The sequence below is a fragment of the Onychostruthus taczanowskii genome, unplaced genomic scaffold (genome assembly GCF_017590055.1).
Source record: "Onychostruthus taczanowskii isolate IOZ18803 unplaced genomic scaffold, ASM1759005v1 scaffold12, whole genome shotgun sequence".
Taxonomy (NCBI): domain Eukaryota; kingdom Metazoa; phylum Chordata; class Aves; order Passeriformes; family Passeridae; genus Onychostruthus; species Onychostruthus taczanowskii.
The window spans coordinates 10,328,936-10,473,114 of NW_024498351.1; the positions used below are offsets into that span (position 1 = coordinate 10,328,936).

At 38.1% G+C, this 144,179-nt stretch overlaps 2 protein-coding genes across 5 annotated transcripts; both read right to left on the minus strand.

Annotated features, from left to right (window-relative positions):
- Positions 1 to 10,089: 10,089 nt before the first annotated feature.
- MFAP3L (microfibril associated protein 3 like) lies at positions 10,090 to 28,586 on the minus strand. 3 transcript variants are annotated; one of them, XM_041395790.1, is made up of 3 exons: positions 28,560 to 28,586; positions 17,331 to 17,726; positions 10,090 to 14,488 (listed from the first exon to the last, which is right to left on the minus strand). In XM_041395790.1, the coding sequence occupies exons 2-3, from the start codon at positions 17,611 to 17,613 to the stop codon at positions 13,626 to 13,628; spliced, it is 1,146 nt and encodes a 381-aa protein (XP_041251724.1). In that variant the 5' UTR covers positions 17,614 to 17,726; positions 28,560 to 28,586; the 3' UTR covers positions 10,090 to 13,625. The 3 variants fall into 3 exon arrangements, with proteins under 3 accessions (XP_041251724.1, XP_041251723.1, XP_041251722.1); XM_041395789.1 differs by lacking the exon at positions 28,560 to 28,586 and adding an exon at positions 22,716 to 22,787; XM_041395788.1 differs by lacking the exon at positions 28,560 to 28,586 and adding an exon at positions 22,712 to 22,786.
- A 26,901-nt stretch (positions 28,587 to 55,487) lies between these two features.
- AADAT (aminoadipate aminotransferase) lies at positions 55,488 to 74,073 on the minus strand. Of its 2 annotated transcripts, XM_041427993.1 has the most exons (14): positions 73,977 to 74,073; positions 73,032 to 73,100; positions 71,221 to 71,389; positions 70,072 to 70,204; positions 69,314 to 69,388; positions 67,801 to 68,010; positions 67,208 to 67,273; positions 65,969 to 66,051; positions 64,657 to 64,753; positions 63,781 to 63,842; positions 61,441 to 61,505; positions 60,847 to 60,953; positions 60,109 to 60,210; positions 55,488 to 59,137 (listed from the first exon to the last, which is right to left on the minus strand). In XM_041427993.1, the coding sequence occupies exons 2-14, from the start codon at positions 73,096 to 73,098 to the stop codon at positions 59,096 to 59,098; spliced, it is 1,278 nt and encodes a 425-aa protein (XP_041283927.1). In that variant the 5' UTR covers positions 73,099 to 73,100; positions 73,977 to 74,073; the 3' UTR covers positions 55,488 to 59,095. The 2 variants fall into 2 exon arrangements, 1 of the variants encoding a protein (XP_041283927.1); XR_005954370.1 differs by lacking the exon at positions 60,847 to 60,953.
- Positions 74,074 to 144,179: the final 70,106 nt, after the last annotated feature.

Genomic DNA, 144,179 nt, shown 5'->3' on the forward strand with positions numbered 1-144,179 from the left:
TATAATGAAAGTCTTTTGGGTCAAGATAAGGAAAGGGAGAGATCTCAGCAATTACCATCTGGGTCAAAGCAGACTCAGACTGGGGAAATTAATTTACTTTATTGGCAATCAAATCATAGTAGAGTAATAAGAAATAAACCCAAACCTTTAAAAACCTTGCTGTCATTGCATCCGAGGCTCAGCTTCACTTCCAGTTTTCTCTACCTCCACCCTACCAGCAGTGCAGATGGAGGGGGAGTGGGGATTGTGGTCAGTTCATCACACATTGTCTCTGCTACTCCTGCCAGGAGCCAACAGTCTTTCCACAGCATCACAGCCTCTTTTGGGCATCCACCTGCTCCAGCATGGGATCCTCCATGGGCTACAGAGACAGAGCTGCCTCACCATGGGCTGCACCATGGGCTGCAAGAGAATCTCTGCTTTGGCACCTGGAGCACCTTGTCCCCCTCCTTTTCCACTGACTTCAGCCCATCTTGGAGTTGGCTGGCCTTGGCTCTGTGGGACACAGGAGACATTCCTAGCAGTTTCTTGCAGAAAGCCATCCCTGTAGCCCCTCTGCTATCAAAATCTTGCCATGCAACCCAATGCATGCTGTTAAGTATAGGCAGTCAAGCATAGAACATGATACCTTGTCTAGCAAGCAGGTCTTTTTCCACTCCAAGGGAGTCAAACAGTGCTTATTTTAACAAAGAGGAAATGGTCAACTGATAAGGTGGAAAAAAAAAAAGACTTCTGATCACTGGCTGGATTTTATATAAGAGGTGGCTTATAGATGCTATCATTCTCCAGCATGGTAAGACGCTTTTTAATGATTGTTACCCGAGATGTCTGTGTCTCTAAATGAGGGAACCATTTGCAAGAAAAATCTGCAAACTATTCAACCGTGCAATGAAAAAAGAGGTGTAGGTAGAAAGATGCTTTTATGTGCATCTCTAACTTGCTTTTTGCTAAGAGTGATTCTGAAGTAGCTGTGTAATAAGGAGACATTTCACACCCAGAACTGTGGTGCCTCTAAAGCCATCACACCTATAGGCTAGGGCATCAGAGATGTTGGAACAAGTGCCTGCGTGTTTTGCAGTGTATCCAAAAGGCAGCAGGTTGAGAGCATGGATTACTGGTGTCTAGAGAAGAAGAAAGGTTTTCTGGTGGTGGGTTAGAGTTGATGGCAGAACTCACTGACAATCGGAAAAATACTGGAGAGCACTTTTGGACCCTGGCTGGCTCAAGGGGAGTTCACTATAGTCAGCAACTGCTGTCATCTGGCACAAATTGCAATTTCAGCACCTCTGATTTGCCAGAGCTGTAAAAAATATAACTATTATAAGGCACAAAAATACAGACCCCACATCCCAGTATGCAGGCCTCACAAGAGTGGTTGTAGGGAAAACTTAACCCCCAATACACACAACAGAGTTATGTAAAGCACAGGGAGACATTTGGTTAACCTCAGTGGCTTTATCAAGCCTTTGGAGACTCTGTAATGGTTTTCATGGGTTGAAGCAATTTTCTGCTGAAGTGTTAAAAATAATAAGTGGAACTTTTGAGGAAATAACACAGTGAAAAGACTCTGAAAAACACTAATCCTTAAATTTTGGGACTCTGTACTTCCTCTTAATGCATGAAACAGAGAAGGAGTAAACATTGCTTAGAAGTGAGGAGTTTCATACAGGAGGAGATTTTATTTTTGTTTCAGTTTGTTCCTCTTTAGCATATTTGACTTTTATTACCTTTTGCTACTTTCTTTCTGTTGCCTGGAAACATTTAGTAAGTTGTTAGTGCCAAAGCATTAGCTGACTTAAGATTCAACTCGAATGAGCTCTAACACAAAAGCTTATAATCTGCATTTTTAAGATATCCCATTAATATCGAATTAAAGGGCTTTTTGAGCAACTAGAAATTAATTTTATCAGGATAACAGCATTGAATATACTTTTACAGTAATATCAGCTTCTTGTTCTTGACCTTGTATGCCTTGCTGAACCAAAATTTCTCACCAAAACCATTATCCCTTTCTCTGAGAACCAGACTGATGATGTTGTGTGCATTACAAGTCACTAATGCAATACAATTATTTCTTTAAATTGATCTTTCAACTTTCAAATTTCTTTCCTGATTTTAATCTCAGAAAGCTGAGAAATCTGCTATGTGGTACTAGCACTTTGACTCTGCAAGGTTGTGAACACCTCCCTGAGTTTGCTGCTAGCTCCCATTAGGGTTCATGAAAGTGTTTGACCAGCACTGGTGTTTCTGCTATACTTACACTGTAAGTATAGCGGGCCATGGTGCACCTTCACACTCAAATCATCCAGAGTGAACTTTCACCATGTTGGGCACATCCGCAGAGTTCACTTCTGGAATTCTAGAGTAAATATCGCAGCAGCACTTACAAATGCCTGGTTCAACATGTGGGAATCTCCAAGAGGTAGTCCTAAGCCAAAAGCATGATAACTGAAATTACTTGAATATATGACATTATTTCCAGGAGAATTCATATGAGTGATCAGTATCAGTTAATACCTAACTGTAAATGTTTATTTTACTTATGTTTGAAACATATTGTCTTCTCACCTCAAAATACACACTACTGCTCATAGGTGAAAGAATATTAAAAGGTTCACAATATCACAGAATCCACACTATTTAGTTTTAAGTCATTTTGTTTTAGAATATTTAGTGCATAATGTCACAACTATATTGTAACTCCAAAGCCTTCACTACTTCTTCTCTAATGGTATTTCCCTAACTAAATGAGCTACCAGAATGAGCTTCCCAAAATTCAAGTTGAACAAGCAGGATATCCATCAGTTTTTTTGATACATGTTAATTGGTTGAGATGGAAAGCGGTGCTGAGAACTGTCTGCCACCTCATTTTAAACACAGTTGCCTGTGTATTTCATGTCTCAGTTCATCTGAGACTCCACTCCCCTCCATTCTGAGCATGACCATATACATAGACTGTACCTGCTTTTGAATTTACAGGAAAATCTTGAAAAAAACAGAAAGGCCACATGCAGGAATGGGGAACAAAGAGGCAATAGCAGGAAAAAGACTGATGGCAAACACTGGGAAAGAGCCTGCATCCTGCACTGAATGGTACTATTCATATATATAAATCACGTGCTCATGTGTTTTTCTGGATCTGGGCCTAACTGCACAACTTTCCTTCACTTACTTGTGGTTTCTTTCAAACCACAAGTAAATGCAGGAAAAAGCAGAATACAGGCATAGATTTTTTTCATTGGAGGGCGTAGTTCAGGCCCACAAAGAGAAAGCCATGGACTGTAAAGGAAAGATGAAAAAGATATGGAAAAGTGAAGACAGTAGAATGCTACTTTGCACAGTAGTAATTTAGTGTTAGTTATTAAAACTGAATATGCATATTTGGCGAGTTTGAATGTTCATTTCCCATCTTCTGTTAATCTTTGGTTGTATTTTAAGAGAATGGGACTGGATGTGGACTAAAGTCCTTCTGAGGTAAACAGCAAGGCTATACTTTGGTCTCTGAGAAGGATGCCTACTATTTCAGTGCAGAGTAAGGTTTTGAAAGCTTTTGTAATAGTGCATTATAAAACCCTGAGTTGGTATTGGATGGTGACTGTGAAAGATATCAAGGGTGTGGGGTGTGGTAACAGATTACTGAATATCCTGAGTGCTGTGCAGTGTAGAGCTGAAGTGCCCATGGGTCACAGCAGGTCCCCTTCAGATCTGAACAGTATTAATATGCAGAAGGCAGTATACAGCCTGTTCGTCTGTGGGATCAGAGATCCTGCTACCTTGCTTAATCTGTTCTTTTGTCAGATGGCCAGCTGGCAATCTTAACTCTCAGCCATATATATTCTTATTTTTAGTGTTTGTGTGTGGCATAAAGTAAAATAAAAGTAAAGTAAAGTAAAGAAAAGTATGAGAGGGGTGGAAATAAAACTGCAGCTTGGTCAGCTTCATTTTGAAGCAGATCATTTGAGTGGAAAATCAGTGGCTATTCTACAGTCTGTGTATTTTCCTCTACACAGATATGTACAGAAATAGCAAAAGTTTGTATTAATTGATGATGATACATTAATGTCATCTAAAGATGTGGTGAAACAGGAAGATAATTGGATTAATGAGTAAAATACAGAATTTAATCCCTAAGATCTAACAGATGTGACACAGTGCCTTATCTAATGAGTGTAAATGGAATCTCTCATGAGATTGGAGGACACGGTATTTGTACTGAATAATCTTCAATTCCCATCCCAACCACACAGCCATAATCATAAGTCATTAATGACAAAAATCAATGATCTTAGTTTTTCTGACAGCTTCTGTTCACTGTTCCTAGGAACTGGTTTTTATTTTTCCTCAAGAGGGTATTTAGAATTTAAGCTCCCTCTCTCTATTTGTTTATGTACAGTGCTGTTCATCTGCCAAATGACCATAGTGCCAAGTTCCAGCTTGGCATTTGTGGAACATTTTCCTTTCAGCCCCTTGAGAATGCATGCTTTGGTCTTTCCAAAGCCAGCAAATTGTCAACACTTACCAAGTGGCAGGGCCTAGACTGAAGTGGACAGAAAAGTTATCTGCATGTGTCTCATTTTTTTTGTGCCTATAGTGTGACACAAACTACAGAGTTATTGATGATAGCTTTTGAAAGAAAAATTATGAGGGGAGACTTCTCTTTTTATGATTCTGTATTTCAATAAAATTTCTCTAATTGCATGGGTAGAACAATAAAGTTTTGTAGTACATATTATATCCTATATACTGTTACAAGAAAAGAAAAAATGTGCATCAGCATGCCAGGCTTGTGAAAGATTGTGTAATTTTGCAGTAAAATTGGCTTTTTACAATCCATTATATGGTAACTCAGTATAAAGTCAACAGACCTAATTTACAAAATGGGAATCCTTACTGTAGTCACTTTCCAAACAAGGTACCCGATCAAAAGCATTTGCTATCAATTCTGCTAAATGACAGCTTCTTAAAACCTTTTATTGTGTTACCTGGAGGCAAGCTGAGGACAACCAGCATCGCTGAGAAAATATTGATTTTTCTAGGATATCCTGTCTTTGTTCTGCAAATAGTGAATAGATACAGAATAGAGTTTATGTCATGGTGAGAAGAAAATGTTGTGATTAAGTCTGGAATCTGTGTTCTCTTAACCTTTCAGTACTCAATTTTTGCAGGTTAAAAGAAAAAATATAGAACACTCTGTTAAAACACAGCAATAGGTCATGTTGTACTTTGTTAATCTGGCCAGCATTCTTCCATTACAGAATAAGAAGATGAATAAACACACAGGGCTTAACCAGACGGAGGCTTTAAATCTATTAATTCATCTTTATGTGCCTAGCTTTTGCACATCCTCCTTTGGAACAGAATAGTCAGTCTGTTAGGTCTCTGAGCACCAGCTTTTACATGTGTGCTGGCAAGTGAATCTCATGACTTCTCATAAATTAGTAATAGCAAGAGACAGGGCAAGAAGAGCCACAGCAAACATCTATTAGGATTAGACAACATTGTAGCTGCTCAATAAGAAGTGAAAACTAGTTCATCAGAGCTAGAATAGGTAGGACAAGGAGCTGTTGCTGAGCTGCCTAAATGTGATATACTTCTTTGGAGTAGAGAAGATAGGGACAGGGAGTTGATTTTGCTGGAGGTGTTTTCCAGTAATAAGTAAGCATGGGACGGTCATTTTAACTCCATGTCTATTGGACTGTCCTAGGCTGCCTCCAGAACACTCCCACCCACCTGTTCTTGTCTGCACTAGGTTTGTCCAGATGCAGAGCATCACAGCCCTTTTCCACTTGAATGCTGGCAGGCCTCTGGGAGAGTCTTTATCTGGTGCAGTACAAAGGTAAGCTCACATTTGCCAGTACAGCTCTTTCCTCAGGCATTCACAGGGTCTTCAGCAGTTGTCTCACTGAAGAGCCCATGTTTAATCCCCCTTGAAAAACAACTACAGTGTAGTTCTACAGCAGATAAGGAAAGTGTGGGTACTTTGGTCACAACATCAAGCCAGAAGGAAAGAATAGGGTTCTCATGCAAGGGTCTGACTCCACCATCACAGCACAGCCTTTGGTGATTCTTCCAGTGCCCATCTCTAGTCAAGAAAGGGGCTTGAGTTTCAGATGCAGCACAATCACCTGAGCAGTCTGGGAATTGCATCTGGAACACTGTCCACAGTCTCCTGGATCCTGCTAATTCACATGATCTATGACAACATTTGCCTCTTGACAGTATCACTGGTTACCCTGAGAAGTGTCTGGAGCTACTGTCTGACAACTGCCTATTGGGATGATCTTCCATGCTGCAGTGACCTCCTCTCTTGGGTGACATTTTAGCTCCTGCATCAATTTTGCAAGGTCCCCGATAATTTCCTACAGTTTTGGTTGGTTTTTTTTTTCCCACTGGAAAACATGTGAAATGTTAGGTCGTTCAGAGGCTCTTACTCCCTGCTTCCCTGATGAGGAGAGATGTTTTTTTTCTGAAGTTTTTATTCCAAAATTGGTGTGGAGTAGGAACATAGTTCTCAGTGGTGGTGTATCTTATAACATTTGGCTAATGCTCTGGGGCTATTTCTGGTAACTGCAACAGGAGTTACAGTGCTGGGCTAGGTCTATTATATGTTTTAATTAAATAACTAGTAGTCTGATGCAGTCTACAGGAATAACAGAGATTTGGATCCTTTCACCTCATTTGGGGCACATATATTAAAGAATGAGCTCTGTGCTTAAGATAGATTACATGGGGATTATGAAATGTAGAAACTGTAGTTGCAAAAAACAAATTTATTCAGCAGCAGATTACTGTCATTTTACTGCATGAAAACTGGAGTTTCTAGCTAAACCCAGATTTCATTAGCTTGTAAATATTAGCCTGTGTAGAAACACAGCATTTCAGTTAAAAAAAAAAAAAGTGTGAAAGCATTTATCTATTAATTTGAAATTAATATAATTTACACAGTGTCCTGAAGCTGTCTGCAGTCTTTTCAGAAATATTAGATTTAGAGAGGCCCTTGCACTTGGCCAGCTGTCCAATGAATAAAACAAACCAATGAAGGTAGTGGATAACTGATGTTTCGATCATCCACTGATGGGTGATCAAAATGTGCTATTCCATCCATGATGGGAAAAGAAATGTGTTAAGGCAGAGGTGTATCATATATGACTTTTTTCAAATGAACACACAGAAGAACATAACATGCCCATAGACTCACTTATGAATGATGACACTTATTCCACTTGTGTCTTGGGAATTATGGATTTCCCTGTTCTCTTTATGCTGTTTGGCAAAAAAATCTGTTGCAGTCTAATGATTAGTTTATCCTACACCAACTTGGGAGTAATTAATTGTATGCCTGCATAATTAAAATTGAATTATACAAATAGGTGTGAACAATCCTGCCTGAAAAACAGGCAACTGAAAAAAACCCACTAGACTCCTCTGATTTATTTTAAAATGTGAAGAATTTTAGGGCAAACAAAACAAAATCCAAGCAGTAGAACAAAACACAAAATAAGCTTTTTGGACCATGAAAATGAAAGAAAAAGGTAAAACTTCAATGCAATATTGGTTTCTTTTTGATCTCACAAAAGGAGATTGTACAGGGTGGAGAATATTTAACCAAGAAGACAGCAGAAAAGAAATACACTTCCACTAAAGCCATAAAGAAGCTGTCGTCACCAAGGCAGAACCATAAAAAGCACTGAAAATATGTTCCCTGATAAAAGGCATTCTAAGAGAACAACTGGGAAATATGTTTGCGATAATTTATTTTGATATTGGGAGTGAAAATGTCTTTGTTTTTAGGAATCTCCTTTTTCTTCACTTGAGTATGTTTATGGTAAAAAAAGTCAGAATTTAATATACTTTGAAGATAAATCACCTCTGGATGTTTTCAGTAAAATAAATCACCTCTGGATGTTTTCAGAGCAAAAAAAATTTCCATGTTAATCTTCCTAAATTTCTCTCTATTTTTTACTGCTTTTTCCTGAGGTTGTTTACTCTGCACATATTAGAGAGAAGGATAATAAAGCATTTTAAATAAGCAAGATTTGTGTGTGTCTCCTTAGGACGGAGCTTCTTTTTCTGGCTGGTATTTTTACTTTGTTTTTTTTTTTTTTTTTAATTCTGTTTTCTGACTAAGGTACTGTTCACCAGCAGGAAGAAGTTAAATGATACCCAAACAAGTCAGGAGCTCTCTGTCAATCAGGGCTAATCTTGAGGCAGTAGCATTAAGAGGCTTCAGAAAGAGGGAAGTCTTTCTGGCATTCATTTCACTTCTTGGTATTTATCAATTGAGAATGACTGGATCTGAATTGTTAATAAATACAAATGGTTAATCGTGTGGTAAAATCAAAACCTGTACAAAAGAATGCAAATATATTTCAGAAGGCCCAGCTTCAACATGAGATCTCAAACTCTGTGGCTCCACAACAGGACAGGGTGGTAGTCTGTGAGTGGCATTTGATACATAGCTAAATAGTCCTGAAAATATTTTTTAAAATAGCAGATAAGGGAGAGAAGGCTCTTTTTTTAGATAACTCTGGTACTATTGTCATGCTTAACATCCTTAGCCACATAGCAATGGCTCTGGTTAGAGTAGATGCAACAGGAATCTGTTCTCAAAATAGAAAATGGCTATAGAATGGCAAAATGATTTGATAGTGATGCTGAATTTCTAGCAAATCATAAACCTGTATTCTTTATGCTATAAAAGTAAACCTGTATTCTTTATGCTATAAAAGGCTAGATTTTCTTTTCTCATTTTTGCCTTGTCTTGTGGTATGAAATAGCTTCTCATAACATGAGCGTCCAAAGTCTGCCACATTTATAATTTGTTGCCATACATTATGATTTTGAATAAGAAAGTGGTAACTTAGCTTCAGTTTACATTACTGTCTTTGCCCAATTTACAGACTTACATATGATACCACAGACTCACAAGTCAGCCTTTACTGGAAGAGTAAAATGACTCAGTTTGGTCCTGGGAGCCAGAGAGCTAAATATAGTATAAAGCATTAGAGCCTGGTACAGCTGGGGGAAAAAAAAATCCATTTGGGGACTTATAGAAGGTCAGTTTGGAACAGAGGTGCCTGGGGTGCAGAAACACTTGCCCTGACAACTAACTTCATTCTGTTCCTCTTTGAGAAATGGCACAGCAGAGCTGCTGGGGATAGAAGAAAGTATAGGAAGGTAAGACAGGGAGAGAAAAAATGGACATAGAAACGGTTTGAGCTGGTTATTCCAAAAATTAGTACAGGATGTATGCTATTAAGTATCCATTTCTGTGGGAAAGTGGTGTTGTGGCACTGTAAATATCTTGTTGAATGTGTACAAACTCAGTAGACTCTGTGCAAATTCTTTATTGAAACAATGATCAATGTACAAGCTATATCACATTTCATTTTGCCACTTCAGCATGAACTTTTCTCTTTGTGGTTTACGGCCATGACCTATAAAATCATAACAGTTAAAATACAGCAACTGCTTCTCAAAAGAACACATTCATATTTGTCTTACATTTCTTGTAAAATCAAAAAGGTTTTCATAATAAATGAAATATAACTTACAAGACTTTAGTGCAAGCATTTCCTTTGCATCTAAGAAGCTTTCAGTTGTCCCACTAAATATGGCATACTCAAGAGGCCAACTCTTAAAATAGCATGCTGCCAAGATATCCCATGAGAACTTTGAAAATCTGACACTGTTAACACTTTCTAGAATTAGTTAATCTGACCAAACTAAAAGTCAGAAAGCCCTGGTTATATGTTACAGTACTTTTGTCAAAAGGTAACTGCAAATCAAGGAACTGATATAGTATCTACATTAGAATAAAACAGGCACTGATTTAAAAAAAATCAACATCTGCCTGTATATGCCATTTTGCAAGTCTTATGATTATACAGTAATTTTTAAGCACAGCAGTGTACTTCTGTGCCTTACCAAGTACCAACAAACCTGCATAAAATGCTGGTCTATGGGTTCTTTTAAATTTTTTATATGATAGACAAAAAACCCCTGAAGGATAGGCTTCATCACAAACATGCTCAAATCAGAGAACAAAAAAAGATCAGCAGGAAACAAATGCTGCTCAAAAATAAAATGTTGAGAAAATAGTTAGTGAATACTATGTTTAAGTGGTCTGATTAGTATGATCTTAATTTACTGAGAAAAGAATAATAAGCGTGAAATTTAAATCCAACACTGGTTTCTTCTGCTGCAGAATCTAGTAATCGTTCATGAAGTTTGGCAAAAATATTTGAAAATGGTGTAAATAATTATGCAAATCTCTTGGTGTTCCTTTGCTTTTAGAATGCAATTTCAGTTGGACTGGATTTTCCAGATTCTGAGTGTTTTAAGAACCATTAGTGTTTGGTGGTACAATAAATAGAAAAATGTAACAAAAAGTGTGCATAGTCCAAAGATGGGAACAGATTAATGCCCCTGAAGTGCTTAAGGTGCATGAAAATGTATAACAATGCAAACATTAATATTTTCTTAGAGCCATTATTAATTTTATGTTTGTTAATTGTGTTTTTGGACAATAAAATAGCCATTTGCTAAGAAATACTGCAAGATACAATTGCATACTTTATAATAGCACAGCCAGAAAGTTTGGAACAGGAAAGACAGGTTTGGGTCTTGCTTCCCATCTGTCTTCCACAAAGGAAGTTTCTGAAAGTGTATAAAAAGCTTTAGGCTTAGAAGTGTCATATAATGTGTGCATAAGACACTGAGCAGCAGACACAAAACCACCAGAAAACCACATAAACCAGACCCATTGGTTCTGTATAAAATCTGTATTTTCTTCAGCTACAGCGCTGTTCAGTTTTTATTCAGATGGTAATAACACAAAGCTAAATGTCCAGACTGGTTGGAGCAGTCCTACCTGTGAACTCTCATCTCTGAGTGACTCCAGCTCTAGAAAATTCAGGGTTCCCTCTGACCTTGCAACAGCAGGAATCCAGCACTCCATGTATTGCACGTATCTAATCCGAGTACCGGTTGCTTATATGTGGTTTGCCATGTGCGTTTGTGTGTACTTCAAACGTGCCCTTTGTGGGCAACCTCTAGGGAAAAACATCATTTGTATCTTCAAGGAAGTTTACACAGTGATACTGAAGAAATCCATGGGGATTGTTTGCTCTCAAATGTTTCTCAATAAATAAAGAATAAAGAGGCTGGAGGACAGCCTGAGAGAAGCAGGGTCAGAACACTATAGAAATACATGAAGGAGTCTGATCTCTACTGTAAAAAATTCATGGTTTAAAAAGATTAAAATTAAAATACTGTAATAAATATTTTTATAACTTTTTTTAAAAAAAAAGAGTGTAACTTAAAAGTTATTTTTATGCTTTCAAGGAGAACATCCTTGCTTATCTGTGCAATCTTAGTTGGGCACCAGGTAGGTAACTTTAGAATGCATGGGCATTGTTTGTAAATGCTGGACAGGCAGAAACGTCAATGTACCTCTTCTCAGGAGGTTAAGGTGAATTGAAGGAGTTTAGTGCAAGTTCCTGCTTTTGTTTCTGCCCTTGCTCTTTTTCATATCAGAAGCAAATCAAGTAACTTGAAAAACTGATGTGAACACTACGTAGAAATGTCCTTTGGATTCAGACAAGAAGTTAACAGTTTGCACCATACTATTGTTAATCACGCTGGTCAGAAGTGAGGTTCTTTATGGTATTCTTTTAAACTAACTTCTGTCTTACATATATATTGCTTCGCTGGAACGCAAATATTTCCAGTCACATTCCTAATGGGACTTTGCCCTTGCATGTTTCCTTTTGGGCATGTGCAAATGCATTTTGTGTAGAAACGTGCCACTGTGGTGAGCACAAAAAGATGAGACATCTGAATGCTGCCATTTCTTACAAATTGGTTGTAAAATCTGAAATCCATTATTAAACATGTATTTTTTTTTTTAATAACCACAGAAAGACAAATATGGAGCCATCTTTGCATCACCTATGTAAGTCATGGGGTATTCCTGTATTGCACTGCTGGTGAGGCTCTGCACTTTAACATGAGGAAGTTGACACAAGACCTCAGTTCATTATCAAGGATTCTTTTATGTATCTGCAACACTGACTTTGTCTGGTCTTGATTACCTGTGCAGTTAATATAACTGATTGCCTCCAACAGACACCTTATGAAGATGTGGCTGCTTTCTTAAAATGTCCAGAGAGCCATCCATGGATCATCTCCCCATAGACCTAAGAGACTTCTTTTTCTACAGTGTACTTGATTCCAGATTTATTTTAAGTATCTGTATTTATAACAATCCTTTTTAAACACTATAAGGTGATAATTTGTTCATTAGTTTCAAACTAAATGCGTCAGGTAATTAAGTAATATGCTATTAACCCTACACAAACTCCTTGTAAGTGCTTTCTTTCCAGACTCACTGCAGAGAAGGTACTTTTTATTGTCTATCTGCAAGAGAAATTATTACTTCCCTTCCACTCCTGGCATTTTCTGGCAGAGATGTTGATCCTTTTTAATGCCACAATTGCTACGATCATTAAAGCTTTACTGGGGTAGAGTCACATGTACTCGAGCAGTGAACATCCTACATGTAGGAGGTTCCCAAAATCTCAATGCCATTATATCACATTTAACAGTTACATGACTGTCTTTGTAATTTTATAGGACACTTGATTGTATTTTTTTTTTCAGTTTGGATAAAACACTCTCAAACTGATGCTTATATATGAATTTAGGATTGATCTTCAGAATATCAAAATTAAGAAGCCAAAATAAAGGGTATTTTGCCATTCAGCCTTGTTATCAACTTCATTTGCAGGACTGTTATGGAACCTACAAATCTTCTGGTAAGGTAGTACATGCTTTCAAATTACTTCAAAACAAGACATCTTGCATATTTGCAGCTGTTTGCCATATAAACTTCTGGCAACATAGAAAATGCTCAAATGTATGCAAAAAAACCTTGCAGAGCTGTTGAACTGCAACTTTCTGATGGCTTTCCCATCTGTAATATACCCCTCAAAGTTGTTTCTTCATGCAAAACAAACAATTGTTGGCATCTTCATTCCCTGAAAAAGGGAAAACTATTTCCCATGTGGCTAAGCAGTGTGGTCTCAAATGAAATGGAAACATTTTAACTTTCTTTAATAGCCCTGTAAATCACAATGCAGCTGAGCAAACAGGCTTTGTAAATGGGATCTATTAGGATTTTATTTGGCTACTGGAGTGCTGCCTCTTGGGCAATATTTCAAATTCACAAGTTAATATTTGCAAAAATGCAATAGATGGAAATAACGAGAGTGAAAGAGGAAAATGGAAACCAGTTTTATGTTTAGTAAGTTCAAGTGTCCTACACCAAAGACTACCAGTGACTTCCAGGAGCCACTACAGGTGACTCCAACCTAGAAACTGCTGAGGTAAATGTTTCTTAGAAATACTCCTAATCAAAAAGAGCAATTAATATTAATGTAATAGCAATTACTCTGCCATACATCATGGTAAACTAAACTCAAACTGAGAAGAAAGTGCCAAATAATCCACTTACATGCTTTTGCTATGATAGTCTCCAGATAAGGCTTAGCGGCAAGTACAATATGTATTTTTAAAAGAGCTCCACCTGATTTTCCTGCTATGCATAGATTCAGGAGTAACTATCATACATGGCTTTCATATATAACGCATGTATTTTTGTCATTTGCCAATGCTGTGTCATCAGAACTGAGTTCAGCAGAAGGCTCAGGAGGGGGCTCCGCAGGAAGTGCTGGTGTTTGAGGAGAGTCTTCTTCCTTGGTGTCCAACTGCATGCTTTCCTGTGACTGACCATCCATGCAGTCCTTTTTGGACAATGGGTGAACTGACACTTTTATTGCAATCTGTTGAGGTGGCTCATGCAGTGACGATGCATCTGAGTCAGCTGTGGGAGATTCACTGCGCGTCAAAGCATTTGGGATCATATAAAGCTCATCTGTTTCAGTGGTCTCCTGGCCTTCTGCCGCCTGCCGTACAAAATTCTGTCCTTGCTCCTCCAGACCAACAACCTCCATAATTTCTTCCATTATAGTCCTGCAGTTCATGATGAGAGGTGGCAAAGGTACACTCCGAGCAAGCTCTTCAATATAGCGAGCAAATTCCATGGTCTTGAACTGGGTTACTTTGGCAAGCTCGAGCGTTTTGGCTGATGTGATAATTGGGATACGCTTTGCAATCTCAAAGGCCTTCTGAAGTTTCTCTGCCCCTTCTGTTCTGAAGAATTCATTGATTGCTTTCTCGGTTTTCTTCAGATGACTGCTCATCATGCATAACCGAGTAATGTTCAGTATCATAACAATGGTAAAAGCCACAAGGCAGACAATCATGTAATAGATTCCCATATCTCCAGAGGTAAAAACAACCCTCAGCGTCACAGTATTGTTAACACTGCCGTACGCATTAGATGCAACACACGTGTATTTACCTCTGTCTTCAAATGACACGCGGGTAATGTTTAGTAGCCCATTGTCAAGAAACCACCATTTTCCTGTTGGAGAGGAAACAGAGTAACTTAGAAGTATTTTGTCACATGATCAGCATAGTCTTAAATATCAGCTTTATCAAACTGGCTTCATGTTTTGGAAGAAGGAAATAATGTTCACAAGAAGACAAAGAATTTACCTTCATAAAGGCCTGGGATCCTAGCTATGTTACTACAACTGTCAAATCCCTGACATCAACTCTGGATAGTCAGAGCATGCCCTAAAAGGGTCTCATAGAAAATGCTAATATGCATCCCATCTATCTCAATCTTGTGGTCAGTTAAGCTACAAACATAGGACTACTCCAGAGAGCCTCCCAAACACAGGTCACACTTCCTCAAAGAAGTGAATTGAAGGAGTCGGATCCTTCAAGAAGGATCAATGGGATTGTGAGGCAGAAAAACCTACTTAAACCCTCCTTGTTTTGTTCCCTGAAAATGCATTTGTTTAAAATTGGGTTATTTTTGGCATTTTGTTACAGTATCTCATATAATTCTGTTCATGTAAACTTTAAAACCCCTAACATTTCAGACATCATAGACTACATTGCCTACACTCTGAGGTGCTCAGAAACTGATTTTGAAGTATAATTTTAAAGAGAGGTAAGTAGGATAGGAGAAGTAAAATAGATGGAAAGGAGAAGAGCCATGACAGGGAATGCCTTGTTTGTTGGTAAGAACCTCTACACACCACGACAGAACTTCTTTTACATTTAAAAGTAATTTCTATCAATGTAATATAATTGATAACTTTGTCTGCTGCATGGACATATACATTTCATATACATGCATGCTTGATATTCTTTGAACCTGGCACAGTAGAACAGTTTAGGTATGAAAATGCATTTGAAACATGTTAAAAACCCATCACTCCTGTCACTGCTAAAGTGATTCAAGATTAACTCAATTACTGTATTTGCCACTTAATTAATTGGTAATGAATTAAGATTTTTAGTTCCTCAAAGTTTTTCTAGTTAAACGTGGCTTACCCAAATTGTTTCACATTATCTCCAGTAGAAGCCTACGTATAAAGCATTCCCACAAGATCCCTGCCTCAGTCCATGTGTACAGACAGTTCTTAATTATGTCTTTTTATCCTCTTACTTAGAAGTTTTAACTTAAATGAAACAATATTTTTTTACCCTAGCATATTTCTTGAAATCAGCTGAATCATTTTTTGCCTGAAATTAAAAAATGCAGAATAAATAAAAGCTCAGTCTAAATCAGACCTTCACATTAAAAAAAAATTACCCCAATCTGCTAAATTTAGGCAAATTCAGAGGAAAACTCCTTTACAGAGGAAATATTAGAATCTGTAACAGACGACACTTCTTCCTCCACCTCCAGCATAACAAAAAATGCAGAGTATTTGCTGCTCAGTATTTCCTTGAATTTGAATACTGGTCCTTTTTGCAAAGTAGGTTTCAATTAATTGTGAAACAACAAGGTGCCTTGTGATGTATCCTGGCTCCAGCTGTTATAAATGATATAATGGTATTGAACTCAGTGACTGGGTCCATGCCAGTGGATCCTGACAGACATATTGACCCATATAAGAAAATGATTAGAAAAGGTATCATTGCTGAGTTTTGATAACAATTCAATGCCATACTTAACACCACAAAGAAAGGTCTCAGGCTAGGAAACATTTCTTACAGAAAGACAGTCTCTTAAAGGAGGTATTGCACTGCTGAAATTCTAAGTTAAAGTAATGTTGTCTTAATACTACATCTGCACTTTTTACTGATTTGGTCAAAGTTTTTGCTCATCTACCTAAATGTTTATTTTAGCTACCTCTCTCAGCTGACTACACAAAGACCTAAATTTAGATGCCTTACTAAAGGGGAAATTTTCTATTAGTGAACCTTAGCAAAACACTCCAGCACACTAATCACTGTATGTCGCCACAACCACACAAGTCATGTTTGAAAATCTGCTTAGTAGCTCAAGTAGTTCCTTTCTCTAGCTTAACTCAGAAAATGATAACATTCTGTACTGTAAAACATAACCAGTTACACAGTAAGCTCTTACAGATACACACTGCTCTTTCACATCAAGCTGGGTCAATTGTTACTCCTGTCACAGCAGAGTTCGCTGTCAGGTCAGTCATTAATTAGGCACATTAAACTAAGAGTTTATTTCATCATGCTGTGAACAAAGCAGTCACTATGGAAGGATTACATAAGAAAAACACCTTTAATATACTCACACTCCCCTCAAACACTCCCTAGAAGAATAACTAGGATTATCACCCAAACCATCAATTTAAGGAAAATAAGCTTGTGTAATTATGGTCTCTGGCAAACGCCACTGAAGAGTCTTAACTAAAGCCAGGAAGGCTCAAATTTGGCCTGTCCTTCTGACTGCTACCCTGTATAGGTTTTGCAGCTGGTTGTTCAGGGCATCTTCTGTTTCTCACACTACCATGGCACTGCACATAAAGACAGCAGGCATACCAGGGAGTTAGCTGTGTTTACGCCAACAAACTATTCTCATATGTCAGGAGAATCCTCCTTTGAGTTGGGAAACAGCTTTTTAATCTTTTTTTGGTGCCAGAGAAGAACAAAGGAGGACAGAATGAGAAACAGAACAAACATGAAGTCTTCCAATGAAAAGAGGCCTGTCTACTACTTCTGTTAATTGCTTCAGCCTCTTGCTATGAGTTGCTATAAATAACACACAAAAAGTTACTGTTTTCTTCCAAGGTGTGCATAAAAAATTTATAACTGCCACCAAGCTTTCATTTATTTTCATGCAGCCAGGCCATTAAATTCAGGTTATTTGTCAACTTGCTGAAATCAGAAGTGTCTCTGGACAGGCTACATCAGTGCTATTCCTAAGATCCTACCTTTATTCTCCTCCTCTTGGAGCAGGCGGCCATTGGAATTGTACCATCTGTAACGTGGGCTGGGACTCCCTTGCACATTGCAGTCGATCAAGGCACTACTGCCCTCCTTGACTATGATGTGGTCGATGTGGGAGACCACCACAGGCGCGGCCCCCGTGTGTGTGTCAGTGCGGTTCAAAGTGCTGTTACTCACATCCTCAGCAGTGGTCAAAGCTGCTAATAAGATGACAAGGCGTGTGGTAGGCAGAAAGTACAAAAGGTGGCGGCTGTTCAGTATGTCCATTTTCCTTCAGTGGTGTACACGACTGGCTGGGAACTGATTCTGTTGAGTCCTTGAGGTGAGCAGGTCACAGGAGTGTTCTACTTTGATCTGTGCAATTTTATGCTTAAAATATCCTATAAAATAATAAGTACAGTGAGACGGCATATATAAACAGTCCATTAGATATGCTCTTTTAAAATAGTGACACATCCATTAATGCATTTCACAATCATCAGCGCACTGTCTTGTCTAAATGCTAATGTTATCACAGTCCTTATCCTTACTGGAAAAAGATGCATACATTTTCCTGACAATGGTGTTGTTCAGAGTGACAGGCGTAGGAGAAAGCTTTTATCACCTAGACACTTAGCAGCAGTTTAGCTACAGTAGCAGCTACAGTTTTATGCCAAAAGTTCAACAGATTTTTTCCTTTCTTTTTTTTTGTTTTTAACCATTTGCAAAATCAACAGGAAAAACGGAGGTACAGCACAATAAAAGCTGTCACTACCAGTTTGGTGCTGCAGCTCTATCACATGCATGGTCTTAGATGAACATGGTGTAAGAAAGAACAATTCCAGGAAGGGTTTTTGGATCTAATGCTGGAATCTTTGATATACACATTTTTTTTCCCAAACACAGCAGCACATACAACAAAACATCTCAGACCATTCACTTTTCTTAAGCTACTGCTGTGTGAGATAAAATATAGCACGGGAAGATTATTCTTAAAAGAGGGTATTTCATGCTTGATAAAGTAATTTCAGTGTTGTTATTTTTAGAGCAGATTAGTAAGAAAGAGTACTTGCTAGTAACATAATAATGATTAATGTTCCTTTGAGATACAAATGAAGTTAGGACTTTTCCTTTCCTTATGTGGCATTAAGCATTTCGCCTGTGTACTTTTTGCACATTTACCCTCAGTATTTTCCTTCAACTAATCACCCACAATGAGGCCTTTCTGAAGCAATGATTTCAGTTTCTGGACAGAGGCGGGGGGGTTTACAAAAGTGCTCTCTATTGGCCTCATTATGCTCCCAGTGAACACAATTGGCATTCAGTACTGACTGAAGGCACAGTGTTGGCCTCAAAATGAGCACCTTGGAAATTTCATTTAAGAGTCTGAAGGCCACAAATCATATTAAAATCACAGACTATCCAACTATACTGGTTTTGCTCATGTGTTTCTAAGATAAATAACTGAAACATAGTGAAATTTATTAGACAGAGGAATCTATCTGGAATCTGAATATAGGAAACTATCTAACCAACTTTCCCCAAATGAACAATTCCATTTCAAAAAAGTTTCTATTTTCTTAAATATACATTTGACTCATGGTAACTCATATGCCTTAGAACATTTAGTAACTGCTGACAAGATCAGTTCCCTAGATCGGTTCTATATACAAACAAAACACTAAAATAAAAAGAAACAAAGGAAAAATCCCCATCCTTATTTTCTTTTGTATTCAAAAAGGAAAGAAAGCAACATTACCATCTTTCATACTTGATTTAGGTTGTTTTGTTATGTATCCTCTCTTCTCTGTAAAACAATGAACTTGCTTTAATACAAATAGATACAGTGTTATTGAAAAAGCAAATGAATTCTTCCATTTTACAGGATGAATCATTAGAAATGAAAACTTATGTTTTTTTCGATAATCTGCTGGCATGATGTAGAGGTCTGTCCCAGCTTCAAGCCTGTCCTGTTTTTTCTCTTCTTTTATAATTACTGATTGTCAAAGTATTTCTCTTGAAGAGACAGAATAATTTTTAACTTTAAACTAATATACAAATGTCATTTGTCATATAAAGCTATATAAACAATGACTTCAGAAATCTACTTCCAATTATGCAAAGCATGTAGAGTCTGTGCTTTTCAAGGTACACTGTCTGAGTCAGCAGTTTGGGAAAAAACCCTTCAGTTCTGCCTATTCACTTCAGTAACTGTTCACATCTCATTTCTACTACTCCATTAACCTTGGACACTGACATTCTTCATGATTACATATATTCAGTCTATAAAATGTTTTTGTACAGTGTCACAGATCTGCATTGCGCCATACAGAAAAGCAAAAATCACACTTCCTGGCAAAAGAGCAGGAACAGAGACTGGCTGGATTAAGACAATGGGAAGGGCAAAAGATAATATAAACTGATTAAGCTGTGTGTTCCAATTGCTGTCTGGGGCTTGTTATTACTGTATTTGGGTCTATCATATATTTTTACAGCAGAAAAATCAGTAGCAATCAAAAAATGTGTTTATTGTGGAGAACAATTTGCACTCCGGAAGAAAATGAAATAGCATCTCCACAGAGGCTGAACAGAAAACCTGTAAGGAAGGGACCAACAGTGTATCAGAAAGCTGATCAAGGTAGCTGATGACCCACTGATTGCACAGAGCACAGGGATGTGGGTGGAGGTTTGCGAGATGTGAGGCAGTAAGGCGTTGCCTGTTCCATATGTTCACTTGTTTTGAATGCAGAGCGTACGGAAGCAGAAACGGTACCTTTGTGTAGTGATGGCAAGTGCGACTGGTCCACAATATGGCCAGTCTGAAGGTAACAGTGACTCCTTCACTCTGGCCCAGAATTGAACCACAAACAGCTGCAGTAAATCTTAGGAAACAGAGATGAATCATTTATGTCTACATGTAAGATTCTTACCTACTCCTCCTTACTCCTGGGAATGTACGTTAATATTTAGTATTTTCTTAAATAGATATTCCATGTATGTTCATGGAATGTAGAATATTAAGAAAATACTAAATATCTTTGTAGATACATTTCTATTTGAAATAACTACAGTTTGGTGGCTAACATGAGGAATAATCAGACAGTAGGTTTAAAGCAGAATGTTTGGAAATGATGGTTGCTGCTTTCATATGCCATCCAGGGAAGTGCCTGAGTATGTTTGAGGAGACAGGGAGAGATCTCTCTGAAGAATGGTGTTTTAAGATACAAGTTTAGCCAAATGTTCCCAGGGAAACTAGGAAGCAGTAGGCAATCTGTCCTTTGGTGTGCATCTTCTCCAATGTTATCAGGAAACAAAAAGAGATGGAAGAAACCAAAGAAGGTTTTCTTAGCCCCAGCTGACACAAGAAAGTTACAGGCTGGCCATGCTGGGACCTGAATGTCCTTTGTCCTCTGCAAACCTGCTGGGCATGACCAAAAATGCTAGAGTCAGATTAGTAAAGTAGAGAGAAGCAGAGAGACAATTTGAAAGGGTAGAAAATGTGCTCACACCAGACGCTGATGCAAAGGAAGATTTGCTGAGAGTTCCTGTCCTCCTGCTTTGCCATAGGCGCAAGAGCAGCCTGAGTATATCAGAGAACACAGATCTGGGAGCCAGCTGCTTTGCTAAACATAAGTGATGTAACAAGTTATGGTTTAATCACACAACTAAATGGGGAGAAGACTGAGACCAAAAGAGGACTGCTACTGATATCTGGCAAAGCAGCAAGAGAATCCAGAGTATTGGAGAAGTGGGTACAGTGTCGCCCAGGATCTCGGCCACGAGAGGCAGCAATTAGCTGTGACCTATGATAGACTTGATGAAGGCAGCCAAAACTGTAACCTTTTAATCTGACCTAAGTTAGAGAAAGCTGAATTGACTAGACTAAAACAAAGATTCCTGTAATAACTCCTTGAGACTGAGAGTAACACAGTACTCTGAAGAAGGAGGACATCTGCAATCCTGAGACTCGCACTGTAGGAACAGATTGAGTCTCAGAGCATTTTTGCCATGAAAAGGTCACTATAAACAAAGAGCTAATTTCTGGTCATGGAAAGAATGTAATCACCAAAGCATATGAGCTACCACTAAAATACTTACAAGAAATAAAACTCTATATAATATAATTAATGTGGTTACATATACTTTTTTTTTTTAACTTTTAAATTCGTGGTGTATGGAATGGAAAAAGAACACTTCTTACTATTCTGAGCTATTCAGGCTTGCCTCCAAAGATGGAATGAAAGGAATTCCCAAACTCTCCTCCAGCAACTAGAACATGTATATAGGAAACTTTCCTGCAGTATTGTATCTGGAGGAACATTTACCACTCAAAAATGCTTGCCAGTGGTCCATAGATTAAATAGTTCTGTTTTTCCATTCCCCAACACAAATGGTGTAAATTGAAAAAATTAAAATAACAGATTTACTTCTTGTGAGATTAACTTCCAAGGAAAGACTTGAGCCACATGAGAACACACGACAAGCTTTTCTTTTAAGTTACATGACAGCCAGCTCTAGCACGCTCTCTACACATTTCTATCCAGAAAAGTCCCCTGGAACGGGGACTGCAGCATGAAAGTTTTACTCCTAATTAATGTGAAAACGTGGACAAAAGCTACAGTTTAAACTTCTCTGTCCAAGCTCAGGCATCAGTCTAAACAGAAGACACATCTAGGACTGACAGACACATCTAGGAACATTAATCAGAGACATGTTCTGACTGCCCATTTATTTTTTCATGTCATAGATGTGTTTGCTTCCCATACTACTGCCACCAAAGAAAATGACTATTGGGTCATGCTTGTAAGTGCTGCATTTGTGCAGAACAACATGATGACAGAGCACAAAAGAATAGAAAAGGAGGGCAGTGATGCATACTGTTTCCTGGCTTGCTCACATCTGTAAGACTGGCCTGTTCTTGTTCTTGGAATAATGTGTAATCCTATTAACTGTGAGGTTATTCAAGTCATAAGTGAAGCACAAGAAGCCAGCTTACTGCATAATGCATAAATTGTGCTCCTATAGCTTTAACATCCCAATGCTCTCTTCCTTGGCGTGTAAGTGACCGAGAAAATTATATTACTTTCATTCTAGCTCTCCCTTGTCTAAAAGAAGTATAAAGGCTGATGCTACAAAACAAAATTAAGGCTAGTTTTTTATTATTTAAATACTTGCTACTTTTCCTAGTTTCCATAGGCAATGTCTTTTAAGAGTGAGTAAAAGTAAAAGTTAAAGGTGTTAGTGAAACAGGAATGCAAATGGAGGAACTTATGCCACACAGGTGAGAAGCTCACTGCCAGTTCATAGGCTTATGAGTGAGAACCACCTATTGAAAAGGTCTAATTATTAGGATCCAGACATGCAGAGGAAAAGAAATGTCACTCACTTACAACTAGCAGAAAATTTCTGACTTATTTTTCTACTCATTTGTCAGTTGATAAAATATTAATGCTTGGTTTCAGAAGAGCTGCTCTTCATTCTCCTGGAGTGGGGGATTTCAGTCCTTTGTAGTTTCATGGCTTTCTGCTTCCCTGGCTATGTTGAATAGGTGATCTGCTGGTGGTGTTTGTAAGATGAAGAGCTTCCTTCTGCACATCTAGTTTGGGGCCTCCCAGCTGGGCAGCAGCCCCCAGCTATATGCTTATTTAGTCTCTTCAGCTGCCTTCAGCTGCCTGGGAACTTTAGGAAACAGGGCTGAGCCTCTCAACAGGGCTGAGCCCTGGCCATATCTGCTCAGTCACCTGGTGTCACACTTGCTGCCCTCAACCACCTGATGGGAGGGGATAGAGAAGACAGACATGGGCTCCTCTGAGAGATGTGCTGTGAAAGGATATGAGCCACAGGACACATGCTGCAAGAACAGAAATTATGAATATGAAACAATCATTTATGCAGGAGGTCAAGCCCTGCAATAGGTTGCCCAGATGGGCTATGGAATCCCTATCCTTTGAGAAGTGCAAAACTTGACTGAGCTCGTATACACCGGCCGTACTTTGAAAAGGCTGTTGAATCAGACAGCCCCCAGAGGCAGCCCCCCAACCTAAAGAAACTGTAATACTCCAGAAACACAAATACAAGAATTGCCTTGGGGAAGACAATGGGAAAGATATGTCTGATCTTAAAAATTGCTATATGGAATGCTGGGAAATTGTCTTCATGAGCTCCTTTGTAATTTTTTGAGTAGTAGCATTTTAGAATAATAAGACAGGCTGAGAGTGTTGACTACAGCCTGAAAAAAAGTATTTGGCCTTCTGCATTGCATTTACCTGATAAGAACGGTACATCTCCTCTTTACCATATAGAGGAGACTCATTTCCCACCAAGGGAACACAGAGCATCTTCATTACCCTCTGATGGACTTCCTTCACCCTGTCCACGTCTTTCTTGTGCTGAGGATCCCAGATCTGGATGCAGTACTCCAGGTGGGGTCTCACAAGGATAGAGGAGAGGGGGAGAAACATCTCCCTCAAGGTTGTTGCCTCGATTTCTTGACACAGGATAAAATAAGGGCTGGGAATCAATGAAGATTCAAGAGAGACTGTATATAATTTACAAGTACAGATTCATAGATTATGACAAGTACAGATTCATAGACTATGAGGAATGTGGGGGCTTAATTTCTGTATATGCATTATCCTCTGAGTGTATGACCCTGGGCAGTGAACAGGAAGAGCTGTCAGTATGGCAACCTGGAGATCTTTTCTAGCACACCTGTCTTAAAAAAATTGTAACAAAGAAGGCTATAAATTAATTGTATGTTTTGCAGGCATTGGTAAGTTCTTACAGGCAAACATTTTTCAATCTCTTTTGTAGGGTAATAAATGATAAATAACAAAAAAAAAAAAAAAGAAGGAAAAATCAAATGATCAAGTGCTGTAGCTTATTCTACCATTAATGGCAGAACCTGATCAAAACTTAAGTTATTATCAGTTTTTGTCTTCTAAAATTATTTTGGTCTGAACACACACAATACTGTAGGGGGTAACAAAGGAAAGAAGCATTATAAGGATACAACTGTCTTAGTTTCAGGGTTCCAAAGTGTAATAAGACACTGCAGCAAGACAGCAGAAAGCAATAAAGTGTAATTGAAAATTAATGTAATATCCAGACTTTTCATTTAGGGAAAGAAGCATATGCCCTTCTATTCAGCAGCTGTACAATGGAAGAGTTTTCATGTTGCCTTTATCTGTGTGCAAATGTTTTAGAACTTTTTTACTGTAAATTTCTCCTCCTTTATCTACTTCATGTCTCTATTCTCTTTACCCTACTTCATGTCTCAATATTGCAAAACTAGCAAGCACATGGCATCCTAGAGCTTCACTTTAGATATCTGAATGGACCCATTGATTTAACCACGTCTTTGAATAGTCTGATGTGCACTCTCCTGATGTCAATGAACACTCAAGAGATGCTAATCCATTAACCTAAAAAAGAATGATGACTGTCAGTGGGTAAATATTGGAAAGGTTATTTAAAACCACTAGGGTGTAGGTACCAAACCTCTGGAAAATCCCCTTTTGATGCCACAGCTCCTGTAATTCTAGCATCTCTGATGTATCAAATCAGCTTTTCACAAAATACACTGAAGCAACAAAAGCACTCAGGCAACTTCTCACTAAAAAGTTGCAATTCAGATGTGCCCTCTTATATGCACTGAGAAATCTGTGTTTTCTTTCTATGTGGTATTTTAATGACTGCAGCAAAAGCACTGCTCTATATTTAGTGGAGAAGCTTGCTGTTTTTCATCAAGGCAGGTACTGTCATGAAAATGTCCTACTGAGTTGTACGTTACCCAGATCATAAAGCAAATTCAACACTATCGATAGTGGAGATTTTTCAAGGCTCAGCTTATGTGTTATTAGACATAAATTCTTTGAAGAATTTTATTCTGAGAAATGAAAAAATTGTTTATATAGATTATCTAGATTTCCTCTGTGTTTGTATTTATCTGGAGGCTGTACAATTACATTTCAATATAGTTTTGTATACAAAACTCTTATTCCAGAAACATTGTATGGCTTTAAGAGTCCCTTGCTTAACTCCTGGCAAACTTCCAGCATTGCTGCTGGTTTGCTGTTGCAGTAAATGCAGATGCATCAATGCTTAAGAGTTCCCTCTGTTGAGAAAGGAGGAACAATGAAGATGCACAGAGACTCCCTCCCACACTTCCATGTACATCTGAGCTCTGCCTGGCCTCACCAAGTTCTATGTATCTTTCATTTTTTTTACACACCTTGTATCTTCTATTTATTCCTGCACACTGTAAGCATTATTCTGTCAACAATTTAAATAACCAAAGTCAGCAAATGCAACAGATCTCATATGCTCTTGGCAAATTTTGTGAGATTCATTGCTAAGAACATAGCAATGCAGAATGCGGCTCAGCTCACTTCCTTCCACTTCCTCCTTTGAGCTCTGCCTGTCAAAGCTAACCATCCTTTAAGTATGTCTAGTGGTTTTCTTTGTCCAAAGGAAAAAGGAAAATTCCAGATGTAGGACCTTTAAATATAATACAAAACTAAAAACTAAGTTTTGCTTAAACAAAGATATGAAGGACCTTGCAGGCTAAAAATTCTATCTAAACTCTAAATTTTGATCAACTGAATGTTTTCAATACACTGATATAGCTTATATTATGCTGTCTTAACAAAAGACTCCCATATTATTTGGAACATAAAAGAAAAAAGAATAGGACAAAACAGATTTGAGTATGACTATTCTTCCCTATCCCTACAGAACTGTAAGATGGATATAATTTTTAATGACTGGCTTTCATGTTTATTGGTTGCTGGGATACAGGGCAGAGAGGTTACACATAGATGCCATGATTAGGACAGGATTAACCTTGTCAGAGGGGAAATTTAAAGGAATCTAAGTGCTCATGACTGATGGCAACTGAAAATTATTATTTCATGTTAAAGGTGTCTGTGCCTCTTTCCTCCACAAGTAACAAAGGGGACAGAAGATGGGTTCAAACAAGTTTGCCTTGCACCACGCAGCAGCTTAAGTCTTGCTTGTACCCAAACAAGATCGATTCAGCCCTCTCCAAGTGTGACTGTATATTGCCATGTGTATGCAATAATTTAGCTGAAGGCCCTCAAGAGCTTACTAAAGAAGCTCTATAATTTCAGACTTGTGTGCCAGTTACGTCTATGCCACATTGAGAAGCGTAACAGTAAAGGCACATAACTTTCTCAGCATCCAGTACTGTGTGTATACCACACAGTCACACACACGTAGGACTGGGAACCACACACACCCCCATGTAGCTGCAGTCCCCTGGCCCCTGCGTGACTTAAAAGTATCAGCAAGAATCTTTTCTTGGACTAAAACTCTCAGCATGGCAGACACATATCAATTAAATATTAGGCCTGGGCTAGGTAGGTTATTCTTAATGCAATAATTAATTCCTTTCCACATACAGTGGCCCTTTTCCAAAATAAAGTTATTTATACACATATGTATAGAGGTTGTTATTTCTGATAAATGCTCTAAAATGCTGCTATGGATAATTTTAATCACAGTAACTGGTGAAAAGTGATAACCTCTCCGTTGTCTTGGAAATGATGTTTCTACGGTGGGTCTGTATATGGGCAGAAAATTACACTGTCAAATGCCAACTGTCAAAACTAAATAACAAAATTAAGGGTACAGAGAGATATTTGAAAAAGCCCACAAGTTTGCATGAATGGATGGCAGCTCAGAATCGCAGGAATGAAAAATTTCAGGAAGTATCTAAGACCTTGGTCTTACACCAGTCTTCTGGTGACTATTATTGCAATCCAGGACATCTCAAAGTAGGATCACAGGCACTTGTGCCTGCAAAGACTTCTAATAAAAGTGCAATTTGCTGGGAGAGAAAGCAGACCTTGCTAGCTGAGCTTGGTACAGGTTATTTTAGCTGCTGGCAAGCTCACTCTCCCTGTTGTAAACTGCATCCACATCTCGCTGGTGCCTTACACTGGGCAAGAAGCTTAAACTAAAAAAGAAATGCCAGCTCCACATTCCAAACTCTGTAGACAAGAACTGAAACGGAGATTGGTTTTTTTTCCATTTAAATCATTCCCCAGAAGCCCCTGTCATTGTGTCTCAAATGGGACCCTCTGTTGGCTGGGTTTGGGTTTTGTTCCCCTGGTTAAAGGAATGCATGTGCTTTGGCCAGGTTCTGTGCCAACTTCATCCTCCTCCTCCAAATTCATGCAGGACCTGTCCAACTGCAGGGAGGCAAAAGTGATGGAACGGGGTAGGAAGGCAACTGGAGCTATACAATATAGATCACTTCAGAATTCACTACCACACTTGCACTATGTGTTAAATGTTATAAGAGTAACTGATTTTATCGCTAAACTTTATGAACCTTCAGGACAGGAAATATGCAGTGGACACAAAACATTTTTTTTGTTTGTTGTGCTGTTTGTCCAGGCCTCTGAACACTCCGAATTCTTCAGAAAAAAAAATTGGTGCAAAATGTGCACTCCAGCTGTGTGAGCTGCACTCAGCATCAACTGATGTTGATATGCTGCAATCTCAGACAGATTTCTAATAAAAAAGGATTTATAGTACAGCAACCACAAGTATATCAATGGTGCTGTTGCTACTGTACACGCTAAGCCAGACAAAGGATTCCTGCCATGCAAAACATCATCTCCACTGAAAAAAGATCTGCTGTAGTCTGTCCTACTGCAGTGAAAAGACAAAACACTTTTACAAGATAATGTCTCTAAAGAATGAAAATGCTACATTTCCCTCTCCTTAAATCCTTTGTGCTCCTCCTTTTGAAATAATTTTGCAGTCCTTCAGACAAACATGTACCAAATGAGGTCGCATTTAGGATTTTGCCACATTTGGTACTTTTATTTTCCCAAGCAGGGTTATCAGGGTAGCTGCATTTGAGATGGTTCAATTTAACAAATGAAAGAGGGCTGTTAGGAAGTGTAGTCTCTTACAAGGCTCTCCAGACAAACGCACTAGAAAAGTGCCTGCTCAGTAGCGCTCTTGTGTTCTCTTAAGCTCCCTTGTCCGACACTGGTGGAATTGGCCCTGTTCAGAAACAGGACTTAAAATATTATTTCAAGACCACTCTGTACAACAACTCTGAAGTGTTAGATTCTAGTTCCCTCAGTTCAGTTATGAAACTGAGTATCTTATGAGGCTAGCCTGTGAAGTAAACGGGTAATTAAAGCAAAATATCAGGAGGCATCTTTCATTTTAAATTTAAGGCGGCACAACTTCACCTCTCTTTGAAGTCAGCTCCATCGAAGAGGTCTGTGCACTGAGGCGTCACCTCCCATTCCCCTTCTCAGGGCGGGATAGCAGCGAGCATCCTGCGTGCAGGAGCTGGAAGGCTCCGGTAAAGCCTTGAGATTTTTTTTTTTTTTTAATTTTTTTTTTTTTTTTTTTGCCTTACGAAACCCACTTTCCTTCATGACTCGGTGCTGATTTGAAATAATCTCCTGAACTTTCATGCTGAACACAGCATTACTGCGCTCCCGTTGCGCGGGCAGATACTGCGCTCCACGCCGGGCTGGCCGCGAGCGAGCGAGCGAGCGACAGCCGCCGCGGGAGAAGCGCCGTGCCCGCCTGGCCGAGCTGCAGCGCTCCCCCGGCACGGCCACCGGACCCTGCTCCGGCCCTCCAGGCTCCCCCCGGGGCCGCCGCGGGACAGCGCGCCCGGGGCTCACCGCGGAGTTCCGCAGCCACCGCGGTACCGGGGCCAGCTCGCGGCTCACCGGCAGCCGCGGCAGGTGCCGGCGGCGCGGGCGATGGAGGCGAGGGCGGGCAGCGCCTCCCCGGGACCGCCGCCCGCCCGCTGGGGTACCGCGGCGCTCCCGCCGCTGCCGGCTCCGGCGGGGAAAGTAGGTCAGGGAGGCACTGAGCATGCTCGGAGCCCGGCCGGGGGGCGGCCCCGGGGCCCGCGGGGGACGCGGGGGGCGGCAGAAGCCTCGGGCGCGGGGTTGGGACGGGGCCAGGGACGTGCGGCTGCCGCGGGCGAGGTGGGGAGGCCTGAAGCGAGCGGCGGCGGCGGGGCCGCTGTGGGGAGGGCAGGGGGTGCGGGGGGTGCGAGCCCCCTCTGCCCGCGCGGGACCGGCGGTCCGGAGCAGCCCCCGCCGGTCATCGCATCCCTTCTCAGAGACGCTTGCGGGAGCAAGTGCTGCAGGAAAGGGGTAACACCCCAACACACCTAGATAATCTTGAGAACCAAAATGCTGCACTTGAGAGTCATGGCACACGTGCTTTCCCCCAAGGGCTTTATTCCTAACGGGATTGCAGCACCCAGCTCCAGTTTAAACTCAATCTGAGGCGGTCCCATCCTGTGGGAAGCTGACACTGACTATAGATGTCTAAATGCTCTGTCAACAGAGGGTAAATCTGTCTTTTAGCTTGAGCAAAATGCTTGACTTTGGTTGGTGCTATTTGTGCAGTCTGTGTAGCTGCCAAAAAAGGGATTAGGATGTAGGTGCCCAGCTACAGGCAGGGATCTGGCAGGGATCTGGTGTGTGCCGACGCTGTCCTGTGCCACTCTCCCGTGCTTCCTCCCTGACCTTGTGGCATCAGAAGAGGAGGACGCAGAGTGACCTTCAGCTGAGTGGCAAGGCCACTCAGTGGGTTAAACCATGGAGGTCTGTATTTCCAGATGTTTGTAGTACTTTTATGGCCAGGCTTGGACCTTGGTCTTGCTGTCCTCTTCTGATTGCTTCCAGGGAGCAGTAGCTGAAGCTCCTCTGCTCATGGAGGAGCAATCAGATGAGAGAGCGTTTGCTGAAACTGACAGAAAAGCTTGTGTTAGGAGTGCATTTCATTGCAGGGGGAGGTGTATGTGAAGTACACTGTGGTATACATCACGGCAGGTCACTAGTCTGCCCAGGAGAAACTGAAGAGGAATAGCAACAAAGGATTCAGAAACAGGGAGGCAGACCCACTCCAGGGAGCTGAGCTAGTTATGTCAAGGGCCTGGGCTCCTGGTCCCAGCATGTAGGAAGTGCAGGGGTTGAACATGGGTGCATCCAGTGCTTGGGAGTGGTGCAGGCGCTGGTGAGATCAGGCTGTTGACAGCCAGGGCTTCTTGTGTTCAGTGTCTTCAGAATGGAGAAAATTGAAGACAGTGGGGAAGATTCATTTGGTGTTGTCAAACTTGGCAGTTGAGGGAATCAGTCAAGGAGTTTTCTTCTTACTAACTCTTCCAGCAAAGCATTCACTTGGTGGGAGGAGCTGTTTAAGTCATAGGTCCTTGTTGGCCACTGACTTGTGATTTGTGCTAGCTTGACCACACTAATTATGAACTTGGTTTTCCTTCTTCCTATCTTGAAGTACTGGTTTTGAACACAATTGAGTAGAATTTATTTATCAGTTAGTGATGGAGCAAGTCAGAGAGCTGAGTCCCAGTCTGACAAACTCCTTTAAGTCAGGTAACACTCTGCCACTGTCTGGATGCCTGTCAGTCTATGTGTGATATGAGGCTGAATTTTTGTATTTGGAAAAGTCACACATCTTTCCATCTGCAAGGGTCTATCCTTTCAGGCTCCTCAGGTTTCGGTGAACATAAGCCTGTGTTGCTGGAGCCAGACACCACATTACTTTCTCCATGCCCTTTGCTGGGTGATCACTATCATCTGTCAGGTGAGCATGTGGACTTAGTGAGGCATTTTTCCATCCCACCTTCTAATAGTGCTTGCATCAGCTGCATGCAGAGGACTGGTCTGCTGATTTGAGCAGGAACTATAAAAGGTCTTCTGGGTGTATATCCTAGCTCTGGTTAAGCTATAAAAAACTCCCTAGTTTACCTGTGATTAAATAATTGTATAATATTTTTCTAAATACATGAAAATGCATGAATGATAAAATTGGCAATGTTGTTTTTTAAAAAATTTTTTACAATACCTGCTGTAGGTAAACCCTGACACTTCATACGTAGTGCTTCAGTGATCAGATTCTATTCCTATGAAACTATAACATCATTTGATTAAAGGCAGCCTTTTACCTTACAGCAAACAGAACTTTGGTATTGCTAATAGTTTTATCTGAACAGCGTAATCAGGGAAGCCTTGTAAACATGCAGTTAAAAATCTAAGATAAGATTAAGTTGCACATTTTGTGTGGTTATAGTCTCTCCATCCCGTAGGTGGAGTGACATACAGGAATGGCTGAGACAAGCTTGAGTGCCACACAATGAAAGGTAACCACAGAGAAACTAAACAAAAAGGAAGTTTTTAAATAGTATTCAGCAAACCAGCTGTATTAATATGCCATCAACATAAATATATGAGGGGATATTCCATTTAGAAATTAGCTTGCTGTATTTCTCATAAAGTAAAAAGGAAATTTTGATTTTGAGAAATGACTTGTTTCAGTATGGTGATGTTACTCTTTTGTTTCTTTTTAAAAAATTCTAGCCTCAATTATATTGATGATCTTGCATGAATACTGATGAAAAAAGAATAACTATATTTATTAGGATATATATCTTCAGCATGCTAATTTACCTCATTTAAATTGTTTTCTAAAATACTAACAGTGTTTTAGTTTTAGTTATATCTATTACCCAAGATTGTTACTTTAGTCATTATAATCTGTAATCACATTATTCTGTGAATATCTGAAAGAGTGAAATTCCAAGCTAGATCATCACTGCTTTCTTTGTTGAGTACCGTCCCATTTTTTGGGAAAGATATGGACAACTGAAAGGCTTACAAGTGATCTTAGGATGGAGATGGAGAAATCATACAGTCCTGGGAACTTCTGGCCTGCACCAAACATGCCAGAATGGTGTGGGAGGAGGTGCCACAGGACGGGATAGGTATTCCTGCCTTGAAGGAGACAGCTTGGGTGTTAGTTCAAAGCACTTGATTTATTAATTTATTTTAACCAGCATACGTTCTTGCAAAAAGGACACCCTTCTTTTGGTACCTAGCTTTGTATCAGTCCTTTCAGAAATATCTTAGTCTGATGTGCCCCAGAACACTGTGGCTTGTGTTTTGTTCTTGTTTCGCCTCCTTACCTTTTGATACAATTCAAAATAAATTAAAAAAAATATTAGGCATGAACCTCATGAACTTGGTGGTTTTTATTTATACCTCATAATAACATGCAGTGCTAACTATTTCTCTTCTGCATTTCTGGATTTGTTATTTTCCTGTGGTGGTTCCTTTTTTTATCTTCTACAAGTTTTATCCTCTACAAGGACAGGAACGACCAATTACATTTTATTCCCCTTATGCTTTATTTTTTAGCACATGGGGTTACAAAGGTAACTTATTTTATGCCTTTACTGCGACTCCCTCCTTTGCTCCTCCCAGAGGAAGAAAAATTCTCAGCTTATTTGAAGATGACATTTTCTGCTGTGATCCACTTTTGTTACTCATTTCTGGGGGAAAGTCTTTCCTAAAGTATGTCACAGACAGTCTGTAAAGGAAACAACCCACTGATTATGTGGTCACTATAACATTATCTTATGTAAAAGCATGTACGATTCTTCTTGAAATTAACAGCTTATTATGGTTGAATTTGCTTTTTGAGGTTCTTCTTTTGAGGCTTTGCAGTATCTTCTCTTGATGGAAAGGTCTCTCCTGGTTGTGCAGCATGTGTGTGGACCATTTCTGCATGCGCTTGTATCTGTGTTGAAAGCGTTGTTCTCAGGCTCGTCAGTGACGTGTGCTGCAGAAAGTCTAGCTGTGCTGATGTGCTAAGGCAAGGGCAGATATGTCTGCATAAATTATTGGCTGAGGAAAGGGTGAAATCCACACCTCTTGTGATCTGAAGGGAAAATTCCACAGTGATGTCACAGAAAACTGGATTCAGAGTGTTTGGCACCACTGTTAAAAAGCTACCAAATTTTTAGGACATGAAGAAATAAAAGAAGGTCTGGTGAGAACCTCTCTATCCCCATCCCTCCCCCCAGCACAAAACTTTCCATGTATAAGCTGAGGTTAACTGAGAACACTTCATACAGATAAGAGTTTTGGTTCCTCTCTTTTTCTGCATCCACTTCCCTGCCTCATGATTTCCTGTACATTTCCTTCTGGCTGCTGAAAACTGGAGACAGTATTGCTTCAGAGAACACTGATGAGATGAAGCTCAAGGCTAGAAATGAAGTCGCTGAGCCAGACATAGAAGAATTTCAGTTCTCTGTCAAACCTGAGAGAGCTTTTGTCTTTAGACAGATATATTGGTTGGGGGATAGTGGGGATGCTGGATGAGCTAAAGTGGGGATGCTGGGTGAGCTAAAGGCCTAAAAACTGTTACCTTAATAATGTCAGATGCATCAGACTCTTTAATTCTTTTCTTTTCTTATCAAATAATCTTATTTAATTCAACTTCTTGTTGTATGAAACAAAGATCATTTCTCAAATTACCTTTGCTGACCTTGCCTGGCCCATGGCTTTCCAGCTGAATAAACAGTGATAGGGCAATAAACAACAAATCTTCACCACTAATTAGCTTTTGAAACATCAGTGTTTACCATTCACTCTGTGAACTGACTATCAGGCATTACACCACCATGAAAACAGTCTACAACTGCATGTCATGAGTGTAAAATAATACAAGGCACAGGGTACAGTGCTGAATTGCAACTGAATGAAAAGATACTGGGCATGTTGCATGACCTTCAGCAAGATTCTGTGTTTATGTCAGTGAGAAAGATGAGCCAAATTATTCATGAGGCTGAAAGAGGGAGAAAGGACATGTGATCTTGGAACAATTAGAGTTATGTTATTCTTGGGGGGAAAGATCAAGATGATTATGTTAATATTACCATTTATGTTACACTCTCAGTCAGAGTTTCAGGAATGTGTCAAGCTCTGTGTGTTTTATCCAACTGCAAAAATACAATAGGATTTTAGAGAATCAGTCAATACTGTTATTATTTCTTTTTTGTTTTCTTTTTTGTATTTTTTATGAAGCAAATGCTTTCAGAAACAAGATGATTCAATAGGTGCGAATCATCAGTAAGGTAGCTAAAAGATGAAACTTTTAAAGAATGTAATATGTTCAGGCATTAATATGTGAAAGCAAAAAAAAAAAGGACAACAAAATATTAAGGACTATAAAATGAAAGCAAAACTCAAAACTGTTTTCAGTGATGTAGCTATGTTCTTTATAAATGCTATACATTTACCAGAGGAAGTTGAGTATATTATTACAGTAAATTATAGGAAATGTGTCTTTGAAGATACTGTTTATAATTAGGAATGAGAATTCTGCTTTTCAGCATGGTCTGCAGCTGAGTAGCACTGCACAGAGGCACTAGTGCAATAAATGCAGACTACATCCTGACAAGAGAGGGTGTCCCAGGCTGGGCCTTTTTACTTTCAGAAACCACGTGTCAGCAGCCCCTCCATTTTCTTATTAGATATTCACAAAAGTAACTATTTTTTATGAATAGATAGAGTATTTCAGCTAATCTTATAATTCCACAGTATAATAGTGAAATTAAATACGTGAGTAATTTCAGTGAGTCAAGTCAAAACTGGCATACACTAAATGAGAAATAAAAAGTATTGGGTGTCTGATGTCTGAATATTTTCTGTCAAAGAAAACATATACAAGGTAGGGTGGTATTTTTTCACTGCAGCCATTTCATTTTGCCTGCAGTGTACAGAGGTTTGACATTAACAGTTGCCAAAAATGTTCTCAGACCGGTGTTGACACAAACAGAGTGACCACATTTATATCTATCTCATGTAAATTATCTGTCCTTCAAGGAGGATAAAACCATACAACCTTGGGACACTTACAAGGGAAATCATTCACTGGAGTCATTGTGTTTAAAATTCGGTGGGGCACATCTTACAGCCCAGGCTGGAAAAGTAAATTCAGACAACTGTAGTTTTAAGAAACTGAAACCTCATCTGTCATCAGCCTCAGTCATACTGGGCTGAGTTTTTTGGTTCCTGACAAGTAAAAAACCATTTCTGAGATCCTCATGGTGCATGAGGCTTTTCTCCTGGCTGTTTTTGATGGGAGTCCCAACCTGTGAAACTGTTCCCTACCCTGCTGAGGTCATGATTTCTCAAACTGACAAAAGAAGTACTGAATTCCCTTAATGGGGTGCTCATTTTTGCACAGTCCCTGAGAAAAGGCAAACACTACGCTGTCCATCTGAATTGTTTTTTTGTCCTGAAAACCACTTTTGCTGATCAGTAATATTTTCAAGGGCTTTTTGCTTTTCTCCTGACTGTATTCTATGGCTGCTAACTTCAGTGGATTCTCATTTTAAATACTGTGGTTTGTGTCATGTCAGTCCTGTGGTATAAGGGGTTATCTCAATGAAACTAATTTTTAACAAAGTTCATTTTTAATACTATGTTGAGCTTTAAGCTTTCACTGCGTTAAAATATAATTTCTGCATTTCCAGCATCACATTCTATCAGTTAATCCAATGTGTATTTATGTCTTTTCAGATATTAGATCATTCTGCTAATTAAATTTACTTAACGAGTAATTGAACCTTTATCCAGAAGCACTTTCAACTTCAGACTTTCAGCATTGTCACAACGTAACCCTGCCATCTACTGGAATGTATTTAGTAATGTTTTTTGTGGTTAAAATTGGGGTGGTTATGGCTACAAATTTTACGTACAGAAAGGCCGCCTCTACTTTGAAACACACAGGCTGATTCCCTGTTGTTCTGTGGAAACATGCATCTGAAATGCATGGATTTACATGGAAAGAGATCAAATGTCTAGTAAACAAGTGATTTTCACTCTCAGACAGTCAACATTTTTGCCATCAAAAGTTATCAGATCTCTCATCCTCCCCTCCCACTACATTTTGGGTGGTGTCCCAGGACTAGGGAAGTTGGCTGGGTAGTTCCCTGGCCTCATTGTTCTCTGCATGATTGGAAAGCTTGGAAGTGGGCAGTCGAGGGGTGCACAGCTTCTTTGGTGGCTCAGAGATTTTGTGTGTGAGTCTGAGCGGGCAGCTGTACTCTCAAGATCACCAGGTTTTCATCTGGAGGGATGAAAGAAACAAGCGTTTGGAGAGACCAAGTGTGGTAGACCAGCTGTGCTAGAGGACATATGCGTGTGTCAGTGGTGTCAAGGTTGCTGCTCTGCTTGCAGGTTATGCTGTGGAATAGGCTCTGGGGCTGCTTGGTCCTATTTTGTCTTCTTCTCTGTACGTTACTGGTAGACTGCTGGCATCTGGAAATGCTGGGTTTAGAAAAAGACAAAGGTTCTTGGTTTGCAGAACTCCTGCTTTTCTTGCCTTCTGCTTTTGTGCAGCTGAGAGGTGCTAAGAAGTTCATGTGGTTCTGGGAGCCTCTTGCCTCAAAGGTATCAGAACTGATATCTCTAACAATCTCTAATTATCACTCCATGTCATGCTCTTTCTGTACTCGTTCTTCCTATACCCTTCCTATACCTTCTTTGTGGATGAGTTTTGCTTTAGTTGTTCAATAAGACATCTCCACAGAGAGACAGGGAAAGAAAGCCCAATGCAAAACAGTAAAGCAAATTTTGCTTCATAAAAGAGTTGAAGGAATTAAATAAGTCATCTTGCATTGGTTTGTAAGGACTGGAGGCTATGTCCCTGTATTCATTCACAGCCAAAGCTGTCTGTACAGGGGTCTGTACCCCTTAACAGAATATACAGACAACTTCACCAGCTCAGGTGCAACCATATATGTTGCATAACACATGTTAACACATGTTCAGTCCCAACAAATAAATCCAACAGCAACTTCAGCTGTGCTGAGCAGGACACAGTGCTTGGTCAGACTGATTCCCAGATATCTGGGGTTGTGTCAGTGGATGTGGCTCCCTGCAGAAGGAGCTAGGTTAGGTGTGCCAGCAATGCAGCTACGCCTAGTGAGAGCTAGCGTAGCAACGGTGACAGCTCCCCCTTAGCAAGCAGAAGTTTCTCCAGAATGACTTTTCAGTGGAAATGGCTGCAAATGAAGTATATTAAGTATCTGATTCAGTTTTCATTTTAAGACTAGATTAAAAAGCAAGATACAACAGATGAGTAATTTTAAAGATTATCGCATAATAGCAATAGCAGAGATGCAGTCAAAGTCTCATTAATGCTTTCTTTCCTCCATGTACTAGTTTTCAAAAGAAATTGTATTTCTTGGTAGGAGACCTTTCTATTATGGAGGAAATTATGCAACTTTCTCTTTGATAGGAGAAAAGACCAAAATTGTTATCTAGTCTCCATTAAAATTGTCATTTTACAGCTCACCTCCCCACAGAAAGACCTTGAATAGGGTTCATATTTCTTCCAGATATCAAGAGAAAAAAAGTAATTGGTAACAGCACATTGTCTGGATGTTAATAATATTTCAGTTTTACCTTGTTGAAAAAATAATTTATTCCCACCATATATTAGAAGGGAGGAGATTTGGCACATTCATAGCCTTACTGTGATTATGTGTAATACTTGCATTTAAGCTCAAAACCATTTTAGGTTATTTAGTTTTATAGAGGATTTTCTCCTGCACTATAATAGATGGCAAGGTTTTAGAGCCCCAGATACAGGGTATCACTTACCTAGACTGAGATGGGATGAGATGCAGAAGGTACTGCACTACAAATAGGACTGGTGGGGCCAAACTCTGGTCTTAGCAGAAGAATCTTTGCACTAGGCATAAACAGGGTAGTTTTAGAGGGAGAGGGCACAGGAAGTGCTTGAGCTGTTAGTGATCAGAAGACAAGAAAAAAAGATATTTTGTGTGACTGCCAATGAAATAAGTTCTAATTTTCTGCTCCAGCACTGAACTAGAGCTGCTTGTCCTTAGGCTAGGAGATGGGTGGGACGGAGTGGGACAAGTTACTGTGATGTTGCTGTACCCTCCTGTGAACATCGTGTCACTTTCTGACAGTTAACCAAATGGTGTGGGTTGGGTTATCCTTTTCCTCCAGCTACAATATAAATCTGCATATTAAATTGAAGTTTTTCTTGAACAAAAGAAGGACAATTTCAGTCATGGCTGAATCCTAAAGGGAACCAAAAATATTCTGGTTTAGCTTCTCCTGTCACATCATCATAGACTGTGTGGCAGTAATAGGAAAAATCTCTTCCACCTACCCTGCATTTCATATCCTGAAAGAACAGCTCCTGTTTACTCTATTCAGAAGACACTTTTTTCACATACATACTTCCTTTTTTCTTCTGGTAGGTTTTAAGAGCTCATTAAAACTGCTTCTTCCCTTTTACAGGACTCAGATATTTATGAATTATAAAACTTCCCTTTTGTCTATAACACAGGTTGATTTTACTGCCTACTTTCCCAAGCCTGAATTAATGAGACACTCCAGGTGAAATCTTAACAGATAGATTGCCTAGAAGGGAGAAAATGGTATCATCTACTAGAATAAATAAACTTGCGAGAAATTCTAAGACTCATAGCCTGCCAAAAATATTAGTTTTTGCAGAGTTAAATAGGATTATTCTTGTTTGCAGAAAGCTGTCTATGGTCTTTTCAGAATAGACACTTACTAAATATTTTTGAAAAACAGGAAGAACAAAGCAGAGTGACTGCCCAGTCTTCCGCCAGTAACCCTTCCTGCACTGAAGTGGGAATGGCTGCTATGAATACATTGAGCATGGTCAGGAAAGGGTGACCACAATAACTCCAGCTGGAAGAACAAACAGGGTGTGTTTGGTGTTTTTTATGTGCTCTGTAGAATTTTATTCTCTTACTTTCATTGGTGCCAAACACGCATTGCCTTTAGCACTTGTGCTGAGTAGCAGTGAGTTCTCCCTCCACTCTGAACAGGGGGATGGTGTCAGTTCTTGCTTACCAGAGAGACACCTTGGAGGGGACAAATGCCATGGCAGGGGCAGTTCATCCTGAGGTGTTCTTTCCCCCATTCCTCATGCACTTAGAAGCCAGGAGTCATCTTAGGTAAACCCAGCTGGTGTGAGGCATGTCCAGCTACCTCACAGGTCCAGTCAGGCATCTATATTCAAGTTATCCATGTCAGGTATTTGGTGGGAGATAACTGCATTTCAAGGACATAGGCAATTCAAGATAATTGAAAGAGCAACAGGGGCACGTGGCTTTCTCTTCTCTGCACTTGATAGGTGGGTAATTGGTTTTTCTTTGCATGATATATATATAGTTCATGTACTGATGACAAGTAGTTGTTCAAAATATTTGCAGCTCTGGAGAAATAAAGAGCTTCCACTGTGGGTGTTTGTCGTCTGATGAAAAATACATCATTTTGTTTGAGGAGTTTATTTCTGGAGTCCAGAAAACAGCTTAATCACGTTAGAAGGCTAATTTATGAAACTGCTGAAAATATCATAACCTATAGAGTAACTTAACATGTGTACAACATGGTTTATAAAATAAAACAATATTTAAGAATAAAAAGTGAGAGAATGATTTGATAGACTACCTATTATTAAAAAAATATAGAGAGGAAATGAAGATGTATTAGAAATAAACAGTGTTCTTATTTTATTTGGAAAATATAAATTGGTGGTAAAATGAATTAGCTGTAAAAATTTATTGATTTTAAAGTCCACTGAGATTTTAAAATATAGAAATGAAATGGTTATCACTCAAATACTATTCATTCTCATAAAGCAAACTCAGTTTATCTGAATGGGTTTCCTATTTTTGTTTGATTTGTAAATAGTTTATGAAGACATTTTCAAAATTACATTTTCTTTTGAAGCACTTTCTGTGCTATGAAAGAGATTTACCTTTGACAACAATTCTTTATGGAATGTCAGGCTAATGCATCAGACTTGCTTAGGTCCTGTGTGGAGTTATGTAGAGGTGCTGCTGGATGGCTTCAGGCTGCTTTCAGATTTTACATGGAGAATATAGAATTCATCATTTTGAGTCTACTCTCAAAATTTCAGGATCTCATTGTTATATATAAAGGATATGAAGCCATTGGGTTTTTGGATCCGTGTTGTTCGGTGTGACAAACCTTATGGCTGACAAGGAAGTGACACTGCTGAGCAGCCAGTGTATCTTCTTGGGCCTTTTGTTGATGAGCATAAACAAACTTATTAAAAAGGGAAAAAAATCATTGTGCACTTTGGTCACACAAAGAGCCAATAATAATCTTAAGTTACATGTCCAGGAGGCTGGATGCTCTCAACTCATGGGTTCTCAGGAGGGTATGGTGTATCCCTCACCAAACTGCTTGAAGTCTTTGCTCTGAGATACAGCTTACACACCTCCAACAGGGGGGTTTGTATATTCATACAGGTTACAGGGATTCTTTCAGGAGATCTTTGCTGGTTGTTCTGTTGTTTGCATGTACTGTGCAAAGTATTATTATTAAGAGTTATTGTGCAATTCTTGATAGTTACTGAAAGTAAGATTGTTACTTTTATTGGTGTTGGAGTAAAACTAGACACATAATTTCCATGCATCAATAAATGCAGGTTTCAAAAAGTGCCAGTTTGCAAGAGAATTTTGTTTTGATCACTTAATAAAATTTCTCCCACAGTTTCTCACAGTGTCCTAAAATCCTGCTGTTGATAATATAGGAAAAAAACGGATAAAACAAGTGTCCTAAAAGACACTGAAAGAAACTGGTGGAAATACTGTGCTGGAGACAGCATTTTTGAATATAAGAGTGTTGTTACGCAGATTTTACTGGTTCATGGTGTCCTGTTAATATATTAATGCTTCTTCTAGAGTTCCACATATTTTAGTGTAGAAACTGTAAAACTGTTGAAAGTTCATGCCCTAGTCTTGCTCATCTTGTAGGTGAAAAAGATTCATACAAAGATTCACCCATCCTGGCACTTTATACATTCTGGCGAGACAAGCATTTCTCTTTGTGGACATTTTCCCTGTCCATCACATTTAAGGGAATTTTATTATATTACATTCCCGAGATAAATAACATGCAAATATTGGATCAGATCCAAACCATCATAGTAACCATGTGATTTCCCCTTCACAGCCCTTGAAATTTTATTGTCTTCTGAAAGAAAATGTCACTTGACTCATAGCATATTCAGAACATCAGAAATTCACAATATAGGTAAAACTACTTGAAGAACAATTTTTTTCCCCAAGCGGACAGTTTTTACTCACCCTTGTCTCTGTGGCTTCTTTCATGATCAGCTGGGGTGTTTTGAATGTTTCTTTATTTGTAATCCTTGAAACCATTCCAATGGAAGGGCAGATTTTCTCTGCCAAGCCTGGCAAAAGAAAAGATGTAAAATCAATATTTTATTGATCCTGCAGGTCTCCAACACTGTCATACTGAAAGTAGCTTCAAGATGGGCAAGATCTCATCTGCAATATCATGGGTATATTACTACAGAATTTTTTTACCCTAATGTTTTATGAGATGACCAAGCAATTCTCTTTTTCTGGACTCTGGGCTCAGTTTGCTTTTGTCAGTCCATGACATTACAAATCAGTGATGTACACAGTTCGGCATAACTTAATCAATGTTTGTTTTAAAGTAAATGTTTTAAAATAACTGAAAAAGTATATTTATCCTCTATTACTACCAGATGTATACTGGTAGAAAATGCAGAGAAATGCAGCAATGCTATTTCATTTGAACTTATATTAGTCGTGCTAATTGGCTCCTTTTCTCCACAGCATGTCCATGTGTGTATGCAGGGGAGTGTGTGTAGACCCTCTGGACAAGTACTCAGAGTCCAGCAGCTTGGTACATGGGCTATTTCCATCATTGCATGGCATGATCTGTGCCTGCTGCTAAGTCGTTGTATTTGCAGCAAATCGTGCTGCTTTGCCTTGTATTTCACTTTGAAAGCTGTAACCCTCTTGAATCCCCCATCCTTTCAGACATCCAGACAGCTTATTTGCAGCTGGCACTTTTCAGTGGGGGCCTGCTAACTTCATTTGCTATTGTCTGCTTTCACAGAAGTGGTGGACTGTAGGCTCATTGACAGATCAATTTTTTCATTATCAGCATATGCAGCTGTTTGAATACTTACTATTCCCTCATTCTTGTCCATTTTCTGCTCATTGTCAAATAAACTAAAGTGTTTAGTGGAAAGCCCAGCTTCCCAAGTCAATTTTGCAAGGCAATTTTTGTTTAAATAAAACAGATAGCATCACAAAAAACCTTCTTGGGAACATACATGTCTTGTATAATTACCTCTGAATAAAATTATGCTGTGAACATAAATCTGAACTGCAGAGTTGTTTGATGCAGTCAGAAATCTTTCTAAATCGCTTTAATATTTATTGCAGTTCTTAAAAAGGAAAGTACAGCATTTTTAGCAACAAATACCTTGCATAACTTTTTTACTCCACAGTTAGTGACTACCTCTACAGTTTATCAGGTGAAAAAATATTTCCCTAGAGGAAATACACCCATTTTAGTCTTTACTACTTATATGCAAGCTTGTAGTCTGCAAGCTAGTGGGCTATTGCCTTAGCTGTGCACTTGAGATGCTGCTTATCACACAGAACAACTCTGAGTGAAGCAGCTGTTGGCCCAAAGGCAGCAGGACAGGCACAAAACTTCTTCACTGCATGAGCTGCTAGGGTTCTGAATTACTGGTGACTTTCTCTGCCAAAATCTGTAATCTGGATTTGAAAAGAAAATGAAGGTCTAATTAGCTTATGTTTTGTGCTTTATCTGAAAGCCATGACTTACCTACAGAGAGGTGAATGTAGCAAAGCACAGTCACTTCCCATTACCTGAGTGACCCCGAAGTTTGGTCCCTTCCATTGCTGCTGTCCCTGTGAAGCTCCTGCTGTTTGCAGTGTTTTACCTCCTCACTAAGCTGAGAGACAGCAGGACAACCCTTGGCAATGCCCAGGGTGATTTGCCTTCAGATTCCCATGACGTTCCTGCTGCAGATGAGTTGCCAGCCTTGTGAGCACTGCAGACTGATTTTACATGCCTGGGTTTACATGCCTGGCTCCTGCCTGCAGACTTGTCTGAGAGCTTCTGGTAAAACTGCAGGTATCACTTATGATCTGTGACCACTTGGGTCACTGAGGCTCTCTGCTCTTTGCCTCTAAGCAGCCCACATTTTCCTGTGAGGAGTTTACTGAAGATGCATGGCAGAGTGTTCCTTTCAGGATGGGCTCCCAGCTGAAATCTCCCTAACTGTCATGTTCAGAAAGGTGTGAAAATTTTCCTGGAGTTCATCTGTGTGTAGTCCTTCTGTAGTGTCCTTCTGTTCTTCTGGAGTGACCTTGTGGTCCAGGTGAAGAGGGGCTTCTCTGTCAGGCTGATTTCTGGTAGCCTGGTGAGGTGTTACTGTGAGTGTGACCCATAAGTTTGAATCCAGAGATGATCATGCTTATTTAAACATTTTCAGTTTGGCTCCATGTGTGTCTAAGTGTTCATACGCAAACTCTCATTTCCAAAGACAGGCAGAGGCTGCCTCACCTCTTTTCCTCATTTGATTACGTGGCTCACTGCTACAGCTAACAGATTACATTTTCAGCTATTACCAATTGCTCTTAGATATAATTTAGTCTTGTTAGTGTAGGAAGAAAATAAAACAAAATAGGTCAATTTGTCATCAGATCATAATAGTCTTGCCACATAAAACCTCTCTGATCATTACTTTTACATTAATCAATAATGCCTTCTGAGGCTATAATGTAAGTGGAAACGTGGCATCCAGAGTAATACGAGACAGTACATGTGCACAGCAGACATTGTCTCATGTCTAAAACATCACTGTATCCCTACTGCAAGAAAAATAAATTAATTTTCACAGAAATTCCAATAAAATCTCTGATTCTTGTCAAGCTCTGAGCATCCTGACATGTTTGAAATTCTCTTGGCACTGCTGCCTTAATAAAAGGCTCAGTTTTCAGCAAGGTAGGCGAATATGAAAGTGCTCATGGCTGTATATTTGCTTCCAAATTAAGGCTATGTAGCCTTCTGGAAGTAAATAGTTATGCATGGAATTAGAGGTTGTTTGTGTAAATTTTTAAAGTCATATTACAATTAACAGGACCTGTTAAACTAAGCTGAGAGTTGGTGTGAGCCAGTGCCGTTGGGAAATAAGCTCTGAAAAGGGAGGTTGGATCGCTGGGTAACATGTGGATAAAGTAGACATAAAGCAAAGACATAAAAGAAAAAAGGCAAAACTTGAGTTCATTGCAGGTTACTGAGGAAACTTCAGAGTTCAGGCAAAAAGCTGATCCTAAAGCAGTTTTTAGGTTATGAACAGCTTTGGCTGGGATGAAAGTGAGAAGCTACACTGTGTAAAACCATGATTTATGCAAACCTACAAAGTAATCCAAAATCCACCACAAACCTACTTCTAATTTCTATTGCACCTGGAAGAATAATGGGGCAAAACTCTCTCTGGGGAAAATAAGTGGGGTGCAAAGACTGGAGCTCAAATTGGGGCTTGAATTCACAGAGCTCCAGGGCAAAGGAGAGTGTCTGCAAGGGAGACAGAGAGGCTCTTCTGTCAGGTCAGTGGCAGACAAGGGTTTCTCACTGTGAGAGGGGGAAGGTTAGATTGGGATATATGTTCAGTCAATGCTAAGGCCATGACTTGTTTCAGATTGACTTTAGAAATTATTCCACATTTGGTTTTTGAGCCACCTTTTGCTCTGGGGCTTAACTGCAAGGCTGGGGAAAAGATCAATCAATGTCGGGGTATAAGCTGGGATTTGCCATTGCCAGTGCCAGTAAATGCCGCTGATAAGCTAGTGACACAGAGCTGGCCAGGCTGTGCTGGGTGTCAGTGCCAGCTTGTGTTCCTGTGATGCTTGTACATGTGGATCTGGATGGTCTTACTAATTTAGAGGGAAAAGCTAGGCTTGTACTAGAAAGTGAGTTTGCTAAACTAAGTGTGAAAAAACTCAGATGACAGCCTGTTTTAACTTGTGTGGACAGTCTGTGCACAAATATATAAATAAAGGTTAGAAATTGTGGGTATTTTTCAGGAGGATGAAAAACTTCAGGTAAAATGCTCTTTAAATATAATTTTCTTCCTTGAATTTGCTTGGATCTTGGCAAATATAGCAGCAACACAGATGTGTACTGAGCACACTGACCTTTCAGCAACTTCCCTGTGTGTCAAGCATTGTATCTTTCTGGGCCCTGGGGAATGGCAGGATGCTGGAAGCAAACCCAAGAAAAACTATAAAAAAATCGATGCTCTTGATTTCAAAGAACACCAAAACACATGAGTCAGTCACAGAGACATAATCCCTTACTACCCTCCTTGTCATGCCCAGCCATGATTTCATTGGAAATCAATTTTAAGTGCTATCCTAGATGGGGCTTCTTCTGACTATGTTTTTCACAAGTCCTTTTTTTTTTTTTTTTTTTTCATGAAAGCTTTAAAAAAAGAACAAAGTTGGTGGCTGACTTAGTGGTAGCTGATGAATTAATTGAATGCCTGGCTTTGAATGGGAAGTAAAAAAAGTGTAGCTAACTATTACCTGGTCACTGGAGAAATTATCCAGCCTGCTTGCATCTGGTGATGGAGCTGCACACCTCTGGGCAGCGGCTGTTTCTCAATGTTATCCAAATAAAATGAGTAAAATAAAGGGCAGTGTAAAATTCTGTTGTACATTACATATATTCTATGAGTGTAACTCATGGTAGACTCGGGTCTGTAAAGCACCACTCCTATTACATGGCAAAGGAAAGTCTCATGGCTGCATCAGTGAATGAGAAGTCAAAAGGGCCAGGTTTTCATCTTTGTTGAAGGATTCCTCAGGAACTTTGGACATCTCATTATGTTTGTGTCTCAATGTTCCAAACTACATAATAAAAATATTTATGCTTTGACATAAATATTTTTTTAAGAGGATCTTAGAATAAAATGTTTTTTCTGGGTTGCTAACATGTTGCATCTATCTGGACTTGTGGGCTGTGGCATGGGATTGTTCACTTTCTTACCTGAAAACAGATAGTTTTCCCTACTTTTACTCTGATGGTGTGATTAGACATAAAGAAAAAGCATCAAAACCAATATGTATAATCTGCAACAGTTTATACTAGGCTGTGATTTTGCTTTGTTAGAATCTGTTAGCTAGATTTCATCATGGTTTTGGGAAGTTGATAAGTCACTGCATTTGCGATGAGGGTGGGTTAACTTGTGATCTTTGTGGGTTAAATTATTGTCTCCTATTTCATCATGTGCACATAATGTGAAGTAGCTCTGCCTTAATTTGCTTTATCATTAATCATTACAAGGAAAAATTAAGGAAGAAGTTAGGAAGGAGTTTTCCTGCACATGGAGTGTAAGACTGAGGGGGGATGTCTGTTTAATGTTTGCCTTTGCTAAATCATATAAAGCCAGCTTGGCAAGGACAAGCCCCAAAGAAATGACAAATCTAAGATTTGCTTTTTAGAAGTACCATCAGTAAGAGGTCATTCTGTGGTCAGTCATAGGCAAATTGAGAAAGAGCCATGCTTGGTTCCCCAAGGACTTGTAAAGGAGAAGCACTCTCTATATCAGCCACTGTACTTTGAAGGCCCACCAAGAGCAAACTGCTCAGGAGCGCCGTGTCAGGGAGAGAAGATGTTCTCAGACCTGTGTAATGAAGTACTGCTTCTGCACTGATCTCAGCTGTGTAGTTAGAGTCTTGCTTTATATAGCACGTGGGATTCTAGCTTTTATGTAATTTTTCAACAAGACTTTTGAAGACTTGAGGCACTTTGTTCATTTGAACAGTACAGAAATCTTGAGCATATTTTGGAAGTTGATAGTACGAGAAAACATTTTTAAGTTGTGCTTGTCCAGCAGAGATGATTTTGGAACACAACTTCTTTACCATTAATGTTCATGAAGAGAAAAGAGAGCATCTTAGGCTTTTAATATTCTTTTAAAAATTACCCAGATGGCACAAAAATAGCCTGGTTAGCTTTTCTGAGATAGTGCAATGAGACAGTGTGTTGGACTTTGTGTCTTTGTGCACGGTCAGTAGAAGCATTGAAGAACTTCACTATGCTGAGCTAATTTTTGTGGGAACAGAGCTCCAGAGAAACTGAGTTTAAGGGGAGTGCTGGAGCACCTCTCTTGTGAAGGAAGGCTCGGAGTGTTGATGTTCAGCCTGGAGAAGAGAAGCCTCCAGGGAGACCTTTAAGTGTCTTTCCAGTGCCTGAAGGGGGCCTGCAAGAGAGCTGGAGAGGGGCATTTTACAAGGATATGGAGTGACAGGACATGGGGGAAAGGCTTCAACCTGAAAGAGAGTAGATTTAGAAATAAAATTAGGAAGAAATTCTTTACTCTGAGGTGGTGAGGCACTGAGGACAGGTTGCCCAGAGAAGCTCCCTGAAGCTCCCCTATCCTTGGAAGTGTTCAAAGCCAGGATGGATGGGGCTCTGAACAACTTGGTCTAGTGGAAAGTGTCCCTGCCAAGGCAGGGGTGTGGAACTAGATGATTTTGAAGGTCCCTTCCAGCCCAAAGTATTCAATGGTTCTATGATATGTATAATTGAATACAATTCACTCTTGCTTTAGTATAAGTGGGTTTTGTAAGCTCAGATTTGACCAGTGCTGAATGACAGCCTGGGTCATTCACCTCTAACTACCAAAATATATTGAAAGCAAAGGATTCTTTTAATATTTTTACTATTTGCATGTTTTAACTGGGGCAGATGAAAATGCGTTGCTCATTTTGAAAGAAAAATTGTATGTGACAAGAATCCTAAAAACCAGAAGCAAGTACTTACCTATTCCTACTGAGGAATACAATTTGGGTCACCCTCTGTCATAAGGAAATCAAAGTTGTGCAAGCAAAATGAAAATGTATTTATAAAACCGCTATTCTACATTTTCTTCATTCCACCAAAACATACTGACAGACAGTGTGTGACCTGTGACCGTGCAACAAGAACAAGTGGAATTAAATTGTATTACTCCTGAAGCTGTTTTATTCCCTTCACCATACAGACACCAGGGAAACTAAGGAATGGTTATGAGCCAGGTGAACTGGAGGGTCTTCAAACAATTTCATGTGCAGAAGCTGCATTTTTCTCTCAAAGTTATATTCTGATTATATTCCCCTGTAGGAGGGACAGAAAATAAACTGGAGTCTGGTCAAAGTTACATTACAAAGTTGTCTTTGACAAAAGGTGCCTTTCATTTACACAGACTTAGTACTGTGAGTTTTCTGTGACTCAGCAAACTGTGGGGTTTGGCTGTCAGAATTGAATAGTCTCTTGTGGCACAATGCCAGAGTTCAGTGTGCTTTCACTTAGTGTTATCAGAAACTGAAAGTCAATAAAATTTATAGAAGCAAAATTTTCCAGCATGTCCATGACCTTGCTGGAGAAAGTTGTGCATTCAGCAGTGTCAGCTACTGTCTTTCAGTGTTCAGAGGTTGTCTTCACTGTGGATTGTGTCTAGAATTTTCTACAAAAGGAGGAAAAAGATGAATTTTCATGGAATTTTAAATTCTAGTCCTATGATGTAGTACAATTTAAACTAGATTATGCCTTATAGACCCATCATGTGCTGAATTGGTCTCTCCATCTTCCTTTGTCAACAACTGCAAGGCAATAGCTCTCCATAAGAGCTTCAAAAAAGGATAATTTTCATTTCTGCAACACTTATAGGGTGCGGAAGTCTGACATTTTTCTGGACATCCTGTGTGTTTCTTTCTAGCTGGAATAAGTTTCATTATGTTATTATGAGCCCAGTCCTTAAGTTCATGAAGGCATTTGCTAAATATTCTGGAGAATTAAAACTGGACTTAAATTTGTATTCATTGGTTTCACAAGCCAGAGGGTGCATATCTTTTCACTTCAACAGTCTAATGAAATAGATCCCATATGGCCTCACTTCAGGCTTCATGACATTGGCTATGTCTCACTGATGGGGTTTCTAAAGCTTCCCATGGCCTGGATGCTCTTTGCTCTCACTGTTCTGTTCTTTTTCTTTCTCAATAGAATAATTCCTCTCTTGTTAACAGGAAGACCGCTCCTTTGTTTTCAATAAACCTGATGCATCACTCACAAATCAATTGGCAAAAAATATCCTATCTGTTTCTGCTGTAGAAATACTGCAGAGGATGCTAGAGTTCTGCTCCATGTTTTGGAACCTTTCCCATAAAGCATTTAATTATGTTTTCTCTTTCCATGATTACCTTCACTCTTATCTTGATCATTTTTCCTGGCTGCTTCACCTGTCTGTATAAACTAGATAGCAAAGTGATGTAATCCTTGGGCTGGAAACAGAGATATGTGCTGATAAAGGATCACTGATTTTGTAAATATTGAACCTGGGTCCTGAAATGCATGCTGGTTAAAACCCATGCTGTTAGATATTAACAGATTATACTTACCAGAGCTTAGCATCAAAAATCAGACAAAGACAAGAATAAAAAAAAAGTTGACAGCTGCTTGTAAATTCACTTGAAAAGCCCCTGGGATAAGGTAGGTCAGTGCATAACTTCAGTGACTGATAAAGGCAATAAATACACGTGTGTAAAACCACCTTCCTGAAGTCATAGCTGTTTCAGCAAATGACTGCTTGCCACCTCAAACCAAAGCAATCCAGGCTGGTTTGATACTATCTATCTGGTGGAGAAAATAAAATCTTATTTTGCTGATAAGACTGAGTGGAGAAATAGGGCCCTAAAATGCAATACAGATCCAAACACTTTCTCCTGAAAAACATGATCAAATGCATCTGTTCATCCAGGGCAGTTCATATTCAGCAGCACTATGCCATGTTTATTGTTTCTTTGACTTTTATGTACCTATGCTGGTTTTGGCAATGGAAAATTGAAATTTTATGTAGTGATACAAACACATCACCCACCTACATGCTTCAGGAAGACTCTTTTCATGTATGAAAAGATTGGAATAATGGTACCCAAGCAAGAAGCATCATTATAACTGCTGAGTAATTTGAATGTTGCTTTCTCAGTTAGTGATCTTGTCTACAGTTTGAGAGGCAGGCCAGCAGTTTTACAGGCTAAGCTATACCTAAATATTATCACCTCGAGACTTGCTAAAATATTTCATCTTTCCACTTCTTCAATGGAGTGTTGAATGACTCTAGTTTGAGACCACTCATTGCTTTCTACCCCATTTTTTTTTTCATATGAGCACACCAAGGTTCTACATATTCATGCTTTTCTAACACAACCATGTGGACCATATTCTTAATGTTGATAAGACTTAACATAAAAAGCTTTTCTCCTTTAAAATTTAAAATTTTCCTTTGCTAGCAAAATATTGTTTCCACGTTTTCTGCTTTTGACAGCACCGAAACCCCACTGCTGTTTACTCTCATGCAAGAAAGTGAAGCTGGAATATGTGGAAAGGGAGGCCACATTGGTGCTTATCTGTGTGAAAGGGCCAAGATATTCTCTGAGATCTGCATTCATAGAACTGTGCTGATAATCAGTGTTGGGATAAGCTAAAAGGTCTAATTTTACTTTTAATAAATCTCAGCTAAATAGAAAAGTGAACTCTTTAGACCTGCTGCAGAAAGGTACCCTTAGTTGCATGGATGATGGGTTAAGTGTATGAGTTTAACAATGTGACTAGAATACAGTTGTACCATGAGAAGGATGTTACAGAGTGCTGGGAACCACAGCTGTCTGCACACTGTGGAGTTATTTCCTCATCACTATTCTGGAGCAGTGCTTATCCAAGAGGAAAAATAGCAGATGTATCAGGCCCTCAGCTTCCACTAACAGAAATATTAGTGCTTAAGGCATGAAGGGAAAAATAAAGCTATAAATAAGTGAGGTGTATTAACACCAAACCTACAATTATCTGCTGTCATTAATGAAGAAAAAATAATTTCATGAATTTCTAAAAACTTCCACTAGGCTCCCACTAACACACATCTCTAGCAGGAGATCCAGCATGACATGAAACAACAAGAATGTAATGAAAAGAACTTTAAAATATGAGCTTCTTCTCACAGAGCTTTCAATAACTAAAATAAAGTCCTCTGTACTAAAGTGAGTCACTGGCAACAGAAGGAAAAAAGAACCTTAGTAATACAATTCATCTGACCCAGTTTTAAACCTCAGCTAGAGAAAAGATTAATTGTGTCAACCAACGTGAATAATTCAGATGAAGATATGTACATTGTGGCCTTCATAAATTGACATTTTGGAGATGAATTCCCAGAGCCACATCTAGTAAATAAGCCAGTTTAAAAAGCTTTATAAATATTAATAACTCCTCATAATTACTGTTATGAGGGGCACTATATTGATGGGCTTTCCCCATTTCTTGCCCTACGCTTCAAATAGAATTGAAATGAAAACAGGAGTAGTTCTTGCAATAGCTCCAGTCTGGGAGATGTTTTTAGGGAGTGCTTATGAAGGGATGTACAAATGACAGGCACTGTGATTCAGTGACAACTCTGATGCTCTGCCATAGTAAGAATTTTAAGGCAAATGCCACTTCAAAGTCGGTCTGCTTAAGCATGTGAGAACCACTGTGGCAGGTTAGAAAGCACGTAGAATGCAGCTGCCTTATTTAGCACAAGGCCACCTGAATGCATGCCAGTCTCCGTGTTCAGACCTGTGCAGCACAGGAGGCTGGGGCACTATGGGAGCCTGGTTGTCCTCCCAGGCCTCTGTCCCCTTGCTGGGACAAGAGAGATGGGGCCTTGAGTGCAGCTAGAGTGACCCAGAGCAATGAAGCCTCCTGATCCAGATGCACCTCTCTTTCTCCACTGCCCTCAGAGTGACTGGAGAGATAACTCTCCTGGCATGGAAGTGATATCAGGGCTACTAGTTTAGATTCTTAAAGACAGGATGTATACTCTTATCTTTGATCTCTTCCCCCCACCAAATACTAGGAAATTCAGAAAAGAATTTTTACCTCTTAGAATCACAAAAGATGAAATGGATAAGATTCCTCTTTGCAATAATGAAAAAGATAATGACACATGAATTTGCATTCTTTGGCATGTTCTACTTTGTAATTTGATGATGTAAGTACCTGGAAATGTCAATGGCATCATTGTATATCAAAGTCCTTTACAAAAGGATGTTAGCTATCATTATTACCATGGGGATACAGAGACTAAAGGAACTCATTTGGAGTTACTCAGAAAGGAGTAGGAAATTCAAGTAAAACCCTTTTACAATGCTCTGCCCACGTGGCGACACCATCAGGATTTTTTTCTCTTTGTTACATAACCAACATGTTGTTCCAGTGCAGCTGATCAGTACATCTGTATTCAATTGCAGTTACAATGGGGAAATGAGATATTGTATATAGACTCTGCATGATAATGTAGCCACTGCCTTGAGCTGAGCACAAGACTGGGAAAAAGATGTGACCTTAAGAAAAGCTTGAACTTAGCAGTAAACTGACTCAATGCCTATGCATGAATTGCAGATTGCTCTATAGCTTGGCTCTAGATTTTAATTCTCACTGTCACTCACTTCCTACAAAATAATATGTCTTAGCTGAGCAGTCCTTGCTAAATCAGAGACAAGCTAACTTAAACATCTGTATTGCTGTATTAGTTAAGACCAATTTTCTTTTGTCCAGTGTAATGTTTCTGTCAATGGCCAAAGTAAGAGCATAAAAAATGGAGAACTATTTAGTGATCCCTTGATATCCTTTCCCATTGAGGCAATCATTGGGCTAGGGAATCCTGATATGGACCTCACAGATCCACACTCTTTTGTGTTTAAAATTCTTTTATGATCCTGTTCCAAATCATTGTGTTTAATCCCTTTTTCAGATCCATTTATATATTTGGCCTGCATGAAATCCTGTGTAACGTTAAGGTGCAAGAGCAAGGCTTTGTTGTGAGTTTCAGGTTTTGGCAGGAGCAAAACATTTGTGTAGCTCATTTATCACAGCATATTGTATTTTCTGTGGTCTGTGAAGCTGCTACTGGAAGCAAGCTGTGACAGCTATTGAATGCCTAGTTTGGAGGCAAAGATGTTAGCAAAGCTATTAGAAGAATTCTGTTACAGCCTGGGGAACAAACAGAGTAAGCCAAATTTTTTATGAGATTCTTCAAAGTGCCAGTAGTTACATAGTGATATATGGTTTTTTTCAGACTGGTGTTTATTATCCTTAATATACATTTTGGTACAAATTTTAGAGAAGTAAAATATTTTTATCTCTTGACAAAGAAGGCCATTTCATAATCAGAAAGTGTGGTTAAAACTGTGAATGAGTATTAGAACCCTCTCTAACAGAGCAAGTCTCAACAATTTGTATCTAGCTCTGGGGAAGATTTCTACTTGTCTTTAGTCACTAGACTTTTTTTACATGCTTTGTCCTACTTTCCTTTCCTCCTCTGCTATTGAACTTAACTCCAGTGTTATCCTTCTTACTTCAGTTGTCCTGAACATCATCAATATTTTATTTTAAACAGTAAAAGAAAAGTCAGTGAACACTATTAATCAGTTTGTAAATATATTTTCCACTCTTATTAGACCTCAGATGCAATGTGTGTGTGTACGTGTAGTCACAGCATTGCAACTTTTCATTCAGGAAACTTTCAAGTGGCAAAGATTTCCTCTTGCCCTTTCAGTTTTGAATAACAAAGCTTTTTATATGGGATTTATCAAAATAATGTAATGGTCTTAGAAATTTTAGTTCTGTTTTAAAAATTAACTTTGTCATTCAAGAGTCTAATAGTCTAATATAAAAAAAAATCAGTAGGACTTCACCTCCTTAAATACTTTACCCACTCTGAAAACCAGTTTTACTTTTAGAATCAGTGAGGGAATTGTATGAATGTTTTGCCCCATCCCACCTTCATGGCTTTGGTACTAAGATAAGGAACTCCAAATTAGTTTCCTGAATGTCACTTTTACAAAGTAGCCCAAGACCTGAATTGTCAGGATTCAAAACAAGGCAGATCCAATGGTCTTAAAAAAACAATAAAAATTGCTCCTAGCATCAGATGTCTATGTTGGTTATGATATTATGATAATCATAAAAGGCTAAAATTTTATTTCCTTATTTTTGACACCGGGCAGCAAAGAGTGATTTGCCAATACAGAAACTATTTCCAATGATGCCTTTCCTATTCACTGTTTTATCTACTTTACAAAACCTTCCTGTCTTAAAGGGAAATATATTTAACCTGATTAGGGTAGATTTTGAGGAGATTTACAGAAAATCTTTTTCAAATTCATTAATTAGGAGTGCAGCTCCAAACTTTTGAAATATATCCTTTTTATCCCTTGCTTTTGGCTTTAGGGAAATAGCTGAATTAATACCAGTGACATGACTGGAGAGAATGCCATGTAAATGAAGGGCTCTTTAATCCAACAGATTATGCTGGTGTGTCTTCTATCATTTCAAGTCTTAAAACCAAGATAGGATATCCTTCCCAGAGGTAATGAAAATGTATGGCCTTTCTTATAAAGCTGATGATGATTTGCTTTGGCTTTGAAACTTGTGAGTCCCTGGGATTCTTGTTCACAATAAACAGCCCTTGCAAGCATGACTGATATCCACAGAGTTTGAACCATCTGTGCATGTTGCTTTCTAAAAGCCCTCTCTTCACATCTATTATGTGGGAACTAATCTAACATCTATGGCTTATCACAGACTTGCTAGGGTAATAAGCAAGAATAGCTGAATAAAAAGAAATAAAAAGATCCAAATGGGAAACATTATGCCAATTAGGAGGCAGAAAGAAATAACACATTTATTCATTTGGAATAACTGCTGTTACTTGAAGATATAGGCAATATTATATTCCAGATAGTTACCCTTCTGAGTTACATCTCTCTAAAATTAGTGCTGGTCTCCTAAAGTGATGCTGGCTGCTTTAAATGAAAAAGAGTTAGGGTCAGACTTGCCACTAGCCAGAGATTAATTATTGATAGGATTATATATGATGTGATCTACAAGTGTAGAGAATAAGGTAATAGCATATCTGTAAAAGATAAAAAAAAGATATGGTGGCAATTTTAAGAAACTAATTGGCTTTAATTACTGGAAAATTATGTCACCTGGGGCCCGTGTGGATTAGGAACATCCTTAAAAAGAGCTGAACAAAGAAATCCAGGAAAGATAAAAAGCAGAGATGCAAAAGTGTTGGTTAATCCTGTAAAAATCATAGCTGTTTTCTATTTGTTTGGGTGATAAAGTATTTTTTTTTTTCGAGGCATTACTAAAAAGGTGTTTGCTTTCATGTTAGTGGGTTGCCTAAAATGTTTACAATTTACCTGGCTAGGCTTGTACTAAGAGAGTAACTCTTGCCAGTCTTCCTCACAGACACAGAAATTAGCTTATTTTCTTATTAAGTAACATCTTCCAAGTTCTTGGAACTGTGTTGATTATAAGATTTCATATAATCCACCAAGAAAACTGAAGTGGTCTTTCCATTCCTCCACTTTATTAGTAGTTTTTGTAGAGAGGCAGACACTCAGAGAGTTTATTAAATTATACATTCATATAAGACAATAACATAATTTGATATTGTCAGAAGAACTTTATCTACCTCTGTTAATGCTTGATTTATTGGATGAAGCTGCAAGAAAATATCTTAAGTTTATTATTAGCCAAATGTAGAAAAAGGTCAAAGTTCTGTGTACATCAAGGAACAGAAAGACTTTCATGTTAATTTTTCCCAGACCATATTAAAGCATATCTACTTATTATGTCAATCCACATCTGATATATTATAATTTGAAAATAAAAAGAAAATATAATTCTGAAGGTATTCTCCACATTCTATACATCTACAGGTAATCTAGCTGTAGCCAGATTTGTTAACATGTTTCTAGGATATTAATTCTTGAAAAGAATCAGCAAGACCCTTATTCTTCTCTCCTTGTGTCTTCTGTGCTTTGCAGGGTTGCACAATAGTTTCCATAATCATTAGGAGAAAAGTGAGGCACAGCATGGTATTCCTGGGAACAATATTAGAAGAATGAAAATGTTTCTTTGCATTGCATGTTTCTTTGCATTTTTATTCAGAATAATTACAGTTCAAACACTGAAACTGTTCTATTCCCACATAAGACTGTCTGGAGTGGGCTGCTCAAAACCTGCTATTGAACAATAAAGAAAACAAGACAGATTAGGACATGCACAGCATAGCTCAATGGAATTCTTTTACATGTTTGCCTCAGTGGGTCACAGTCCAGATTGCAAAGGCAGGACCAAAAGAACTGCGGATGTGTAGGTCACAAGATTTTAAAATACAAGTAGAACTGAAATACAAGTAGGTTTTTATAAAATGCAAATAGAACTTGCAAGTGTCCAGAGTTTGCCCAGAATTTCTAGGTGGTTTTCATCTGCCAAAAGTCTGAAAATGCAGTGGAACCAGAGTGCAGGTACAAGAGAATGGCAGCTGAATGCTCGCTCAGAAGTAAGAGCCAGGCTGTGGGGGACTGCCCGTGCCAGGCAGCTCTCTCCAGCAGTGCAGCAACCTCCTCCTCAACTGCCCCCACCAGGGCAGCACCGGGGGCTGCGCTCCCCACACCGAGCCCGGCCCTTCCCTTCCTCTGTGTCCTCTCTTCCCCAGTGGCAGATTGTCACTTGCATCAGGTGGCTCAAACCCAGCTATGAATGAGAGAGGTTATTTGCTCGAGGATGGATGAAATGAAAAGGGAAACCCAAAACTTTCAATTGCCATGTCATTTCTTCCTATGCGAACATGCTGCCCACCTTTTGTTCCAAGTGGCTTCCTCCATGAACATTTAATAACAGTGAAAGCTTTCTCCCAGGAGACCAGAAAATGTGCATTAAGAGGTTCATGGAAACAGCATGTGCATATAGGATTTCACTGCCATTGTTCAATTTGCATTGTTCAGGATATTAATTTAATTACATCACAGTTGGGAAAAAAGCCCCCTCTCTCTAAATTAAATTAGCTGATAGCAAAACCAGGTAATGTGGCACAAATTTAATTGCATTTTGCTTACATTCAACCAAATTAACATTTAATTCTCTGAAAACTAAGAGGTGTTTTATTCAACACACCACCAATTTAAGGCTTACTTAATAATGACATTTTGATTTTGTTTATCAAATTCAGGTTTGGATGAATGACAATACAACCAAAATATTTGACAATCCTGATAACTAAAATCAGTCTTAAATTTTGTTTATATTTATTCCTCTATAAAAATATTATTTTAATTAAACAGACATATCAGTTTGTTGTTGGATAAAATAATTTTTGCAATTGAGCCCAAGATAAAAATTGCCTGACAGCAACATTAGAGTTTTCATCATTTCTACACATGCTTATGAAAGTGAGTTGAGACGTGAGTACTTCCTGTTGAGCAGCACTGCACGTGAGGCACTGCTAGTTTGGGCCCTCCATTAGCACCCTCAAACTACGTAAAATGGGGCAAGTTTGTCTTCAAAGACAGTGTTGGCACCCTGAGGGCAGATTTGGGACTGCAAGCTCTCTTTGTCACTCCATGGATCCTGGCTGCTCTGTGGAGGAGCCAGTCCCATCCACTGCACCACCTTGCCCCCACCTATGTCAGTTCCTCTCCAGTAGATTTACCTAAAAGCTGCAGGAATCTGGGAATTTAGCAAAGGATTGATCCTAGATATGCTGCTCAAGATGGTGTGGATGTGTGACTAAATTAAAAGGCTTGAGACTGACATGAAAAGTGATGCTGGGCTAGAGGCATTGGAATGATCCTGCCAATGGGAGGGATGCTGGGAAAGGCATATATCTGTGCTAGTTTGTTGTGACACATGCTATTTATAACTAGGGGGAAAAGAGGGAATGACAATTATTGTAAGTATTTCAAAAATTTGTAGTAATAATAATTTGTAGTAATAATTTCTGTTGTGAAACTTCCAGGTTGTGCCTGACCCTTATTTGCTCGGGTTGCCTGGGCTGCTGAATGGCTAACTAGATCCTTGAACAATGTTTTACTTTGAAATTCTGAACAGTTGCACAAAAAGAAGCAGCCATCCGATATTAGTGGAAAATCACAGTGCTTTCATCCAAACAGCAAGTAAAACTGAAGTCACTAATCCAAATGGGAAGCCTTGGAGAATCAGATCAGTTGAAACTTTGTGAAGCTTTTGTACCTGTCGCTGAGTATCAAATGTTTGGGATGATAATAACCAAGGAATAAGAGACTGAAACAATTTTTTCATTTTGTTTGCATCTGGCAGTGTCAGGGTGGTGTCCATTTCACCATGTCCCCTGTTCAGTTACTTACACACTCCATTCACAACCACATCTGACTGAATAACCAAGAGTAGTTCCTTTAGTACATACACATGCCTTGGCAAACCATAGATTTTCTACCACAGCTACAGAGTAATTATTCACAGATTGAAGTAAAAAACAGCAATCAGAACTCCTTTTACAAATTGGAGAATACCCCTGCAAATTGCAAGGGACCCCAGTTTAATTGTACTCACAGCCTCATTTTGTTGGATCAGTTTTAAATTTTTTTAACATAGTTACATCAGCTTTGTCTGACAAAACTTCAGTAGAATTAAATACTAATCCTCAAATCATTAAAACCAGATGCCATACAGAAGGACAAGAATGGAAGTGACCCATGAGACAATTCCAACATAAGATTTTGGAGGACTGTATCAGTTGATGTTAACAGTGAGAAGTAATAGTGGCTAAAACCACCTCAAGTGCAACTTTCTAGGTAAATGATTTCTTTTCCCAGCTGAAATGGAAAACAAAAGTCAGAACAAAAATCAATTTAAATCTAACAATACCATGGATTTTACAGGAAATAGAACATTTTGGTTTTGAGTATTTAAAATGTTTATGAATTGGATACATTTAGTAATGTAATATCCTGTCAAAAAAGATTAGACAAATTGTTTTTCACTTTCATTTTCAGTCTATTTTCTAGCTGAAAAGATCTAAGGAAACATCCACTATATTGTGCTTGCTTATAAAGTGTTCTGATGAAATCCAAATGTTAAGAACTATTTTCTGGAGATGATTTTTATTACTGCAAGAGCTCTATTTAGCTTTTTCACGAAGATTCTTTTATAAGGTCGGCCAGTCTCTTGAAGGCCTGCAATGAAAAATAGGGCTCGCATTTATATTTCAGCATTACATGAATAGGGAACACATCAAACCTGTAAAGCTACTAAAATTGCCCTAACTCTATAGAATCAATATTTCAAAATACAAAGTTCGTTCTGCTGCATATAAAAATACAGCTTGATTGTCAATAGTATGGTTATGAGTTACTTTAAAAAAGAAAAAAGTAGAAGAAATAAAGAAGAACTAAAAAGAAAAACTTATCTGTTACAAGTATTCCATAGATTATACTTGTCATTTACAAGCCTTCATAACTGCATGAAAATACAACTACAAATACTGAACTGTTTCAAGCACCCCAATCAAATCAGTATTAAATCTGCTCAAATAAATGTCTCCTATCTTTTCTCCCACTGATTTTATAGATAGAGCCAAATAACATCAAAAAGTCTCTGAAAACACATAAAAGATTAGTTCCTGATAATAATAATATCAGGAATAATAAATAAATAAAATAACAAAGAAATAAATAATAAAGCATGTATGTAAATTGTACAAAAGGAACTTTCTTACAAAGAATTGCTAACACACACACACACAAAAAACAACACAGGTAATTCAATCTCAGAATCAGAGGAATCCAAAGTCTGAAAGATACATGATGCCTGCCAATGCTTAAGCAAATACTCTGGCTTCAGGCAAATACTCTGGCTTCAGTAAAGCATTTATAAATAATGTCTGGGGGGTTTAACTGTGAGACACTGTATGTATGAGATACACAGAAAAATTCTAAGTGGTCCTCAAAATTTGGTATCTTGAAGATCATTTGGATGAGTATCTTGCTTAAGGAACAGCTAATACTACTGTGAAAGTACGGCTTAATCACCTACAGACTAAAACCTCTAACATTCAAGAAAAAATATAAGGAGAAGGATGCAAAAGATAAAGGAGCATTACTGTGTGAGAAACTGTCTTGATAAGAATGTAAAAAAAAAATCTCACCAGATCCATCTGGGCAGGAGAAGGCAGAGAGAAGGAGGCTCTGACATAAGAACTAGGCTCTGAACTATCAATATTGAATGCTCCTCCAGGAACCAGTAATACCTATGAAAAAGTGATTAACCACACAGTTATTATCACTTCGACATTTTAAAAACAATATGTTAAATTAAATTTGAGAAATCTCAGTGCTTACACACTTCTAAGTGTGAACATGGTGTAATATATTCTTTTTTTCAAAATGAGGAGACAAAAATATGCAACATGTGACCAGATTTTTCATAATGAAACCAAAGGGTTTTGGTTACCAGGTCTCGTTCATATCATCACAAGGTTCTTAGAAGCACCTGGGGTGTTGCTTACTCAGTACACAGTGCTGGGTCTTATAAATTGGAGAAATAAAACCAAACTTAATTTCTCTCTCATTAAAAAAATTTAGTCAGCAGCCATCATACATGTAGGTATATATATTAATATTATATATATATATATCATGTATAATAACATTTTACCGTATGTTACACTGGTTTCAATTTAAGTAAACTGATAAAATATCAACATCTGAATGGAGTCATGAAAATATTTTCTTAGTCAATAACTCTGCCACAGTGCCTGACTTGCAGACTTAATGATGGTGCACAGCAAGTCCCCCTACTTTTTTATGTGTGCACATGTGGATAGATGCAGATATTTTATCCTTCCCTTCTTTTTAAGATCACAGGTCATTAAATCACATCATACTTCTTTCTTCAAAGCCTTTTCCATTATCAGCTGCTGTGTATCAGAAATACCCTTAATTTTGATCCATAAGAACATGCCAGCAGCAGGAGGGTACCATTCTGCCAAGTCTGGATAAAGAGAGAGAGAGAAAATGGAATCAAGGAAGAAAATTATGCCCCACTTCTAATGGATAAATCATAGATTCAGTGACGTTTTAGATTTACTGATACAAACATTATCACTATTGCTATAGTGATTTTTTATATCTTCTTTTAAATTAAGGTCACTATTTCAGAGATTTTTTTAAAGACAGAGATTTTAAACATCAAAAGTATAAGAACATAATGAAGTGAAATACAGGCTCTTTGTAAAATTACTTTAAATAGTAATGTTGTGAGCTTTTTTTAATCACCATCTATCTCCCTGTCCTACCAGAAAGCACAAAAATGCAGCAATAGAGTTTGTCCTAAGCTTAATATTTAATGCAATTGATTTGCTTATAGTGCTTATCTGTCGCTTCAGTCAAGAGATGAACTTAAGTGATTTTTCTTGAGCACAAAAATGATAAATAGCTAGCAAAAAAAAATTAAGTGATTATCTGTGTTGCACTCTGACCTTTTAACCACTTGTCAGCAGCAGTTAGCATTGCATCCCGCTGTATCCTGTAGAAGTCCACCACTCTGAAAGCAAATTCAAAGTCATGAACTCATTTTCCTTCAGAGTCTGTTTGTTTCTGAAGGCAGAAACAAAGTTTTCTACTTCAACAACTCAAGTGCACATTTAATAGAAATATAAACATATCCTAGGTGGGCACAAGACAGTATACTGTGTGCGTAAAACTTCATATATGTATGCAAGAAGTCTTTACTGCTTCACTGCATCTCCAACAGAGCACTGATCAGCCAGACAGAGGAAGTCCCTTTGTGGCTGCTTCCTCAGCTTTACACATATCATAGAAACCTTTTACATATTACATCCAATCTGTCTACTATAGCAGTGTGTATAAGTCCTGCTAACACTATTTACTGCACAAAGCGCACACACTGAAGAAAATTAGGGACTTTAACATATGCAAAAGCACAGACTTAATATTTGTTCATTTGGGTTGAATCTGTGTAACAGGTACATATGGAAATTACATTTGACAGGGTAAAAAGCAAATCATATGATAAACCTGTCACAAGGGTTTGACAGCTTCCCCTTTTCTGAACTTTTGAACTTATCTCCTTCATACTGTAAGTAAAACTTTCAAGTAATTTAATCTGTTATTGGGAAAAACAACCCTAACCAAGGCTTCACCATGGACAAGTCACATGCAGTGGCTCTTGTCGACATAAAATGACACAGCTGTGCAATGGAAGACACAAGAGAAATGCCTGATACTGAGTTCATAATTCAAATGCAAATGTGTTCCCAAGTCTTAAGAAAACATCCTTAGTAATTTGCATAATTTAAATGAAAATCATAATTTTAAATGAAAATCATAATTTTACACTTGTATTTTTAAAAATACTTTCTGAAGCAATAGCTTTGATTTATGGATGTATTTTATTATATCTGATACAAAAACACCAATACCTCCAGATACTTAAATAGTTTTGGGGCTCAGTTATATCTGTTGCTACATTCTACATGAAAGAGTAAATCTCCTTTGTGCAGTTTTTTACCAAAATTGCAAATCCTGTTACCATTTTAACTATGTGCTGAAATCATAACAATTACTAAGATGAAACGTCCTCAAAAACGTAACTGCTCCAAAAACCAGATCACCTTCTACTCCAATGCCTAATCTAACACCTCACCCTTGTACAAATTAAATCAGCTGGAAGAGATTGCAGTCAGCTGTGGGGCCTCATCAGTAAGGTTATAGAGCATTGCAGCTGCCCCACTGCAGCCCTATTTTCATTAAAGTGGAAGAACAGTGTTTGGGCTTGATCAAGGCTGCCTTTTGGCCTATAAGAATGACAGAAGTGAAAAGTGGGATTTATTTTTTAGGAACTACTGAAAGTTGAGCTAAAGTGTGGTCCAAGCTCCTCTGTGACACTTATCTTTATATTCCTAAATCTTAAAACAAAGCAGTGTTAAAGCTGATGTGTCTTTTTTTTGGGTTTTTTTTTTTAATATTGCTGTTTACAGTATGAACATCAAGGGGACACAAGTAGCTGTTACAGTGAGGTATAAGAACTTTTTGCATGTTTTGCTCATGTTGTTGTTAGAGGCCTTTGCAAAGTGTAGCACACTCCTACTGATGTGAGAAACTTGGGGCTCTAACGATATCAAAGTAGAGCACATAAAATGAGGCAGTGACTGTCTAGAGAAACTATGCTCCTCCTGCATAATAAGTGAAAACTAAATGTGTGTCAGTCAGTATGCAAGAAATGTCTTATGAGTTAGATGGTAGCCCAGTGCTCTCTCTCTACCAGCAAGAGGCATTGTTCAGACAATGTTTAGTGCATGTAGCTGAACTTCACTGTTTTGCCATCAGTATCCACACTCAGGAGATCAAGGATGGCAAGAGTGTAAATTCCTGCTAACTTAGCGAACTCCCTTTATAAAAGCTATGCTGACTCTTTCTCAATAGAATCTGTGCTCAGTGATCTCAGCTTTTGCTATAGACCCTAACACTTTATCAGGGATCAGAACTTTATTCACTAGCTTGAAGCTTCCAGGATCCTCTCAAGTTCCCTTCAGGTGGGAGCTACATGTCTGTGCCAATGGACTGGCAGATTGTCTGTCTGGAGCAGTAGGTGATGTGCCCTGACGTGCCTGTCTGCAACTTCACACTGTGTCTCTTCAGGGCTCTTGTGTGAACCCAACAGTCTTGGTGACCTGTGTTACCTACTTGGTCTAATACTGGTGCACCTACTTTGACTTGTTTACTACAAAGAATGTTTGCTGTAGGTAGCAAGTAGCAGAATAACAGATGATGGGATTCAGTGCAGAACATAACCCTACCTGTCTATATGCTCCAAGAAACCCTTTTGTCCCCATTGCTGAAGCAGCTGTGATATCATAATCTACAGAAATAAAACACATCATCAATACCATGTTTTAAACAGGACTGTTCCACAATCATCAAAGATCCATAGCCAGATGCACTATTCAACATTCCCCAGACATGAAATTGCATGCGATGTTTCTTGGAGCCCTTTATAAAGAGAGATGCCAAGGTTATTATTGTCCATGTTACTGGTGTCTCCAAGGATCATGGCAGTATTTGGAAGCTTGGGTGGGGGGAGGGAAAAATGGATGGAGAGGTAAATATGATAACTGGGGAGAAAGAGGAAGGCACTGTATATTGCTTTACCTTCCTGTCCACATCGGCTTCTCCGCTTTAACAGTGATGAGCTAATGGAGCTGGAAGACGGAAGCCATATTTAGATGTGTTCACTGTCTCCTTTCCTTATCACTAACCATAAAGGGGCTGTAGCTGTCAGCTTGCTTTGAAATGTCTTTGTGGGCTGCCAGTATTGTTTTAATCGAAAAGTAGAATAAAAAATAATAAATGAGTGTTTCTTCCATACTGTGCTTTACATTGAAGTTGTAAAAAACCTACCAGGAAGAGATAAAATATTTCAAGACTTGGTTCTTGAAATCTGAGGGTTAAGGGATATCAGCTGTACTATCCATGCACTGAGACAACCCTCTAGCTCTGGTTCCGAATTCTGAGATGGTATTTTCTTTTGGCAGAATTGACAATGAATTTGCATAAACAAAACTGTGAAAATGCAGAGCAATTATGAAAACACAAAGCTGTTTGCTTGTGGTTTCTTATAACTTGGGATATGTTGTCTTCTCTAAACACAATTCATTTGGTGGCTTGGTACTTGCCTGTGTGAAAGTGCTGGTGTGCATTGTTGACACCTGAATGTGTAGAACAACTCTGTCGATGAGAGGCTTGGGACCCGTCAGAAAACCTATTCTTAAACTGGAAAGCAACCAAACAAAAAGTGACTTCAGAAATGCAAGGTGCTAATACTTTGAGTTATATGTGGGAAAACATGCAACGATTTTATTGACAGTGTAAGGATCTCTTATGCATTCAAATTTATCTATATCTTAATACTGCCCTCAGGTTACACAATTTAGAAGCCAAGTATCAAAGTCATGAAATAAAAATATTTAAGAGGTTTTAATGCTTATAGTAGCTTCATAGTTATGAAGCTTCAGGACAAAATCTATGTTTGGAACCATAAAGATAACTTGAATCAAAGGGAAGGAAAGACAAGTTTTCCCGTAATAAAAGATCATGAATGCTCAGGCTTTATGACAAACAGATAAGTGGCAAATGACTTTACTCTTTTGCTCCCTTTCAGTACTGCAGAAGGAATGGAATATAGATTGATAAACAAGATGGTTACTTATGCTTCAATTCTTATTAACCATCTTTACAGAATGGCTGAAGTTTTTGTTTGAAGAAAAAGGGAACCCATTAACTCATATGTGTCTTTGGAAAAGATAACACTGTGTCATGCCATTTTGTGGTGTCACTTCTGAAAATGCAATCACACTTAGCACTATGTTGTCTCCTCACTTTCTTTAGGATGGGTTATAACCCACTGGCTGCCAATACAGAATTTACATTAATTTTTTTTAATCTATTACGTTAACAGACAAAAGCAAGCTAAAAATCAAATACATTGACTTATGTGAAATGGAAAACAGCCAAGCCTCGTTCTTTTTCTGGCAGGTGGAAACAACCTGAAAGAATTGGAAGGCTGGATATCAGTACAACCCTATGAACAGTTTGTGAAGAATGATAGTTTCTTTTCTGTATTACATTCAGGGAGATTGCAGGAATACTAAGAGATAGATAAAAAGGGAAATAGAAAAAAAAGAAAAGAGAAAAGCTCCTAAAAGTTCCAGCATCTGTCTTCTGCCTAGATGGTGCCTGCAAGAATGGGCTGCCTGGGGTGAGAAGCTTAGCTATCTGCATCAGAAGAGAAACAGAACCTGGAGTAAAATGACTGCCAAGAAATGACATGAAAAGAGAGAAGACTGCAAAAATCCATTGATTCAGAAGTTCATTCCAGAAGTGGATAGTTATTAAATGAGAAAACACTATGGCATGTCTCATCACTTCATATGAAGTCTTGCATCTTAACTGAACAGGCAATGCTAAGTGATCTGCAGCTGGCCTTACCCAGATGAGAGAATTTTAGAGAAAGAGTCGGTCCTGATAACTCGGCCATCCACATCCATTGAGAGGAAAGTTGGAGCCCATGGCTTGGAATAAAAAATAAAAAACAAAATTCAAGGTGCTAGTAAGGATTATAGTGGAATTATTTTTTTTACTAGGAAGACACAATTAATTTCTCAAACGTGTATTCCAAGGAAAAAATTTCAGTAACTTGCTGACAAATGATTGTTTAGCCTAGCTTTCTGAGATGTGATTACAATATTCTGTAAATATCTTCAAGAAGTCAGCTTTGTTAATTTTTGATGTTTGCTTAGCCCACTGCTCCTCACACAAGTGTTCAGTTTAAGTATTGGTATGATGCCATTAGAAGGAGAGAGAAATAATGATTTTTCTGCCAAAATTTCCTGTGGAGTAAAGAGGTACTGCAATTACTAAAATGGAGCCTTGTAGCACTTTGCTTTGCTATATTAAAAAATTAAATCAGGAGATATGACCTAATTGTGAAGATCTGAGTCCAGCATATTTTTTCCTTATCAAGAATTCTGTTTTTACATCTTCTCCTCTACATTTCCTTACAAACTTCACAATGAGTCAATGAGTAAGTGAGGTAGTTTTAATGTCTTCTTCCATAAAAACATTTCAAAAGAGTGAATGCTGACCTTTATCTTCTACCAATGTTTTAATGCTTTGTAAGACTCATTTTGATTTCTGAAGTTAGGTACTTTTAAAGGCTGACTAACTGTAGATTCATGTAAGAAATTTGCAGAAAATTTACATGAAGGGAAGCTGCCTATCCAGTACCACTATGTGTGGTACCTGGGAGAACTCCCAGATTCTCCAAAAAGCAAAGGGATAAAAATGGGTTATAGCAGATGCAGAGTAGACAGTCTTCTGCTGAATAAACGAAGAGACAGGGAGAAAGGAACAGTAAGAGGCTGTAAACTTCAAGCGCTGCTTCAGTGACATACTTGCTTTCCTCTGAACGTAAAGTCTTTGTAATTTTCTAATTACTGAAAAATTCTATCCTGTATGAGGCTTCAGAAATTTGAACCACTAATTAACAGAATATAAAATACCACAAAGGGGAAAATTACTGAAAGGAGCCACAGACTGTGAGGCCTTGGTAGGACATGAAGAAGAGCCATGCAGGAAGGTATAGGGCTCAAACCTTAGTTCTCTTGTGAAACCATACTTTCTCCCCATAAAATAAGGTGTTGCTAAGGATTATGAAAGAAAAATTACCTTTTGAAATTGAAGAAAGTAGTAAGGATCATCTTCTATTATGAGAAAATCATATTTTCTTGCAAGCTAAATAAATTAATAAAAAGTAACAAAAGGAATAAAAGTTAAAGACACTGCAAATTCAGTCAGGTTTTTTTTTTTTTTTTAACCAGCATCATATTATGATTCTATTGATTGGCCATTCATTATATAGAAGCCCCCACGATGAGAAGCCTTCAAGTGCCCAATTTAGGTATCAAAAAATTGTAAGACTAATCACGGTACCTGTAGTACACAGACCCTTCTATGCAACTCAAGCTCTGTTCCATGTGGCATTCAGACTGTGCAGGCAACATGAAATAAGTCCTGTTAGAAGCCCGTGGCAAAGACACCAGCTACCAGTGGGCTACCATTGAAAAACAATTTACCTAAGGCATAGTCTACCTCTGAAGAGCTGCTGTGGAAGAGATTCCACTAGAAAGAGTGTAGTTCTAGGAGGAATGTCAACTGGACCAATAGTGGGCCCAAATACCAAACATGGGATACTTTCAACAGAAACAAGACTGATATTTATTCAATTCCACCACAAAGTTCACAAGACCACAGCTCCATACCTGGTAAATCTCCTTTTTGCGCTCTGTGGTCAGCGAGTTCCCAGTTGGATTGCATCCATTTGGAATAGTGTACAGGAATTTGGGGAGGTGATTGCTACGATTTTTTACATCCTCTGGGCTCCAAGCAGACAGAATTTCTTTTAAAGCTTCTGGAATAATGCCATGTTGGTCACTAGGGATATTAATTATATTACAACCCAAGGGTCTCAGCTGTTGATAGAAGGAACAAAACTGTCATAATTGTGTAATTCAAAGGTCTTACTTTTGTCATTGTCACCATAACATTTCATCAATACAAAGTCTTTCTTTTTGATTTTATAGCTATCTCAAGCTCCATTTGCTCATGAGTCAAAAGTTTGCCTGAATTTGCTGTAAGGCTTGTCAAACGTATCACATTACTCTTTCTTTGTTCTAGTAAGCCAACGCAGAGGAAATGGGTAACTCCTATGTTCAATTGCTGCTCTTCTCTAGGAAATCAGATTTGGTTTTTCAAGCGGTAAGGGAGTTTGTAAATCTGACCTGTTCTCTCAGGACTTCTGATGCTCTCACCACAGACAGTTAAGGTCACAGCACCTTTGTTTCCTACTGACAATTTACACTCTACTTGGGTGGAAATGTCAGAGCTTTAAGCTACTCTTCCCTGACAAATGGCAAAGAATCTGTTCTCTCAACAGATATATTCAGCAAAATAAAGGAGAATGAAATGAAATGATGCTACTGCAGTGACATGTTGACAGCAGTATGAAAAAATATAGGCAAAATACCAATGAAAAATCTTGCTGTCTTTCCTCTGTGGAATTTCAATTTGTACCATGTAGTGCTCTGCATTTTTAAGTAAAACTGCAAGCTGCTGCATTGTCAAAATACATTCCTAAAAAAATACAGCTGATTAGACTATATATTCAAATTGAGAACAGTAAGCAATAACAATTTATTTTGATGCAAGGGTGGACAACTGAATTTGTGGTCTATTTATTCTAACCCTTCTTGCAACTCATGCATTTTGAGCTGGCATTTAATTTTATACTGATTAAACTACTTTTCAGAAGTAAACTTTGCTGCTTTTGTATAGTTCTCACTAATTCTTATCTTTGTAGTCATATATGGGTGCTTCAGGCCTATGCAAATATGATACTATTTAAAATTATCGTATACTCTGATCATGAAATACAGCAGGTATACATGCTGACATGTTAACACACCCACTTGTTATAAATTTAATTCAACCAAACTAGGTCCTGATGGCTTTCTTTCCAGTCCCATGTGTGATCTTAGCCCTTGAATGAACTAGTGCTGGAAGAAGAACTTCAAATACCTTTCATAGAACTTTCACTAGGAAACCTTTTATGAGTTAATATTTATGAACTTGACTGGTTGGACACTAAAATCTTGAGTCTTAGGTATGTTTTTATGGCAAATACAGACAGTGTTTGTAAGACTGCAGATCAGGTACCAAACTGCTGTCTAGTTCAAATGTAACATTCACAATGTTTTGTAGCTAAGGAACACTTACAGCTGCTAGTGTCCCCGAGTACGTGGGTGCATCCAAAAGGATGTTGTCTCCAGGATTAATGAGCATTTCAAACACCTGCAAAAGAGAACATTGTTTTAAAGATCGTTTAGATTTTATATATGTGCTTTGTACTTTTGACTACTTAGTGGGATTAAAAACCTTGATTAGATACTGGTAATTCCCTAACCATATCAATATCCTGTCTGTGAGAAAGGCAATGAATGGATGAAAAATCTGCTTTAGAGCCAAATTAAGATAGGTTACCAAATCGACATGGAAAGACAGTGCTCTGAAGCACCCTTTCTACTGTATAAGTTATAGAAAGAAACAACTAAACAGCAGTGAGAGTGGACTGGAAAGGGTAATTATTTAAGGAAGTAAAAACCCCCAAAAAATCAGGAAGTAAAAATGAGAAGAAACATATTTAAAATAGCATTATGGTAAAGCATCTATGCACTTATTTCTGCACTACTTGAGTAACATGATATGTTACCTTATAGCATGTTTTTTACACAGGCTCTTTGGTTACCTGAACTTTCATGCACTCCTGACAGTCTAGAATGCCACTCCAATTTATTTCATTTCCCTTATCTTGTACATGAACCTAGAGTAATTCATATCTATGGAGAAAGAAAATATGAAACTGTACCCTGCATATAATTATAGAGAGCACTTAAGGCTGAATATAGCTGAACTGATGGAAGAATAAACATCTCTCTGAATGAAATGCTTCTAGCATATGAATCTTTTGATCTTACTTTACACAAGCCTTCCTGGCTGCCAGTTGTGACACACACTTCCATCTGTCCTTGCTCAGGACTGTAGTTGGCTGTGGGGGGATCATGTAAGCTCCTCTGGAAATCTTTTAGCCAAGACAACAGCTCTGGAATCCTGAAACATGAATAAGAAGGCATATCTAAGAATTTATATAGGCCAAAGCTAGTCTGTTCCTCTAAATCCCTGCCAAGACTAGCATGCAGTCCTGAGTTTGATTTCAACTGTCACACAGATACACTTAAATGCAATTGCTATGACTGCTTTATCAAATTAAGAAAATGAGATGGGCATCTGTGGTCCATACACCAAATTATCCTAGTGAAATCTGGGCAGTAATTATTTGCCAAGGATGAAACAGGGTGGAGGCTGAACAATACCCACTCCTAGAAATGGTCATTCTGTACTCGAATGTGGCAGTGTGACAAACTTCTTAATGCTGCAGATTACAAGGATTTCTAAAAACCACGTTTTCCAAAAAGTCTTAAGATCTTGTAGGATGTTCACAAATGGCTGGTTCATTTAAATATTAAGAAAAGTTTTAACTGATGCCCCATATGTCTCTGTAGGGACCCAAGTATTTTTGCAAACCTGTCCTCACCTGACTCAGTGCTGTGTGCTGAGAAGTTTACATGAGCACTAAAGCAATATAATGCTATGCAATTTTTGTACCAAAAATGACAATTCTATAAATACCTCCACTCAATTACCACAAGTTCTACACACTGACTTCAGTATATGATGCCAAATGAAAAGAAATACTCCAAAACATAGAAACAATGTGTTGTAATGAAGTATCTTTAAAATAATATCTGATTTGGGTGTCTGGATTCTCAAATATTAATAGCTAGGAAATGCTCTGGCTTGAGAAATACTAGGATTAGGGTTTTAAGTGATTTAAGTGATTTTTTTTTTTCTTTTTACATAACTCATTGCAAAATTTTCCACTGGAACTCTAATGTAAATAGTGAGGCAAATTGAAAAAAAAACCCCATGGGTTTTGGGAAGAACCAATTTTTTGAAAAAAGGGCTTTATGAACAGGTTTTAAAACCACAGGTGACAATGCAATAATAAAGGATATTATGATCCTTAGCTTCTGGTGTCTTAAAGTGCAAGCAGCTGTGACAAATACCCTGCTGAGGCTGAGTACTGGAGAGCTCTCTTCATCAGATCTTCCCCAATCTCAATAGGGGTTCCATGTCCAATGTCAACAGTTGCCCTCTTAAATGGAAAAAGATTAGGATTTGGTACCCCTCCAGCCAGAGAGATGAGAGATGGAGGAGACTTCTGCATCAATTCAGCTAGAGTAAAAGGAAAACACCTTGGTTACAATTTGATTATTACAATGACAATCATATCCTTTAATCAATATTTAATAATGGCTCAGAAAACTTGTTCTGTTTTTCAATTTACTTGTTTAACTATCATGAATTCAAAAGGATAACTCTTCTTAAAGTCATCTTTCTGCTTGGATTAAATAGGTGTTTGGGGGCCTTAGGAGGGAAATACTGTTAGGACAGACTAAAAAAAAATAATTTTAAGTTAAAAAAACCTATTTGTAATTTATTTTTAAACAATCTGGACAGCTCTATTACAAAAACTGTCATGACTGATGTCGTTTGAGCTTCAAGAATTTAAAATCTAAATGATCTTCTGTTTAGAATGACTTGAAATGAATGGCTTTGTTTTTGTTCTGTTTTTCATTCAGTCTCACTTAAGCTGATCTGGCAGCTATACTGACAGATGATTACAGCTTTTCTATAAGGGAATGGAAATGTTTCTAGCAGCCCAATTTTAGTGGCAGAGGCATTGTGTCAGTAATTTGCTACGAAGTAAATCTTAATTCCTGCTTTTAAGTCACAGTTTCACAATCATTCAGATCTAATCTATGCAGTGCAGACTAGACCTTAATCCAGCAAGGGCACTTGATTGATGCCACAATATGGCATTCATGCTGGCTTGACAGTTTTACATCAGATATGAGAGGTCAGATGACATCAGATCTGGCTTAAAAGTGGCCTGTTACTGAGTTTATTTTCCAGTGCTTTTTAGCAGACTTGAACATGGGGAGTTAATTCTTATCAGTTATTTCACCAGTTTGTGTTATTCCTGTGACTTTTGGCCTGGTAAAGAGAGATTTACTTTGTCATCAAAACTGCAGGCTCAATATGTCTACCTACAGGAACTGTGCTGCTTAATACTTCTGTTATGATGCATGTTAATGTGTCACTTGAAAAAGAAGCTGCCTAGAGTGAACTACATGACTTAGCTGTACCTGTATGAAGAATTTTAGGCAGAACAGCAAATGCCACCCCCTTACCAAGAGGGGAAATTGACCCCTGAGGACTTAACCAGTGATATATATCTCGTGCTTGGATTCTGTCAGGTCTCTGTGGGTTTCAACTGAGTAAACAAGTAGGCAGTTAAGCTCTTCCATCTGTCACATGGAAGACAATGTAATGTTGTAGCCTAAAGATAGATTAATATGGAAAAGGAAAATGTAGCAATACTGAGTGGGTGGGGGTGCAGAAACATTTATGGACATGAACAGGATACAAGAAAACCAGATGGAAAGAAACATGCTGGGACTGAATTTGAAGTAACTAGCAGTAGCTTGCTCCTGGATACACAACATAAACTCAGTTGCAAACTGTGCCAAAAGCCCGGGTTCAGAGACAGTAGCAGAGACTTTTCATACACTTGTTAAAGTGATAGGGCTAACTCGTCTGTCAGGATGGGTTTCTGAAATGGTTTAAGGCTATTCACTGTATTTTTCTTTATACCTGCTTGGCATCTGTGCTTGACAAAAGTCAAGTTGCTTTGTCAGCTTACAGCATGATTTTCTTTCAAACATTTTAAAGCCTTAAGCCAAGGAACCCCAGCACAGACGAGAACATAGAATGGTACTTTCAGAGAAACTGGGAAGAAGGGACATGTACTCACTCAGCAGTCTTATTGGAGATGCTTTTCTTGCTGTACTCACAGTGGTGATGAACCTAGAGTAATTCATATCTATGGAGAAAGAATAATTAGTTGGACATGAAGCTAGAAAAGGGAGTAAGAACTGCAGTGTGTTTTTAGTATGTGCATCTCCCACAAGTAATGCTTTTGATCTGGGTAATGATGTGGTATGCCAGTGAGGAGGAAAGAGCCCTTTCCCCTCCCTTTACTGTCAGCTCTGGAGTTTTAATGGCAAATTACAAATCTGACAATTTGATGGGTCTTAAACAACCATCAGCTCTTTTTTAGTTAATGAGAATCCAGCTTTATTTAGCTGTTTTAAGCACTGCATTTGAAGTGCTTTTAGGATTGCAAGCCATCATTATAAGTCACAACACTTGTCAAGTCAGAGGTGGGTTTTTTTGGGAAAGGATAATGAAGAATGTCTTTCAAATGCATCTGACGAGTATTTTCCTCCTTTTCCCTGGTGCCCATCGAGATTAAATGGATAGCGAACTACAGTCCGGCAGGAACTGGAAAGGCCACAAGAAGGCATCTCCTTCGAAGGGAAAGCAAGCAGAGAAATGAAATGGAAGGGCAAAGAGCAGCCACAGCAACGCGCATGTGTCGGCAGTTACCAGAAACGATCTACTGAGCAAGGCCGCCTTGAAAAAACACGACTCGTGCTTCCTAAAAATATCTCCCTTAACTAACTCCGCTCCCGCTGCAGCCCGGCACAGGCGCGGTGCTGCCTGTACACAAGGGCGGGCTGGGCTGTGTTTTACGGGATAGCTGAGCGCCGCTTCGCCGCCCTCCCCGAGGCGATCCCGAGACACCCCCGCTGCCCACCCACCCCCAGCTCCCCCGGAGGGGGCACCGAGCTCCCAGGGCCATCCTGAGCTCCTCCGACCACTGTGCGGAGGGTTCGGTGCGGCCGCGGGCACCTACCGGCGGAGGGCGCGGGGCCGGCAGCCGGACAGGAGGGCAGCGGCGGCCCCGCTGTGGGCGTGTGCCGGGCCGGCCCCGCTGTGGGCGTGTGCCGGGCCGGCCCGGGCGGGTCCTGGCCGCACACGGGGCCCTGGCCGGCGCTGCCGCCTGCGCGTTGTCGGCAGCTCGGCAGCGAGTGGCTGCGCGGGGCCGAAAGCTGTCCTGTGCCGGTCTGGTCCGTGCGAAAGCCCTAAAATGAGCCGCTTCCTCACCGGCTCCGTCGGTGTAGTGCCAGCGAAGCGAGGACTGGAACCCGATAGTGCTGGGAGAGGCGGGGGCAGCCGGGCAGGGGGCACTGCCGGGAGCTGGGCAGCCCCGGGTGCGGCCAGGACCGCGGGGCGAAGCAGGAGCTGGCGGTGGCGGAAAACGGAGGAGAAGCACAGAATGGTTTGGCTTGGAAGGTACCTTTAAGATGATCTAGTTCAAACCCCCCTGCCACGGGCAGGGACACCTTCCATAGAACAGGTTGCTCAGAGTTCCATCCAACATGCCATTGAACACTTTCAGGGTGGGACATCCACAACTTCTCTGGGAAGCCTGTGGCAGTGTCTCATCACCCTCACAGTTAAGAATTTCTCTCTACTATCCAGTCTAAACCGACTCTTTCTCAATTTGAAGCCATTCCCACCAGTGGGACACCACACCCAGCCATTGGCAGGTGTAAAAAGTCCCTCTCCAGCCCTCTTGTAGTCCCCTTTGGGTACCTGAAGGTGCTCTAAGGCGTCCCTGGAGTCTTCAGTTAACAACCCCAACTCTTTCAGACTGTCTTCACAGAGGAGGTGCTCCAGCCTTCATGACCCTCCTCTGCCCTTGCTCCAACAGGTCAATATCTTCCCTGTGCTGGGAGCACTCTGGATAGGAGGTCTCCTAACAGTGGAGCAGAGAGGCAGAATCACGTCCCTCATAAAGGTAATGGTCACACTTTAATCAACTTTATGACGTTTCCACTAAAGGTTTTGCTCATAAAAGGAAACAAAGTTTGATGTGTGACCTCTGTAGGTAATTTTTTCCCCCACAGATGAGTAGGGTCGGTGGAAGGAAAAGCAGGAGGGTGGTGTGACATGTCCCTCCTTGCTGGGTGTCACATGCTGTTGCCTGTGCAACACATGTAACTGGTGGTGTAGCTGCTGCTGCTGCTGAGAAAGGTGCAGAGACACAGCCTCATTTTCTGTTCATGGCTTTGGACTCCAGCATTCTGGGGCTGCCATGACCCTTGCTCCTGAGTGCAAAATGCTAGAAAGGGGTTTAGGTGTAAAGTGGTCTGAAAGAAACCACTGCAAGAACATGCAAAATCAGCTGTTCTTTGCAACATATAAGTCTCTGTAGTTAACTTGGCAGCAGGAGAGTAAAAATACTGGATAGGATGAGCATTGGAGCATTTCTAGGTTCCAATGAGTTTCTAGGCATTTAATTCAGGAAATCACCAGGCTTTACTGTACCCACTGCTCAAAGCATGTTTTAATTGTAGCCTTCCAAAACTTGCTGAAGGCAAAGCTGAGGTATGAGATCAAAATGTCTCTACAAAAAAGATGAGGTGCCTTAACAAGTTACCTTTTTCTTCTCCCTGCTTCTTTAATTTAGGTGACTTTATGCAGTATTTGGATCTGCTGAAAAGCTTCATAATTAGATTGAGTATGTTGAAATAGAAATGGAGTTCCTGTCAAGTTTGGGATGCAGTCAGGAAGAATTGTTTTCTTGGTTGATGTGTGAATGCTCTTACACTGAAAATCAAATTTTATTAATGGCTTTAATGATCTGAAGAATTTATAATTTAGGTAATTGCCTTCTAATTGTGTGATGTACAGACAAAAAGTAAAAGATGGATATATAAATGTGAAATAGCAAATGGAGATATATTGAATTTCTGTGGGGTTCTGGCTGTGAAAGACTGATTGAATTTGAACTGCTTTCTGTGTAATTCTGTTTTTTTCATTTTCTGGCTGTCAGTGTTGCAGTTTGTGACACAGACAAAACCCAGAGAGGTCAAGGGAAGGTTTTCCATTTTCTATGGATTTTTTGTGGGCTTTGTCTGGTCTCTTAGCCAATTATGCTGTCATCCTATTGAAACAAATTAAAAAAAAAATATTGTACAATTGTTTGGATACCTATCCCAGCTGGATTCATCTGATAGCTCTCTGCATCACTGTTTATATTCCTTAGCAACCACAAGTTGAGTGCTCTGTTTTACTACTGTGTAAGAAGTCCTGTCTTTGCTGTCTTTATATGTGCACATTTAGAGCAATCATGATTTGATGCAAGCCTTGCATAATTCATGAAGCACCGGCAAGGTCTACATATGGTTGTTGTTAATGTCATCTGAAACTGTACTAGCTCTTTCTAAACTCGCTATGTGCTATGTCCACTTACGTGTTAAAAAGCCCAAACAGCAAGCAAAACAAAAAAGCCTAAAGCAATTTGATTTAAGAAGAACGGGAGTTTAGGTAAATATTGTTATTTTGCTGTTTCCTTCTCGCCTAAGGACTTCAGAGTATTTCTTTTAAGAGGAGTATGAAGGATTGAGACAGTAAACACAAAATTTAACTGAGTTGCTGTTTTTGCAACTGTATCGACGAAGCGTAAATCTCTCCAAGCTGCACTCCAGCCTGGGGTACTATAAATTTTTAGTTAGTTTCATAGCACGTATTCTGTAGTGCTTGCGTGCCCTATCTGAAGCGATCATTTCACACGGTTGCAGGTGAGTGCCTGGCGGAGCCGGTGCTGTGTGCCGAGCCCCGGGCGGGGCGCAGAGCCGCTCCCGGGGTGTTCCCGGCCGGCGATCCCAGCGCCGTCCTTGCCGGAGCCGGGCCCGCACCGGCGCTCGGCGGCCGCAAGGGGGCGCGTGCGCACTGCGTGTGAGGGCAGCGCGCCCCGCGCCGGGGCCGGGATCGCAGCTAAAACCGTGTTGGCATCTGTCATTGGATGTAATTTGTACTGCTGGTTAAGAGTCCCGCCTGAACAGCTTGGCTACCCGCGTTTCAGTGAACGGGTTAAATTTCTTGCGGGTTGAGGATGACAGAACTGGCAAGTGGCGCTGTCAAAATGGCCTTACGATGTGAAGGTGGGAATTTTATCATACGAATTGGAATGGCTGCCCATGAGAAAATCGCATAAAACCGGAAAATGGAGAAGTGTGAGATCAGCCATTTTAAACATTAGAAGCAAATTGTTTCTGCCAAGGGCTGCCTTCCCCAGGAAAAATGCTGACTTTGGCAGCACCTTTATATTTGCAGAACACCCTGTGTGCAGCAAGCCATCGCTGGTGTGCAGTGGCCTCTGAGATCAGGAAGATCTCAGCAGTACAGTACAGTTTGATTCTAGGATGTGAACATCCACTGACACAATTACTGCAGAGATCAGAAGTATCTGGTTTACCTGTGGAAAGCTAAAACTGTTAGGAGTGTGTTGGCTCTGGCTCTGGAGAGAATTACTTGAAGAGATGTGAAGTTAGTAGTTCTTTTTCTTCCAGATTACTTGAGTGATTCCCTGACTTCAGTCTGTCTTTGCTGTAAACTCTTGGGAAAGTAACATTTCTATTCTTCCTTTATGTTGAGCTTTTTTCAGTGGGACCCTGATCTTGCTGGACCTAATCAGAGCTGCTGCAAAATTAGAATGCTGCCATTTCTTCCTCTCCCACTCTAAGGCAACTGCATAGTATAACACGTTTACAGTATCTTTTCCCAGGGTTTTAAAACTCAATGCATTCCTAAAATGGGAGAGGGCTTAGGAAAGAGTGAAGATTGATTTTCAAAGTTACAAATCCTGCTGCCTATCCAAATAAAACTAAACATCATCCTAGTCCCACCTGTATGCTTGCTGACCATCTCAGCATCATTAGGAGGACATCCTAATGTGCTTTCTGCTGCTGTTTATATTATTACACACACCCCCTCCCTTTTTTTTTTTTTTTTTTTTTTTTTTTTTTTTTTTTTTTTTTTTAGTGATAGCTAGCTCCTTATGTTTCAGAGACTGTCAAATGAAAATAACAGGACTTCCATGATATTCATAATATTTGTAGCAGCTGTCAAATGACAGTATCTTAGAGCGGAAGACGTGTGGTTCTGCAGAGTGACAGCTGTGGCTTGTATATATTTGAAGCAGCCCTCTCTGCCTGTAGGGTGGTGGCACCCAGACATGTAACAGTCTTACTCTGATTGACAACCTTTTTTATTCTCCTTTCTTTTTTTTTTTTTTTTTTTTTTGAGTGTACAAAGACTGTCATCATTGCTTCATCATTGCCTTTTTATCCAATCAAGCAAAGGGGACAGCACAGTATCTAGAACAATAGTTTTCTAGATATTCTGAGAACTATAGGAAAGCTGACTTTTACACTAATGTATTCCTCAAAAGCAGTTGCTTGTTCCAGAATGTGTTCCTTTGATAAGATGTCTAATACAGTGACATGTTTACCTAGGTATTCATCAGACATTCCTCTGCTTAAAAAAAAAAAAAAAAAAAAAAAAAAAAAAAGAGGACTGATATTCTTTGGATCACATTGTCCATGCTATAGAAGCTGAAATTGGATGGAGAAAAGATCAATAATATATCCAGTTAATACACTAACTAAGTGAAATGAATCATAAGCAATGAAATGACTTCTCCTGACAATCTTGAGATAAATGCTGTTCCATAATACCTCAGTCTTGTCAATTTGAATTTATATTACTGGCAAATTGTTGCTGACGAGTGAACTCTATTGTGTAAATCTCCCAGGAAGCAGGTACTCAGTATTATTTGTGACATATGTTATTCCTGGGGCTCAACCTTTGTTATCCATTTTCATTTAGTGGAGGCAAAAGTGTTTTTCTGCCCTGGCCTTGCATGTTCCTCTATTCCTAGCAAGGTCATATGTTTGTCTGGTGCAAGTGTGGCATGGAAAAATGATCCTAAAGGCAAAATGAAATAATGAAAAAGTGGAGTTTTTGTTTCATTCTTTTCATTGCCTGGAGAAAATATGCTTCTCAGGCATGGTCACAACTGGTAGTAGAGATGTGCTGTTTCTTTCTGTACTTTGAAGGTTGTCTATCCAACATGAAATAATTTGCTAGTTTTGTATCCAGTTGCCTTCAAACTGATGAAGATACATTTTTGTTGTTAATTCTTGATTAAAGTTTGGCCTTTTGTCATGAGGGTAAGTTGGGAATTTATCTATTAAATTTTAATTTCTGGGCCTTGTTTTATAAACAAAAAATATAATTCAGACTATTCTTCTGTATCCTACTGCAAGCCAAATTTTGCATTCAGCAGTGACAATAGAATTATGCTTCTGTTCCATTAAGTTTTGTTCTTAAGAGCTATGTTTCTTCATGCTCAAATCAAGTCTGTAGTAAAAAGAAAATTATCACTTCTGAGATCAGACATCTACATGTGTTAGCAGAGGAGCTGTGGATAGGCAAGACACTCATATCAATCAGTCTTATAGTACTTATCTGCCTTCAGTCATTACATGGTTCCAGAGATGATACAGAATTCCTAAAGTAGCCTGAGGGTGCTTCTGTCACTCTGAATAGACAGGGAGTCTGGGGAGATTGCCTCATGTAGCCTTTGGCTATGAAGAATGAAAATTTTCTCCTGTGTTACGTGTCCCACTATATGCAGGCTTAGCTTGATATACTTCATAACTGTTGCATGTAACTAGGACTCTTTAAAAATTTTGGAAAACTTGCTGAAAAAGCATATTTCTTATTTGTAGAGACTTATTAAATAGACCAACTCCATCTCCTGCCTAACTTCCTTAGAGATTTTTCTGTAGCTCTAGTATGTTTTGACATGCTTTGTTACTGTGTTGGGGATGTCATACTTCCCTCGTTGTTGGCCAATGCTTTTGAGATTCAAACCTTAGATAGATCAGAAGCTCCAGAAACTGCAGTCTGTCCTTTAATGTAAAGAGCCTCTGTAAGAAGTTAATCTCTAGAAAAGGTTAAATGTTCTTTAGTGTACTTGAAGAAAGAAAAATACCTGACTAGGCAAGCATGGGAGAATTGAGAGGGTGAGTGCTGTTCATTTATGGGGTACTCCAGGGATAATTTTCTTCATCATCTCTCTTTTTTTTCTTCCTTTTCTCTCAAATGAGAATATTCTCAGAACATGCTTAAAACCTGAGTTTCTCTTCTTGACAATATCTACATATGGATCCTCTTTCCTAGTGAAATTTCTAAATGTGCTCATGTTCTGATAATGGTCATTTGTTAATTCAGGTTGAAGTAAAGTCTGTTTTAATTATGGCACCTTTTTCTACTCTCTAATCCTTATTCAAACAAATGCTGAGCCCTGCAATTCCAAGAGTGAAAAATATGCACTTTTGTGAAGATTCTTGGGCTTCTTTCCATGCAGGTGGTCAAGGTGATCCTTCCTCATGAAGTATATTCATATCTGCCTGAATGCTGAAGAGCTGCAGGATCTTTGGGCATCATCTGAATTTTTTACTTCTTTTTCTTCTTTATTCCTCAGACCCTTGTTTCTCTGTTATGCTTTCCTCTTGTACCTACAGCTCTGTCACTGATTCTTTGAAATTGTCTCATTTTGGTTTCTTTTGTTTAACCTTCTTTCGTATTACATGGAACAGCTTCTTGGTTAAAGCAAACCAGATTTCTCCTCTCTTTTCAGAGGAGACCCTTAAGCAAGATATTTGGGTCATAACCAGGGTATATTTTATTGTCTACATGAGGCTTTGTGCAAAATGTCATGGGTTTTTAAAAAAAAAAAAATTAAACTAAATTCTTCCTTAGACAGTGACAAAGTGTTTTGCTGCTGCTGTGTCTAATGCTGTATAACTTTCATAGGACAATCAGAATGATGTACTATCTGTTGGAATAACAAGACAGATGAAAGCAAAATCTACAGTTCTACAGATCTGGTAATCTTGGAAAGGCAACCTTTAAAGATGACAGATTATGATTGAATAAGGTTATATTAATTTATCATCAAATAATAAAATTTCTAGGAGAGTTATTTTTTTATTGTTTTTAAATAGTATATCCCGTTTCTTTTGATGTTGTACTCCTCACTTTCTCTTTGTAAAATAGCTTTATTCCTGTGTCATGTGAGTCTTGATTGCGCTATCATTGTTTAACGTATTTTGTACTTCAGTGTTTGTGTCCCAGACAAATTCCTCATCCCTTCTCCTTGTGGCTTATCTGGGCCATGATTTAAAATCCTCAAAGAGACAGCCTCAGCCAAGTTCATTCTTATGATCTCAGTTTGTAAATCACACTTGTTTTCTGCATTTTTTCGTACACTGCTAAGTATAAAGATGATGAACAGTTCAGCAAGCACCAACAATCTGCGGACTTGTACCTCTCTGTCAGCACATTCAGCGGAGGCAGTTGCATTCACAGAAAGAATGATAAAATTGACTGTATCATATAGATTATGAACAGCATTTTAAAGGCCTTTTAGTGTTCACCAAAAGATCTTAGCTCTGCAGTTGCTTTTGTTTTTTCTTTTGTTTGTATTGCATTCATGCTATAAATCACTGTTTTTATAATGGGTTTAGAAAGTGCTTTTTTCTAAAGCTGTCAGCAATTAAACTGCAGAAGTTAACTTCTCAGGAATTAAGTTATATAAATTAGTCCGATTAATTACTAAAACTGAGGCAGAAATTGGTACAAGTAAGATGAACTGTGGAATGATGGAATTAAATCTAGAAAACAAGCACATTTATAAAACAAATTCAATAGATGACATAGTAAAACATTTAATCTTCATCTTTAGAAAATGTCTGAATTTCCTTAATTCCACTGAGGCATTGAAGTAACTGTTTATGCAACCAGGCTATATTTTTAGAGTAATTCTGGCTAATGCTATGTCTTTGTCATGGAACTGGGGCAAAAGACAGAGGGAATAGTCTATTGCCAGTGCTTATAGATAGATCTTGTAGAGCAATATTGCCTGTGAATGAAGAGCTGTGTTTGTGAGAGTGTCCTTGGGATTCTACAAACTGTGAATCAAAATTCTAATTTTTCCTATGAATTTAGGTGTAGGCACACAGTTTGTGGTGATTGGGAGTGGGGCTGTGGCCCAGCCCCATCCCCAGTGGGCACAGCTGTGAGCAGCAGGTGAGCAGCACTGACAGCAATGAGCCATGGAGTGCCCAGGGGCACTGACCAACCACCAAGGGGAACAGAGGGCACTCAGGTGGAATGCATGAACTTGAGGGGTGTAAAAGGCTGGGCTAAAGAACAAGAAGGGCAGATGCTTGCTGCCTTCTGGAGTGATGTTACTCTGTATGGGTAGATGCCTGAAGCTTTCTCATGTGGTATGGTGCTACTCTGTATGGGTTGAAGCTTTCTGAAATTGTATGATGATATGCTGTATATCATGGCCGTCTCAATTGTGGCATATGCTGTGACATTTAGGGAAATCCTTTTTTTCTTTAGTGTGCAGGAATTCTTGGGAGTGATTATCATGTAGGTGGGACAAGTAGGTGTTTGGAAAGATTGATGTATGTTCTGTGCTTCCCTTAAGTAGCTGGAATTAGGATCTAAATGAATGTACTTTTACTTTCAGGAAAGCCAGATTTTTCCCATGTAGGTACCCCAGCCTGAGACTTGCAGTAATTTTTGAGAAAACTGGGCTTGTGTTATGCACAAGACAAGCATGCTAACTTCAGCAGATACTAGTTCTGCTCTCTGGCTACACCTACCACAGACAGAGAGCTAGGGATGTTACACGTATATAAAAGTATTATTTAGAAAACTAATCACCTTACTGAGTCTTCTTGAGATTTGGCCCATGTGTTGTTGATATCTCTCATGTTCCATGGCATAGTGTATTCTCCATGAGTCTCAGAGGTTTATGATTATTTTTCAAGTCACAAGAAAACTAAACTGCCAGACTGAAGAAGCTTTAAAGTTTTCTCTGCTTTATGCTGCAAACCCCCAATGGTTCCAAGGAGAAAGCATGTGTCTGATTCCTGCCTGTTTCTGGAAGACTGTGGAGGTGCTGTGTTGGATATCTCCTGTTGGATCTTAGACTTGCCAAGCTCGGTAGAATATCAGGATTTTTTGTCTCTGTTATTTTGATGGACAGTGTTGCAGCTCCTGAGGCTTCCAGGACTGTGGTGTGTTACACACACTTTGAGGATTTCCTATGGCATGGCTCAAGCCTTCCCCAGCTGTTCATCCCCTTGGCACTTCTGACTTCTGTGATATGTGTGTCTTGGCACTACAGCATCTAGAGGTGGTGAAATACTCTTGAGAAAGTAAAGCTCAGCTACCAAACTTTGTTGGGGTTGGAGAGGGGATGATGATGCTGCATTTACTAGACTGTGAGCCTGTAAGAGAAGAAGGAGAGTTATAGGTGAGGAACTCTAAGTGTTTCCATTGAGACATCTGGATTGTGAAGAAAAAATGGGAGTGCTGGAGGTGTCAGGAGTATCATGTGTGAGATACTTTTACATTTGTTTATTAAAGAAGTTCCATTGTCAAATGATTTCCAATATTTTTCTTGCTCAACGATGAAAATTAACAGCTTCATATATAAATGTTACCATACATTGAGCTGTTTATGGTAATACCTCCTCTACCCTGACTTCGTGCTTATTTAGGTGTTGCTGGAGTTTTCTGAAAGTTTTGTGAATTACCTTCTTGAGACATAATTTTCATAATCTTCCTCTTAATCTATTAGTATTGTGTCAAATCAAGTCTTTGATTTGGATAAAGCTGCATCAAAATTTTGAGCTTAGCTTCATGTGGAACTTCTAATTTAAACATCCCCCCATTTCACCCTCCCAAGTGTCCCTTCCTGTTTTGGTCACTGTTTATTTCATTTAGTCTTAGATGGGTACATATTTTGATATATTTTGAGTTTGTGCTTAGTAGAAAAAGGGAGAGACTTGGTAACATAGTATTTCAGTATGCCTCACCATGAAATTTACTGATATGGCTGAATATCACTGTGACAAACTGAAAGCCTGACCAGTTCTCCTAATTATTCTTCGTCTCTTGCAGGAGGAGTGAGCATACCTTATACTTTATAATTCTAGGACTGGAAATTAAGTGAATCTTACAGAAAGGTCTTGAAATCCATGGGGTTTTAAAGTTGGTAGGGGCTTAATGAGAGATTTTAGAACCTGAGAGTGCTGTGAAGTGCTGGATGGTTCAGAGGGAAGCTGTCCAGCTGAATGCTCCTGCTTACTTAGCAAAAGCTATTGTATTGAAGCAGAAGTGGGAAAAGCCTTAACTTCACTGGCATGTTTTCAGATCCCTGTGGTGGTTTTTTTTTCTTTTACAGAATATCTGGAAGAATGCAGCATTCCATAATAACATGTCATTTAAAAAGTTTTTTGTTTTTTTTTTTGCATAAGTGGTCAACTTCAGAAGTTTTTTTTTTTTTTTTTTTTTTTTCAGCTTCAAAGGATACCTTTTGAAGCTCTGAAAAGCATAAGCCAGCTAATAGGATTTTCACCCCTGCTTTAAGGAACTGATAGGACTAGCCTTGGTGGAAGCAATTTTTAGACACAATTGCCCTTCCTTAGGGGAATTTTCTTACAGTTTAAGGCAGAAGCTTCTTTCTCCAGCCTGCAAATAATAGTTTCAAAGCAGAGGGTGTTATGGTGCTAAATATTCAGAGATCTGAGGTTTAATCTAGTAATTTTCTCCCTGTAATTTGTATTCACAGCATTTCATCCCATGAGAAGAAATTGCAGAAAGTGTAAATTCAAGTTTCTTGCCTGTTTTCCATAAAAGTGCATAGCAGGAAGAGGTTGCTGAGATTTGCACTGGAAACTAAATTTAAAGTCAAAATATCAGTTGTTATTGGAAGAAGTTGCTTTAAAATTTTGATTTTGGTAGCTCATGAGGGTTTTTGGTTGTTAAATAGTAGGCATACAGATTGTGGGAATAGTATATTTTTTTTTTCAGTTTGAGAATTGCTTGTAAACTGATTATGGATCAGTTGGGCCAGGCAGAATTAATTTAGAAGCTGATTGTATTTTGAAAATTTTAATCAAGATTTTCACAACAGTACAGAAAGTGCTTTTCTGCTATTGCTCTGTCAGTTTATTTCTCTATTTTTCAGTACCCTTAGAAGATGAGCCAACTATGGTCCTATATATACTATCAACCATGTTAGTCTCTGCTTTCCATAGAGAAGGTCTCCTTTGCCTGATTGTCAATTCATTTTTCTCTGTCTAGGTATAATCATGGTTTTTTGAGCTCCTGCAAAACTGGTAGTAAGGTTTCAATACATAAAGTTGGTAAAAGGCTGGCTTACTTAATGTCTGTTCCTGTATGGAGAATCCAGTATTATATGAAAGAGTTTGATATTTGAGTGAGGTATAAGAGTATTTCAAAAATGTCCAAAAGAGGATAAATGGCATCATCTTCATAGAGTTATTGTTTATAACTGATGTTGTGAATTCTTCTCCTTTCACTCTGGAGATGATATACTTTTCTCCTCAAAAATATGCCATTGGCCTATTTTGCTATTTATCTGTGTTGCATTTGTCTACCTTATGTGCTGACTTGATAGCAATGTCTTGGGCTAGGAAAAGTCACCTAAAACCACTTCTGTTCTGGTGAAGTCTTGGAATTTTCTGTAAAGTTCTGCCTCCATTTAAGCTGATATGAATTTTTTCTGGTAGTTTAAATTTAAAACAGCTTTGAGTAACATTTCACACCTCTGAATTGGTTTATATTGCTTTCTTTCACTAGGCAGCTGTTGGCTTTACCATGGTCAACTTCCAGCCTAGATTGAACTGGAGGTGCTGAGTTTTCAGGTTTGAAGTGCTCTCACTGTTTGATAAACTGTAGTTTACATTCAAGAATAGCTTTTAAAGATTTTTAAAATCATTTCGTGTGTCTTAGAAACTTTTGAAAGATGGGAAATGGTGGCCTTATGGCACTTCTCTGCCTAGGAGAGAATGGTGTCTGCAGTGGTTAGAGCAACAGCATACACAGCACCAAATATTAGTTGGAGTGCCTACATTGCCTTCTCATTTTACATTTGTTGTGGTGTTTGAAGTACCAAGCAGTAATTACTATTGATGGCTGCCTGCCAGAGGCTGGATGTCAGTCCTTGTGTTCAAGGTACGCTTTGTCAATTTCTGTCTAAATTCTTGAGGCCTCCTCCTGCATTTGAGAGCTTTTGTGTAAGACACAAGTAATAATCCTATAAGAATAATTAAAATATGCCTAAACTGTGAAGGCTGAATTTCAAGTTGTTTGTACTCCAGTGTTTTTCTTCCAATTATGAAACATAAAATGAGAATGATCAGAATAATTTAACACTGAGCTCTCTCATCCCCAGCTTCAGGGGAGCAGTGTGCTTTGGTGAACAGAAAACAACTCATTTTTTTAGACACTCTTTGAATGAGGTTAACATAGGCTCTAGATGCACATAAAATAGCTTTGTTCCTAGCACCTTATTTTCTTCTGGTAAAACTTCTGAAGTAGAACTTGCAGAAAAATGGCAAGTGTACAATAAAAGACTGTTTTCCTCTCCTTTGCATCCAGATCACGCTTTTCTTCGTGTCATCTGAAGATGCAGCTGTTCTTTCACACATTTGATTCATGTCATCCACAATTAAAATGTCCTTGCTATTTAAAAAAATGCTGCTCAGCATGTCTAAAAAAGGTTGTCAAAACAATAGCTTGTTCACAGTGAGAGAAAAGCTCTTGATGTTTTACAGAAGATTAATGCAATGACTTGACTGGAAAAATCTGGTTTTATCTGATTTCAGATGAAGTAAAATATTTTCTTGTATCTTGATGTTTAGTTTAAAACCAGATCTTCCTGATTTGGAGCCAGAGATGGTAAGATGCACCTTATTTGTGATTCTTGGCTGATAAAACTTATTTGCAAGGACATCCATACCGATCTTATTCAACACTGCCATTTCTATCAAATGCTGCTTTTTTTTTTTTTTTTTCACCAAATGCATAACTTCAGTTGTTATAGGTACTGTAGGATATGCAGTCCAAACATTCTAAGCTCCAGACATTTGATCATCGATAAAAAAGTGGTATCTTTTCTGTTTTTATTGAGTCCTTTGAGGAAAAAATACCATGGGCTTGTTCTTTGATACTTGGTAATATTTTGGCAATTCTTAAATATTGAAGAATAAAAGAAACCTCATTCAACCTGATAAGAAGATTGAATTGTCACAACCCTTATCATAGTAAAGTTTTAGTGAAATAATTTTAAACTTTTTTCTTCCTTCTGTAATTCACTGTCTCAAACTGGACACGCAGGTATCCTGTATAATGCATGGGGAGGGTTCTGCTTATGAGTATGGGGTTCTGGTGTACAAACTTCTGACTAAATGGCTAGCAGCTGTATTTCTGTCCCTGGTACTCATTAGGATGCTTACCTTGTAGGATTGCTTAGCTCCAGATTGTGGCAGAGTGTTTTTGCTGTAGTTCAGAAACCATGCTTCTCTCTGTGAGGCTGCCTGGCAATCAGTGGTTAGATTACTTTCTGGAATATGGGGGGACAGGATCTCATTGCCTCTGTCAGGGAAAGTTCTGAATTGTGAAGTTACAGAGGTTTTGTGGTTTGGGGTGCTTGGGGTTTTTTTCAGTTTGAAACTGCTCCTCTCTAGTCTAATTTGTTGTGCACAGACTGGATGTCTGTTACTGTTTGTGAATAGAGGGTTATACAGATACTTCTAAGTGAAACACAAGCATGCACTGATGCAGAAATGGGAATCCAGCTTCTTGCCCTTATCAGTAGGTCTGGGGTATGTATTTCTAGGTTTAGTCTTGTAGAAGCTATTATTTCCTTCTAAACTGAAACTGCTTCAACTAAAGAGTTTTGCATTTTGTAGCATTTGGTGGGTAAAAAAGATCCCCTAAGCTGTACTTTTGTAGCAGTTGAGTAGCTAGACCACCTGCCAGCTGTACTGCAAATGAAGAGAGTTGCATGGATTTTTTTTTTTTTTGTTTGAATTGTTTCAAAGCATTATTTGCAATTAAAGATCGTGAGTTTGAAATGGAGGAGGCCACCTTTTTTTAGCAATGTAAAAGCAAGATATCTGAATTGCACTCCCAAGTGGATTTAGGGTAAAGGCATCTGTTTTGCTTTTTCAAAGGTCTGGTCTGCAAATCTAGGAGATTTGCTAGTCCTCTCGATATATTTGTAATTGCCACCTGTGTTATTAAGAGACAAACAGAAAACCCCCTCAGTGCTCATGTAATTTATTGTAGTTTCAAGATGCTTAAAAATTGAGCACACAGTTGAAAGCATTTCTATGTGTAGGTCCTTGAAAAGACCAAAGTACCTAAATTCAATTAATATTTGATCTGGTGCACCTGTGCCTCTTAAGCCTGAAGACTTTTTTCTGCTTCTGAGGGCAAAACAATTCATCCCTCTCCCATTATCTGTTCTGTGCACAGATGTGCTCAGTGTGATTGTCATCATATTCCTTGGGGACAGCTGCAAGTCAGTGTGGCAAAGGTTTTATGGCATTGATGTAAGTTTTACATAAGGACTTTGAACAGTTGAGTGCTCTTGCTGCTCTTTGAATCCCAGTGATTCTACCATTTTCATGTTGCACATGGATGGAAGCTTATTGCTACAAACACCACTAAATGGGCACTATTTCTTTCCCCTTTCCTTTTCAATTTTCTGCTTGTTGATAAATACATGATGTATTTATTGACCATTTTTTGAGGCAGGCATCATAGTCATAAAATCCCTACACAAATAAAACTGATAGGAACTGGCTTAAGAGGACACATTTAACCCAGAATATGTTCTGAATAATAGCTGTTATATCTTTGGAAGAATATGCATCTTGTAGGAACAGATATTTTTTCACCTTATTTGAAGGCAAGATGCTCATAGTCTCATTGTGTTAGATATCGGAGTTGGTCACTTGTCTGTGATAAGTTACACTAATTTGTAATGTGCAATAGAAAAAAAAATACATCTCTGTTGATGCATAAGGCAGAGTACAGGTGGCTGCAATCAAAAGGAATTTGCACTTTTGAGTTATAAATGTAGTATTGTAATGAAAACAGTGGAGAAGTTTCTCCTTCATGAGAGTGCTTTCTATAGTATATGAAATACACCAGCCTGAATTTATATTCTACGTGGCACCATATTCTAAGGTGGCAGTTTCCTGTACTTTGTCTGCCACAAGATTAGGGAAGAAATGAAGAATCACAGAAGAAACATAAAATCAATGTCTACTAGGACAATTAGCAATCTATTCAGAGCTCATCACTGTACAAATTAAGATCGATTGCATTTTGCTACCATCTTTAATTTAATGAGGGTAGCAGCTGCTCAGCTACTTACAGGAGTCTCAATCTTTCAACACTGTGCAGAGGGGCTTTGTTCATTTTTATCAGCACAGAAGGTAGTAAATCCAGCAAGTAGCATTTCAGGGGAAAAACCTGCCTCTACAAAGAGACTCTTCAATTACTCCTGTAGCTCCTTATGACTGCCTCCCTTGTGTCTTCACTAGTCTTGATTATTCAAAAGCTCAATGTACCCATTATAAAAAAATATTTTTCCACATGTAATGGAATTAAAGAGAAGACAGGGACAAGTCAATAAACCATTATGAAAATCACAAACATAATAGTTTCATAAAAATGATACCTGGCCTGCTCTGAACCAGAACTCAGGTGTGTTGTTTTTTGAGAGGAGAATAGTCATAACAGTTATCCCATTTGTGGTTTCAGAGGACAATATTGTAAAGTTTCTAATTGATTTTTAAATCCTTCAAAAGAGGTTCACTTTGCTTAAATTGAGTCTGAAGTATCTAGGCTTGGTTAATTCTAAATTACTAGTTCCTTCTGATAATGAGTTAATGTGTTTAAATGCAAATTTTGTTTTGAATTGACTCCCATGGAAGGACACTCCACATACAGAAGCATGTGAGGATTTGTAAATTTTCCACAAGAGTGATTTGAAACCTTAAATGTTACAGACTCATGTAGCTTGTTCTGAAATTCCAAACTTTGACACAAAGAATATCTGTGTTACTGGGGGACTAACACTAGCATGGTATAGCTGGGTGAATAATTGGGTTTTAAGGTTTTGATAATATCAGAACATTTTCTCCACAGCTTGAGTAAGTCAGAATGGAAACAAATTACTGTGTGAAATTGACCTAAGTGTTTAATGAACATGAAGTTGAAGGATTTCATTTTGATGCCAGCTTCTTGTCGATATGTATATTATATATATTAAAACTTCTACACACACATATATATGTGTATATAGTTTAAAGGTTAAGGAAACATGCTACTTTGAAAATGCTAGAGTGTTCTTATAAAGGTTTTTATAGTGCGAAAAAAATCAGTGTAACTGACAAATCTTCAAAGCATTTTATATTCCAGTACATGTTTTTCTAAAACCATGGGGAACTTTTATTTCTATTGTCTAATGTAAAATCCGAGTCTGTAGTGCATATATAGTGCCTAGATAATACAGATATATTTCTGTACTGTGAAAGAGAGGCCTGAACCCCCTATGCAGGTATTGTTTCTGCTCAGGAAGGATTATGGTGTGCTATTTGTGTTCGCTCTCATGAGTTGTTTCTCATCTCAAAGGAAGCTGTGGGGATGGGCTGAAGCAGGGGGCCTGGGATCTAGGATATATTTTGCATGGTCCAGAGAAGCCCAAATGCAGTCTGTCTTGGGCAGGTGGTTTGAGGCAGAGAGTTCTGTTGCTTTCCACTCTCTTGTGTATTTCTGTTGAAATAAAAACCCACAAATGAAAGTGAGTTATCAATTCAACTTGGGGTTGTTAAAGACAGAGCTTCCTCTGAGGCTTAGAATCTGTTCCTGCACAGACCATAGGCAAAGTCCAACTTGGAGAGGCAGGTGTGTTGGCTAATGTGCTTTTCAGCCCTGGTTCCCTGAGTCTCTCACTTTGGGGAGGTGGCTGATTAGTGCTTTGCCTCTCATCTGTGTTCTCTCATTTCTTTCCTGTGAAAGCCTGGGGGCAGGAGTTGTGTGTAAGGCAGAGTTTGGGTGCAGAGAAACACTCCAAGGTGCTAATTGTTGATTGTAGTCAAAAGGAAGTAAGCAGTATGTTGGAAGATCCCTGCATGTCTGAATTTTTCTTTTTTTATTCCATATATAGGAACTCTATCATTGTGGATGAGACTATGCTTTGGATGAAAGTAAGGTAGCTAATTTAACATAGAGGTAAAATACCCTGGTGTTTATGATCAGGGAAAGAAATTTCTTCAGTATTAAGTGACAAAATACATACCTAAGTAGAACATAATAGGAGTAAACTCAAAATTCAAGTGTTGAATACAATTCCACTTCAAGCAGGCAGCTGCTTAGATCATTTGTCTAACTGTAGTTTTTTAAGCCAAAGAGGGAAAATAATGCAGACGATCTGAGCTAGTCTACCCTGAGGTGGTTTCAATGTCCTCTTGAAAATATGGCTGTTCTGTTCTATACCATTTTCTTAACCATAATAGCTCTTGTATTCAGATCATACTTTGTAGCTAATCATACTATCAAGTGAATCTCTTCTGGCCCTGAAATTAAAATGTCAGCATACTCTAAACTCTTTTCTCCTACTTGAATTACAAGCATTTTATACTTGAATGTGTCCTTTCTCTTTGGAAGTATTTGGATTTTAAAATGTGTCTTTAAGTTGTGGGACTGCACCTCTTGAAAATTAGCATCAGAATTGAGGCATATCCTGACATTTCTCAAAACATAGGTCATAGAAACCTTGTCTTTGTAATGGGGAAAAAAAGTGTATATAATTTTTGCATTGGTATAAATTTATTTGCCTCTATAATACATTCAGTTCTGTTTATATGCTTCATATTATGATCATACCTACTTGGACAGGAAAGGACTTCATGCATAGATTTTGTAAATCTTACAGGTTCCATCTGATGATTTTTTGAATTCTCCAAAAACAGGAATGTCATGCATAAAATGTATTTGATGTGACCTAAATAATAATCATATGCATGGTTTCTGCTTAAATACTTTTGATGCTATGCAGGGATCTGCATGTTATCCCTTGTTAGTTTTGGTTGTAAGAGAAATAAATAATTAAAAACCGTGTGCTTTGCACTACACTGCTGAAGTTAATTGGAGGTTTGTAGTTAATAGTCAAGGACTTGCAGGACCAGTAGTCACCTGATCCTGCACATACTTTTAGCCATACTCTTTTAAACAAAATAATAATTTCAAATAGGAACATACTGACTATAAGTGGAAACCTTGAACTCTGCTAGAGTAGAACATTTGTGTCTCTTCATTTTTCTAGATAAATATTATAGAGTGGTTTGTGTTGTAAGGAACCTTCAAGACCATCTAGTTTGGGGTATGCCATGGGCAGGGACACCTAGATGCCTAGACCAGGTTGTTTAAAGTCCTGTCTGATACATCCAGGGATAGGGCCTCCACAGCTTTGCTGGGCAACCTGTTGCATCAACTTCATCGTAAAGAATTTCTTGCTAATATTTAATCTAAACCTACCCTCTCAGTTTGAAGCCATTTCCTGTTGTCCCGTCACTGGATGACCTTGTAAAGAGTTCCTCTCCAGGTCTCTAGAGGTACAGGAAGGCTGCTAAAATATCTCCCTAGAGGCTTCTCCTGGTCAAACAACCCCAGCTCTCTCAGCCTGGCTTCATAGGAGAGATGCTTCAGCCCTCTAATAATTTTTGTGGCCCTTCTCTGGACTTGCTCTAAATCCATGTCCTCCTTATTTTGTGGGCCTGGAGCTGGATGCAGCACTCCAGGTGGAGACCCGTGAGAGCAGAGTAGAGGGAGAGAATCACCTCTGTTGAGCTGCTGCTTTTGATGTGGCTCAGGACACAGCTGGCTTTCTGGGCTGCAGACACATATTGCTGTTTCATGTCAAGCTTCTTGTCATCCAATACCCACAAGTCCTTCTCCCCAGGGGTAAATCCTTTCTCCACCCAGCCTCTATTTATGCTTGGGGTTGCCCCAGCTCAGGTGCAGGACCTTGTACTTGGGCTTGTTGTACTTCACGGGCTCTCCTCTAAGTGTGCCCAGGCCTCTCTGGATGCCATTGCTTCCCTCCAGCATGTCAACTGCAGCACACAGCTCTGTGTTGTTGGCAAACTTGCTGAGGGTGTGCTCAATCCCGTATGCATGCTGGTGACAGCAGTGCTAAAATGGCACCAGTCTCAGTGCTGACCCCCGAGGACACCACCTGCCACTGGTCACTATTGGACATTGAGTTGATTTTTGTGCAACCATCCAGTCAATTTCTTATCCACCTAGTCGTCCATTTGTCAAATCCACGTCCCTCCAGTTTAAAGACATCCTCCTACCTGTCATCTTATATCTGAATAATAATAGCTTTGCAGAGAGGTCTTGCATTTCTGGCCAGTAACATTCCCCCGGGAGTATCTATAGTTTTTAAATGATTATATTAAAGACAAATTTTACTAAAGAAACAGCTGTTAAAGTGCTTTTTATTGAGTGGAAAGTATGAGGACACTAGCTTCAGGCACCCTCTGTGCCATTCTCTGAAGCCTGCTTATCTGTACAATGTCTGCTTTCTAGGAGCTGTGAAGAAAATCTCTCACAGAGTTTGTAACCTAGTGCCCTAAACCTGCATTGGAATTCAAGGAGCAGACAGCTGCGGACTTGTTTCTTATTACTTTAGTATTTGTCTGCATAGATGCTTATATAGGTCAGGCTTTCCAAACTGATCACAGTTTGGAAGGGGGAAGGCCGGGAAGTGGGAAATGGAAGAAATTTGCTGCATTTAAATGCCATTATTTTTTTCTTTTTTTTAATGCCTTAAGAGGCCTTGTGCTTTCTTCCTGTTTTTTTCCCAGCAGAGTTGATGATTTCAACTGTCTTGCAGCAAAAATGCTCATCATTTTGTTTCTTGACATTAAGGAGTTTCAGTTGTTAATTGTTAGAGAAAACTGAAGTTTACTTCCAGTTACAAGAAATGAGAGCGGTTATCACAGTGGAAAGAAATAGTTGAACAAATTAAACAAAGTTCTTAAAACAAGAATTGCACTTGACTGATGTACCAGTGGGAGATGTATTTGGTTCTTCACTTTGGGTTTAGTATTTTCCTGACCTTAAGTGAATGAGGAGAAAAAAATTCTATTATATGGCACTGCTCTATAATTTACTCATCTGGTTGGGAAGAAATTTTTACTAAAAAAGTCATCAGTGAAAACTTTGGGGAATGTACTTTTGTTACTGTTCAGTGTCATTACTTATTCATGCAAGTAGGTCCCTCTCTGCTGAAGAATCTTTCTTGCAATGAAATTGGGTAGAAGAGCTGTGCTTTTAAAAATAGAAATTAGTTAATTAGATGACATTAAAAATGCTAATCCTGTTATGACTATGATTTTAGTGATGCCACTGTGACATTAGTGCGTCCCTAGGCAGTTTTGAGTAATGCTATTAACACAAATGTTGACTGAACATTTGACAATGACATGTAAAGTACTGTAACATATATGGTGAAGCTGTGTGTATCCATTATTTGATTTATAACTTGTCTCCCATATACTGGGAACTTTGGCCTTGGAAAGAAAATCTGTTTGGCAAGGAGTGGGAAAGGTCATCAGTTTCCCTATACAACCTTAGGAAAGTGCTTTTAGGCTGTAGTGAAACAGCACGAGTCTTTATGCTTTATGTGGAATTATGTGTAAATGTTACTTAGTTTTCAGATACCTGACATTCAAGGAAGATCATAAAGTTTGTTATGTTTCAATAAACCTCCTGATCTGCTGTTCTCCAACCATTAGATTTACCCAAGGGCATGCTTACTACTGCTATTCTTCTGTTTCTTCTACATGAACAGATTGGCACAATGTATGAATAACCTCAGCCAAGCAGAAATAAAGTTAGAGACCTGCTTTGCTTTTCACTTTCTTCCCTGGGGCAAATTGGATACTGAGATCCTGATCATAATTTTTATATACTACCTGTGGGGAAAATGATTGAAGAAATCCTGCTAGAAGGAGCAAAATTCAAGCCTGATAAACCACTGAAAACCAATCAATTCTCTTCCAGTGCCACCTGTTTTCTCTTCCCGTTTACTTTTCTGAAATGGTCAAAGGGCTATGTTCTTCCCCTTGCAATATCATATTAATATTGGGGAAGACAGTGCCTCTGCTTTGGCTTTCTGTGTTCTTTGTAAAACAACTACGAAGAGTAGATCCATCAGGAAAGAAAGCAACCCACGTTTTCTGATGGACTGTGCTTCACAGTTGTTTAGTATAGGAGACTTTGAGGAAAGTGTCTTTACCAATAATAATTAATTTAGTATTCTTGTTCTTATAATGCAGCTCAAAAGGAAAAAATATGAATTTCCGAATAAGTTTTGGATCTGAGACTTAAAGCATCTGACTTAGGAGTTCTTGTAACTTCTATCAGCTATGAGTAGAGACTCATTTTTTGGGCCAAATATGTTATACTTTCATAAGTTTTGTATATGTACAGTGTCTCTGTAGACATTGAATCATATTCATATCAATTTTTCTTGATTTTTACTGAATTATTTGCTTCACTGAATTGCTGTGACAGTAAGTCACAAATTTATTTTGCAGTACATAAAAGTACAGGTTTTTATATGTCTAATATACATCACGAGTTTGTTCACTGAGTTTCACTAATTCAGTTTGTACAACACCCTAGCTGGCCACCCATTAGACAGTGAGGGCTGAGAGGCAATAGGCTTTCCAGGATTTTCAGTCTGTTGTTGTATAGTCACTTTCTGGTGTCACAGTGGAGCTTAGAGATTTTGAAGTAGACACATTTTTCCGATTTAAGTATCTTCCCCCTTTAGTAAGCTAAAATTTTGAATTAAGACATTAATTTTTTTTTTGTTTTAAAATTTTTAAATTTTTGTTTTAATTTTTTTGGTTAGAATTAGTTTCTAAATACCTACATTCAATCTTCACGGTGCATATTACTGAAATGTATGCTAAAGTAATAGACAGTAATCACACAGTGGAAATTCTATCCCAACAGGGTTATGGTGTCTATTTTGTAAGCTTACAGATCTGGAAACACCATGATATCTACTTGATATGTGCATGAGAATAAACTTCCCTGTAATATCAGTGAATTGTCTTGATTTCGGAGGCTTACATCTCAATACCAGAAATGTGAGTGAATTCCAATACTTCTGTGTTGGATATCTACATATGTATGTTTGATATCTTTATATATTGGATATCTATGTGTCTGCATATATGAAGCTAGCTACTTGCCAAAACATACATTGGCTTTAAAATGTTGTTTTTGAGGAAATGGTCACCATCAGAGTTGAGTTGAAAAGCAGTGTCATGCCCCTAATTGTTTTGTCTTTTAAATTGCTTTTTTATTTATGTGTCTGACTACTTACTTAGAGTAATGTTTGTTGAGTGGAAAAACCCCTACCAAAATATTTTTTATATAGATTGGGAAAGACAGGCCTTTAAGGGGGTCACTTTGGGTAAGTAATTTTAGAAGCACCAACTCTTTAGTAAGGCAGTTGAAGTATTTTTTTTAGAAAAAAAAAGTAGGCATGCTTCAATACTGATTATAGGTTATCCTGTATTTTTCTGTTCATTATTAGCAGTCACTTTGAGTGATGCAGGAAACAAATTAAAGGCATTTCTCTAAAGAGTCTCTGTGCAACCAGGATTTTTTTGGAAGCTTTACTCTATCATTACTCTGACATTGTGCGAGGAGTGACAAGGCCAGGATGTGATTTGAACAAATAATCTTTGACGGTGAACTTGTACCTTCCTCAAGAACTGCCTTTTCCCAAGAATGATTTCAATGTACACTTGCCTAAGAATGATGAGGGTTGCTATGCAGTTGGGGCAAAAAGGCTCTGTTGCTAGAAGGATCTATGAACACCACACATGGTATCTGCTACTTACCTGTGCTTGGGTATGGCTTGTGACATACCCAGTACTACTAACCATGTCCATCATTAGGGATAAAAGTATCAAGAGTGATGCAAGTCCTGCACTACATTTTGAATTCAGCTCATGTGGAAATGCATACAGAGGCATCAAAAGCCTAGAAAAGGTTCATTAATATGGTACTACTGCTCCTGTCAGTGGGCTCCTTGCAGTCAGTGCTTATGGCTCCTTCATTCCTGATTTGCAAGTCTGTCATTGCTACAAATTGATTTAGCACATATGCACTGGTTTGCTCTGCAGATGGACACATACATGTGCTGCTGTTCTACGTATCAGTAGCAATGTCTGTGTCCATTGTTAAAAGATCAGGGGTAGAAGCAGCTACTGTGTGTATGCATGTAAAGGGAGATGGCACAAACAGCAACTGGGGTAGTTAGATGCATATGAAAGGAAAGGTAAGAAGGCAGTAGAATAGGTCATGGTTCAATTGCCTTTGACCCATCAGCTGTTGCTTGTCCCTTCAAACTTAAGCGACATTATCCAGGGGCCTAGGAGAAATGACTGTATTAGCCAGTCCATATCCCTGACAAAGTGAAAATGTTCAGTGCAGCCCACTTTTGTAACTTTTATCTGTGACAGTTTGAAGCAATTTCACAGTATAATTATTTCATGGAGGAAAGATCCCCAGAAGGAAGTTCTTTCAAAAATTTCTCTTCTGGTCTTCATCATTTCACTTCTATTTCTTTTGTGTCACACTAGATAGATTTCCTTCTTCTTAGAAGTTCCATCTATCAAATATTCTTGGGTGCTTATGCTCACTCTTCACTATTAGATACCAAAATTCCATGCGTTTAACTCCTAATCTTTCCTCATAAATCAGCTTCTCAGTCTTATCATTCATGCTACTCTTTGCAGCCTGGTGGTGAATATTACCAGAGCTGCACACAACCTTTCAAGTGGAATCACAGCTAATAGAAGTAATGGTTATTGTTTTTCTGCAGTGTGGTTTCACCTTCTGTGATCACCAGGAAGGCTTTATAAACCACCAGTAATACATTCTAGGGTCTTCTTAAATTTCTTTGTCTGATTGGATTATTTGGGTGTGTTTCTATTACACTTAAGTTTAATCTCCTGCATCTCAGCCAGATGCATATGTGATTTTGCTAGTAATGATCCCTGGTGTATGGCTCCAAGGTGGCACATTGTTCCTTACAGCAAGGAAGAAATAGCACTTCAAATGGAAAAAATAGCATTAAATACACTCAAAATCAAAGTATTCCATATCTCGTTTAATGAGACAATGCTATTGCTATCAGCTGAGACAACTTTTCTGTAGATTTTGCAGCTTATGAATGAAAAATACTAGATTACGGTGTGTTGATTTTATTACAGTAATGAATTGGAGTGATTTATAGTTAGAAGAAGTCAGGCTTTCAGTGTGCTGCCTTTAACTCTGCTTCTTCTTGTTATTTTAAATGGGTCATTTTCCTTCTTTGAAGCTTAATATTAAAATATTTTTAATCTTGGTTTCCATAATGGACCTGGTCTTTATGAATGTATATCTAAAAATGTGAAGAAATAAGCAACCTAGGTTTTTGGAGTTTTTTCTCTTATTTTTTTCCTTGTGCCAAAAATGACAACCATGTCAGTAGTAATTTTAATGTCTTCCAGGTGTTCAAAGCTGTTGTGACTGTGATAATTTTACATGACATTATGCTGATGCAACCATCCTTGAATGATTCCCATTTTTGGTTTGTGCAAACACTTTTGGTTTGTACAAATCAAATACAGATACAAGTCTTAAAAGCAGTTATTCCTGCTTGAGTAGCATTTCAGAACAAGTAAAGAATGACTCCTGTGCATTGTAAATTTGCTTGTGTGTTTTGCAGCTCTATGTGCTTTTAACCTTGCCATTGCAATGAATAGAACTCCAGGCCATATTCATAGCTCCTCTGTCATGAAATAAATCAGTTAAGATGCATCTTCCTCTTCCTTTCACTTGAAATGCTTGATGTTTAAAATATTTATTGTTAATGGTCCTATAATTTAAAATGTATCAGATAATTTCCTAACACTCTGGAGTCACTAAAACTTGTCTTGGTAGTAATTTTTCTTTTTCTGTAGGTGTTTTTGTATGTTTGTCGCTAATTCCCAGATTTTAACAAGATCAACAAGTAAAATGTCAGGGGCAAAGAGTGAGTTTGAGAACTTGTTTCTGGCCTAAACCGGTAAAAGTCTCTACTGAAAACAAGAGTGCACAGAATTATTTTGTCAAGGAAGAATAAGTGAGAATTTAGAAGAGAAGAATGAGGGAGAATGAATAAGGATAAGATAAATGACTGTTGTAATAAAATGCATGTATTTCTGTAGATCTTATTTTCAGGAAGGAAAGCTATTCCTTTTCAGAAATGTCATAAGTTGTGTGTATTCACAAAGATAGCATGCCACTAAGGAAAGATAAAATACTCAAAGAAAAGCCATAGTGATGCAGAATGGAGAGTGCTGCCACTTTATTAATAATGCCCTAGAAATTGTTGGAACTGTCGAGAGTACAATTGTTTAGTGTTGGAAAGAACTCTTTGAGAGTATTACTTAATGGAGCAGGTTTTTGATATTCAAGCCTTACACATATAGTGAGAAATTTAATGAGAAACTGCTTTCTGGTGTAAACCACTTTGTAAAACAGGAATGGTGTATAGATATATATCAGTTTTGGTATCTAGACCATATCAAATACACATGGTGCCTTTGGGAACTCCATTTCTCATCCAGTATGTGGTCTTTTTTGGAGATCCACACTGGTGACTCTGAATGATGCAATTTGCTGCTCTGTCTTCAGTAGTTTAAACTGAAGAGCTTGGGACTGACCTTGGAGAACAATTGTCTTGTCATCTGATCAGTAGGATTGTTGAAGAGATAGTCTTTTCAATAAGAAAAGGGAAGAGATGATAGGCGAGGGATTCTCAGTGTTACAGGATTCTGTGTCTGCCTGTTGTTTCAAGCTCCGACCTTTCAGACATGTAGGTAAAGGGTGGAGTGTGTTCTGTTGTTTTTCAGATAGCCACGACTTAGCTCACATATTTATTCCACAGCAGGAATATGCATCAAGGTGTTTTTGTGAGTCCTGCTTCAGTCAGTTCCTTTGAACTGTTAAAGTTCTCAGTTCTGGTTCTTTGCTTCAATGCAGCTCTCAGATACAATAATAAAGAAATTCCTGATCATCCGTATGCTGAAATAGATTGGTGCAAGTGCCATCTATCAAAGTTTTGACACTAAATCTCCAGCAAATCTTTATCTTCAAAGAGCACAAATGATGGAGACAAAAGCTGTGTGTTTGTCTTAGTGGATTGCTACTTTATCATTACAAGTCTTGGCTGCAGTTCATGTATGTATCCAATTTTTGACATGAGGAAAGCACCTGAGCTTCAGCAGTGAATGCATTGTTTTGGTTGAAATTAAAAAACAAAAAAGTTTTACCCATTCAGACAAGCTTGCAGACTTTGACCCAAGTGGTTAAAATATGTGCAAAGTTATAAGGAACACAAAAAATAACAAAAAAAACCTCCATATGGTGAAGGTAAAGGAAGATTTAGATATTGTCTTCAAAATATGCTCTGTATGTGAACACAAACCTCAAGCAATAATCAAGGGGCATCCATTACCTTGGAAACTGGCAGAATTACCAGGTTTGAGAGCTTGATAACATGAATGTGCATTGCTGGTACCTTTCTCTTATGAGATGCTCACAAAAATGCTGATAAGCAGTGCTGCTGATGAGAGGGGATAGAAGTCTTATGCAGTGGTATATGGATGGTGATCTAGCTTTGTCTTTGCTTTCTTCTTTTAAAAAACCCAAAGTGTAAGGGGAATAGCTTACTCTGTGCAAATATCAAAGGAGCTGACAGCTGCTGAATTTGAAAATTGACTGTTGCCTGTACAGCAAGGCCTAAATATTGCATCTGTTTTTTTCTTTTAAGACACTGAGCCTCTGTAGGAGAATTTTGACTCTTCAGCAGTGTGTGATGAAGATGAGTAGGAGTTTATCTGGCTGTCTAAATGTGGAAAAAAAATGCTGGCCTGCTCATTCTTCTTGATCTAGCCCTAGCATTAAAGGAAATTTGTTTTGCATTATGAAGCTTGCTGATGTCAGAAGGAAAAAAAATTAGGCCCAGATGGCATGATGCTAAATAGAGCTGAGTACGAAGTGTGCATGTAGAAAGAGGCCAATCAGTTTTTGCTGATCCTGTATAAGTGTGAGGAGGAAGAAAAATATTTGCTTTTCAATTAATTTTCCAAACTGTGTATGTGTTATAGCTGAGCAGAAACTTACATGAAAAAACTCACTGTGTTTAGCAGGATGGTCCTGTTAGTTCTCATAATTCCCATCTCCATCATGTTGTCTTTTTGACTGTCATCTGGAACCCTGATTTCATGACTAAACATGGTTCAACCCTCTGCAGATGGGAGAAAAAGATTAGTTAATTGCAATTGTAGGAATTGTTCTTGATTTGTTAAAATCTTCAATTGAGCAAAAATTTGTTTTACATTTGAGTAGGCTGGCTACTCATTTATCTAGAAAGGACCTATATACTCACATTTGTAAGCATGTACAATTTAAATTAGGTTACTAGAAGATTTGTTTTTGACTAAAAATTGCTTATAAACTGACACTTGTAAAATTTTCAAGGAAGAAAAGACTTACTTACTTCTCACATTTAAAGCAGGAATACCAAAACAAAAAGCAAGGGAATCTAAAATGTCTTGTATGGAGCTAAGTTTGATTTACTTTATACTATTTATATTTATTCCATGAGAGCTCTGGGTTAGATTCTGGTTTCTTTACATGTGGATAAAAAATAAAAAAGCAAAACATAAAAATCAAGTTTGTTCTTTATTTTGTATGTTTCTGCATGTAGTAGTGCTGTGCATCAGTGCTCTCATTATTTGGTGTGAATTTATAATGTTGCATGTGCATAACAAGATCTGTGTTTGTGATTTTAACTTGGATAAGAGGTGAAAGTTCAGACCATGCTTTTAATTATTCCTCAGGAGAGTTTTAGTGTTGACTAGCAGAAGTTCTGCTATATAAACTTTCAGTAATTGTGCTGATTAGTATTGCATGAAGTATTTTGTAGATAGGCCACTGTTTTTAAAGGTCATTATTTCTTAACCAAAGGTGTTTCATTTTTATCAGACATGGAAGACCCACGGACATATTTGCACTGCTTCATCAGAATATTCTTATGTTTCTTTTGTTTGCTCATTTTATCACTTTGGTTTGATATGGATCTTTCTGGTGATACATATACATGTCTTCTATGCATATCCTTATATATGGATATGAGGTGTCATGGATTGACTCTGGCACAGTGCCAGTGCCCCCATGAAATGTGTATTTCCAAAATGGTTACTGTGAGATGTGACCTGGGAACAGAACAAAGCAGGATTCAACTTGGGAATGGAAGAAAAAAAACCCCAACACTTTATTAATCTACATAGACACAAAAAGGAAGGGAAAAAACCCCACACACAACAATCCACAATGGAACACTTTCAAAACACTCTTCCTCCCCTCGCCCCTCTCACACTCAAATCCCCTCTAGCATTCAATTCTCAGTCCAATACCCTCCTTTCACACAAGCTCCCCCCAGTTCATCAGGAGAGAGGAGTCTCCCTCTTGCACCATGGGCCTCCCCAAGAAACACAGTAGAACTTCCTGTGCTTCCATGTCACACACAGCAGCTGCTTGAAGAGAAATCTGCCATGGTGACCATCTTCCTTCCATGTCCAGTGCTCTCACCACTGTCCATGGATCCACACTACTCCTTAGGTTCTTTTTAAGAATATACTCAAACCTTCTTCCTCTTTCTCATCCTCCGTCCCCTCTCAGTTCTCAGCTGGGGAGGGTCAGTGTTTTTTACAGGTTCCAAAGGTTCACAAAAGGTTAAAAGCTCAGCCCAGTCTAGTGGCAGCTGGGCACCTTGCCCCCCTCCCCCCTTCTCCTCCTGGCCATGGTGCTGGCACAAGATATCAAATTTCCAGCCTGCACAGTCTCTATCATTCTCTCCCGGAGGGGCTGCCCAAAACATCCCAGAACTCCTCCACCCCTGCACCTTGCAGGGGCTCCAGCCTCCCTTCCCTCACCCAGACACAGCTGGGCAGGGGAGAAGGTCACTCACCGGGGCCAGGGCCGGACTCCAAAGAGGAAGTCTCTCTGGGAATGCTCTGCTTTTAACCCCTGTGTGTTCTCAGAGGCGTATCCAAGTCCCCAGTGGCCACACCAGATGCCAGTTTCAAATCTGGCCACTGATCTGTTTGACCATAACTTTCCCAGAACCTCACTGCCTGGTCAAACCATGACATGAGGATATCCATACATATGGATATGCCCTTTTTTCATAGAGTATGTTGTATAATGGCAGTTGTGGTCTGAGATTTCCCCTGCCCACATTTCAAAGAAAGTGATAATCACAATCTATCTCAGATTTATTTTAAAGGTTGAGGGGAGGAAGAGGACATTACAAAAATGAAGAGGACAAAAGGTCTTTCATACGATATATTGGGATTTTGGCTTTATTTACTGTCTTTTAGTATATCTGAATCTAGGACGTAAACAGAGCAGAAAGGTGAATTTCACAGGATGTCTGTGAACTTGAAGGATTCAAAGACTCAAATAGGTTCTCCACCCATTTCCTTGTTAACCTGGGTACTACCCCTTTTATTCATGGATCTGCACTGTAACAGCATTTTGTGGATGGCAACCTTTTCAAATGGAAAGAAAAAGGTCTAAGATTTTTCCCATGGCTGCCTCTTTGGTATCCATAACCAGTATCATTGCTCACTAAGGCTCCTTTAGGCAATAAAGGTCTGTGCTAATCCTCAGTAGAAATCCTTTAAAATACCCCATGTCTAGTAATTCTCCTCTTGACTCAACCTCTAGCTCAGGGTTGATTGCAAAGGAAAAAAATCAAACCAAAATGAATAGAATGAACGGAATATTCCAACGCTCTCTGTTGAGAAGATAAGCAAGAAGTAAAAACAAAGTTTGGTTTTGCCTGATGTGGCATCTGGACTTGCATCTGGATATTTTGTTTGGGCCTGGAAAGAGATTATGCTTTTTATAACTACTTTTATAACTACTGATTGCTTTTTATAAGAAATAGTCCAACCAGGAGTATGTGAGTTGCTGCCCTAAATCTTTTAAAGTCATGATATATGATTTTGACAGGTGTTGATTTGGTGCACTATGATATTTAGCTTCCTTAAGTGTTCTGTCACTTTTCCATCAAAATTGTTTTTGACTGGTAAAGTTTAGTGTCCTTCCCTACCCCCACTTGAAAAGAGGCAAAGGTGATAGTGTCATAGTGTCTAGAAACTGATATGTACAGTGTGTTGTCTACATTCATTTTGTGGCCTGTTCACTCTGCTTTAGCGTGGAATATGACTCTGAGGAGATATTCTGTAGAATAATATAGTGAAGAAAAATAGATTTTGTTGTGACCTTTAAGCTGAGCTTTTCTGTTCTGAACCACATTATTTTGTTAAGTACAAGGGAAGTGGAGCCAGCCTGTGACCTTTTGTTACCATGCAGCTTTGAGAAATGGCAAAAGTCATTCTGAAGCTCAAAAGTTCCATTACAGAGATAGTTTTTTTTTTTTTTCTTTCTAATGGGAAGAAAAAAACCTCACCAACCAACCTTGAAAAGACTTAGAATTGTAGTCCTTTACCAGAAATGGAACGGTTTTCAATATTGGCAGAAATTGAAGCTGCTTCTTCTACAGAGAGTAATATCTGAAATTAATTACAATCCGTGTTTTCCTCAGCCCTTTTTGGTACCACAGGTACCTAGTACCTCTGAGGAATGGATTTTTATCTCATCAGTCCCTTGAAGAAAGGAAGCTCTAGCAGAGACTTCTTAAATTATTTATCCTAATTTTCAGGACTTTCGTGAATCTGCATTTGTAATTCTATATCTTTGCTGCAATAGAATAGTTCACTTTCAGCTGGACATACCTTACTATTTAAGAGCTACAATGTCCAGTGGAAGCAAAGGTGGTCTTTGTTTTAAGTATTGATGTTGCAATTTAATCTTCTTTAAAACCTTTCCCCACTCTGCGTCTTAGTGCAGGGTTACAACAGAATGGTGATGACCTCCACTGGGGTGCCGGATCCTGTAAATGAGGACCTGTTCAGAATCAGTCCTTCCTCAGGACTGGAGTATTGGAGGCATGCATGCTACTCTGTAATGCTTTGCAAAACTTATCATTAGCTATATATTGGGATAGATTTAGAGCACTAAAAATATTATGTGTAGAAGCTACTTGTGAGTCAGGATTAACCCTGAAGTGGGTTAATTCCTTTCATTTGTTTCTTCTAGCAGGCTGTTAAATGAAGCTGCTCCCTGGTTGTCTCCCATGGTTCTTCAGCAATAAACATCTTCTGGACAGTCTTGAATCTTACATGTGTTTTCCGAAAATTTATACTGAAGGTTCTTTATGTAGATATTTGCCTTATCTCCTTTACCAGGGAGGATTTCACCTTTGTGCTTCTGACAAATCGTTCAGTTCTGGTCATTGACCTTGTTCTGAAGATTTCTCTTCTGGCAGGTGAAGCTGCATTGTAATAAATTATGAAAGTGATGCTTTGGAAATGTGCTCCCCATCAGCCAGACCTCAGCTAGCCCTGTATCTATGGAGTGTGAAACCACAGTGGATTCATTCTGTGCTGGATCCTCCTTTTTTGGATGGCTTGTCTATTTCCAGATCATGCACTGGACAAACTTGTTAATGAGAGCAGGCAATCCAGTCAAGTTTTTTAAAACTTGTTTTGCTAGACTTTTAAAACCACACCCAATGAAAAAAACAGACCGTTTTTGATGATACTCTGAGAATTGGAGCTGTGGAGCTATATTGATGATGGATGTTTCGAGCTGTATGTTTCAAGTTGCATTCAGATGACGAGACGTTGCTTTATTTTGATCAACGTGAGCGTACTTTGTAGAAGGAAAGGACTTCAGAAATGCTCCTTTCTTTAAGCACTATCTAAAGACTAAAGTTTTCTGGATAGACAAATAGTACTGAGAAACTTGGATCTGAATCTGGTTTGCTGCCTTGGACCCATGCTATGCTTCCAGCAGATGGGCTGAGATGATGAAGATAAGTAATGTGCATGTACCGTGTCACTGATGCTTTTCTGTTTTTAAGCCTCAGTTCCTTCCATTTAACACTGCAGTTCCCTTCTTCTGCCTTGAGCTTTCAGGAGGAGTGAAACAGTGCAAACCATTAGCTGGATACATCTAAGTTGTTAATCAAAGACAAGGTAGATTGAGTAATGGAGGAAAAAACCCTAGCCTGCCAAGTTTCCTGATACAATCCTGAATGAGCAAAATCTGAAACAGCTTGACCAGCTGTCACAACCTGGAAGCAGGAATGATGTTTGTTGTAAATTCGTGTTCAGCTGAATAAAGACACTACTCCATGTGTCAGGGAAGTCTTATGCTTTATTGTGTAGTTGCCTTTATTGCAGCAGCTTCTTAATCATAGAAGCTTTGGCTAACAAGCTCTCAACTTTGTTAAAGACAGTTATAAATCTCCTTTCTTCGGCAACAAACTTCAGGTACAGAGCAAGGGATAGAATACAATCACTGTATTTGCCAGGATGAAATGAGAGGAAAGAAATCAAGATGGAAAAGAGAGGAAGAAAAACATCACTAGTCCTTAGATCTCATGTCCTTCCTGCTCCCATGTATGGTCCAGATCTGAGGTCACCAAAAGAGAGGGAATGAGTATGGAACCTATCCACTTCCTTTTATAGTTTTCCTGGTGCACACCTCATGAATAAAATAGCTTTTTCACACCAGATGTGCCATGTAATTCCTGCATGTGTGTTCAGCCCTTTGGAACCCTGCAGGAAGAGATGGGGGCAGGACTTGGGGATCTGTGGTGGTTATAGGGCTCCTTAGTGAGCTGTCCAGGACTTAACCCTTTTCTAGACATAGGTGTAATGAGCATGAATGTCAAGGCAGAAAAGGAAGTTGCCTCAGAACAGCACTGCCTCATCTCTGCAGGATCCTCTTTTACAATTGCAGCTTTCCCGTTGCAGCAATCAGAATGTTGGAGAGAAAACATGCTTATGAGCTTATGCCTGATTCTCTTCAGCAGCCAGTTCTCCCAGCTAAGGTACACACAATACTCAAGTCATGGTTGCCTTGTAAAACTGCATCCTGAAAATACTTCAGAGATGATGGGGCAAGGCAGCTTCATAAGTAATTGTGAAAGTATTGTGTTTTTAGTTAATGAAGTGGCTTTACAGTGCTTTTGTTCACTTTTAGGAAAGTGAAAGGGGTGGGAAAGAAGCAGCACTAGTAGATCTGGGAGACCCTTTATGTGATAGTGTGGTAGTAAGAGGTGGGGGAGGAATCATCTTTAATGATTAATAACTAATACAGATGTATGAAGGCAATGAAAACAAGGATCTCATAAGGGAGAGTAGTATTGATGTGGCAATTGTGCATGGTGGCTTAGCAATAAAGGAAAATAGAAGGGAATGTGGCAGGGATGCACACTTAGGTCTGTTAGAGTTTTTTAGCTTGCTGCTTAGGGATCAATACCTTATTAGAGAATGTTTCTGAACTATGTGGGTATGGGAATACTTTCTGAGAAAGGAAACTGCAGAGATTTTTTGGCAAGATCTATCGTCTGAATGATGAAAGAAGCAGGATCTTTGGTGTGCTCTGGAGCACAGCTTCTTATTCATATTGATTTGGAGTTAGGGGTAGCAATTATCATGTGTGGTACTCAACACTGGTGTAAAACCTACTGGGTTTCAGTCTGAGCTTTTAGTTTGCCAATTAGTGGAGCTGCTTCAGTCTGCACTCATTTACCAGTTCATTCAATTGAAACTTATCATGACATGAGGTACCTGTCTACTGATCTGCTTGAATCCAGCTGATGTCAGATGTAGAGAGGAAACCTAATTTTACCTGCTATTGACAGCTCTTAGTGTGTCAATAAAAAATTACATGTAATGTCTGTATTCCTGAAACACACGTAAAGACATTCTTTTTAGTCTGCTTGCTTGCTTTCTTGATTATCATCTTTCCTGTGATGACAGGAAAAAGCCCCTATTTATTTTCTCACTGCGTCTTCCTTTGGTTTTGTGTAACATCTATTATAGGAAGGTTAAGTGAGACCCAGAATTGACGTACTGAAAAATTAAGATCTCTTTGCCTAACTGAATTCTTGTCCATGATTTGGAATTTTCATACCATTTGGTGAGACCTCTGGAGAACCAATGCAGTCCTGTTTTGACACATGAGGAGATACATAAATTCCTATTTGGCAAAAGAAGAATACTTGCTAAAATATTAATACTGCAGTTTTTTTAATAGTTGAAGTAAAAAACTGCACTCATATTACATAATTAATAACGCCTCACTTTGTTTTTCTTTGTTTGTTGCAATTCTGTTTTAAAACAGGAAATTGAACTCCAAATTATTTGTTTAATTTGTGTGAAACAAGTGAGGCAAAGAAATCCTGTGTTCACTGAAGGTTAGTTAAAGTGCTTGTAAACAGACTATGCAAGTTCCACCACACCTAAACGAAAATATAATCTTTGGAATATAATCTTTTAGCACTGTGGCTTAGTTCTAAGATTTGCTGTCCTGTTTGAAAAACTTGGAGAAAAAATTTTTCACTTACCATTATTAGGGAGTGGATACTGAACACACAATGACATGGCTTTGTAGCTTCCTGCCAAAATTCTCTCTACATTGCTGTGCGTTTTCTGGATATACACAGCTGCTGTTTTTCTTTCAATCCTAAGTATCCATTCAGGTTCATGGCTATCTTTTGCCTTGATTCATTTTTTCATCCTCTATTGATACCTTTTGTTTCTTTCAATGCCATTTTCCTTATTTGTGTGATCTGGCAGGAGGGTCTTTACATTTATTCCAAATTCTACAGTTGATAGCTAAATCTACAACATGAAAAGATAAAAGGAAACATCTTTTTCATCTCACTTTTCTACACAAGATATTCTAAGGAGAAGCCTATCTATTTGCTGCTGTGAATTGATTGCTTAGTTGTACTGAAAGTCATGTTGAAATATTTCACATATATTTTTTCTTTGAATGATCATGCTGCAGTGTCCCCATTTATCTGTCCTTGTGCCTTACAGTCAAATCTATTCTCATGGGCTGCAGTAATGAAGATTAGGCAGACTCTACTGGAGACTGTTAAGTTTTAGATTTTTTTTTCAAAGTAAACAACTACCTGGCACTGAAAGGGTTTCCCCATTTTATCAGTACAGGCAGTTAATCACTCATGGGCTACAGGGGCTGCTTTTGCTCATTGTTTGCTCCTGGGCCTCTTCTTGTTGCTTGGGTTGTTTCAGCATATTGCATCATCCTGTCCAGAACTCATGCAGAAATGTTAGTAATTCATCTTAGAGTTTTCCTGTGTCAGTTGAGGTTGGAAACCAAACTAACATCATTTTTCAAAATGCCACTTTAGGTGGCAAAGAACTGAATCCTGTAGTCCCCACTCAGCCAAAAAAAAAAAAAAGTTTGCTGATTTAACAGTATTGAATCAGACTCAGCTGTCTATAGAATTAGTTTACCACTGATTTCAGTTAGTTATTTTCTGCCAATGTTAAGAATGAACTGCACTACACTGTAGATTGTTTTTTACATGCTTGTAATATCTGAATGGAAATTTGTGATGTGAAATTTTACTTGCTTAGGTACAGATTCTCATTATAAATTGACTTGGAAATGTTTCAAGCACTACCACTTTTGTCTTATGTTTGTGGTAGTAGATCCAGTCTTTAATACTTTTCCCTGTCTGGGGTTTGCATGAGATTTTCTTTGACCGGCAGCCTTAAATAACCAGAATTTTGACAGACTTCTTTAGCAGGGTGAGGAGCTAGAAGGTAATGATAGCATTCAGATTTCATTAAATAAAGTAGCTCAGCAATGAAAATATCCTTTTAACATTACAGAGACCTGAAAGTTCACAGTCAACTCAACCCTATTGTTACTATAGAATTAATAAATACAAATTGTTAATAATGGCCTACAATTTTTAGATCATGCTATTTTAAAAGTTAGAGGATGTAATCTCCAGTAAAGCATGCCCTTCTGTTTAGATTCTTTACTGTTGAAAAATGTTTGTTTGCTCACAACTGTGTTTCTCTTTTACTGGTGTCTGTTGATGTAACAAGGTCTTGGTATTCTGTATAAACCTTGCCTTGCTTTGTTAGAATACAGTTAAAAATATTAGTCAGTCATGAAACACAAATCTGTACAAAATCATAAGTTTCTTTTTCTAGGGAGAAAAAACCCCCTGAGTTGCTTTTAAAAGGAATTATGACAGAGTTGCTGTTAAAAGTGTAATTGATGCAACTGAAACCATCACACTTACTGAAAAATATAGCAACTTTTTAATGTAATGGAAAGGTTTTGAAAATGCAGGAAATGCTCCCATATCTTCGGGAAAAAGAAATGTCTTCCAAGAGTTATTTGTCTTCCATAATGTCACAGGCATTAATTAAACTTTTCTCACTCAATTGGCAGAATGATAACCTGTATTTTATAGACAGTTAAAAATGGAAAGGTCAGAAAACTTAGGAGCTAATTCTGGCAGGCTGCACTACAGTATTGTTTTTGTTTGGAGAGAATGGTTTTGAATGAATCCACTTAGTCTTGTGGATTTAGTTTGAAAGACAGTTTTGGGGTACATAATGGTCCTCTCCAGTATAGCCTGCTCTGAAAGGAGTTGTTTGACTATCTTGGCAAGATCATAGATTCCTGTGTAAATTAATAACTCCTTGAAATGAGTTACAGAAACAGCCAGAGACTTAGACGTATTTCGTCAGAGTATTTTCTCAGCTGCCCTCATATCCTGTAGATTCTTGTGTTTCTGCTGTCAGTTGTGTTCACAGGGCAGATTTAACTCCCCGGGTCTTGCACCACTATAGCTCATCCTGAAGGCTGAGGTTTCCTAAAATATGATCCTTGAACTCTTAGTTAATTTTGGCTAAATCATCTACCATAAGGTAGTTTCAAAAGTAACATTTGTGTTGGATTTGTGACCTTGTGGTTTTACGGAGGATCAAAAACAGCTATGTAATATGTGAAGCAGAAACTTGCTCTAGATTTTCAGTGTTCCAAACACTTAAAGCCAATGCAACACCAATGCAAGACAAATGCTGAGACATTTTTTCTCATTCTTTCTATCATCTTTTCTTTGTTTAAAAAACATATTTAGGACATGGTCTTGAGCCTGTGTTTGTGCCTCAGGGAGTTGCTGGCTATGAAACTAGGGTGAGGGAGTCCCCTTGGTCACTGTAAATAGATCAAAGGCCATACTTTATTGTGACCAGTTTTGAAGTATGTGGTTTTTGTTTTAGTCCTTGCTCAAGTTGATTACTTTTAAAATTCATAAAGTACTATAAATGAGCCCGTTAACTCATCAGTTCCAAAAATGAAAAACCTTTCCTGATTTTGGTTGTTCTCCAAGCGAAGCTGAACAGACTAACTTACTTTAGAAAAAGTGCAAAATGAGAGAGATCTGCCTTTGCACTGAAAGCAGAATGTTAGATGAAATCAAGGTTTTTGTCAGGAAAGGAATTTGGAGGGTTTAATTCTTTACTTTGATGGGTCTGCTATTCTAAGGACATCAAAAAAAAGCAGCACTGCTTTTCCAGATATTAAATGAGTATGCAGTATTCTGAAGGTGTGTATAAAATACTTAAAAATCTGGGTTTCATTTACTGCATGCTTTAGCCAAGGCATATTAATGTCTCATTAAATGTGTGAACTGAAAATGTAATGTATGGAGTCTACAGAGTGGAATCTCTTAGTAGATGATCCCAATCAGTTGCAAGTAGTGAGCCATGGGAAAATACTTTATGAATGAAATTATCTCCATATGTGATACCCTGTCTGTTGTATTTAAGGTAATTTTGAGGACAAAATTACTTGGCTCAGTATTAGTGAAATTAGGAAATTTCCACTAAGGTGGGAAAAAAGGAGTATGTTTTCTACAAAACCTTTGTTATGTGTCTCGGAGTGAAGTGATATATATAGGGGAGGTTTCAAAGTGTACCATTTCTATTTTCTACTATAGCCTGGACAGAAATGGAAGTAGAGCATTTTTTTTTCCATTTGGGAATGAGATCCAAAAGTCCTGATGCTTCAGAGTATGCTAATCAATTAATAGATTAACATGAAGCATTATCTCTGTCCTACCCAAGACTCCTTGACTAATAATGGCATAATTGCTTGTACTGTAAGAATGTGTAACATCAGAATATTTTAGGGAAGTGTATTTGGTCTAACAGGTGTCTTACTGAAAACTTCACAAGCAGAACTGACTCAATATATGTGAATTTGTGTTCCTCCAATTGAGTGTGTGTTCTCAGAGCTTACGAGAATGTAAATTAGTTATACTGTGGAAATAGTGTAGATACTCTCTAAGTATGTGAAAACTGGTGTGAGCAACAGTCAACTTTGGGTTTTTCTAAAGTAGGACATAGGTAGAGCTTTTCTGCTGTGCTAGAAGAAACATTAAAAGGTGGTTTAAAATCCCTGTACTAAATAAATAAATGTTCTTCCCTGTTTTAGGGACAAGGGGTGGTTAGCTATCCTTTCTTAAGTATTGCTGTCAAATATGCTGTAATTCTTTTGATAGTACATCTAGGGAAAGCACACATTTGAGAATCATGAACAGCTGACTCCAGTTTTATAGTGGTGACATTATGAAATTGTGACAGCTAGCATAACTTGATATCTGTTGCTGACCTTTTCCAAAGATATTTAGTGTTAGAATGCTATTGGTATAATTCCTGGATTAATACCATGTGGAATTTGAAATTGCTTGATGAATCAGGTCCTAAGGCAAAAAAATTAGAAACTGATGCAAGTGTGCATCAGCCTCAAGAAATTCAGTTTGGAAATTGGTTTAGATCATTATTTGTTGTTAGAAAAACAGGATTAACTAGAGGCAAGACACATCTCCATGTGTGGAGTGCTATTCTGATTTGTTTAGGTTGTTCATGTCTACTGCCCTCTTTATTGCTATTCTTGTTCTTCTGTGCCTCTGTTTTAGATCCTTCTATTCCTCCAGTGCAGAGACTTTTTTTCCAGTAGCCTGAACAGTATTTAATAAAGCTTGATATTCTATGACAATAACATTGTAAAAATTTATAAAAATGACAATGGGTGTTTCATTTGCATTGTGAGACACCAAGGTGTTATACCATGGTTACTTGTGTTTTGTTATTTCTTTACCTTGGAATTATGTGTATGGGGTAAATGAAAGGATAAAGGCTATTTACATGTGGTGATGCTGATTCAAGTTACAGATAAAGATATTACTTTCTACCTTTCATCTTATGATTTTCTGCTCATCCCCTCCACAGGGATGTGCAGGACAGATTATCCATGCTGGTCTTGTATGAATCCAAGTGATGTGGCTCTTAGCTACTACCATTGAAGTTGCTCTTGGCTTTCTACCAGCTCCAGGTCTCTTGATATTTAGTTTCATACTGAAAGGAAGAATAGAACAAAGAGTAATGATAATCTGACATGCTTTAGGATGGCTGTTGCTTTCAGGTATGCTCCAAAAAAAATCCAGCTGTTTGAATTGCAGCAGTTGTTTCCTTTGGTGCCTTATAATGATTTGAGCACTTTGCCTGAAGATATTGTCCTAGGTACTCCACTGACATGGGGTCATATTTAGTGTTCTGATTCCTCTCTTCAAAGTATCTAGGAGCAGTGTGTTCAAGGAGCACTCCTTTGATGTGGTATCCAACTGACAAAATTCTGCAATAGATTGTGACAAAACCATCAAATATCTTAAGAGGACAGTTGATGGGCTTTATTGCTGATACGAATGTGGACAGCTGCAGATCCACTGCCTCTAAGATCCTAGTGTAAAACTCACTTCTCTTTAAAATAATTTTTCTGGTGTCAATGTGTCATAAAAAGAAATTCTGAGTGTGTGCTCTTGTCTTTTAAGAAAAGCAATAGCCAGATGTCAACAATGCTCTTAATGTGTGGAGGTGCCCTAATGATAAACCTGGTATCCTGCCTGAACAGACAAACCAAAATGCCCAGAAATCATCCAGGATATAAAGCAGGTCAAGTCCTACTTTACACCTTCCAAAAGAAGGTGTAGATAAAAATTCTGTGTCTTCTGTAAATGTTACAAGGCTGTGCACTCCAGTAGTTTGTTATAAAAATGTAAAAAGGTAACATTTAGCAAATGTTAATTTGCTCAGCTTTGAGACCAAACCAATAATCTTTTGCCAAATAATTTACTACAATTTGATGATTCCCTGCTCTCTACAGTCAAAGTGCTGTGTGTTGCAACTTCTGGTTCAGTTATTCCAGTTCTGTTTTGGTGGCTTTTGGGCACACAACTTGGCACTGTCTCTGGATGCAAACTGAGATGGGCTGTAAACACTGTGCAGCCTTGTGTGCCTCTTGCATGGCACTGGGGAGGGAGAACCCTCACAGAGATCAAGTGCTGATGTTCAAATGTAAGCTCAGTGAAAGCAAAACTGTTAAACATTCTCACAGCATAAAAATTGCTAGACAGAACTTCCCAAGAAAATTGAAAGTATCCTTCTGAACTACTGGTTAGCAATGAAGTCAAATTGACAAGCAAATGGTTCTCTGTTCTTTTGTTTGGTTTCTATTTAGGTGTTGTGGTCTTTACACAGGAGTTAAAATGTGACATGTAGGGTCATACAGTGTTGAAATTATCTATGGAAAAGATTCTGCCTCAGAGCATGAGGGTGAAGTAAATATTTGGAGAAAGTTGAGGTAATTCTGTGGTATGTATTTTTTCTCTGCTCTAAACTTAGTATCCTAAAGCTTAGAAATGTTCTTTACCTTGGTCCTTTTCTTTTATAGTTTTGTATGAGGTTGTGGTGTTTTTTATTTTTTATTCTTTTTTTTTTTTTGTGTTTTTTCCTTTCTGGTGTGTTAGTTCTGTGTGAGTAGTTTTTTCTAGGTATCACTGCATTCCTTCCCTTTTACTTGTTTTCTTTTGTTTTTATTTATTTATGCATATCTGACATTACATGCTCATAGCATCTTTTATGTTCCACAACTGACTTAATTTTAATTTGTGAGAGATGCTAAGCGCACAAAAGGATGATAATATAGGTGGATTGTGTGGACAACAAGGCAGGGCAGTCAGTTTACAAAAAAATCCAAAACAAATGTTATTAGCAAACAAATTATAAGTCCCAACACATCTTTTGTAGAATTTCTGTATATTTTACATGTTGCTCAATATTTATCAGTTTCACCACCCTTTAAATGGGAACAATTGCTTTGAAAAATGGATTCAGATTATTTAGTTTTACTCTACTCTCTAATTAGCAACGTGTCTTCTGCTACAATGCTATTTTGTAACTTCAAGGATGATCCTTAGTAACTTTGTGACCTATGCCTTCTATCTCCCATCAAACAGTGGGAAGTGCCTGATTTTCTAGCAAACCATTACTTTCCAAAATATAATAGCGTCAAACCTTTCCTTCATTGGAGGAACATGGGAGGCAAAGCTGTAACTGCTTTGATCTCGTGGGGTGAAGGTTAGTACAGTCCAGACCTCTTCTGGTAGAAATTATAGTTTGAATCAAAGCTGTCAGCTCAGGCATACATGAATTCCTTGTTCATAACCACTTAGCTTATGTTCTTCCTGCGTGGGAGAAAGGATTTGTTGAGGGGTTTGTGGCATGGCTATGGCATATGAATTACACATATTTTGTGCAGTATAGATGAACACTAAAAAAGGAAGAATAAAAGAAAGCTGGTATGAGAACTGACACAGACCATGGCATATTAGTGAAACACTCATTGAGGTAGTTCTACAGTGGCCATTTAGGCAAACAGTTTATTAGATATTCAGCTTATCCTGAGCATTCTCATCTATCAGTTCCGAGTCTGTAATGTGCCAAGGCTGAATGAACTTGCAGTGAATGTGTGTTTAAGAAATACCACACAGCCCAATGTTTTGGTCTGTTAGAGTTATTGACTTTTGGTTAAATGCAATTAGCAACCTTACTGGGCTTGATGACTGGCTTTGTGAAAAAAATCTTCATATTTGAGAGGTAACTTGGAGCCATGCCACAACTACCTTCAAATCCTAGTCAAACATCTTCTTGTGCCCACTCTGCCTTTGTAAATCTCAACCTTTTCCTTACCTGCCATGTTTTATATGAAGTACTCTATACATACTTTTTTCATTTGCTTTTTTTTTTTTTTCTTTTAGTTTTTCCATTGATTAGCAATAAAGTGCACTATGATCAGGACTTCACTTTTTAGATCTTCAGTTCTTCTAGGAAACAAGATTTTGCAAAAGAGACATACCATCATATGGACAAACAGTAATAAAAAGCGTTTACTCCTAATAAGGTGAATTTGGACCTTGTTCCAGTTTTTGACACTTATCTGCAATGCCTTTGCAAACTAGCAGTGTGCAGGATTGTTTCTGAATTTAGGGGACACAGGGTATGTTTTCAAGTCTGCATTCTTGTTGAGATCCCAAAGATTAGAAAAGTAAATTATCTGGAAATTTAAAAAATAAAAGTACTGTGATGGAGTGGAAGAATGTGATATCATATATATTCTGGATGTTTGTGGTATTGTTTGTAAACATGACCAATCCCATTTATCATTGAAATGAGACATGTCTAAATCTACAGGGTTTGGATTTCCCTTTTTTTTAAACAGGAAGCCGCACACACCTGTTTTATTTCATTCCCTTTTAGTATTCTTTCTTTTGAGTAGATCTCTAATGACAGCAGAAACCTTACTGTTCTCATAAAGTACTCATAGCCTAAATATTCAGAGTTGTTTGTCTTTGGTCTGGGAGTCTACCTACCTTTTCAATCTTTTTTTATATTATGAAATATTGAAGTTTTGAATGGCATTTTTCATCCTTTAGCTGAAGGAAGAAAATTCATCGCTGGTGATAAATGGATGCAGCCATATTGCTATTGCTGAAATAACATCTGCTTGTGGGACACACACAGTCATCATGACTTTGATCCAATATTTTTTCCCTACATCCAGTAGCATTAAATTTGGAATCATACCTTTTTTTGTTCTACATAATACTGCTAAATATTCTCAGCAATTCAAATCAATATAATTTTATAAATTCGCATATAATATAAACTCAAATATGTATTCCTTTGGACCGTTAAATCCTGCTTTCAGTGTGAAGACAGATTGTTGGTGTAGTAAATTAAAGCTGCCTTACTGCAGCTATTTTGTCCAATGTTCTATCACAGACCTATATTAATATTTTATCCCCTTTAATATCATTACATGATGCAGGCTTAATTTAAATAGATTTGACGGGCCTCTTGGTTGGCTTGACAACCAGAGGGAAAAATTAATGTTCTGCATTTAATCTCAGCTCAAGGCGCTAAATTATTTTGGAGGTCGAAGCTGTCATGCACATCATGCTAAATTATTGAATGTAATAACTATTAGCCTGATGTCTATTTATAGATTTAAAAAAAAATTGTTTACTTAATGTATCTTCAGCTAATTTTGAAGGGAACATCTTAAATTTTTCCCATGCAATACAGTACTACCGTATCTTTTGCAGATGCAGTATTGGAGGTTGTTTAACTAGCAACCAAAAAGGAGATGATGGATTTGGAAGTCTTTTAAACTATGGAACAAAAAGAGCTTTTCTGCTGATGAATTGTGTAACATACACTTAATTACTTCAGTTCAAATATATTTAACTTTGGAAGTTCATAAAAGAATTATTTTCATGTTTTTATTATTATTGAAGAGACATAGATCCCAAGGAGGAATGCAAGTGGTTAGCACGTATCTTAAAAACCCCAGCTTAGAGCTTAAGAGCTGTTACCTGAGGAGTACCATATGCTTTAGTAAACATGTAGAGCAGAATAGACTGAAAATATAATAAAAATTTTATTAGCAATTTTATAAAGACTGCTATTATAGGAGTCACAATAAAGTTAAAGTAGCGTAATTATTCTCACTGATGATGGTACATGTTTGCATAGTTTTGCATCTCCTCTGCTGTTCTAATTTTTCATGCTAAATAATAGCAAGTAGTGTGATAATGCATCCTTAACAATGTTAGACTTATAGGTCTGTTTGTTTGGTGAGGGCTCTGAGGAAAACTAGTATCTAGTGTGTATCACACACCACTGTCTTCTAAATTGCCCATTTTCTCTATTGGCCCAAGAATCAGTTTCTCTCTGATCCCACTGTCTGTGTTTTATTCTCATCTTTTAAAGATGAAAATATGAAGTTCTTTATCAGTATAATTCAATTATCTCTATACGATAATAATCTCTATATGATGCTTTGTGAAGTCAAGTTTCCCTGTTTCTCTGAAGTAGCATGAACTGTGACCAATGGATTGTAAGGAACCATGAACATCTGGAAGACATTCCCTTGCCATGGGTGGTAATGGACCATGGCAGTGGTTATCACTATACTGGTTGTATGAGTTGCCACATTTATTGTTTAGATGTATAACAACTGAGAGGTGTCATCCCATGGAATGTCATTGATTCAAAATTAGAATACTTAATAAACTGACTCTTAGACATTGGTGTAACCAGAGTACAAGGCAGCATTCCCTTTTTACTCTGAAAAAGAGAAATTAAATGTATCCTTGTACAAAAGCCCATATATAAGTTCATTTTTTGGGTTTGTTTTGCTTTGAACCAAGACAGCATGAGCAAATGTGTTTGTTTTTGTTTTTTTTTTTTTCTTTTAATATAGCTGTAATTTAAGTAGTTCTGCTGTTCCCTGTTTTGACTGCAGTAGAATTTTTGTGTTCTTAAATTTTCCTTTGGTTCTTTTTAACAGCCTTCTAAACTCAAGCCCTTATCTCTCTCACACCAACTCTTCAACTGCTGCAAGTACATTCTTGGAGCATAGGACTCGAAACTTTGCTGTAGCAGACTCTATTGAATAGCCTGAATAATAAATAGGAATTGATAGATGAAATAATTGCCTTGGCATTTGTCCACAAATGTCTGTAGCAAAGCTGGGGATGAAGCCTTAGGCAGCTCAGCTCAGTGTGCCTTGACCACAGTCTTTGCTGACTCTAGGGGAAAGGGTTGTGTCCCTTCACTTTAAGACCCAGATTTTCTTTTCTAAGAATTTTCAGTTATTTATTACAATTTCTCTTCTTTGAGATTGGGAAGGGGCACGGGAAGAAGGAGATTTTTTTCTCTTGAACCCCTCCCTCTGCTTTTTAAAATTTTGTTATTTTTGATCTGATGATTATAAGTAGAGAAAATAATCCCAAAGCTAGCATTAATCCTTTAATGACTTGCTCTCACTTTTCTCTGAATGATCTTGGAAAAGTAGGGGAAAGATTGGGGCAGGATTTTCTGATATATTATTACATCCATAGTCCTTCAGTGTTCTTAATATCATAGCTCTGATGATAATGAATGCTAGGAATTTCAGAGGATTTTTTTTGTAAAAAAACGTAACAAACAAACGTCCAAAACCCAACAAACCCCAAACCCTATGAAAAACAAAACTACACCCCCATGATGATTTTTTTTCAATAGCACTATAACTTTTTTTTTCTACAGTCTTTTTCTCCTCCATGCATTCCAAAGGAATGCCCTTAGATTTCAGAAATATAGGAGAGACTGTTTTCCCTGGTTTTATGTGAGCTTTGTCTTTTTCAAAGAACCTTACATTGTAATTAAGGTTCAAAGTTATCTTAAAATAAAGTAGATTTTTTTTTTTTTTTTAAACCAAAGCTATTTGGTAGTCTTGAATGTTAGGGATTTAGGCTTTTTTTCCTCTCTCCACCCTCTTTATCCCCCATAATGGTGTATTTGCATGCTATCCAGGCATCCAAGTGGATGGATAGAGAGAAGGTTCGCAGCAGACACCCTGCATTTAGCATTCACATGTATGTGGGCTTGTTACTGTGGTTGAGATGTTCCAGCATGAGCTCAGTTCTGATCCCTGCCTTGTATCCTTGGTGTACCCTGCCTCCTGCATCAGTGGAGAAATGAAGTGTCTTAATTGCTTCAGGCTTCTAGGACCAGTGCTGATCCTTTCCTTATAATGTCTTAGTTACTGAAGCATATTTTTTTCAGACCTTTTGCTTACTGTTTTCTCTACTTTTTAATGGGCTACAGAAAATTCAAAATAAACATTTGTCTCTTACAATAGTGTTCTGTGTGAGTACAGCTGTACACATACAGCATCCAGACAAACAGTAGGAGCCGGTATATGCTTTGTTTGCTTTTTCACAGCTTATTTATTTTTATTTGGTCTGATTCACTTAAAAGACATCTTCCAGAAAAGATTTATTTTTTCCTTACATGTGGTTTCTCCTCTAAGTCAGATAGCTTTTCCTGCAAAAATTGCTGACTGATTAATAGTAAGTGGAAGAATGCTGAATCTTGGTTGCCTGCTGGGGAGTATTACTGCTAGTTATTTTACTACCTTTCTTCTAATTTGTATCCTAAGATATTACTTCTTGTCATATTGCTACTGTTTAAATTCCTGATCTGAAATGGAGATATAAAGACAGCCCAGTAACATAAGTGAAGTAATAGTTATAATTTTAGAAGTGCAGGAAATTCAGTCTTTAACCAAGATTATAAATAGTCTATTGACTCTTTTATTCATTACAACCTGCCTTTTGCTGTGCACTTTCAAATGTTGATGAAAAAAATCTATGGGTGTATAACAGGCTAGAATAGCTGTCTGGATGCAATATAAAAGTCACAGCTTTCTGTGCTGCCTTTGTCACTCTTTTACAGTGAATTAGCATGACCTGTTACTGTTAAATAGTTGGGGTATGTCTTTGTAAGCAGATTGGAGCCTGTCCTTCAATCTTGTGAGCAAAATGGAATGAACAGAGTGTGATTAAATAGTGTTCTCTTTACTTCGGTGAGCTAATGTGGCTTTAGGTTTTCTAGCCTGTTTCTAAACAGTGTTTTTCAGTCATACCACATCCATTCAGCTGCGAACATGGCTACAACAGTGCATGGAATTTTTGCCTCATTGAGACCCAGCCTTAAATAGGTTGGTTGGGAAAGGGCTTGAGAATGCCAAGTTCAACCTTACTTAAAGTCAATGATATTTTTGCTGTTAGCTTCCACAAGATCACAAACATTGTATAAGAACATGATTTCTCAAGCTACTTCACTAATTAAAAATTGATTTTTGGCTTTGTGTGGATTAAAGTTGCTATATACAAAGTTGAAGGTGATTTTGTGTTTCCACTCTGAAAGCTCAGTTGCCTTACAGCTTGTGCAAGAACTGAGCTGGGAATAGTGGTAAATCTAATTCTTCTTTAAAAACAACATAATACTGACAACAATTGTACAACAACTGTGTACACAAATCTCTTGTTCCTGCAAGAATTTCACTGATTGCTGATTCTGGATGTTTTATACTACATTAGCTACATTTTTTACCCCAGACAAAATCCAAGTTCTGACTGCGCATCAACTTCTTTTGTTGTTCTTGTTTTGGCTAAAACTCTTAAGTTCTTTTTGGGCTGCCAGTTTGCACTGTCCATGATGATTTAAATTAGTTCTTCCCATAGGAAAGCAGAAAACACCGTCTTAATTTGATTGTTTGGTTGTTCTGACATGGAAAAACATGCTAGTTGTAAACAGACTACTTTACAGAAACACTGGTACAGGATGTCTCTCCCAGCATCTGTTCAGCAACATTTGGAATCTAAGCAGATTGGTTTGATTCTGAGCTGTTGCAGTAAAGATTTATAGGTGAAGAACCTTTTTGTGTGACCTATTTTCAGTTTAAACAATGCACTGAAGTTCATGGTGAGTTAAGAGGAAGGTCTGTCTGGACCATAAACCTACAGCACTGTTTTACTATTGAGCAATTATAATTATTTCTTTAGTAGATTCTCAGGAATGAATTATCTTAATATATTTTTAATTTTATTTTTCATTTTCCAGGCAAGTGCAGGCTGACAAGTGTACAAGAAGCCTTCAAATCCATAGTAAGAATGATGTATGGCGAGTGTATAACTTGAACAATGTGAACCTAAGACTGCCTAAAGGATATTTCAGCTAAGCACTCACATTTAAAACTCATCCAATGGGGTTGCCATTCAATATCCTGCTTTCCTTTTCCTCATTGTGCCTTACATTGCAGTGGGGAGAGTACAAGTTAATCAGCAGGTGAGTTTCTGGTTGTAAGCTGTGAATCAAAGGGATGGGCTGTCTGAGGAAGCTCTGGACCTGCAGGGGGATGCGAGAGATTAGACTTGCAGCTCAGAGTGGTTCAGGTATTTTTGCTTCTGGTTTTGCACAAGGCTATGGGCTAGATGCTCTCTTTAAAACACTGCCAAGGCTATTTCCTGATTCTTCTGGCTTAGCCATGTTATACCTTATGGTGAGCACATCAGTGTGAGTGAGTGCAATAGAATGATTGAGCTTAATAGAATGTACTAAAACCAGTACAATGTATTTCTGTATGTTGTTCAGCAGGTAGGACATCTGTGTGTTTTTAGCTTTCTACTATTGTAGATACACATTGTATTTGCTCAGGTTATAGCAGTGAATTGAAAAATGTAAACAATAGGAAAAGTACAGTTACCTCCTCATAATACATAAAAAATGTGATGCAAAATGATGCTTGGGGTTAATCAGTGAGGCTGTAGACCAGATGTGAACCAGTATCATTAAGCCATTGACCACAAGAAAGATTTATTTACCTGCGTCTCCAGTGCAGCAATAAAATATGTGGGTGTCCAGAAACATGTCACAGACATCCCGCTGTTGTAGTGTTATAGGACATACCATCCCTTTAAGTACACTTTTTAACGGTTTTTAATGATTATGTGCTTAATTACTTGATTCCTTAGCTTAAATAATTGAAGTAGAATATGCAGGTTAACTTGTATCACTTGTTTGTAGGTGGAAGCTGATGAAAATCCTTCTTGTTTTGCAATTTTTCCTGGGGAAAGTGACAATATTTTTCATATTTCCTAGAGCAGCCAGCTTCTTTTCTATGCTGGTGTTTAATAAGATGAACTAAGCTCTCTGAGATCAGCAAAAAAGATTTTTGAATGACATAGACTATTAAAAAGGATTAAAAAAAGTAGCTAGCTGCACATTTTAATACAATAGATATTTTGCTGGTAAAACATTCCTGCATAAGCAATTCTATTGCTTGGAGTCCACAAACTTTTAATGCTCCTTTCATTATTTTCTGTAATTTCACATCAAATTTACATTTACCTAGAATTCCCATTGAATAAAATCTAGTCTGCTTTCATTTCTTAGTGGTGATCCTCCTACGCAGTCTTACCTTCTGTTGACCTACATTTGATGTGCAGCTCTCTTCTGAAAAACTGACACTGTTGAAAAGTATAATTTAAAATGGACTTACTGCTCAGCACGGCCTCTTAGAGTGAAAAGTCAGCAAAAAAAACCCCCAACCAAACATTTCTGCTTTTTCTATGCACAACTTGGAGATAATAATCTTAAAAAAGAAATACAGGACATTTGCATTGCATATTTTTCAGGATTGGTTGTTGAGCTTCTGTAAGATCACAGAAGGGTATAATTGCAGAAGGTGTGGTGGTGGTTTCACAGGCCCCAGCAAAGTGGGGTGGTGGGGTTTATACCAGCAGAAAGCCTCTCCTGAGCTGGTTAAGATCTGTTTGAAGGCAAATTACACATTCCATCCTTCATGCTGCACATGCAGTGCTGGTGAGTAACATTGGAACAGGGCCTGAAAGATGTACCAGATTTTTTAAGCTTTTCTGGCTGGCTCATTTTTCTTTGAAGGAAGCTTATTTGAAAGTGGCGTTTATGTATGTATTGACTAGCAAGGAACATTTTGGATGGAAACACTAGCAGCTGTGGGGCTAGAGACATTAATTTCTTCTCTGATTTTTTTTAACTGTTAGCTTCCCTGTAGGTAGAGTAATACTATTTCAGTATCAGTTCTGACTCGGAGTTTTCTTTAGCCATTATAAGAGTTGGAAGTAGAAACAGTAGTAGGTGGGAAAGAGAATGGAATAAGAAACTTTTGAGTATCTTAATCAAGAATCACTGGAGATAATTGGAGAGGGATCAAGAATAAAAAAGTAGTCTCAAGCCAGTGAAGTTATGGAAACTGATTTAATAGTACAGTGACGCACAATCCATTTATCAAACTGTGGTCAAGAAACAGTAATGATGTTGTGCTTTGTGAAAATAATTTGCTGAACAGGATTTAAAAAAGAAATAAGTTGGATAAACTTTGAAGATATTTTGCAAGATTTGAGACTTGCTCAAAGTTTTTAAAGTTGGTGGTACTCTTAATTGAAACCATGTTATAATGGAGCATCATGGTAAGAAAAGACTGCCAGAACATCCTGGCAGGATGTGGAAAAAGCAGTGAGAATCTGCATGCTGCAGAGTAAATCAGGTTGTAGTCTGGGAAGGAAAATAGAACAGGTTCTTTGAACCTAGGAAGGACCTTATAATTTAATTAAAATAAGCTTGTAAAAAATAATGCATAAGATTTCACAAATCATGAAAGTACAACTTATCTTAATCTGTGTCCAGGCTTTGGAAAGATAACTGTGAGAAATGAGAGGTATACTAAATCTGAAAGTAAGAATAGTACCTGAGGAGGAACAAAATATATTTTTTGTGGCAAAGAACAGTGACTGGGAGAAGTTTTCCATAGACCTTTCTTTCTAGTTACCAAACAATTACCTTGAACACAAATGGAACTTAGATGCTTCTAACAGCCCAGTCATGCAGAAACCAATACTCTGTAATGGAAGTTAAGATAAAGGATGTGTGACTCAGTCCCATTGGATCCAGGGTGGAGTTTGTGTCTTTAGTTGTGCAGTGGGGGAGCATGATTACTAAGTATGTCTGTGAGCTAAATGGATTTGCCTCAGGAAACAAAACTATGTATTCTAGGACTGAAAAGACTACAAAAGTTATTTCAGAAAGTTATGCTATCATAGAATAACATTAGCTCTTGCATATAAAGGGAAGAAAATGGCCAAATTAAATAAAAATGCAGGAAATACTCTAGGATAGGTCAGATTTTCAGAAAGGGCATAAATGAAGCCAAGGATAAAACTAATATTTAGCATGGTTCAGTGTAAGAAGCAATTATGTTACCATGTTTAAAGAAAAGTGGAGGGCTTGGTCTAGAATGGAAGCATTTTTGCATCCAATCATTACTCTATGGTCTTTCATATAGTTATTTCCACATTCTAGAAATAACGTGCCAGGGAACCTTAACATGTTTGAGCCACAGATTGTGTGCTGAATACTCAAGGTGCTAACTGCCCATAATAGATGTGTTTGAGCAAGATGACTTGCTCTATCAAAATACGGGCATCCAGGGGCTGTTGTAGTGTGTGGTGCTGTCAGCTGAAAAGCTGCTTCATGCAAGACGTTATCAGGCTCTTGATTGGGAGATCACTTCTGTTACAACAGGAGACACCTCAACCAGATCCTGTGCTGCAGTGGGGGTTGATGTGACCTGCTTAGATGAACCTGATGGGCACCTGGTGACTTTTCACCACTGGAGATTTAAGAGGAGTATCTGGAACTTCAGTTACCCAAGAGGGCATTATGGATGGGGAGTGACAGGAGTGTGAAGAGGCCATTATGGATGGACACATGACAGGAGTGTGAAGGGCTGAGCAAAACATCAGAGGTTAAATCTGCAGAGGTGTATCTTTTAATACGCATGGTACTGTCACTTACTGCATGATGACTTTGATTTACATCTGGTTTTATCAAGACTCCTTTCTTCCAAAGAAGGGAATGATTAGAGCTCATCAGAGCCTGACAGCTGGAGTTCCTTCCCTGCTTCTCATGTTTCCTTTTCAAAAGTAATCTTGGTTTATGTGCCAAATAAAAATATATAAAAATCATAGTCACAAGATTATTCCAAGTTTTTTTCTTGGTTGCTTTCACCTAATATACCAGCATTACAGAACATGTCTGCTGTATCTAATACTACAGTGCTAATTGGATATGTTCTTTCCTCATTTGTATTTCCTCTTAAATATCAATGGTATAAAAATTATATTACATCAACTTTTCTTCCATACTTTGTTTTTCTGTTAAAAAAACACCAATAAATATTGATTCAGCTGCTAGTTCTAAAGTGGCTAACTGCTTCTGCTCCTATAAAAAAGTTATAAGAGACAGATGTGAAATCTTTTTACCTCTCTTCATTATTGTTAATTCTTATGGCAGTTCAATTTGCCTGAGATTAATTTGGCCTGTGAGTGGCCCCACTCAAAGAGCAAATATCAAACTAACTCTTGAGAGAAGTTTGAAACTGTGTAGTCTGGGATACTTAAGCATTTCAAAGTTCCCACTTTTCTTATCTTGAGGATAAGATTTCTCCTGGCCCATGAGGAAAAGCCAAGGAGTTCTGAATTCTATACCACTGTTTCTTTGATCCTCTGATACAATAACTTGGTAGTATATCTCTAATGTGGCTCACCAAATACTTTTTGTACAGTCATGGTATACAGAAATGCAAAATCCCACAATTTCAGACTCAGGTAACTTAGCAGAAGTTACACCTTCTATTTGATGGCTTTTCTGTGCCAAACTTAGAGATTCTGATGAGCACATCATGATCACCATTTCCCCCACAAATGATCTACATTTAGACACATTAAAAATCTGCATAGATATAGCATCTAGAACTTTTCCTCTCTACCGTTATCTCATCTAGCTTTTAAACTTTTTTTTTTCCCAAACAGAAACCTAATCTGTCACTTTCCATCTCATTGGGGTGGCATAGCAGGAAAAACACATTTTCTCACAAAATCTGAACTATGATAAATTGACTGCTTTTCTATAGGAAGCATTATAAGGCTGTTAGATTGCATAGCATATTTTTACACATTGAAAGCCATACTTTAAGCACATATTACTACAGTTTAGGCTGTTGGAAAAAAATGTCTACGAGTTTTGTTGCTCTGAAGGTTCATTGAGAGGTCTTATGAAGTAACAGCAATGGCATATTCCACTGTTCAGTGCAGGGAAACTGCCAGAAGATCAATTTAAAGAGGAGAAAGCTCAAGGGCTGCATTTATTTTCTTTGATTACCTGGATATGTGTGGTCTTGTTGTGCAATCATAGATATAACAGAATACCTCTCTCCAGGGAAAGAAATATAAGATGCTGGTTCACATACGCTGGGATAGAGGAAGTGACAGATAGTGGAGAATTCCCTTATTTGCAATGGTCTGATCAGATCTTTTCATCACAGTTCTCATTCAGAGATCTGTAAAATCATAAATGACCAAGTCATGACCATAAAAATCTGTATTTTGTTAGTGCACTTTACAGTTTGCTCTAGCTGAAAATAAAGAGTGAATTTCATCTTGGAAGAAGTGTTTGGAAGGATGTTTTAAGAAAAATGATATGCAAATATGATTGAGGTTGATAATTAGCTATAAATGCTTGTCTTCTGGGAAACTGAACTAAAGTAGAAACCAGAATGCCAAAGACTATCCCTCAAAAGGTTATAAAACATCAGTATTCTGAGATCCCAGGTGGTGGTATTTTTGGCTTTCATGAAGATTAGTTCATTTAATTATATTTAATTTATTGATTGAAATCAATTTAGTTGATTTAATTGTATTTAATTGCAGTACTCAGTTTCTTGTTCAGAGTCTTTTGATTTATTAACAATTGTTGAAAATATTTGTCATACCCAAGATGAAATTCTGTCCACAGTGATGAGTGGCAGTATTGGCATGGACTTGAAACAAATTGATCTCTTATCTACTGGACCCTCCTGTAAGAAGTAATTCTATTGTATTAAAACAAGGAATCAGTGAGACAAATTTTCAGTGAAAAAATGAAATACTTCTTAAGTCAGATCTTTGCTTATTAATGTTAACAGCATGGCTGACTTGAAAATGTTAGGTTGCTCAGATCAAGTGTCAGAAGCCAAGAAATGGCAGTTCTTAATCTTGTGGGAACGTAATGTAACAGTTCCTAATTGGGTTAGTATGTACTGTCTGATCATGCCATATGATGTTTAGCTGTCTAATTTATTGATATTCTTTCCCAGGCTTTTATTCTTTATATAATTCACAATTCATGGTTAAATACAAAAAATCTATGTGATGTTCAGAATCCAAAAGAAATAAGAAGGCAAATATTTATTATGGGGAAAAACATACCTCATCTACAGAGATATTTTTATAAACTTCCTGCAAATGGATCTTTTTATTTCCCAAATAATTTATATTGCTGCTTTTTAGTTTTTATGTCTTGCTTATAAAATTAACCTGTGATTAAATAAAGTTATTGCAATTAAATTATCAAGATTGTCACTTCATGCATGTACAGAAAGTGGATTTGTATTGATAGCTTTCTCGTGACTCCAGCAGTCCTGCACTGGTGGTTTTCTGTGATCTCCAGTATCTTAAAGGGAGGTGAGGGTAAAGGTGGGAATAATTACTTTGCTAACAGAGTGGGATTTTATGGTACCAAACCACCATCAAGAGACATCTAATACTACTGAAGTGTGTCCCCTCTCCTCAAAACCCCCTTTCAAGCTGAGTTAAGTAGTAGAGATTGGTACTAATGCTCATATTACAGTAAATTGTGCTGGAATGTTGAACAGAGGACTGGCAAGAAGTGAGAAAGACATTGATTTTTATCCATATTCACAGTAATTTTGACCTCACAGTGATAATGGTAAAGGGTAAATATACTCTGTATGAAATGGAAAACTGTTTTTTGCAGCTGTTACTGCATTGGTACTGGCTCTTTGCTTGTAATTCTAGTATATTAGAGGGGTTTCTTTGGTTTTAATTTTTTTGGAAGGGGTCTAAAACAGAGGCAGAACTCAGATTTTCTCACTGTGTATTTTTAAGGTTTAAAAATGTTGGATTTCAAGTCACAGATACCTTATTTGAAAGAAGAATCACACTGAAGCTTTATGTGTGTTCATGCCTGTGATTAAAAGTTTTTTACATATGCATCCATTTCCTTTAGCTGCTCTGCTGTCTCTGTCTGAAAATAACAGCGCTGTCAAAGTGACAAAGGCTAGGTTGAACTCCTAAGGGAAGTAATTATAGCAGCACAGAACAGAAGGTAAAATTATAATTTGTTTGCTATTTTATAATGTGGCATCAAATATTTATCATAGTATCAGTAAAAAGGCCACAAACTTTATGTAAATTTTAGAATGTAACAGTAAATGAACTTGTGCTGCAATGAAAACCTAGGTTTGCTTAAGAGACAAAAAAAATCTTCTAACAATGTTTTAGTCACAGTATAAAATATTCAAGATGTAGTATTCTGCTGCCTAGTTTTATAAAAAAATTTACTACTTTTATCCATATCTACCCTAACACATTTGGATAGACTATTCTCAGGCTAAGTTCTGTCAGAGCTTACTGTATCAGAAAGGAGATGTCAGACATACGTCAAAGGTAGACACTGGTTTTAGGAAAAATCTATATCTCAGTCTCTGTCTGCTTATGTCAGTATAAAGGAATATTTTGTTAATCTGAAGTTATTTGGGATAGTCTGGACCATGGCAGTAATGAATTTGATCTCTCACCCTGTACACACTTCACAAGAGAGGGTTTGTGTCTTTCCCGTATTTTCTTTACTGCCCTTTATGCAGTATGCAGTGTTCTCAATGCATGTAGTTAAATATTTGTTCAGTGCATAAAAATACAGATTTCAAACAACATGTAGCTGAGCTCTTCTTGCAAGTTAATGCACAGAGTGATTATCCTACTTTGAACATGTATAGCCATGGGAAAGACACAGATCCTTATGTCAAATCACATAATTTGTTCATATCTGTCAGCCACAATGCTTTTCTCCCATTCTACATTCCTCTGAAATATTATCTGTCTGGCTGGTAAAATTTAGAATTTGAACATAACAGATCTTCAATGTGATTTTGGTCCAAAGACTGTTAAAAACTCTGATTGGAGTTTCTTCTACCATGTTGGCTAAATACTCATCGCACCTCTGTGGATAACATACATGGCTTTTGAGCTGAGGTAAAGGGAATAAAAAAAGGCATAAATAAGCATAAAGTTAATATGCAGCGTTAGGATCCATATGTTGAAGTATGTTGTTAATTAATAAATTCATGCTTGAGGAAATCTTCGGTAAACATTCATGCCAGCTACTGAGTCATGCTCATACACTCAAACTAAAACCAGGAAATAATGCTTAACTCTGTATATTATTATCAGTTAATTGTTGCATTGGTTGAATTTGGTGTATTATGCTAATACACATGACAAAATATCAACAAGTATGGTTCTATATTGATTTTAATATATATATAGTATCAAATGGAATTGCATTCTGTGCTTTTAATACTTGGTTCTGATATTGTCATATAGAAGAACCTGCTTTCAAGAACCTTGGAATTAAAAATATTTAGCACTATGTAAAATGCTCCAAAGTACTCCTGCCTTATATTTAATCAGTGTGCATGTACCCAGCAGGAAAAAAAATCCTGATTTTCAGATCATTGAGTTTAAACCCCTGTCTATAAATTTTGAATTGAAGTCTTTTGGGCCATGAAGAATTTCTTAAGTATGTTATACTGGAATATATGTTATTAGTAAATTTATCCATATGATGAATGCATTTTCTGTATGGGTAGAGTAAGCAGTAGCAGATTCCAGGTTGTACTCCCAGATGGGGGCAGCATTGGTTTAGAAAGAAAGCCAGGAGTCAGGTAGTCCTGAACTGCTGCTCCTTGAGGAAGAACTGAGTGTTCCCTGATAAGCTCCCAAATCAGACTAATAAAATCTGTATGTTAAATCTGTATGTAAAATGTTAGTCAGATCAGCGTGCCCCATAATCACTGCTTGTGGAACCATTTGTCTGTCTTTATCCAATAAAATTATTTTAACCAAGAATTCATCAGAGGAAATGTTCATAGGGAAAAAGGTACATCCTTAAGGATAAAGATTTATCCTTAAAAATATTCAGCTATTGCTAATCCTGTCAGGAAATTAATTCTTGGCACTGCAACATAAAATATCCGTCAAATATCACTACATATTTTCCAAGAATTTCATACTGTCAATGTTTGGTTACATAAAGAATTAGAAGAAACAAGACTGGTGATGTAGGTATTGAAGTTGACTGAGTTTACAAGAACCTTCAAGATCACTGTCCACTGGTATTGTCTGTGGTGCATTTTTGGGTTTTCCATAGAGAGAAATTCCTTCAGTCAGACAGTGCTTACACACACTCACCTCCCTTCTCTCTCCTCTTAGAGGATTACTGCAGCACATAGAAGGGTATCTTTATTAGTCCTGGAAAATGGGGAATACCTTGAGTAAATGGCATAGAAAGGAAAAAAGATAAAAGAACAATTAAATAGTATTTTGAATCTGTTGCAGGTGCAGCCTAGACCAATTTCATTGCTTGAAACTAGATCATCATATTTCTTCAGTTCAGTTCATTGTTAGTGTTTCCACAGTGTAAAGATAAAAACTGCACAAAGCTATTGAATTTGTAAAGGCAGTCTGAACTTTTTTTGCAGCTTGTTTTTCTGTGGTTAGAGCAAAGTGAAAGGAGAGACATTCTGTGTCTGCTTCTGTAGAGCTGCCAGAAGAATTAGTCTTGAAATCTGTTGCCAATTGCTTGTTCATTTATGAACTGGAGGAAGCCATTCCTCATTCAGTCTGAAAATAGAGGTGTGGCAATCAGAAAATTTGCATCTTTCTTTTTATTACCAAGACTGGTGATCAAAATCTTGTAAGAATAATTGGTGATTCTTGCTGCAGAAAATGTCTTCCTTCAAACAGCTTAACTGTCAGCTATCAAATTCCCTTCTGAGACGAAAGCAAACTGGAGAAATGTACCTGTAAAACTTTGCTTTTGTGTGTGCATGAAGTTTTTGTTGAGTGTACATAACCCAGCGTATTCAGTGTATATGTATGATATATAATGTGTATTTCATATATACATTTGTATTTAAAAGTGTACAGTGTTTGGATGTACAAAGGCCTCCAGAAATGTGTTATAATGGGGATGGAATCATGATTATGACAAGCAGGGAAATGACACATTTCTCCTCAGACATACCTGCCTTCATAATGTGTTCCACCAGATTTTTATGTGATGAATTCCACAAAAGTGTTTGTGGTGATGGCTTTTGGCTTTGTTATGACTGGGGTGAGGTCAACAGAGCAAACACCCTACTCTTTTCTCTCTAATTTGGCATTAATTAATTATACGGGTGTGTTCCCGTGTAGAACATTATCTGAGGAAATTCATGCTGCATGCTATTTGCCCTACATCTACAGGTTCTGAAATGCCTCTGTGTGCTCTGGAGAGCAGCTCATGTAACAAAAACACATCTCTGGTACAGCAAAGGGGATTGAGGTTTAGATAAGGTTGAATAAGGCTGAAATATGTCTGGATGACTGAAAAAATGAACTGTTGAACATACAGGATTGACTGCAGCAGGTGTAAAATAACGTTATCTTCAACCTTTGTGCAAAAATTGCAGAAAGGGTAATTTTGAGTTGCAATTAGAAGAAGACTAAATCCAAATCCTTCACAGGAGAGAAAAGCTAGAGGCAAGGTGGGGTGGCACCATGTTCATATAGCCTATATTGTATTTGAGTCTGCATTGCAGAGAGAAGTTGTAATTACAGCATACCAAGGCACTCCTGAGTAGTCTTTAGCCAACTCAGCTGAATGCTGATGTCTTAAAGCCGTGCTAATATCATCATCAGAAAGGGAGGGTACATCCAAAGAGATTAGTGGCCCCCTTTTTACTGAAAATGTCTGAAACTTTGAGAATGGGTATTAAAAATGAAGACTAATATTCTTTGATGTAACACAGCCAATGGTAAATTTGAGAGCCCTTTCTCTAGATGGGTGTCTTGTGTACGTGTTATTCCTAATACTGTTTGATGATGGCACCGTTTGTGTGGTCACTGTAAGAAATGCTCTCAAATTCTCAGAAATTACTTAGGGAGTAAAAAAAGGGTCTGAAATGACAGGATTTCTTCTTTTACCTGATTATTGTAGGTAGGCTGTAGTCGTAACATCATTTTATAAAACTATTAATTTGCTAATTTTTTTAAAGGAAAATAAAACCTTATTTTTTTCTTTAATTTGCTTCAGGAATATTATGTATGAAACAAAACAAAAGAAATAGGTGCAGATATTTCAAGGTATTTTGTGGCTATGCACATCTGCAAAAAATGCAGGACCTAGCAGAGCACTAAATATTACAGTACAAAAGAACAGGATTTTCTTGCCCTTCCATTTTTGTGGTAGATTCTTATAACTGGAACAAGTGAGCTATTAAAGAGACATGGTTGTTTTGATTGCTCAAAATATTCCTAATGTTTTATGCATGCAGGTGGATTGCAAATGTATCATGACTAATTTATTTCTCAATTAATGTTAGTCCATTAACTAAAATATTTGTCTAGTTGGGTTTTTTATTAGACAGTAAACTAACTCTGATTTTATGCAGATGCACTTCAGTGTCCTCATTGAAATAATATTTGTAGAATAAAGATGCTTAATCAGATTTATCGTAGTGAAGCTCCTTTGACATTGGCCATATCTGACAAAGTCCACCAGGTTTTATTGCGTGGCATTGACTGTAGTGATCAGTGACTGAACACTAATGCTGTGTTCTTAATTTCAGGATATGAATAACATTTACCAGTGTATTTAGCAGATAAATGGAAAACCAGATCTTATTGTCAAAAAGAAAATGTGTGTAGAATGTAATTTTTAAACCATGTTTGCTGTATTTTACACTTATGGAAGCTTCTTTTTACTTTTACTATTCAAAAAACCTGTAGCACCAAAGCCTAAAAAATTGTTAAATTAAGCCCAAAACAGATTATGATGAAATTTATATGAAAGGAAGATATGACTACCCTGATATCTTTAATTTACGACATGTTCAGTGCTAGTAATGTATATAACTCTTGATTGGGGAATAGCAGAAGAGGGTTAGCTTTTGTCATGCAGCCTTTTATCCTCATATCATGGAACAGAAGTATGGGAAACGGGCAGTGTGTTGCCTCTAGACCTTTTATTTCATCTTTAACAAAGAAGTATAGTTCATGAGTTTATTGTACCTTTTTTAAGCTACAAACTGATTTCCTCTTTTCATGATGTGTACAAAGCAGACTGCTGGTCCTTTTAAAGAATGTCTTATTTGTGCTGACATAACTGAAACCAAACATGTCTCAGATACAGCATGATGGTACCAGGATCTTGTGAAAGCTATTAAGAAGTCAATTCAAAATAGAAACAACCAGGGAATTTTTGGTGAAAGCTTTTTCATCACAAAGTCTTTAATTGTTTCAGTATCCATCAAGGACTTTGGTGACACTGATCTGTATTTTTGCTTCTGGTCAAGAAGAAAAAGTTGTTAAGGTAAGAGAAGTCTCGGTCCAGGTGAATGACCAAGTACTGATTGCTGCTCTTGCAGCAGTCTCTCCTTAAATTTATGTTACACATTCTGGAAAATGCCTGTTTTATCCTCATATAGAACAAAATAAAGTTCTGAGCATCGAAACATTTTCATTGAAATGATATTTTTATTTTTGTAGCTGATGTACAGGTTTTTGCTGGGTTAGAGTTGAGTTTTCTTCATAGTAGCTGATACGCGGCTGTGTTTTGCATTTGTCCTGGAAACAGTTTTGATAACACAGGGATGTTGTAGTTACTGCTGAACACAAGAGTTAAGATCTTTGCTGGTCCTTATCCCACCCCACCAGCGAGGAAGCTGAGGGTGCACAATAAGTTGGGAAGGGACACACAGGATGGCTGAGTCATACTGACCAAAGCAATATTCCAAACTCAACCCTTGAGTTTTGTCACTTTTAGTCTTCACATTTTCTCCCTGATCCTGCTGGTGTGGCAGTGAGTGAGTGGTTATGTGATCCTTAGTTGTCAACTGGGATTAAAAAACACCTCCGGCCCAGTTATTTGAACCTTGTTCTTATGTTCAAGCTGTCTCCAGGGCACCATCTCCTCCTCTAAGGGCATGGAAGCTAGACCATATTTTATTGTTTCTTCTGTCTCTATCCTTTATCAGTGCAGGCCTTTGTCATATATTGTTTCTACAATCTCTTTGCAACCTTTCCCCACTCATATATTGGTGTGAAGAGCTGCTCAGTAAACCAGATTTAGGAGTCAGTTTATGTTTGGAAAAAGAAAAAGTAGAAATGCCTTCCCCTTTTACCATCTTTTCCACCTACAGTGTGTATAAAGTGCTTAGACTGACAAACTCTTTACATATCCCCTAGGTGGCAGGGTGAAATGTAATGTCTTAATAGTAAAAGCTATGTGAAAATCTTTACCTGAAAAAAGCTCAGCTCAATGAGGATTTTCTTCTCAAGGTAAAACTCAGCTGAGTATCTTCAGGAGGATTTTCTCAGGTCCACAGCTCTTTGGCTTTGCCTGGAGATCATACAGTGTGTCATTCATGTTACCCATCTGTGCTTTGTATTTTTCACTGATTACTATTCATCAAGTCTGCTAACTGGGAAGAAGTGTAATACCAGCCAACAGCTTTTCACTTGGGACAATCTCAAAGTCAGGTTCTGGCTTTTTGTGGTCTTCAGAAGCTATGAATCTGAACCAAACTTGTTAACTCTTTGAAAAGATATGTTCTACCTAAACTCCAAAACATTTTGAATTGTTTTGTACTTCAAGAATAAACTTTGAAATATGCTTTTTTTTTTAACTTAATTTCTAGCATGATGCCTTTTTTTTAAACAAAAGTTTCCTATTCTCATCCTAGCTTTCCATCTTTCTCAAACAATCGTGAGTATTTTGCAAGACTGGAGAAGAATGGAGGAAAAATTCTGTGAACAATATCTCTTGTTCCCTTTTATTTTTCCCCTCTATTTTTCCTTGGAAATCTGTAACAATATTACAGTGTCCACAGAAACTGTTCCACTAAATTTCTCAGTTTCTTCCCAAAAGTGAATGTTTCTATGCTACAAAGAAGAGAACTTGAAAACTAACCTGGAAAATTACTATTTAGCTATACCATTTATTATAGGCATAAATACCAGATGTGGAGTAGGGAATTTCTCTTACCTTTGGGAGTCCTGGCTGTATACATGCAGATTAACTTGGTGGTGGTACCTATAATTCATCATTAAACAGTTCTGTAGTCTCGCTGAGTTTTTATGGCTTCATGAATTACCTAATTAAGTCTCTCATTATTTTGAGGATTTTTTAAACTTAAATCTTTGCCTCTCTATATACATATAAGGAAAACATGGAAGATGAAAAAGTGTAGAATTAAGAAATGGTATGATTTGTGAGCGAAAAGAACAGCTATTTAGAACTACAGGATGTCAGTTTCATAAATGAATATTGTGGTAAGAATATCATTATCTAAAGAACTTGAAAATTATTTTCTTTTTTCTTCTTTATTGGTGAAGACAAAAAATAAGATTAATATCTCCTACAGAAATTGTACTACTGTTAGTTCATTTTTTATATAAGGAGATTCAACTGAAATTTGTGCCTTATATTTTTTCAATGGAGCTAAGTTGTTAAGTATGGCTTTTATAGACTTGTCATGGAGCATGTACTACTGTGTAGAGGGACCTGAAGAAATAATTTTATATTGATGCCTTGAAATGAAAGGGTGGGGGGGAAATTATACTGAAAGTTGCTTAAATGTTTATCAGAATAAATTGGTGTGAGGATGGCGCCTGTGGGAAATTTGGTTAGTGAATAGACAAACATGGCTGCATTTCTTGTCTTGTTCAGTACACCTATACTTACAGCAACCAGGAGAAGCAAAGAAAAAAGCAAATACTCTTTCTATCCATTTTCTTCCACTCTGCTGATCCTTAAGATGGCCATTATAGCATAGCATAGGTTTTTTGATGAGTCTGTTATGTGCAGTGCTCTACTTTATGCCTCTGATTTTGCATTTTGATCTGATTGGTTATCTTTCTTGGGAAGAAAACAAATCTTCTCCATAAATAAGAAATTTGATAAATTTTAAATGTTTGACTATATCACTAGAATTAAATCTTAAAAGGTATATACTGTGTTGTGTTTCTTACCCTTACTCAGCGCTGTTCATGTGCCCTCTCTTTTAAGCACAGGAAAGAGCCCAGTGACTCTTGCAGGTCTTAAGGGTGTTGTCATTGCACATCAGTGTCACCCTGGTAATGGTGTATCTGACTGAGCAGAGAAGACATGGTCAGCATGACATGATTGAGAAGGTGAAAGATTTCATATGTGTTACATTTCAGAATCTATTTGCTGGTTCTTTGGTTGTTTTTTCTGACCCATCGTGTGAGTTTTATTTGATGTCTCTTGTAATCATTAGTGAAGTCATGAACCACTTTGCTTACTGGATGGAAGACCTGGAAGAAAAAAGCCTTTATTTCAATCCTTATGGTGTATAAAATTACTTGACCCAAGTTTGCTACACAAGAGTAAGGGACAAGAAGAAAGAGCAACTTAAAAACCCCAAACCAATGTCCCAGTGTTTTTAAGAATTTGTGATGTCTTGTGGGGCAAGTTTTACACACAAAAACTCTGGCATTTTTTATGTATGCCAGGAGCATACACAAATGCACTGGAAAGGTAAAGGTGGCCCGGGTGTCCCATTCCATTCTAAATCATACTTAGAACAAACACATATTTTTTCTAAAAAAAAATTGCTGTTTGGGACCCAGGGGAAAGTTTGAAGCTGTGGGCTCCAGTGACTGCACTCGGCACAACATGCTTTGCTGTGCCAATAGGCCCTAAACAAAATAAAAAACCGAAGTCTTCCAGGGTAGTTTTTCCCCATAAACAGAAATAATGGATTGTGACTCGCCTGATAGTTTTCAGGGGCTCCAAAGCCATATTACAATCTGTTCGTTAAAAAGAAATATGCTTTATAGAATTCCACTAAGAAAGGTCTGCTGTTGTGAAAATGTAATTCCTTGTTGGTTTATATATTATAGAGTACTGGAAATTTAATATGTAATTCATCATATGCAATTGATGTAATATTGTGTTGCTACTCCAGGCAGCTAGGGGCAGCTGGTGTTCCTTAGATAAGCTTTGTGTGAGAAAAAAATAGATGATTTTAACAGAATCTGCTGGATGAATCATTATTAAGATATTAGGAGCCCAAAAAATTGAAGGAAGAAGCCTCTAGGAAAATGATTGCCAGTTGTTAGATAAAAGAATTATAGTAACAATGTTGTCCATAAACTTGGTGTCTGGCTAATTATTCATAATATTACACTCAAAGAGGAAAATGCAAAGGGAGATAACACAAGCTATTACAGTAAATGTTAGGACTTACTGGAGGCGATGTTCTGTTTCTATCATATCGGCTGTAGACTTTCTATGTGTGCAAGTCTTACTACCACTCCACAGAGGTGAGCTGTATCAGTGAGGCTGGCTAGCTTTTTACTCTAAGATGAATGAACAAGTCCTTCATGGATGTTCATCAAAAACTAAAATCAGATCTTAAAGTGGGAGGACCATGTCAACTTACAGTTTTATGCCACCACAAAATAAGTGGATTAATAAGGTAAACAATAAAAGACTGAAACAGAAGTCTTGTTCTGGAGAAATAATAAGAAAATTCAATCTTTCTTTGGCAAGCATGTCTGAAAGCAGCCTGTTGTGCCCAAGTTTTATGAGGTACTGAGAACCTGATATAATACTGTATGTTGTATGTGCTATAATATCCACAGCTTTATGACTGAGCTGGAGAATAAGTGCCAACTGTGATTGTGGTTTTCTTGCTTCGAACAATTTGTATCAGATTTAACTTCTCTTGGAGTCTGCTTCTTTATTTGATTTTTAAGTTAATAGACACAAAATGGGTCTAGTGTCTGCTTGCGCCTTACTTTTGTGAATGCTAGTTAATATCCATGCTATCACAATAGTGGTCCAAAATATTCCTGTTAGAAAACATAGACAATTGTAACTCTAGGAGCAGGGAAATCACAGTTAGAAATGAACAAGCTGCTATCTCACTGAAGTGTCTGATGTCAAACTCCTCTTTGCTAGGAGGCAGTTATTGAAGATGGTGGTAAAATGCTAATGTAAATTTGACCTAAGCTTTTTCTCATCTCTATTCTGCTCATGTGTTTTACAGCCAATATTACCTCAGCTGTCTCTTCTCATCGAGTTCAAGTGTCTTAAAGGAAAACAAAGTTCTGAGGGAATTCCCCCTTGAGACGCAGTCTGCTCAACAAGAGCCTGGAGAAATTAGAAATGGCAAGTGAAAATGTAAAAAACCCCAGCGTAGGTGAAGACCGGATAATTGCAGTGTATGTGAACAAGCAAGTACTCACAGACTTGGTTACTGACTGACACAAAACCACGAAATGATACCAAATGGCCTAATTTCCAGACATAAGAGCTCTTTACTGAGTGCACACAGTTGCATCCACTAAACCAGTTACACAGGCAGACTTTTGACTGCATGTAGCCATTGAGATACTTACCATACTACCTAAAAGGCATTAATCAGCATGGTAGAGGTCTACAGCAAGATTTCAGGGAAATGAAATGGAAAAATTGCTTGATCAGAACACATTCTATTTTTTTTTTAGGTTTGCCTTGGAGCAAAAAATTGTGACAATAGCACTTTTACTTTTCCTTGCCTATCTTAATTCTAGAAATGAGAGATATCTGCATTTGTACAATTGTATCCCAGATGTATTAAGTTCTTTTATATATGAGAAAAATTCTATTGCAGTGAAAGTCTGTTGCAATAAAGATTGTCTTTAGTGGTGGGGTTGAGAACAAATGTGGGACATGTTTGCCTGTCCATCTGAATGAACTTTTCTTGCAGTTGTAAAAATTGTAATTTTGTGTAGTCCTTTCTTTTTCTCTTTTAATCTTCTGGGAGCTATTGATGTCAATGGAAGATAAAGCTACTAAAACTAGTGTAGCATATGACTTCAGAAATAAGGGGAGTAACCGACTTTATTACTGTAAAATATTTATAGCTAATTCTGCATGCTACTTACTTTCAAACTTTGTGCTTGCTGTTCAATGCACAACAGCAGTCTGAGTTACAATCCACTTAATGTGGTTAGACTATAGTAAACAAGCATTATGCTACTGTGAATACTTGAGCTAAACTATGCTCTTGAATTTGGAGTTCTTGACATTAGAACTGACTGAGTGGATGTTAAGCAAGTTGCTGCCCCTCCACTGCAGCTTTATTTTCACATTAAAATAAAGCTGTCTCTTATAATGCCCTGGTGATGGTTTTCACAGGCCTGTCTGGGGACATCGGATGTCAGGCAGTCAGAAGTCAGAATTGGGGAAGGAGCTCTTCTCGGCAGGGAGTGATGGGTAGCAGCCAGCCCTGCTCAAAGCAGGTCTGTGTGTTCACTGGTCTGACCCTGGGGCCCTTAGACTTTGTACCAAACCTTTTCCTAACAATTGCTGAGCCATGTACAAGCTATCTATCAATAATCACGCAGATGGAAAGATTCTTCACAGTGAAGTTGTCTGGAGGAATTTTTCATTTTGGCAATGTTCAGCCTGTGGGGAGGCCAATCAAAGGAAGTGCAGGCTGCAGCAACAGCATGGATGTGTTAAGGTAGTGTCTGTGAGGTTTATAGGGGGAGGCTCAGCCAGTGCTTGTGGTAGAGGGAAAGCTTTGGGTCGCAGTCTTTGTGTGGCTGAGCAGAGGCTGTCAAATAATGTAATGCCATTCTTTTCAAATGAGTCATTTTTTGAGAAAAAGTAGTAAAGAGAAACCAGGGAAGTCAAACACAGTTTATGCTCTAGAGAAATAGGATTGATTTTATCTCCATCATGATGATGTTGAATTTTACTGGATTTGTCTTCAGTGAGGTTCCTCAAATTTTACTCTAGATACTGCATGGAAAGGAGTGTGTGTTTCTTCAAAAGTCTTTCTAACATGCACTTTCTTGCTTGTGATTTAATAAGGTTTTGCATGTAATGCTCTTGATTCAGATGGAATTTCTTTTTTTGTTCTTTATCTTTTTTATGTTGTAGCCATGTGATCTCAGCTGGAGCCTGAGATGTGGCTATGACTGACAGCATCCCTTAAGCAAGGAACAGTGAGTGAGAAAAAAACTGATTACCTTCACATTATTGTGTGATAATTAAAGCTGTAATCTAATTAACCTTCATTTCCATCATGTGGTTCTTCTGAGAAAACCATTTGATAGTGGCATTCCCTTGCTTAATCAAAATTGCAAGGAAGTGGATAATTCTGGGCTGGGATTTAGCTGAATGGTTTTGAATATCCTTCTCTGTAGCACTGCCATGTACCATCATCTTCATTACCTCTAGCATTACTGCTTTTTATGTATTTGTCAGCCTAAATTTACACTGGAATTACATATTTACCTTGGAAACACAAAGCTATTTGAGTCCTCTGAAATTTATTTTCTTAGGAAGAGATGTTTTTTATGCCTAAAATTGAAAGGAAGCATGGAGAATTTAGGAAATACACATTTCAAGAAACTGACTTGCAACAACTGATCTTAGTAATGTGATTGTAGTGAAAATTGTCTTGCCATACCTTTTCACTTACAGTTCACAGGATCCAAAATGATGTGAAGTTTCCCTTACTGAGGCCACTTCTGTCTTTGTCCCTTTTTTCCCAATGTTTTCTCAAGGATTTAAAGAGGCAGAGAGGGATTTGTCTTTAATGACATCCTTTATTCAGTCTGCAGCATGCTGCTTTCTAATTTAGGTTGCATTGCCAGAATCCTTCTTAGCTAAATGCTGAAGTGCCAGCTATAAATTTAGTGTCAGCAGCCAGGAAAATGACTCTGAGGAACTCAACACCACGGATACTCATCTTGGTGGAATTCATCACTGGGATTCCAAAGCAGGAAGAAGAGAGTTTGGGGGTATCTGGTGATCTGGTGTTTAGGGGGAAGCAAAAGAATAGAAAAAAAATTGTATGAAAATTACAATTCCACATTTTTAAGTGATAGAAAAAGCTTTTTTTTTTTTTTTTTTTCTTTTTCTTTTCTTTGTGGGAAAACAAATAGGAAAGAGATAATGAAAAGCATGGTGTCTTCCTGTAACTATGATTATCCTGAGGTATTCTTTTCAGTGCAAAAATGTAGATTCAGCCAGGCAAAGTCTGTGACTTGTTTTGATTTTTATAAATCACCATATATGATTACATAGCACCAAAAAAACCCCCAGAAAACTCTCACAAAGAGTACTAGCATTGCTGCTTTTAGTACTGTAAATTCTAAAGAGAGAAGTACATTGTGGTTTTGTTCCATAGGTAATATTTAAATAGAAAACTGTATATCATTACCATAATCACAAAATGGTACATTTCAACCCACCTGCTAAAGATAAGAAGAACAGAAGAGTTCAGCTGTATATAAACTTTATGAAGTGAAATCACTATATAAAATGACAGAGTGATACATTTGAACTCTGGGGCGGGATGATACTGTAACCTTTTCTCAGTCTGGTAATGCCAGAAGGAACCTTAAATATTCTACCCATTCTAACCTGCATTGAGCAATGTTTTAAAACACATAATAATCCTTCTGTATTGAATCCATAGGGATTTCTGTCAGTTCAGAAAATAAAAGTAACACTGCAAGCACAAGGTACAGCCTGAGTCTGTCCTGAGTGTAGCAGTGGAGATGATAGAGCTCAGCTGACCTTGTTATGCTGTCTGACAAGACAGGCTGCCTCCAGGTAAGCCTGAATAGGTTGCACTATTCATCCTGATGTCTGTCTTGTGGGCTGATTGAATACACTGATATAACAGGCCTAGTATTAACAGTTTGGCTAACAGGCTCAGCACAGCTGAATCCTGGGACCTAATCTCGTGGGACTAAACTTCTCAGGGTGAAGGTGTAAAAACATAGGAAAAAATATTTGTCAGCAAAAATCTACCTTCTAACAATTATACAATTCCAACCATTTGAATACGGTTCTAGATATTTTGTTTATTGCATCCTGACTTGTAAGAATCAAGTTCTACTCTAAAAAGGAAAAGGAGTAAATTTCCCTTTTTCATTTAAATATGAGCTGAACTGAAGAAACACAGTATGTGATGGACTTCCTTTTTTTTTTTTTTAACCATCTCCAACTTTTTTATAAGATGAAGGTATTTTAAGCTTGTGTGACATTCTTGTATAGTCAGATATTTGTGATGTGTCCTTAGTGGTTTGTGGTATACAGTGATTTTAAATTTAAATTGGATTTTAAAAGGAAGAATTTAATAACTGTTTACATATCTTTAGGACTAGAAGTAGTGTTCGGTATCTGTCAAAATGGGAAATTTCAAAATATGTGAGATATCTGATGCATTCATGCCTTTGAAATTTTTCTCTAACCAAGTTTAATTCTTGTGGCTGCAGCATACAACTAATTTTTCTTTGCTTCTTTCCCCTGTCAGGGATATTTGCTGTAATCAAAAAGCAAAGCAAATCTCTTAAAGGGTTTTTAAAATCTGAACACATGGGAAGAATGTGCTGTTTCCCTTTAATTTTTATGCTTAACAAAAGTCTAAATTATTGAGAAAACTTGTAGCTTTAGATGCTCAAATTTATATCTGTATTCTAATAAATCAGTATTATGGGCTTGTCTTTCATTGGTCTTTAGCAGTTCTAAGATATTTCTAAAAGACCATGTCAGCCTGTTGAGTCCATTCAACACCTGCTGCTTTGCTTTGGGAAACCAAAGTGAAAGCCAAAGTATTTTTTCAGATCTGGGAGTATAATGGGAGTACAAGCTTTACAAATGCTGCAGTAGAAATCTAAATTGCACAAAAAGAACAGGGAAAATCTGAATAGTGTCAAGAATAAGTGTTTACATTTTTCTGCTGTGGCCTGAAATGGTGAGACCTAGCAGCAGAATATCATTGGTAATTCCTCAGCATTCATTGCTGGGGACAATAACACGCTTTTGCCTTCCTGATCTTAGCGTTTTGATTTTCATTGCAACTTTAGTGCACATTTCTAGGAGCAAACAGAGATTTTTGTAGTTGTAGTATTGCACATGAACTGACTTCCCTGCATCTGCTGCAAATGGGATTTCTTTTTTAGCAGTGATATTTTCTTATTGTGAGGCTGACAATAAAAAAAATCAAATTCCTGCCAATTATGCCAAGAAGTTTTAATAAGTAAGTTATTTATAGTTTCATACTAAGAGTTTGCTTCCTCAGAAATATAAATCAGCATGATGCTTTTTAGCTGAGAATGTGTGTGACAAAATCATTGATTCAAATCCACCCTTAAAAGAATTTTGTTCCCATGACAGCCTAGCAGGGCAGAAGGACTTTGTCTTGATAAATGCTTTGACACTGGGCTTGAAGCATTGCTCTACTCTGTTGCAAGGCTATCAAAAAGAAGCTTGTCTGATGTTTAGTG

Excerpts from the sequence above, each read along its gene's own strand:
- AADAT (XM_041427993.1), bottom strand. The coding sequence starts at position 73,098 with ATGAATTACTCTAGGTTCATCACCACTGTGAGTACAGCAAGAAAAGCA. Across the intron at positions 71,390-73,031 it reads ATCTCCAATAAGACTGCTGA|CTGAATTGATGCAGAAGTCT; the intron begins GTGAGTACATGT and ends CTTTTACTCTAG. Across the intron at positions 60,211-60,846 it reads AAAAGGCTTTGAAGAAAGAA|GTATTACTGGTTCCTGGAGG; the intron begins GTATGATGTGAT and ends ACTTTTTCATAG.
- MFAP3L (XM_041395790.1), bottom strand. The coding sequence starts at position 17,613 with ATGGACATACTGAACAGCCGCCACCTTTTGTACTTTCTGCCTACCACA. Across the intron at positions 14,489-17,330 it reads CCAAGAGGAGGAGAATAAAG|GAAAATGGTGGTTTCTTGAC; the intron begins GTAGGATCTTAG and ends CCTCTCCAACAG.